The following is a 144,179-nucleotide window of genomic DNA, read 5'->3' as shown; positions in this document are numbered from 1 at the left end:
CTTGGAGTCCTTGTAGATGATAAACTTGGCTGTAGCAAGCAATGCCAGTCGGCAGCATCAAGGGCAAATAAGGTCTTGAGCTGTATTAAAAGGGGTATAGAGTCACTGGAGGAGGAGGTCAGATTAAACTTGATGGACGTTTGTCTTTTTTCAACCTTACTTACTATGTTACTATGTATGTGACATTCCTGGAAGAATTAATTATTGTTTGCAAACAGGCTTCTACATGATCACATCAAGATGGAAAATATAGGTGGAAAAGATTTTCATATCCCAGTGGCTACATAAATTCCCCTGAGGTCTAAAACAAATAATAACAAAAAATATGTGACATATTGGAGTACTACACAAATAATGCTAAATTCTGTAAATAAGTAGAAATTTGACAATTAAGAAATATTCACAAAAATGTAATTATATGAAAGAAAACTATGTTTTCAAGTAACCCAGTAAATGAAGAAACCCACAATGATGGGGTGGGATAAGCAAAAAGCAATTGCAAGAACAGACCAGAGTTTGGTAAGGCCCAGAACATGCACCAGAGGGTTTTCAGACCAAGAATAGCCAGTGCTGGCAGTGGAGTTCATTCTTATCCTAAGTAAATTTGACGGCTTCTCCATTTTAATGCGTTTGCACAAGAAGGGCTGGTTTTTTTTTAATTTTCAAATATTTGATTATTTTGTATAAAATTGTTTATAAAAAATGAGGCACATGGGACAGTGTCAGGCGAGATCTCCATTTTCTCTACCAGTATTTTTCCATAAGATGTTCAGATGCTCCAGTACACATCTAATCTATACTGATATGTATATGTAAGTGTGACACTCATCTGGCAAATGCTATGGGTTACTTAACAGTTGTAACTATTCACTTTTAGTTAATGGAATCTAAAACTCTCTGACATTTCATTCACACCTCCCAATGGACCAAATGCCAAATCGGCACTGAAACCCATCAGACTCAGCACATGGGCAGTATTTTCTTTACACCAGCTAGAATAATCAAATCATTATAATTAAAATTTTGCACTAGAGACTTTTTATAAGCACAAGAACATATCAGATGTTTTATTTTGCTCACTCAAGTCATCAATTAAGAAATAACTTCATGACGTGAATTATGGAATTGATTTAATTTGCTTTTGATCAAATGAGCTCTGTAGTTAATCCAAGATGCCTGCCAGACACAAGAGCATGGATCTCCTCTAAATCTGGCTTATTCTGTGTGTTATGGCTAAATGTGAAACACTGCGCATTACAGAGGCAGTGGGAGAATGACTGTATTTGTAAGGCAATTTCACAGTAATGGTATATCTGTTGTATATTAGCCATGTGAATTAAATACATCCAATTGCAAAACTTTCAAATAGACAAATATAATATTTGAAATTTTCATTATACAAATACTTATGTTTATCTAACTATGTTTATACAGATCAATTCATTAGGAGAAAAAAGAGAGAAAAATAAAACAGAGAACAGATGTCTAACCCGCCATAGAGTGGGGCCCTTAAAGCCTTGCCCTTTAAATAATATAATTAAGGCAAGACCTTGGTTTTTAGAAATGTGAAATAACGATTTATTTCAAATGTCTAGCCTTGGTCCCATAAGACCTGCAATTACTATTGACAATAATTGGAAGCAATATGCAGTATGCAGAGAATACTTAACAAAGCAGATGTACAACATGAGTAGTAGTTTTTTTGTACAGGTTTAGGATACGTTATCCAGAAACCAGGTATCCAGAAAGTGCCAAATTACGGGAAAGTCATCTCCCATAGACTCCATTGTAATCAAATAATTAAAAATTTTAAAAACAGTACCTTGTACTTGATCCATTATTGGAGGCAAAGTAATCCAATTGGGTTCATTTAATGTTTAAATTATTTTTTTAGTAGATGTAAATTAAAGTATGGTGATTCAAATTACAGAAAGACCCCTCATCCAGTAAACCCCAAGTCACAAGCATTCTGGAAAACAGGTCCCAAACCTATACTACATAGAATCATGTAAGTTATGGATGCACCCCATACACTATTTTGGATTCGGCCGAACCCCCGAATCCTTTGCGAAAGATTTGGCTGAATACTGAACCGAATCCTAATTTTCAGATGGGAAGGGGAAAACATTTTTTACTTCCTTGTTTTGTGACAAAAAGTTACGTGAGTTCCCTCCCCACCCCTAATTTGCATATGCAAATTAGGATTCTGATTCGGTTCAGCCGGGCAGCAGGATACGGCTGAATCTGAATCCTGCTGAAAAAGACCGGATTCCTAACCAAATCCTGGATTCGGTGCATCCCTCATGTAAGTTGAAGTGGAAGTGCTGCAAATACCCTCTGGATCAGTTCTGTGCCTCAGTATGGTCAACATTCAATGATGTGTTTTTCTTTGTTCATTCACTAATTCATTTATAATGTGCAGGTCACTTTACAACAAAAATATTTGTAAAATTACTTACTGGATGCATTAACCATAGACTAATGGTCCTAATTATCAACCATGAGTAGAGGAACATTTCCTACTTTGACACACCTTGACAGTACAAAGATCAATTTATAAAGCTTCAAAAACATCCTGTTGAGGTTGAATGAAAGTGAAATATTTGATGTTACTGCAAGTTACATTTATTTACACAAAAAATAATTACAGTATTTTACCAGCCTAATGTATTGACAAATAAATATTTCACTGATTCCTTTTTGTTTTACTGTTTCCAAAGGAGTTCTTCAGCCTTCAATGGGGTTTGCCAACTCTGAACTATAAAGCAAATATTTGTAACCCACTGATCACAGCCACGTTCGGTCTAGCAACCCATGTTTACATGCATTTGAATGGAACCCAGAAATGTATAAGCTACTTGACCTTTAAACACAGGTTATCCATAATATTACCTTTTCCCATGCTGGAAGCATAGAAGTCACATGACTTGGGGCAGCTGGGAAATTGACAATATGTCTAGCCCCATGTCAGATTTCAAAACTGAATATAAAAAAATCTGTTTGCTCTTTTGAGAAATGGATTTCAGTGCAGAATTCTGCTGGAGCAGCACTATTAACTGATTCATTTTGAAAACATTTTTTTTCCCATGACAGTATCCCTTTAATGTTACAGGTAAACTGCCACTATGACAAATAATACATGCCGTACAGCCTGTTAACATACATAACTACTGAGGATAAACTTTATTTCTAAAGATGCATTTACAATTTTGTCTATTCATAAATATATGTTACCATGTCTATTTTAGTTTTCTGCGTGTATCCCCCAATACTTTGTGTTTTCTATCTCTCCTCTTGACACACTTTTATGTGCTTACTTCATTTCCCTGTTGCATCTCTTTGCCTTTTTCACATCAGAGAGCAATTGACATCACTTCCCTCCTTGTCATCATTTACTTAAATATACATGAATTAAAACACATGGGTGCAGAGCTGTGAAAGTCTATGCCTGTACAGCCTTGATAAATTGCAGTCGTCAAATGAATATAATAGCACCACAGGACAGAATGTTAAGATTGCTCTGAGACCCTCTGAGTGCCAGCATAAACAATACTCGATCACAAGGCAAACTCCATTGCCCTCAGTTTCTGTAGGGCCAGTGCAAAGTGGACTATCCTGCAATTCCATTCTAAGACAGTCAGCCAGTCTGCCAATGTCTTGCATAGATGAAGCATCAGCAGATTCAGAAGACAGAGCAACTGCAGCTTAACACCACAATTCTGATGGCTGTCAATTCGATGAATGTTATTTAGCCACGTGAAGGGATACTGTCATGGGAAAAAACATTTTTTTTCAAAATGAATCAGTTAATAGTGCTGCTCCAGCAGAATTCTGTCCTGAAATCCATTTCTCAAAAGAGCAAACTGATTTTTTTATATTTAATTTTGAAATCTGACATGGGGCTAGATATATTGTCAATTTCCCAGCTGCCCCAAGTCATGTGACTTGTGCTCTGATAAACTTCAATCACTCTTTACTGCTGTACTGCAAGTTGGAGTGATATCACCCCCTCCCTTCCCCCCCCCCCCAGCAGCCAAACAAAAGAACAATGTGAAGGTAACCAGATAACAGCTCCCTAACACAAGATAACAGCTGCCTGGTAGATCTAAGAACAACACTCAATAGTAAAAACCCATGTCCCACTGAGACACATTCAGTCACATTGAGAAGAAAAAACAGCAGCCTGCCAGAAAGCATTTCTCTCCTAAAGGCACAAGTCACATGACTGGGGGCAGCTGGGAAATTTACAAAATGTCTAGCCCCATGTCAGATTTCAAAATTGAATATAAAAAAATCTGTTTGCTCTTTTGAGAAATGGATTTCAGTGCAGAAGTCTGCATGTGTAATATGTTCCACCCTGAGACACATTTAGAAAACCCCTCTGGTTTCCTACAACAGTTGGAGAACAAAGCCAGCAGCTTGGCTGACCACAGCAGTTAATGCACTATTTACTAAACCAGGCACAGGAAAATTAGGGGGCAATGGTGGTGCTGGAATGCTCAAGCTTTGCATGCTGCACCACAGATATTCATAAATTACCAACCTCTATGAATTAAAAGAGGAGTGTTTTTTTCTGTTAACTGGTATTTTTCATGTAGTATGTTTCTTGCTAGAGCTGAACTACCTAATACCTCCATAAAAATGTGTTGATTCTGCATTGATTATATTAAATTTCACTATGGGTGCACAACTCTTTAAATATTAAACAGTATTGGACAGGGATGTCCAGGGCCCCCTGCGTCCCCACCTCAGTTGCTAAACAAATCTACACCTCCCCCTCACCCCTTCAAGTGCACCACATATTTCTATGTGAGGTTGGAGAAGAGCAACAAAGGTCCAGGATCAGAGCAGGGAGCACAGAGCAGGCCTGGGTCAACAGGGCCCATCAGGTTTTTCCCCGGTCCCCCGCTGGCCCAGTCTGACCCTGAAATTATATGCACAGTACCTTTTATACAGAAAATAGTTAAACAAAATGATCCAGAAAACACCAATGATATTTCCCATTGAATCTTATTTAAACAAAAATTTTACATCTGACCAATTCACTCTTTCCTCTAATAATAAAACAGTTGATCTGATTGAGTTTATGTAATGTTTAAAGATTTTTAAGTAGCCATAAGGCATGAGTGTCCACAGGGTAAATTGGGATCTACCAGTAGACCTTTAGTTTGTGAGAAGTAGATCTCAAGACACTGTCAACAAACAGCTTGTCTAAATCACCCTCCTGTTTCATGCTTTTCATTCAGATATTTATTTTGTTATGGTTACATAAAAAATTGTGTTTTGTTAAAAATAGCATATACATTTTCAATAGACATTTTCTCAACATTTAAGTAATATTTTCCATAGAACAGAATGCTAAAAATGCCTTTATAGATGTAGATCATAATGGGACAACATCACTAAAAGTAGACCTCACATTAGTAAAGTATAGGCACTCCTGCCTTAAGATATGGTGATCCAATTTACAGAAAGGTCCCTTATCTGGTACACCCTAAGTCCCAATATAATTAGATACCTGTATTCACTAGAAAAGATACACCAATATTTACTCAAGACCCTAATATTTACTATGTGGGCAATGTGACATATTATACAAATATATTCCTTGACAGTTGCTGTTTACAAGACAACATGAGTGCCCAGTATGCTGTACTTTGGATTCAGAACTACAATTTCCTCCCTTAACTGATAAGGCATGCTGGGTGCTGTAGTTTATGAACAGTTAGAAGGCCTTAAGTAGCACATCCCACAGGAACAACCTAACATAACTATGTATTTTTACACATACAGTACCCATGCCTATTACATAGATTTTAGTGAATGAAAGCACATACAGTATAAGCCATATAAACATTGCCCTTAACTAGCTCACAGTTGAGGACACTATTTGATGCGTTCTTAAAAGAAAGGCTAGGGAATGCCATCTGCTGGTCACAATTCAGAATTCTTTTGGACTGTTTTCAAAATGTTTTAATATTCTGGCTGAACCTAGGTATAATATTTAATGGTAAAATCTATTCTTTGAATTTTGTGACCAGAGATGATTTGTAGATTTGTATATAATATATAAATGATGATGTAGTTATATAGATTAAGATCTACTGTATATAATATAGAAACCTGCATGATGGGGTTTATCACACTTGCCAACAAACCAAGTGTCATGGAATTTCTTAAAATTTAAGGGTGTTTTATACCAGTTAGAATGTCTCCAAATGAGGGTACAGTGAGTGTACAGCCAGAGGTCAGCCAAAATGAACCCAATCCCTACATGTCAATGATACTTTCAAAGTGACTGACCAAATGCAGGTGACAGATTTTTGATGATGCCATATTTCCATTTTGTATGTAGATTTGATTTTCATGTTTTCACACATGCAGAAACCCTACAGATTCATATGTTAAGAAGCCATTACTAGCTCCACTATTTAAGAAAACATTGCAATACAAAGTATATATTTTTATTAAAACTATTTAGGATCCATGTTCCCAGATACCAAATGCATATAACTTCCTTTTGAATTTGTCCAAATATATTCTTTGGTGGTTAAGCACAAATCAATGAACAAGCAAAGAAAATAGGCAAACTTGCCATTAGTTTGAACATTTTTATGACAATTTTCCACTCATTTATTAACACACAGTAGTACTCTTCTATAACAGACAAGAGTCAAACATAGCATTAATTCCTACATATAAAATCGAACAAGTCATGGCTCCTTTAACTATATGAACATGTCTGATGTGAAGGCAAGTCTGGCGCAAGAGGTAATGTTCAGTAAAATCCGCATCTTAGTGAATTTGCGTAGTTATGTCCATTCGCCAGAGCACAAATTCGCCTGGCATTAGGGAGCGAAGTACAGCTACAGTCTATCTCTTTCACTAGCGAAGTTACGCCAGTGACCGTTCGTAAATCAGCAAAGTAGCGAAATGACGCATGCTGACGAATTTTCACCCGCGTTAGTCACTTCGCCCTTTAGTAAATTTGCCCCTCAGTGTTTTGACAAGTAACAAAAGATTCAGGATATTGGCATGTATGATTGATTGAGGCTGTAAATACCAAACAACGATGAATATTTAGGTTTCCACCAGGTACTTTACTTTACTCCCACACTTCAAACAGGTCGGCAAACTGGCTCCTGATGAAATAGGCCATAGTGTGTGTATATGTTGCGAAAATATGATGAATTTAGATTGTAAGCTCCACAGCCAGGAGACTGATGTGAAGAGAGAACAATCACTGCAGAAATATTCACTCCTCAAATAATTTAATAAAGACAGGGGGTATATTGTTATGCTGGTCTGCCATGTTTTCATTGTTTTTTTATTAAGCAGAAATATTTGTGAAGCTATGTTCAAGAAGAAGATAAGGTAGATTCACCGGTTGTGATCATGGCACTAAATACTAAGGCACCCCTAAGTAATTCTAGTTGGTTGCTTCCTACCATCAGCCAGTGTTCCTCTTATTCAAAAGATACAACAGCCAGGCTACTTTTTCCGTGAACACCACATTGCCTTATTGTCCTGGTCTCCCAGACATGCCGCTCCGCCTACTGGAGCTGTCCAGGAAAGAAATTACAATTGAAATCTGTCATGATAAACTATAAGCTTATTCTGAAATGCGTTAAAAACAATTTGAAGAAATTGGAAAATAAGTTTTGTATTGTGCATGCGATTGTCAAAGTGTGGCTCAGGGGATGTTGTGGAAAAAAACACAATATAGTGGTATGGTTAGTGGGAAAGAACCCCAGGCCAGTGCATTTTTATAAGAAGATGAAGGCCAGCTCGCAGGGGAAATAAGTGACTACAATCACTGAGGAGTGCTTATAAACTTGCTGCCTCACCAATGAGTCTGCCTCTTTCATCCTTTAAAAGCATAAACAACTATTTCTTTCCAATGTGTTTCCAATCATGCTTACTCACTAACAGTACCAATAATATGCTTAAAATTATGCATCAGAATAAAGAGAAGTGTTGGAAACAAGCATAAAAACAATTTAATTCTAAAATAGTTACAGAAACATTCCCCCTCATTAAATGCCACCGCCTTTTAAATGTGAGTTTTAGCTCATGCTTCAAGCAAGGAAGGAAGTATTCATGGATTTTATCGAAACAGAGAAGCTGTTACTCCAGAGACCTCCTACATAGTGGATTTCTGATTGTCTGCGCAGAATCCTTTTTCCATAGGTTTTTATATATATACATGAAAAAAATAAAGAAATAGTGAGCACTCTGTCTAACCTATGCTAAAACACTAACCAACTGCTATTTTTGAAGACTAATCTATATTCTGAGGTTGACTAGCTGGTATAAATGATATACTAGCTATTATTTGCACACACAAATGTAAAGAAAATAATATATAAAGAAACTATGTGCCTCATCAGTCAGGAACCAAATATTAATATTAGTTACACAGTTGTACATACTGTATCTGTGATCCAAAAATGGTGGTGTTATAGTAAAAAATGAAAAATAAGTACATGGTTACAAAAAACATTATTATAGAGAAATAAACATTAAATATAATAACTTAAGTTCGTTCTTTAGAAGAAAGAGCTAAGATGTCATCATCCTTTTTCTCATAACGCAGTACAATATCTTGGTGAGAGGCGTGAAAACTGTTTAGCTAAACATGTATACGGGATACAAGCAGCTTATACAGAGTAAAGTGCCTTTTATAATCATCCTTTCATGATTATTCCATTGTTATTTCAAACCATAAGCCTAAACAACACAGAAAATGTGTGTGTGGCTTGGAACAAAGCAAAGGGTGTCGGATGTTTTCAGTTGATTTGCTATGCGCTAGATTAATTATAGCTCTCCTGCGTGCCAGAAGTCTGTCATACCAAATTGTTGAGTTTTATTCAGAATATAAAACATAAAGATCCAATTGTGGGCAAACTGACCTTGTGGAGCAGTGTTTTCCAGATAATTAAGGGGAGCTGTGAGAAAATACCATCCTGCTTAACTTGGAATTTAACTATGGATCTTGCACAGTTTTGCACATTACTTCATGTGGAAACAATTATTGCTGTGCTCGCCATGTTTTCATATCCAACTAATGAATGGGGAAATGTAGGGAACTGGGTGACACACTCCTTAGCAAAAAATAGCTTTTAAAGTGAAACAAATTGGAAAAGCAGACAATTTACATGTTCTGTTACGAAGGCAACTCTACTAGATGTAATCATATATTCATTTGGATGAGCAACACATGTTTAATATTGTTACTATAATAATTAAACCAACAATATATTCTTCAAGGTTGAATCGATGGATTCATGCAATGAACATACAGATTAAATACAAATATTGAACTATACAAGAGAGCTCTGTTAAAGAGATTTTAAGTAAATCTAACCTCATCACTAATTTCTGCCAGGTATTAATACATTGAGAGATGCACTGAACCATTTGATAGGCCTCTTACAAACGGTGCTTCCTGTAATTCCTATAAATTTGTACTTACAGGGGCTCGCTGGGCTGCTCTATTCAACTTTCATTCAAACTTCTGCCAGGTTTCTTGGGTACTTACGTTGAAGTAACCAATGAGCGGATGAAATGCCATGCATGAGAGTTGCAGAGCATAAGTTAAATGTTTCAGTAAACACATACACTAAAAAAAATCTAGCAAAACATCAACTTGCAATGCAATTGTTAAATTATGCTAAAACCTATAGTTTAGTGTAAAAATAAAAACTAGGTAAATAAGCTGTGCAAAATAAAAAATGTTCCTAATATAGTTAGTTGGGCAAAAATATAATGTATAAAGGCTGGAGTAACTGGATGTCTAATATAACAGACCAGAACACTACTTCCTGCTTTTCAGCTCTATAATTCTGAGCTAGTCAGCGACTTGAAGGGGGGCCACATGGGACATAATTGTTCAGTGAGATTGTAATTGATCTTCAGCATTCAGCTCAGATTCAAAAGCAACAGATATGGCCAAGGTGGCCCCCTCGAGTCACTGATTGGTTACTGCTTAGTCACCAGGGTAACTAGTCAGTGAAAACCAAGAGAGCTGAAAATCAGAAAGTAGTGTTCTTTTATTACATTTTTGGCTAACTAACTGTATTAGAAAAGTTTTTTTTTATTTTGCACAGCATATCCATTTGCCCATTTTTTATTTTTATACTGAACAATTCCTTTAAGGTAAATGAGACTTAGAAACTCAGCACACCCTGCATATATTTCCCAAAGGTTTATTAGCATAAAGCTTAGTGACAAAAACAATTATATACTCATAAGCTTTGTCTAAGGTTCAGTTATGGGTCATCTGTCCAGGATATCTGCCTCTAGGTTTTAATACTCTTAGAGCATTTATCTGCTTTCAGTACTGCCACTAATCTATGGTTAGGGCTTTATATAATCACCTTTACTAGAACCTGGCCAAATACTTTGTTACAAGAAACTGAGGCCTGCTACTTTTAAATGAACTCTATCCAATGTGCCAAATAGTGCATTTTAATTAGGATTATATATCTGTGAAGGTGATGTTCAACTGTATAAAACTGGTAATTGCTGCAGACACCTTTACTCCAAAGATCAGTTTGGTTTTTGGTAAACCAAACAAGTGAGACATCAGTGTTGGCTATCATAATGCTGTGAGAAAACAAATCTAATAACCATTTCATTCTTTAGGCAATACCTACAGTATAATTTCCTTATATTTCACAGCATTGCAATAACATTTCACTGGTTAATTTCCACTTCTTAGCTGCCGCACTAGTGCAGACAAAGGGACTACCCACACATGCACAGATTCCAGAATACATTTTGAACTGCATAACTGTCATGTCATTAGCTGATAACACTAGTGGAATTACACCACAGATTATTAGGCAAAATGAGAATTAAATAATCTCTTGATTTGGTCAATGGTGTTATTAGTTAACATGTAACTACCCCAGCTGTGCAATTAAGCTAAGCAGATATAGATAAAATTGTTAGGGCAAGGGGTGGTACTGGCAAGGCAAAGTGCCATGATTTTTACTCACATTGTAAGTCATCACTCAGGAGTCACAGTAAAGAAATGCTAGCAGACACAAGGAGCACCAGAACCCTGTACTTATCACCCACCCGTGGCACAAGTTTAGTACAGGGATCGTTACAACCATGAGCACTTAACTATGATCTCTGCACAGAAAGAACTGGCTCTGGATAGTTGAAAGTGCTTGGAAGGGTCTGTTGAAGATACAATTTTGGGGACCTTGTCTGAGGTGGAATATTACTAGAAGTGGGAAATAGCTACCCAAAGGTAGAACAATAAGTTTTCTTTTTTTATAAGAAGTTTAGATATTTTACTGTAGTAGGTGAGCTCAAGAGCACTTCACTGGGTCCAGGAGAGAGGACAGGTAAAGTCCTGAGGAGTCTATCTTTTGTAGGCAACATATTCTGTTTTATGTAGTGTACATGTTTGATGGAAAAATACCAACCTGTCTATCTCTTTTAGCTTTCCTTGAAGCATCATTTTTATTGTCAGGTCTGTAAAACACTGTCCAAGGCAGGCCTAGTTTATATAGGTTTGTTCTGTGGATTATTGCAACATACTGTATATATATATAATATATTATATGTATAATTTATACAGGAGCAGTGGCCAGCTCCATGTTTTAGCTCCATGCCAGGGATGACTTTGACACAGTTGGCCATCTTAAATATATTGCAATATATGCACAAACAATCCCTGTTTTGTTTAAAGCGTAAGGCATTTTTAGTAGCTTAAGGCACAAAATGATTCAGTATCCTTAATATATTGATAATGGGTTGAGTGCAGAGGACCTCTTGTATTTGTCTTTATATTATATTATATACCTTGCACCTGGGTTTAGATTGGAGATCTGGAGTGCTGTCCTTCGCAACTAATTATATATATATATATATATATATATATATATATATATATATATATATATATATATATATATATATATATGTATATATATATATAGATATATATATATATAGATATATATAGATATATAGATATATATAGATATATATATATAAAGTAGTCCAATAGCCGGCACAACACGTCAAACGGTCAATGTTGCCTGGGTGCAAAAGGCCCAAAAATTAAATAGATGAATGAAGAAGCTCGCACTCACAGGGCTTATCACATCAAAAAAGTGTTTATTCAAAAACAAAACGACTAACGTTTCGGCTCGCACTCAAGCCTTTCTCAAAGTGAAAACTGCACACAAACACCAACCTTTTAAACCCAAAATGGCGGGAAGCTGAGGGTGGTGACGTCACAGTGACGTTTGTGGGGGAGTGTATTGGACAATAGGGTAAATAAGTAAATAACAAGAACTGGAAATCAATAAAACACAAAGGGTATGGTGTCATAGCATCAAAATAAGATAACAGGATAACAGAGCTTCTTCATTCATCTATATATATATATATATATATATATATATATATATATATATATATATATATATATATATATATATATATATATATATATATAGCCATGATTTAATTATAAATAGTATGTCTATTGCATGTGTGGTGAGTTCTATACGGAGCAAGACAAATAATTAATTTCTTTAAACAAATACAAAGAAAGGAAAGATTTAAAATTATATATTTCAAAATGTGCAAAGTCTATACAGATGTATGTAACATAACAGTTTGGGTAACAGTTGACAACGTAACTAAATAACATATATCTTATGACTAAGTGTAAATGCCAGCTATCATTTCTGCTCAATAAGGCTTATGTCTACAACAGAAAAATACATTGGCACAGACTTCCCCATTAAGAGCACACAGTTTGAGAAAGAAAAAAGTACACAAACGGAAATATTTAGCTTTTGGTGCTAGAGTGCTCTCTAGTCCCTTTCTGTGCTAAAAAGGTTAAACAATAACAGTTTCAATATCCATATTAGATATAAGAATATACTGTATGTAACAGTTATCCACTCTACTCGCCTACTAAATAAGACGTGGGTAAAATGTATCAAGTGTTAGTAAATCATATCTGTTAACCATGTCTGTGTATCTTGCAACACTGTAGAACAGTGAATCACATGCTGTGGATGCAGTATATATAATATAACTATTATTATTTACAGGCAGTTTATTAAAACATGACTCTTTCTTTCTGGGCATACTGATAGGGATTATTCATGGACAGTATTTCTACTAGTTCCCTTGTACTGAAGAAGGGATATACTTAAATCTATCATATGTAAGAGTTACTCAAGCAAACAAAATATGCTTAGGTTTAGATTAATGCCCTTAGCCCATTTGTGCTTACCGTGTGACCAAACAATGTCCTCCACAACAGATATCTGTTCAAGGTTAGTTAAGATATTGGAAAGACTGGAAATACCATAGGGCACGGTCTGCAGTGGGAAAGGGCTGTGTCTTCACCTTGTCAGATTATCTTAAATCCATTTTATCCTTATGATCCTGCAAAATCCCATTGTACATTCATCAAGCACCGCATCTTCTACAAATCTAACAATTAACTCATGGATTCTATTTTTAGCAAAGAGATCTCAGTGATCCTTGGTATCGTCAGTTAAAATTGAGTGACTTGTTTCCATAAACTAACTGAATTTGAATGTTTGTGTATAGAAGAGACTGTACATACGGTATTGAACTGTACATAGAGCCCTGTGCTGCCACCCCCACAACCCACTCTTGTCTAGTGAACAGAGAAACACAACATAAATATATACATCTGAATTAGATATACAGGCAGTTCCTAGGTTACATTCAAGATAGGGTCTGTAGGTTTGTTCTTAAAATTTGTATGCAAGTTTAAATATATACATTTACTTATTAAATGCAACAAGACAGATGTTTGCCTTAACATAGTATTATTTTTACCTTTCTGTGCGTTTACCTTTTTGTGCTCTGCAGTAGACAACACACGCCAGAGGGATTGGGACAGGTGTATATTAAAGCTAATTGCAAATAAAGGCCAACCAAACTACAGTATGTTACTATAGCAGCCCATGTCTGTAAGTCAGGTGTATGTAACTCAAAGACGTGTACATCTTGAATTATAGATTTTATTGGGGAAAAAACATTCACAAACACCATTGCGAACCAAGATTTCCATTGTTAGCGTCTTGACTTGAGACCACAAAGTCTGCGAACAAATGGCTTCTGCAAACATGAGCAGTGTATGCAATAACATTTTGCAATTCCAAAGCCTTTTTTTTTTGCTACAAAATATTTAACAAAACTCCAGAGCAGGTATTGCTTAGTGATGAGCGATGTAATATTCGTCAGCGAATGATTTTACATTACGAGCAGCGCTAGACATTCGCAAAATGCCATTTTAAACAATGCAATTTTAATTACATTCCCCCTTATGTCTTTTTGATTTGCTGCTGGACTGTCAACAGATTCATATCAAGAATATTTTAAACTTCAAGAAGATTATTCATAAGGACTCAGAATATAACAATGTGCTGGCCCATTGATACATTGTGGATGTTGCACAGGAGCAGTGCCTAAATTGACAGTAATTCGACCTACACCTTGTAATCAAAATTACAGTCAGTCAAAATGTCAATGGTCGTGTTTCTGAGAATGCTTATTAGTATGTAAATGTATATTTTTTGTAAACACAATTTGAAAAAATAAAAGGATAATATAGATCATCTTTTTTCTTTTTCTTGAGCTAAAAAGGGTAAACATGGAAACTGAAGGTAATCCTTCTTTACCAAAAGGTACAGTTGTTTGTTTTTGTTTTTTTTTAGATGTAAATGGTTTCTGTGAGATTTGTTTTTCGGAATATTGCCCTGAAATTTCCTGTGGTTATGTGAATGTACCATTGAGCTCTATGAAACAACTATGGTTTTGCAAATACAAAAGGCACACCTTCAAGTTAAATTTACACAGATCAAGTCAAAAGCCACAGGGGATGTTTAATACACTTGTAAGCAATATTTCATGTTTTAATAATATTCTCCCAGCACCTTTCCATTTTTAATTTTTGCAACCACATGCAAGCTGTTGTGCTGTGAGTCACTAACAGATAACAAGAGCCAGTTGGCTGCACCTGGGGAAAAGGCAAGTAAGGATGAGGGAGTCAAGTCGGGAACTTCCTCAGTGTGTCAACCTGACTTCATAGACCTACAGATAGCATAAGTCATTTGCCTGCATCAGGAATAAAACTGTTGTGTTAAGGAAGTACACAAATCATTCAGGTTTTTTTTAAAAAACTATAAAAATAACAAAAAGATTTTCAGAGGTGAATTGTAAAATTGAGATTTCATATATATTTCTAGAGTACTTAGTAGATGGATTTAGATCAAATTGAATTATGACAATAAAACACCAAATACAATGTAATAAAGCACATATACTATACAAACATTATTTTGATAGTATAGGATATACCATTTTGTGTGCTCTTTGGTGTTATATACAAGAACCAAATGTGAGTATCCAAATCAGCTTACTGTGCTGATCTAGTCATGCTGGATATGCTTGTATTTCTGTATATTCTTTATGCTTGTATGTTGTAAATACAGCTATTTAAAGTCCAAGTGGATGTTGTCGACCTTGATATGCTTTACATAAGTTTAAGGGCTCTTACACATGAGCGTTTTTACCTGCGCTCCCCTGCGTTCCGTTTTTCGGCGTTCAGCCGCAGTGGAGCGCAGGAATAGACGCATTTCATTATTCATTATTGCAGCATGTTGCGTCTCAACCTGCGTTCGGCGCCTACATGCGCCTGTGTGAGTACAGCCCCATTTGAAATAATGAAATGCGTCTATTCCTGCGCTCCCCTGCGGCTGAACGCCGAAAAACGGAAAGCAGGGGAGCGCAGGTAAAAACGCTCATGTGTAAGAGCCCTAAAGGTAATAAATGGGCCAACTTGTATCTTATAGCGCCTGTCCACCTGCAGACAAACAGAAAGATACACTTGCATAACCACCTTTCAATTGTTCCATTCATTAGGTTCAAACAACCAAATGATTAGAAAAACAGGAAGTGAAGAGGAACCAAAGAAATGCAAGATTAGATTGATGGGGAAGGCTGGAAATTCCTGTTAGCAAATAACACATTGAAGTGTGAATGGGTCTGCACCATCCCTGATTAGTTTAATCACATTTCTATCATTATCATCTTGTTAAATCTGAGGCTGCACATTTATGAAGTACCACCTGATTCTTCTCTAGACCCATCCATGAACCCATGGATTTTATGTTATGACATATTATTCACTTGTAATGTTTATCTGTACTGAATTTATATCTTGGAGTAGCCCTTTCATACATCACAGCCCACTTCACTCTGGGCTACCAGTCATGTACTGGGTGCATTACTGGGACAAAGGGTACCAAAGTGTGATATTTATTGCCAGTAGCTGTCCCCAAGCCTAGCATGCAGGAAAAGACAACATACAGTTCCCTATATGACAGCTCTAATACAATACATAGATGCAGGGCTGCAATGTGGGATAAGATTAAAGGTTTTTTTGACCCACACCAGCATCCCCTATAAGTACCCAATTACCCCAGTAATGTCAACACTCTGCTCTAAACCTGCAGGTTATGGGTATAATTTCTCTGGCATTAAACATTGTACCTGCAACTTTAAGAGCATTATGCTTAGATATCATAAACCTTCTACTTACATTTTCTTGCACAACAACAATAAAGTTGCAACATTACACTTTCTTCCATGCTTGATGAAATGCTCTCTTTGGCCATATCCCAGTTATGACAGCAACAAAACAATGTTTTATCAATTTTTATATACAGCTGCATATGTTTTACAAAAAAAAGTCCAGAAAGCCTAATATCTTTGTAAAAAAAAATAGAATAATATACTACATTAAATTGCAATAATATTGCTATAACATACATCTGTCAAACATGAAACATTACTTTATAAAGCTGTGTTTTTCCTGTTTGTGTAAGCCAGCATTCATCGGCATATCACTTTTTACACTTCAATACAGCCATACTAATATACACATTGCACACATGCACTTCACTTTAACACAGTCTCTACTCTACTGTAATGGCAAGAGTGATGGGTTGGGATCCTTTCATCTTCCATCTTGAAAACCTCCTAAAATGACAGTAAAAGACCAGTTGATTATTATGATTATGATCTGGTTAATAATGTAACCATATGAGTGTGAAGTAAACAGTCAGTGATTATGTCCTGTTTGAAGAGAAATAATATAAATGTTTCTTATTATTTCCCAGATACTTTGGTACTTTAGGTTTATGTAGAGTAGTATGTTTTAAATGGATCTACCCAATCAAGGAATACTTTCGATAATGCGTAACCTATCATTTTCTTTTTTCATGTTATTTTCTTTGAAGGGACCTTTAACCCATACAACTGGATTAAGTGAGTTATAAGGTGTGCTTTGCTTTCACTGGCAGTTATACCATATGATCCATTAAAATAGAATGATGTTTTATCACTGATCAAAGTCAGTTTTTTAAAATATACAGGCATAAGGAAATCATGCTCTGAAAAAGTGGTTCATGCCATTGCCAAAACAGACCTATAGAGACCTAATAAAGCATATAAGGACAAGGACAATCTCCACAATATACAATAAACAATGAGGAATAAAAGAAAATAACTCTTTCTGCCTAAAAATGTTCTGCTTGCAGAAATCAATCCTAGCCGTGGAAAGTTATTTATAAAAACCATGGAAAAGGGTAGGCCCATAACATGTGTTATGGTGCAAAAATAAGGATCCAAATTATACAAAACAAGTATTTTCTGTAAAGAATTGACATATAGTACATGTTGCACACCATAAAATATATTCGTAAAGATAAACAGCTTTTTGATTGTAAGCTTTTTTGGGCAGGGTCCTATTCTGATATCAGATATTAATTGTTCTTTTTGTATCTAAATCTGTAAGTTCATTGTATACACCCATTTATTGTACAGCGCTGCAAAATCTGTTGGAGCTTTTTAAATACATGCTAATAATGATAATTGTAGAATCTTGACCCACACACACACTTTGGCTTTGGTTGTAGGATTTATTCAACAGGCTGCAGAACTGCCTAGCAGGCTCCACATGGAAAGTGTCCTAACCATTGAATCCTAGGATACTCTAGAATACTCTCTGGACTGCTGTAGATGTGCTGCCTAGCAATAAACGTAAACAAGGCATAATAAACATGTCCTGAAAGAGCTGTTACTAAACACTACAATAATAAAAGTACCCAAAGTGGCCCAGAAAGTTGTTAGACAAAGGGATATAATGGTATCCTTTTTAGGAGAGGAGGAGTTTGGAAATATAATAGATAAGTTAGGGAGTATATTGCAGGAGGAATGTGTGTGTTTTGGGAGATATAGGAAGGGTAAGCATCTGGGATAATGATTGTGAAATTAATCCATATTATTGGGATTTGAAAACATCCTAAGGAAGAGGAACTATATTTCATTAATGAATAGAGGCCTAGATACCAACATTCCACCCATTAATGCCCCTTGGCTTCTTATAGAAGTATCAGCCCCACTGAATTTGTGCAACCTGGAGGAACAATATCATGAAGGAGTGAAGTATGCCAGCCTATATCTGGGTTCACAAGAACTATCTGTTGGACATTTTAGGTAAAGCCTGCCAGTTGTTGGCAGTAACTGTTATAAACTTACATCTTGGCACCAACAGCTTGTGCTAATAGTTGATAAAATGACATGACCATCATACCCCTGACCTCTAAGTTCCCTTGCTGGATAAATATCCAGATAATTGCTTTTGATAAACCTCCAGTTCTAAATGTATACTGTATATAAACATACATCATCAATTCAAAATGTTGCTGTCATCCACATATACTACACACAAATGCTTCTCTTGTGTACAAGTATAGCACATAATGCCTGTTGTATTATTACAATGTAGACCTCTGCTATGCACAGCCAAACATGGAAACCACGTTACTAAAAATACATTTAATTTGCTGAGTTTGTAAGAAAATTGATTACCTTTTTGCTGTTGGAATTATTTGAAATATTAACTTGTAGGGTTTGCTTGTCTGACATTGTCCACAGACCTGTGTAGGCAAAAACAATTTATCCATTAGAAGTAATAAACATCTAAAGCTACAGTAAACTGAGTGGTACCATTACTCAATTAGCAGTGTGGAGGTAGGGTACACTACAATTGTAAGTAGCATATCTTTTAAAGAAAGGGCACCAGTGGTTCTTGGAACATTAGCCAAAACTAATTTATTTAGAACAAATCCTCAAAGGAGAATATGGTAACAATACAGACACAGTCATTGATTAGTCAGTAGATATTCACAATAAAGACCATTAGCAGAGCAATCCCTCCATTAGAGTTTGAGAAAGGGTGTCAAACAGTCCACTCAGAGCTTCTCTTCTTCCTCTGGGGACACCTCTTATGTGGAAGCCAGGTTTGAATCTACAAGGACGTTTCTGGGTGTTTTGCCACCCCCTTGCCACCTTTCCGAGTGAGTGGATCAAGGGTGTATTCAGCATTGAGTGCAATTGCTGAAATTCTGATTTATAAATTGGAATTTGGCTCTTTAAGTTACTAGGAGATGCTCTTTGCTGCCCCTATTAACCTGCAGGCTGCTGCTGCCTGAAACGAGTTTCTCAACTCACCTCATGGAAGCAGCGCCTCTAGGAATCTAATCCATGTAACCAGTCACTGGTTCCCTGACTAGACAACAATGCATGTGGGAATCTTATCTCGTCTAATACTCCTCAGTGGAGCCAAGAACTGCTCATCTAGGTAGCTCCAAACCTGGCTATCTCTGCTAGAAAGACCTGGTGGCAGGATGTAGCTGCCATTTACAAAATCACACTAATAATATATATATATAGTTCTTGGGTGCGTGAGTGCACATCAGGAGCCTTCAGACAAAAAAATTTTTGTTAAAAATAAAACCTTTTATTAGAACATTTTAAAAATTGGCTGAACGTTTCGGGTCTCCATCTAAGACCTTTGTCAAGACCATTTATATTTATATATATATATATATATATATATATATATATATATATATATATATATATATATATATATATATATATATATATATATATATATATATATATATATATACAGGAATTGTACTAATCTCAAAAAATCTCATATCTATTGGCCTTACATACGTTTTCATATTCCAGAAGTAAATCATGCCTGTAGTTTTATATTTTCAAGGTTCTAAAATATATTCACTTTAATAAAAACAAACTGATCAATAGGAATGTAAATCAGACAACCAACAGAAACTAAAAGCAAAAGCATTTTCAACATAAGCAAAAAGAAAAACTCTGTCTTCAATATGGCAGACATAGTCCTACATCCCCATCCTGTGTAATGTAATACCATGGGCAAATGTTTCTATAGCTCTAGTAACCCAAGTAACTGATCAGCAGGAAGTGTAACCCAATCCAATCAATAGGAATGTGCATCAGAGGAACAGCAGAAACTGAATGCACAGAGAATTTTTCCGTTTACCTTTATACATAACATATTTCTGATGATAGCACTGGGGTTACATGTAAAAAAAAAACCTCAATGTTATAAAAGAACAGCCAGGGTCGGACTGGAGCCTTGGGGGCTCATCTGGGCTGCAAAATGAAGGGCTCCTCCTGACCTTCAAACTGCCGGTTCTGGGGCGCACATGAATAAAACACAGGCACATGCGAGAACGCCACCACGCCGTAGCACAGGTCTTTATGAGGCAGCCGGGATAGCAGGTCTTTGCAGAAAGGGGCCCTTGAGGGCCGGGGCCCACCGGGTTTTTTCCCGGTGTCCTGTTGGCCTAGTCCACCCTGAGAACAGCAGCCAATGTTTTTGGTTGTTATGAATTATGAGACGTGAAGCAAACGTTGAGCCTGCTATAGCATTATTTCTCTATAGTTACTCTGCAGGCTATACAAGTATAGGATCCTTTATCTGGAAACCCATTATCCAGAAAGCTCCAAATTACAGAAAGGTAATCTCCCACAGACTCAAATTAAATCAAATAATTGTTTTTTTTTTTGTTTGTTTTTTTATTATTTGCTTTTTCTCTGCAATAAAAAAGTACCGTGTGCTTGATCACAGCTAAGATATAATTAATCCTTACGGAGAGAAAAACAATCCTTTTGGGTTTATGTAATATGTAAATGTTTTTTTTTAGCAGGTTTAAGGTATGAAGTTCCAAATTACTGAAATATCCATTATCGGGAAACCCCCAGGTCCTCAGCACTCTGGATAACAGGTTTGGTAATAGAAATGTACATATTACCATCTTCAAGGTCAATTTTGTTAGTGTCACAGAATGCAATATGGCTGACTAGTTAAATATCATCCAAACCAGCTAAACACTGCTCATAGTGTGCAACTTAAATGTTCTGAGCCACAAAAATCTGTTGCCCTCAAACCTGAAAAACTTAAGTATGAAAAGCTTTTCTGCTGCAGATTGATAATGAAAAACAGATTCCAAATAGGAGTTTTGCTAGAACCACAAGGTTAACCACAACTTGCACACACACACAATTTTAGCTTGAAATTGTAGCTTCATTTCGCAAGATACATGTTTACATAATAAAGAAAGCTGCCCAGATTCTCTAATATACTGGCAAAACCTTGTCCTGTATGTTATCTGTAGAAGGTAAAGATGGCTCTGCGCACAAATATTGTTATGTCTTTTGCTAGTGAACTGTTTGAGAAAAGAAAGAATGCAAAGCAAATATTGTTGGAACAGAAGCGGATAATTATGCTTGTGACTAGGAGTGAAAAGAAAGTTATTTTGTATGGCGTTTAACTGCAGTTAGACGGTAGGGGTATTGGTGGTGGGAGGAAGAATAGGTCAGAGTGATAACGATGTTCCAGCTATTTATACAATCAGGAATTGTGGGAAAAGCAGCACTGCAGCGTTTGTTTGAAAAGAGGGAAAGGTGAAAAGGATATTTTGAATAAACGGCCCTAGTACTGGGCCAAGAGACTGAGTGAATAAACCTTTGATTTCAATGTTGGAAATACTAGTGAAGTAAGGAGTGGAACTGCACTGGGGCCATTCCGTGTCTTGGGGCCCTGCGAGAGACCTGCATTACTTTGGCTAGAACCCACTGAAGCCCAGCAAGGTCCGCAGGCTCACAGAGGCATTTAGGGAAGGGGTCCCATGCAGATTTGACCAGTGGCGTAACTAGATGTTGCTGGGCCCCACAGCAAATTAATTTTAGGGCCCCCAACATATCCAGTGTTTGTCCTGTTTTACCAATATATGTTCAAATTGCTCATCAATGAGAGCCTCATGGGGCCCCCTGTACCTCCTGGGCCCCCCTGCAGACGCAGGGTCTGCTTCCTCTGTAGTTACGCCCCTGGATTTGACCTTGAGCCCAAGAAACTTTAATTATACCACTGTTTCACTTTTTATATTTTTATATTGTTTTTCAAGAGAGATAGCATGTGTCTGTGTCATTGTGTCTTAATAACAGAAATAAAAAGCTACATATAATAATAACATCCCTCTCCTTTTTTTAATCTCCCCAGCTGCAGGATTTTCATTAAGCACAACTAATCATGGTTCATTTTTTTGCTCTAAAGACATTTAGGACAATTGAACAGAGCTCAAGCAGAAAAGAATGGTGATCAAAACACGTATTTGTACACAGATCTTATCCACCCCCTCACTTGTCACCTGCAGCATTAGCTCAACCACTTGCTATAAGCCATTTGTACCATAATTGTTCTTCCCCTCTGCCTATAAAAACCAAGAAAATGGCACCCAAAATCCTCAGAGACAGGCAGGCCAGGAAGTGGTCTGGGTGGAACAGAGGAGGGTAAAGTGTCCAAGGGCAAAGTGGACAAAGTGGACATGGCACACCAGTGATTCCTGCCCCCTCTGCCCCACCTTCTTGTCTTCCGCCCACCTGCATCCTCCCTCCACACTTACAGGTAGGAGAGAATTACACCACTTCTTGGATCCACAGGAGGACCTTACCTTAAGGCTCTCCACCACCACTGTGTGCTGCCTCCAGTGATAACATCAACCACCCATCCCCTTTGTGATGACATTTGTCCCAGGGTAGCCATATCACTGGCACTTACTGAATACACATTAGCAATGAGCAAATTTGATGCATGACTGCACACAAATCAAGTCTTGTATAGCCCATTGTGGTACCAGGAGGAATCTCAACTGATCCTAGTAGGCTCTAACACCCAGGGTACATTGCATGATATTGGCAGGGGTGATATGGCAACCCTAATCTTTGTCCCTCCCCTTCAACAAACCCTGTTTGACATATATACCCCCACCAGTCTCTCTGTTGGTTAAACTTCCTACTCACCTCTTTCACAAAAACATCTGGCACACCCCTCAGCAACCCCTTTCTGATGCACATAGCCCTGCCAACATCACACAATGGACCATTGGTGTTAGAGCCTACTAGGGCCAGTTGGGATTATTCCTGGTACCATAGTGGGCCAATGTAACCCTGATCTCTTTATAAATGGGTTGGAGACTCTGTTTTCCTCCTGTGTTTCTTAGCACATGGCACTTATTTTTGTAGTGGTTGCAGATGCTCTTTTATTGTACTGTAAAACTTTCCAGAACTGTGTATACTTATTACTGAAGTTATAGACATGTACATCAAATGGATATATATAAATTATTTATATCCACTGTAGCCACTAGATGGCACTGCATGAAAGCTTATTAAAGTTTAAGAGAAGCAATAGCTTTATCGCTGCTTCATCTGATGCTGTTACCTTCATTTTAACCAATACTATAGTCCATATTGAATGTGTTTTTCAGACTCATTTGTTCATCAGCATATTGTAAGCGTGTTACTTTGGGTTTATTTGTTCTGCATTATTTGTTCTGTTCTGTACATAATCAAACAACACTTAAGGGAATTTGTGATATTAAGACAAAATAACAGTGGAGATAGATTTGTCGGATTTTACGCCATAGTCACAAACTATTATCTCCACTTCTGTGAATTTGTCTTTTAAAAAGACAGTTTCCAGATTTTGTCTTTTGCACAACATTTTAAAAAATATGAGTGTGCCTTCAGAGAAGAGATCCCCTGCCTCCCCTGCATATTAAAGGATAATATGGGAGAACATACTGTATATACTCGAGTATAAGCTGACCCGAGTATAAGCCGAGGTACCTCATTTTACTTACGAAAACTGGGAAAACGTATTGACTCGAGTATAAGCCTAGACACAACTAAGACCATTAGACAAGCAGGTATAGACGGTAATTTTTGGCAAAATCCAACTACACTTCATTCCTTTTATTAACAAAAAGTTTCCATTTATAACCCTTTATGCTGCAATCACTACAGCTAAATCACTGAAAATTTGTCCCCCCCTGTGGATTTATATTACAGACATTTTTTCTGCCCACGCCATCATACACAGACACACACATATACTATATACACACACACTCCCCACACAATAATGGCAAGGCACAGAGGAGGCAGAAAGCATGCACTGGTCTATGTCAAACTCTGATAACATATGTTAATGCAGAGCCAGGGTGTCTAACCTGTAAACTTCCAGCTGCAAATGCACAACACAGGGGAGCAGGTACAGCAAGTGCTGGGGAGGGTCGCACACGTCCGGGTCGGATGACAGGGAAAGCCTGGAAGGTTGCTCGGGCCTGCAAGTGAGGGAGGATCCATGGCCTGTGGTGGTTGTTTCTACTGCCACATTCCTTTAATCCGCTCCCTATACTGTGAGCTTGTTTGGAAAGAAAAGGCCCCAGTCGTAGGACTTTGCAGCGTGCCCTCTCTTACCTGGGTTTGATCCCTGCAGCGCTCCATTCATAGGCCCAGGGCGCGGGGGACACAGGAGCCAGTGGGTTGGTAAAGGTGGGGGTCGGGTAGTTTCTGGACATATTTACAAAGCGACGCGATTTTTAGCGGCAGTGCGGTTGCGAAGGAGGTTAAGGCGTGCACACCGGTCCATGCACGTGTATGTGCTTGCACAAGCTCAGCGGCGCACACAGAAATCCAGCTCAAGATCCGGTGTAATTCAAACGGTCGCATCCGGTCACCGAGGTGAGAGGTAGTGGCTAGTTTCTTAGAAGCAGGACGCGGTTTTATTTGCTCGGTTTCCTGGGGGTTATCTGCTCTGGGTTAAAGTGTATTGACCGCAGCGCCGGTAGCTGGCAGTCCGGCATTGTAGACTGTCTGTGTATGTACGGTATGTACGTGTGTGTTGCACGGATGAGGGGGGTCTTTTTAATACATCTATTTCATCTACCAGAGGTGGGGTTTTTTTATCGCTGACTCAAGTAAAAACCGAGGTAGACTTTTTCAGCACATTTTGAGTGCTGAAAAACTCGGCTTATACTCGAGTATATACGGAAACAACATGGATATAATTCATGTGTTGCTGCATTCATCAATTGAGATATGAGCAGTTAACTGAAATTTTAGGTGATAAAGAGTATTTATCTTAGGCCATGTAACTTCCATTCCCATCGTGGATCTCAACTAGAAAAATATGAAGTAGCTCAAGATCAACACTACTCTGTAGTTCTGGACGTTATGGGGGCACATATAATTTGGAGCAAGTGTCAGGGACATGAAAAGGTCGGTGGACTGGGAGCTGTCTGCTAATAATCCCCTATACTGCCAATGAAATAGGGGTGAATGGAGAAGGAAGCAATGAAGAGCTGAGGACAGTGGGAAAACTTACACTGAGCTTTTACTCCATTTCAACAATGTTGGAGGGAAATGTTGTTAAATGGTCCTTCCTAACACTTTTTTTCCAGTCCATTGTGCAGTTTTAAAACACAGAAAGACGTTTTTCAATAGCCTTCCATGTTTTGTTTTTAACCAATTTTCCAAAGTTAAAGCTTAAAGTTGAATGTTCCAGTCTCTGGTGTTTCAGTCTGTTGGTTCTGTTATCCAGGTGGAGAAATGACTACAATTTGCTACATTTAGTTGATACAATTAATTGATACTTTTCTCAACAGTATCTGTGGAATATTAGCAAGTATTGTATCAATTCTAACAGCTGCCTTTAATAAAGTTCAGGGATTTTGCTCAGCAGGGACAAAGATAAGAAATGTATCTATTAATAAATCAATTTAGAACATTTACAGAGTCAGCGACCCCCCCCCCCCGAGCTGCTTTAGAAAGACATAAGAAAGTGAAAAATGAAACTTTACATTTTAATATTAGGTCACAAATGGAAAGTAACTTGGAAAAGGTCTTGGATAGTTCAGTGAACTATCTGAAAACAACTGAACTGGAAAAAAGTGTTGGACGGTGAGCAACCCCTTTAAAATGTCATTTTCTTTTCCATTTTTGTAGTTTTTAACAGCAAATTAACAAGAGTGTCTGTAAACTGACTTTCTTTTTTTTGTGAATATGGAGAATGTACCCCAGTTTTAACACGACTTTCACACTAAAAAAGTACTTCCCCCACTTTTGCAAATCCCCCTTACAGTCTGTATGTATGACATTTGCAACAGTTAACTTACATCTGGTGTTGCCTCACAAATTCTGCAAATTGTTTGTCTTTTGCATAAAGCTCAATTATTCTTATTCGATCCTGGATTTCCTGAAATAAACGAGAATAAAAAAATAACAATAACTGGGTTCTGTTGAAATTTCCATGAATTGATCAGTTATTACATAGTCCAGGGTTTGTGTCAGCTGTAAGCTATTTTCTTTCTGTTTAATAAGCTTGTCTGCATCACATTATTAACATGCTGTGTTTGATCAAAGCCAGTAAGATGGTGTAAAAGAAAGATGAAGTATGTCTGCTATGTGGTACTGCACAGAATCATATACTTATTATAAGGGGCACAATTAACAAAGAGAAAACCTTTTGTAAGCAGACATTTTGGAAAATAGTATATATATATTAACAAATATTAATTTTTCACAACAACTTTTTTGTAGTTATACATTATGTCATGCTAACAAAATGTAATTTATCACAAACTATCTTTCTAGCTACAGAATTAATTTTGTAATTACAAAATCATTTTTGTGTCAACAGATTTTTTATTTTGTGTCAAAAAAATCATTATTAATATTTTGCAGTCACACTATAACAAGTCATTCATACATATTTTTTATGAATTAATTCACTTTAGTAACAAATTATTTCACTATCTACAACATATGTCATCTTGTACCATTTCCATTACATTTTTATATTCAGTTCAGGTTTGTGTAAACTAATAAATGTGCCTTAGGGGGAAAGGTATATGGCAATTTTTACCTCTTTCGAAAGCTCGCTGTGTTCATAGATGTGCCGAATCTCTTCACTGCTGAAGTCTGCAGAGGTCTCAGGACTGGTGGATGTGGTTGATGAGTAATGGGGATATCTCTTACAGTAGTGACTGTAACCAGTAATGTCACTCTCGTACATTGGATTATATTTCACAGGACGTTCAATAGATGAAATGCTGTCATTTGGTCTCCTGCAGTTGAACATATGTATTGTATAAATGAAGATTTTGAAATATATTTCAAATATTCTGCTAAACAAAGCTAATACATTAATAGTGTTGACAACAGTATAGCTACTAAAGACTTGATAGGGATACTGGGTGCTGTAGTTCATAAATATCGGGAGGACATGGGTTGGCTGCAACTGGAATAATTATTTAATACAATAGAATATGCAATAAACAACTTACTTTATGGACAGATTTAGCCAGGTTCTTATCAATTCTACACCAGTGACATTTTACTGAAGAGAACTCACCCAAACGATTCTTCTTGATCACCCTTTGAGTTCTGAACTCTAAGCGTCCTTGCCAAGAAGAAAATGACAGCAGAAGCTACAAGGAGAAAGCCAGCTACTGATGCAATGGCTATTCCAACCACTAAAGGCTCTGAAACATATTCTTCACAATGTTCTCCTCTGTACCACCAGTTTTCTCCCACTCTACACCTGCAAAATAAAATTAATTGTGAGAAGATGCAAGTTATTATAATGAAGAATTGTAATTTAATTTAGGTAAGGAGCAAAAATAGAGCAATGCTTGTGATTCTATGATGAAAGTAAGAGTCAAAGGTGTTCTACTGCCCTGATTATTGTTTTGTACAAGCAATCCCGTGCAAAGGGCTGAAACTTCTGATGTGGTAAAACATCAACTTACATAGCGAGTGAGAAAAAATACTAGCCAAACTTTTTATTTCTGGGCAAGTTTTCTACCCATGAATTCCTTATAAATTTACAGGCTAACCAGTCCACAACCTGAAAAGGGAACACAAACTCTATTACATTACAGAAGCCATAGCTATGCTGATAGTAAAACAATTTTATGTGGATCCTTACCTTAATGAAACACTCCATAGTAGTGTTGGGCGAATTTATTCGCCAGGCACGAATTTGCGACGAATTTCCACATTTATTCACCAACTAATACAACTAATTAGCCGTCACGACGATTAATGGACGCCCATTGACTTTAATGGGCGCCGGCGTCAACTTTGATTCCGGCGCCAATTTTGACAAATTTGTAACATGTAAGCATCTTAAGGACATAAAAGATTCATACCAAAAAACTATTTAATATTAAATTGCTCTGCTGAACCCTTTTGCAATTTAGCAATTTTTTTTCTAGTCTTCTAGACAATGGTAATATAATGAAATTGAAACAATATCTCCCTATTCTGGTCAGTTCTACTGACTGACCTAATAGTTGGGAGATTCAGGAGGAATAGTTGGGAAATTTCAGGAGATGTTGCTCAGCTAAGAAAATAGCAAAGAAAAAGTAGATAACTCTTTCTTCTTTCCTCTTCTTCTTCTTCTTCATTTGCAACAAAATCACATGCTAATGTCATTTTCTTGCAAATGACTCTATCTCCACTCTTTCTGACAGTAACTTGTGGTCTATTCATGAAAAAAAAACAAGCCTACAATTGCGTCTTTTTTAACCTATCAGGAGTGCAATAATAGTAGCATAAATTAAGTTCAAATTGTGAGAAAAAAACCCCTATGAAGTTGAAATTGTGAGAAAGCCCCCATGAAGTTGAAATTGTAAGAAAAAAACATGGCGGTTTGTGCACAAAAATTGCCCACTGCACTACATTCATAAATTACCATTCATATGTAGCATTTGTAGTCTAAATCTTTTTTGAGCTGTTGTTCTCCTTTAGGCAGGGCCGGACTGAGCCGGCAGGATACCGGGTAAAAACCCGACCCAGACCCCCTGATCACGAACCCCAGGCCCTATTACGGCAGCAGCTACCGCACAGGTAAGAGTGGGGGCCTCTAGCGGGGTGGTGGCTGGGGCAGGGGGCCTCTAGCAGGTTGCCAAGGAGGTAGGGGGCCCAGAGGGGGGTAAGGGAGCCCAGTGGCTGATGCCCCAGTGAGTCTCTGGACCTCCAGTCTGACACTGCTTTTAGTATTTACACTTAATTCCCTACCTATTCCTTATGTGTATTCATGAAATTGCAGTTATAGCCTTGTCTTATATAGAGTGTCTTAAAATGTACATCACTGCAATACACAGCACAATGCAAGACGTTAATATAGCAACAGATTACAGAGCACCCTATCACAGAAACACATTAATTGCAAGTGACAACTCACACAAGATTAATAAACATAATGTAGAATATAAATCGAATGAATTTGATTTACAGAGATTTTGTTGGTGATTTTGTGTTCCCTTTTTAGGCAGATTGGATAGTGTTGATCAGCTACAGTAATCTAAGCATCGTTTTTTCTGTTTATGTGTGATATGTTAGAATACATTCAAAGGAGTTTTACCAGTTTGACAAGTCAAAGCAAATGAAAGAGTTCATCAGAATTCACACATTCAGAAGAAAAAACATACTTGGAAATAAAGCATCAACCACTTACCTGCAAATAGCACCTTGTCCAGGAATAATATCACATTTACCATCATTCTGGCAAAACTCTATTTCTAGATCACACAGACTCTGACAAGGCATGCCATCCACACTAACATATCCTGGATTACAAACACATTCTCCTTCCCCGCTCCACTTGTTTATGAGGCACTCTGAATACTCATTGCATGCTTGGAATTTACATGGGTCAGCTATATACCCTAAAAAAGAAAAATGTTATTAATGACATAAAGAATATTTTAATAACACAAAAAGTGAAAATTAACATTAAAAAGTGCCCTTCAAATATTTATTGCCTTGTGCTAGTATGCATCTCCAGTTAGCAAAGAGTGGTTATATTAGAAGGTAGTTACATTCACCACAAGTGAAGCTCAAACTGGACACTAGTTTATGAGAAAGATATTACTGAGATGCCAAGATATAAAACTACAGTATATCAATAACTGGAATGGAACTTCTAAAGTTGGACATGCGTGCTTTGATTCCTCATCATACTGCTTCATTAGGCTCAACATCTGCATTTTATGTCGTCTGGCTACACACAAATTCCACTGATCATTTGGACCATTTGCTAGTAACTGTTTGCTAGTCACTGTACCGACACCAGGTCATTGGCTGACACAATATAATGTCCTAGGCAACCATCTTGGAACTACACAAGGAGCAATGATCACCCAATTTGTTCTAAAATGATTAAATAAGCTTTAGTTAAGGGGAAAGGCTGTGAACAGTTATTTAGTTTATCTGGAGAAATATACATATTTTTAAGAATTCTATAAATGTATGTATGTTAACTGTTGCTTGAGATGAACCATGAGAAACCCCTCATGGTTCCTAGTAGCTGCTAATACTGCCATGTCCATGCAAACATAGATTGGGATTTTTGTGGCTGATAAATACTGGGAATTTTATAGCAATAGGTGAGAAAATTCTTATATTAAAGGTAATAATGTGGCTTGAGTGTGGTTTATTAGACAACCTTTAAACAGTGGGAAAAGGGAACACAGAATACTGGTTATATATTTATTGCTTGGACATTGCCCCTCAGAATGTATGAAGAGCAACACCCCAATTTCTTCAAGCTGCTGGTCTGCCCTTTTCAGGTCTTGGACCATCACCTCAAGTAATCTTCTTTCTATCTTCAATTAATCCTGTTTTATGCCTTCTGTCTCTTGATGGCTATCTTTGGATTGCTAATCCTAGGATTCCCCTTGTGTGCTATGCATGTTTTTTATCCTTTACTGACCTGAAAATCCAGCTACTACTACTTTTATCCTTACCCAGACAAGGATGTTAAAAAATTTCTGTCACACAACTCTGTTAATTAAATACACAGAATGTCCTTGCTGTGTGGATTCTGGTTTGCTTTAATTTTTATTATGTATTTACTTTGCTGTGAAGACCACCATTTCTTTAGGGAGCCACTGTACATTGCTATTATAAAAACATTATAAAAATCCCACCCTTAGAGGCATATTTCTGTTGCAACCTGCTACAAAGCAACTGTCCACAATGCATGCAACTTAGATAAGACGTTCTATAGCATTCTAGCTTGTGGGTAATCTATTGTTAAATGTCCTTAGTAGCTTTCCTGCTCCTTCAAGTACCTGATTCAACATCCAGTGAGTATTTGTCAATGGCCAAGTTCATAGTTTGATATGCAGTGTTACAGAAGTCCTCAAGAATGATATACACGGCATTGCTGACATTTCGAGGAACAGGTTTTGCAAACTTCATTCTGCTATTTACAATGATGCTGCCGTTACGGAAATTCAAAATTTCAAGGTTTTGAAAGCCAGTTAGATTGGACTGGAGATATGGAACCAGCTGAAAAAAAAAATAGATATTTAGATATTGCAGATCTGTACATACTGTACATGTTACCTGCTGCAGAAGAGGAGAACAGAAATGCAGAGCAGGGCGTCTGGTCAAAAATGTGATTTTGTTATAACAAAATATTTATGATTGTACATTCATACACAGAATGCATATCATTTCATCAGTTTAACATCACAAGTACAACATCATTTCAGCTGTTAATAACTTTTGATAACATTTAAAAAGTGCATTAAAAACTTCAGTGGTTCATTTCAGTTCATAATAATATATCTAGGTGCACAATACAAGGGAGCTGTACTGAATAACTTTTAAAGGAATTGTTCAGTATAAAAATAAAAACTGGGTAAATAGATAGGCTGTGCAAAATAAAAAATGTTTCTAATATAGTTAGTTAGCCAAAAATGTAATGTATAAAGGCTGGAGTGACTGGATGTGTAACATGTCAGTCAGAACACTATTTCCTGCTTTTCAGCTCTCTTGGTTTACACTGACTGGTTATCCTGGTTACCAGGCAGTAACCAATCAGAGACTTGAGGGGGGGCCACATGGGTCATTTCTGTTGCTTTTGAGTCTGAGCTGAATGCTGAGAATCAATTGCAAACTCACTATGTACCATGTGGCCCCCCTTCAAGTCGCTGACTAACTCAGAGTTATAGAGCTGAAAAGCAGGACGTTGGATTCTGGCTGTTTTATTAGACATCTGTTCACTCTAGCCTTTATATATTACATTTTTGGCTAACTAACTATATTAGAAACATTTTTTATTTTGCACAGCCTATTTATTTACCCAGTTTTTATTTTGACACTGAACTGTTCCTTTAAGACACCATCAGTCACTCCACTCGCATACAGTAATACAGCATTGGTTCAATGCACAAACATTCTGTCGTTTAAAACTTACATAATAGCAACTATCCAACTCTTTCTTTTACTCCTTCTTTTATTCATCATCAACAAAATCACTATCTAAAGCTTTAGCAGATATGTAAAGTGACCATACATACAGCAGGTCAATAAAAGCTGACAACTTCCAGACAGAAAACATAGATTACTCAAAATAATATAAAAAATTTCCTTTATAATCTTCTCATGATTTATTCATCCATGGCCTTTGGATATACTGTCAAGAGGCCAATCTCATGAGTATGGAGACATGTCCTTAAATATCAATAGTCAACCAAGGTGAAACGTTGTGAAAAGATTTTTAGAGTAAATATCCCAATGAAATGTTTATGGGAAATTCAAGCAACTAAAAACAGTTTTTACAAATCTTTTGACCCATGAGAACCTTCTAGAAAATAATGATACATAATCACTGACATACTTTTCTCAACCTTCATAAAATCTGCCCTACAAACTTATTTTTAAAGATACCTTCTGCCTTCTACATGCAGATGCATAGGCAAGGTTTTATGTTTACTGTCCTCAGTTTTAACAGACTTTAAGGCTGCATAGGGCTAATATCTTTTTTTTCTCAATAACCATCCAATCCATCTAAGCCTAAGAAACCATAAAAAATGTATCTTACCAGTTCTAAAAATCTTTGTTCCAGAGCTTTATATTCAGGAGAGTTTTTGTTAAACAAATCCTCTGAAAATATCATGTTGGTGACACGAAGACTGAAAAACACCACAAGTGCTCTTGCAGAAGCTGAAACATTTCCGCCCTTCTCATGAGATGAGAAAATCACACTAGCAAGGTCTGTAGAATGAATGTTTTTAGCCACCATGCTTCTTTCTTCTGGACTCATGTCAGGGTGATAATAAACTGTACTTAAGTGATCTAATTCTAAGGATATATTCTGAACTTCCACTGTTACTTCTTCCTCTTTTTTTACTGAAAGAACAGCAGAACTCTGTGTATCTATTGGTTCCATTGAGGCATCACTAAAAACATGTTTATACTCTGTCACTGAATCTATGTCAACAGCTTCTCTATGAGTAGTGGGACTATTATCTACTTTTATTGTACTGTCAATGTCATGGAATGTACTTGTCTTATTGGAAATAATGTTTGGGGCTGTATTCAACATTTCATCAGTAATACTTGACTCATCATTTGTAAATAATGTATGTTCTTCATTCCTAGCATCTGACAATGAGATTAATATTGTATTATCTTTATTGATTTCTGTGCTTAACAGAGAGTCATGTTCTCTGATTGGTGGAGATGTGATTTCTGTGTTAAATGGAGACTCCAGTTCTCTGATTGGTGGAGTTGTACTATTACCAAAGCTATGTGGGTTTAATGGCTGCATTCCATTGAAGGGGGAGCTGACTGTCACATCTATGTAAGCTTCTTCATTCCTAGTATCTAATGATGTAACTAAAACTAAATTATCTTTATCATGCCCTATGTTTAACAGAGAATCATGCTCTTTAATTGGAGGTGATAAAGTAAGACTAAGAACCTGTGAGTTAAATGGTTGTATTTCATCAAACGTGGAGTTGATTGTAACTTCTTTCTCTATATCTTCATTGCTAGCATCTAATGGAGTTGCTAATATTGAATTTTCTTTGTTTAACAGAGAATCAAGTTCTCTGATTGGTGGAGATGTAGTAAGACTAAGGACATGTCGGTTTAATGGTTGTATTTCATTAGAGATTGTGTTGATTGTCACATCTGTGTGCACTTCTTCATTGACATCTTCTAATGATGCTGTTAATATTGCATGTTTAGTGGTTAATAAAGAATCATGTTCCCTGATTGGTGGATATGTAGTAAGACTAAGTTCTTGCAGGTTTAATGGATGCATTTCATTAGAAATTGCACCGATTGTCACATCTGTCTCTACTTCCTTATTGCCAGCATCTAGTGATGTTGCTAATATTGAATTTTCTTTGTTTAACAGAGAATCAAGTTCTCTGATTGGTGGAGACGTAGTAAGACTAAGTAACTGCAAGTTTAATGGTTGTATTTCATTAGAAATTGAGCTTGTTGTCACATCTGACTGCACTTCTTCACTGACAGCCTCTGATGATGTTTCTAATACTGCAAGTTCTGTGGTTAACAGAAATTCATGTTCCCTGATTGGCTGCAATGTAGTAAGACTGAGCACCTGCAGATTTGGTTGTATTTCATTAGAGATAGCTCTAACTGTCACGTCTGTCTGTGCATCTCCATTCCCAGCATCTAATGATATTGGTAATACAGCATGCTCTGTGTGTGAATCATGTCCTTTGATTGGTGGAGATGTAATGAGACTATGGACCTGCTGGTTTAATGGTTGTATTTCATTAGAGATTGGGCTGGTTGTCACGTCTGTCTCCACTTCTGCATTCCCAGCATCTAGTGATGTTGCTAATATTGCATTATACTTATCAGGTTTTGTGTTAAACAGAGATCCATATTCTCTAATTGGTGAATATGTGCTAAGACTAATGACCTGCAGGTTTAATGGTTGTATTTCATTAGATGAGGAGTTGTCAGTGTCCACTTCAGTGTCCAATTCTGAAAACATGTTTTTCAATGATGATAATTCTTGTGTTTGCAGAGAATTGGTTGGTATCCATGACATCTCTTCACCTGATGCATCTACAGCTGCATATTCCATAGCTGATTCAGTTAAACTATTTGATTCAGTGAATGAATAGTCATATATATCCATTTCTGATGACTGCTTAATGGCTGCAGTTTCAAATGTCCATAACGCAGGAGCAGATTCTGTTGCTGACATTCCTGGTAGATGTACCAGACCTTCTGTTGAAGAGTAGGTAACAGATTGCTCAGACTCTTTAGGTACCAGCTTTGAAACACTGTCCATTCTATTAGTCTGTTCATTAAAGGGGTTGATGTCATTGTGTATTTCTGGAATCTCCATTATGTCATTAGTAGTATATATTTGGTTAATAGAATGGTGAGGTTCCACTGTTGATATAGTCCATTGCATATTGTCAGTCTCATCTACCTTTACAAAAGGTATAAAACCTGAACCTGATCCCTCATCAGAATGAATAATAAGTCCAGGCTGTAAACTAGTTGTTGGTAAATTGGATTCTATCAATAACTCATTCTTTTCTAATTTACTCCCTTGTGTGAAAGTGTCAACTGAGAGCACTAAGGCATCATTTTCAGTATGAGTAAGGATGGTACTTCCAGTTCCCATTATTTGGTTTACAAAAGAAGATTCAAAAGAAGGCTTTTCTGCAGCTATAGCAGATGTCACAATGTCTGCATTAGATTCTTCTGCTGGTGAAGAAGTCTCAAATGTTGGCAGAATGGCTGGTAAAATATAGGTTTTGGTAGAAGGTGATGTACTTTTTGGCACTTTGTCAGACAATATATTTAAAGTAGGCTGCTCATATAGAAGCAATTCATTATCCCCAGATTCTTCTTGACTATCTAACTCGATATTTAAACTAGAAACTGTAGTCAATCTGGTTTCTATCAATGCAATGATGTCATTTTCCTGAAAAAGAGGAGACACAGCTGGAGTTGTAAAACTGTATTCAAAACCAGGAGACCCATCAATAATTAGGTCTGTGTCTTCAACTGTGCTTGCAATGTTGTCTGCAATAACTACATTTTCCACTACAACTTCACTTTTTGTAGTCAGCTGTTCATTATTTTCTGCTGCAGGCACAATATTGCTTAATGTTGAATGAGCATTTGGAAGCCATTCAGCTTGTAGTGCCTTGTTCTATAAAAGAGAAATAGGACATATTCAAGTACATATGCTTTAACTTGATTTCAGCATATAAACCCTAAACAACTATTTCAGAGACTATCCACAAAATTAAAGCATACTTCACTAGCAGACTTTATTTCAGATTAAGTTTCTGTATCTTCTAGTTGGTTGCATAAAAGTATCTGCATTTGGAATAATTAGGTCTAGCTTTCATTTTATTTTCTTTTTTAATGGAAGCGGAAAATAGGTGACAGTAAATCCCTATGTAAGAGACAGTAAATCCCTATGCAAGAGAAAAGTGAAGCATCAGGGCAAATTTATTATCAAACTAGGGAATCGAGAGGGATCAACTTTTTTTTGACTGCTAGGAAAATTATCCTGACAGTCAAGAAAGTCTTTAATTAGTTTATCAAAGTCTTTACTGCTTTGATCAATGTGTCAGTTCATCGGAATGTGGTCAACTGCTTTGAGGAGTCAAACTCAAATTGGGATGTGTTTTGATAATAGGGTTGTTACAGGGCAACCCTTTTGAAATAAAAATTAACAAATTGGTATAAAGGTGATAACTTTAATGGCTAACTAAGATAATCATAACAAGCTTTCAGAATATTTTAGTTCCTTTTTCAAGCTGATTACAATGAAGCTGGCTAACACGGTACAACAACTTTACCTGCAATGATAATAGGGTTGGTAGGGTTGATAATAGGGTTCTTTAAATTTCTAGCAATCACTGCAAACTAACTTGTACAGAAATGTTTTAATCAACTTACAACATCTGCAGTTGACGGCAGTGGAATTGTTGGCTGCTCAGTTATAGATGTCCATTCATTAAAATTATCTAATGGAGCATTTTCAACTACAATAAAAGAAAATTTTGTTATTTTGTTTTAAAGTTTGAAGAACAAAAAATCCCCTAAAACAGATCATAAAAGTGGAAAAAATTCTGAGAAACAGACAGTCCATTGAATATAAATATATATATATATACATACAGTAAATTTATATATCACATTTTGCGGTTTATCTTGTTACATGCTATGATCAAACCAACTGGTTCAGAAGGAAATGTCAGCCACTTATTAATTATACTTGATCAGTCTAGTGCAATAGATTACTGTACAAAAAAACTGCTCAAAGACTATATTAGGCATTACCATGCTAATCTACATGTAGGGAGGAGCAGAATAATTTAGCACAACAAATGCAATGTTAGAATTTTCAAATATATGTTCATGTATTCATGTAGGGACATATTTTAGGTGCATATTTATCAAAAAACTACTCCAAAAGCCAAATGAATAGATTTGAAGCACTGCTTACCCATTTAGCATATGTACCAATGTCTAACATGACCTAGCATAATTGCCTGTATAGTCTAAAGTTAGGTTTACATGCAGGAATAAAACAGTATATATTCAATGTCAAAAAGTCAAATGTTTAAATTCACCTCAACGTTTAAATTCACATTCACATCAATAGATGTCTTTACACAATCAACCATTGTATTGCAAAATGGGCCCACTGTGTGTTTGAGGTACCAAACCAAAAAACATGCAAGACATTTTGGTGTAGGTGGTTAAAAAAATAGCAAAGAGGAAAAAATGGCCAGAGGAAAAGCTATTCATTGTTCTCCCTTACATGACCATGACAATATACTGCACCTTGATACTATGGGGCAAATTCACTAAGATGCGAAGCGCCGAACGCTAGCGTTAATTCGCTAGCGTTTGGCATTTTCGCTACTGCGCAAATTCACTAACGAACGCTGGCGTAGTTTCGCTAGTGTTACTTCGCAACCTTACGCCAGGCGAAGTTTCGCTAGCAATGAAACTACGCAAATTCACTAACTTGCGCAGTGTACTGAACGCTACCTTTTACGCTAGACTTCCTTCGCCACCTCAGACCTGCCGAAGCGCAATAGAGTAGATAGGGATTGTTTAAAAAAAAGTCAATTTTTTTTCTAAGTCCCAAAAAAACGCTGGCGTGTTTTCTACATGATGGCTGATAAGCTGAAAAAGATCGAAAAATTTTTGGGGCTCCCCTTCCTCCCCCCTACATTTCCTGACTCATAGCAACTTACCTAGACAGTGGGCACATGTGTAGGGCAAAATAAAATTTTTATTTGCAGATTTGAAGGTTTTCTAGGCATTTGTAGTGCAGATACGTGTTCCTCCATTGAAATTTTAATTTCGCGCCGTATGCAAATTAGCCTTCGCTAGCGTAACTTCGCTTTATATAGCGAATCAACGCTAGCGCAACTTCGCAACCTTACGCTACCCCTGTGCGCAACTTCGGATTTTAGTGAATTTGCGGAGCCCTGGCGAAACTACGCCTGGCGAAGTGCGGCGAAGTTGCGCCTGGCACAACTTCGCATCTTAGTGAATTTGCCCCTATGAGCCTAAGAAGTGTTTAGAATTGGACTAAAGGTTTATCTGGGTATGAGAGAATGTTGTAAGGGCTGGATTTGTAAAGACTCTTTGCAGCACTGTCCTTTTACGGGGATTTCACAGAGCTACAAAATGCCAAAAAAATTACCCTGCCATAGAAAATACTGAAAATTACTAAAACACATGTACAAAGCCAATTATCATCTATTTTGTAGCCATGACAAGTAGTTGGAGTAGCTCTGTTTGTCTTCACCCTTACAGTGACATAACTACCGAGGTGCAGCTGGTGTGATCGCACCTGGGTCCGCACCCCCTTGGGACCCGTTGTAACTGCAATAAAACTGATAGCAGGCAGCAGGGCTGGTGCATATCCCAGGAACACACTGCAGTGCTATTCTGTGGGGGGGGACAGGGGAGGGCCATGTGCACATTCTGCACCTGAGCCCGATAGTGTATAGTTACACCACTGCAGTTTTACTTTTTGTTGGCTTACACTGCATGTCCTGACTACTGGTAGAAGTCAAGAATAAATATTTATACATTTCTATATTGGGTTAGCAATATATCTGATAATAAGAATAATTCTAAATAGTATAAAGAAAAAAAATCAGTGAAAAGAATGTCACTTACTTTTTATCAGCTGAAGTGAGTTAAGAGTGAAGTCCAGGGTACGGTTTTCAAGTAACATTTGCTCATGCAGCCTTTCTACTATGTAACTTGTAAAGCTGCCACCTGTATAACTTGCTGTAGGGTTGTCTTCAATTTCATTAAATGCACTATTTTCATCTTTATTATAATGGAGGTTGATGAGGTCCATAGAAGCATTATTTATAGCATCTGCGTCACCATCAAAAATGACAGCAAAGCGCACTTCCACAGCAATTCTGGATTTGAAAAAAACTTAACATTTACTAACAAATATATCTAATTTCCTTAGCAATATTTTATTCAAGTAACTAGCACATTTGAGACAACATAAATAGAGGGCACAAAGTGATTGAATATGTATTCTGACATACCTGCACTGCACCCCCCCTTGTTTGGGGAGGCTACCAACAGATAGCTTTCCATGTTGGAATTTATAGTTATATCTTGAATTATATGGTGAACTCTTTTTGTGTAGGCTAGGCAGCCTGAAGAAATGCCATTCTCATACTTTAGACTTAGGGGTAGATTTATCAAGGGTCAAAATGAAAATACGAAGTAAATAAATTAGAATTTTTGTGTACTTCGATTAGGAAATAGTCCAAATGCGATTAGAATATCGAAGTTTATCATGTACTGTATCTTTAAAACTTCGACCATTCGAAAATCTGCCGAATTGCTGTTTTAACCTATGGGGGACCAACTACAACCTATCTTGAGTCAATTGGTAGACTTTGAAAAATCTAAGGTTTTTGTTTTTTTTAAATACTTTGAATCAAATTCGATCTTACTTTGATTAGAAGATCGAATACAGCCTATTCACCCGCAAAAAAACTTAGTTTTTTTTAATAGATTTCGTTTGGTCTTTTTTTATTCGAATTTCGAAGGTTATGAGAGTTCAAAAAAACTCCCATTACTTCGAAATTCGACCCTTCATAAATCTGCCCCTAAATTCGACCCTTCATTAATCTGCCCCTTAGTTTGGTTTTTGGCAAAATCCCACCAGCACTTTCTGCAGGATGTAGATTTGACTTCTGCATAACCTGGTCAAGGTCTCATCACATAGTCATTAAGCATTTCTGTAAATAGCAAGGATCAGTGAATCATTTTTAACACACTTCAAAAAAACTCCTTATCATGTACATTACATGCAACCTTATGGGGCAGATGTAAGAAGGGTCGAATATCGAGGGTTAATTAACCCTCGATATTCGACCAGGAACTAAAATCGTTCGACTTCGAATATCGAAGTTGAACGATTTAGCACAAATCCTGCGATCGAACGATCGAAGGATTATTCGTTCGAATCGAACAATTCGAAGGATTTTAATACAACGATCGAAGGAATATCCTTCGATCAAAAAATCACAGGCAAGCCTATGGGGACCTTCCCCATAGGCTAACATTGACTTCGGTAGCTTTTAGCTGCCGAAGTAGGGGGTCGAAGTTTTTTTTAAAGAGACAGTACTTTGACTATCGAATGGTCGAATAGTCGAACGATTTTTACTTCGAATCGTTCGATTCGAAGTCGAAGTCGTAGTCGAAGGTCGAAGTAGCCCATTCGATGGTCGAAGTAGCCCAAAAAACACTTCGAAATTCGAAGTTTTTTTAATTCGAATCCTTCACTCGAGCTTTGTAAATCTGCCCCTATGTGTGTCAGAACAGCTAAAATCTCTGCACCATAGGAAATCATACTGTTATTAGGTTATTCTGTATTTCACAATTTATGCGACTGTAAATTGTGGCTTGAAATATTTTAGTGAGCATTTTTATTCATATATAGAAATCTTTACCTGTCGTCCAGTACGGAAGGACTGAAAAAAACCAAAAGAGAAACTTTATTTTACTGTGTCCAATCGATAAGACATAGGTATCACAACAAAACTACTGAGATAGAGGTCTATCAAGTCAATGCAAAAAAGATTAACAAAAATTATATATTTATTATATTTATCCTATTTTTGCCATGTATAGATTCATTCCACAATTTGCCATTGCCCAATATTTTTGTGAAACTGCTGCAAAATTTCACTATGAAAATACACAGCAAAACACCAATAGTCCCAAATGTATATTATTTGTACTCTACCACCAACCAACCATCAGTACAGGTATGGGACCTGTTATCCAGGATGGTCGGGGCTTGAGGCTTTCCGGATAAAGGATCTTTCTGTAATTTGGGTCTTCATACAACAAGTCTACTAGAAAATTATGTAAACATTAAATAACCCAATCAGGCTGGCTTTGCTTCCAACAAGGATTCATTACAACTTGGTTGAGATCAAGTACAAGGTACTATTTTATTATTACAGAGGAAAAGGTAATCATTTTAAAAAACTTGGATTATTTAGATAAAATGGAGTCTATGAGGGAAGGCCTTTCTGTAATTCAGAGCATTCTGGATAACGGGCTTCTGAATAACGGATCCCATACCTGTACTTAAATTATTGAAAGTGAGTCTATTAAAAGAAAGCATTTTAGCTCAGTTGTGTAAAAAGAAGAAAAATAGTTTAAAGTTGTTGCTTTTCCCATGCAATCACGAACCAATTTACCTCCTTGCTATGCAAAGGCCTACCCGATCTGGCTTTGTTTATTAAGAGTACGTGTATTTAAAGATAATTTCGGATTTATTTTACTCTTAAGTAATTTAGCAGCCAATAGTATTTATACTTACAGTATATACCTAAATATAAACATAAAAGTATTATTTTAACACTGCATACTATAGATCTTAGAAACCACAGCAATGGCACTCCACCTAGAGTTAATCAAAATTCCAATCTTAGAATACAGTCATGGGTTTTACTTGACAATACCTTAATTCCTGGACAAACATTGTTTTGTATCCTGGAAGAATTTCAAACATATTTTGCACCTGGAAAAAAATAATCAAAAATGAAACAATATATGATTTTAAAAAAAACTGTATGTCAACACTGAAATTAAATTTGGTTGTGTGCAGCCCTTCATTTTTGCCTAATTATATATTGTTTCTTACCAATGCTCAAAGGGACAGCACAGTACCAGAAAATTAAAGTTCCATAAATGCATTTTCAAAAGAAAAAAACTTGTACTTAAAGAGAGTTCTAGAGCTGTTTACTCTGGTATAGTAAAGCATTCTGCAGAATAAATATAGTGTTATAGCTAGCACTTTTGTGGCTAATCTATTGCCAATAATCTGCCTCAGTAACTTTCCTTCCTCTTTAATAACTGGGGCAAGAGGAGGGTGAGGAGCAAGCCTTTAAAATTATAAACCACACTGAGCCTGGCTTCAGTCTAGGGCTGCACAGTGTGCCATGGTGGCAGAGAAGTGGAGGCTTTCTGTCTTGACAAAGGTGTAAATAAGGACAAAGGACAAGCAAAATACTGCAGTGTCACTTAAAACTGCCACCATTGAAAATGTACAGCTCCAGGCCCTTTTAGCTGTTAAAATGCCCTGTAAGCTTCCGTTAAATACAGCAAAGCAGCAGGATTTTATTTAGATATCAGGTGCCTGACCAGAGTAGACCAGATAGCAAATACACTGCCAGGGGCAGTGCATTGATATTAAAAAAAATAGATCAAGTTGGTGCTTTAATAATTACATTTACTACATAAATGATTGCTTTATTGCTGCTCATATTTTTGTAAAATGAAAATGAAATATAACATTGATGCTGTCACAGAAGTAAAGCAGTTATGTTAACCTTACCTGATCAAGAAATGTTTCTGAAAGCTTGTGGTGTGCAGAAGAAAATTTGTCACTTAGTTCTATGTTATATGGCTCCCTGGGAAGAATGATACTCATCTCTATCATCTTTTCTACCACTGGCATTAATGGCTTCTCTGTCATCAGGATTATTTCATTGTTCATCTGAAAAAATCATACAAATTGTATAGACTTGTGAAAGAAATATACTTTATCCATTTCATTCATAGCAGTGTTTTTATTATATGTTATATTTTATTGCATGTTTATTATTTACAAATATACATATTTATATATTTTTTAACACAGAAAAACAAGTAAACAAAATCCATTTTTAGAAAGATTATATAGTTATTATGCAGTGATAAGAAGAGAAGAGTTCATGAAGATACCAACAGTGTAATACTAATAGATCTCTGGACCAGCTGCATCATCCATGATTGTCTACTGCCTGCCCTGACCCTCTGCCTGTCTGATTAAATTTGTCTGTTTCCTGCCTTCCCAGACAACATCCTGTATTTTGACTTGTTTTCTGTCGGCACCTTTACATTTCTGCTGAGGTCCATGTTTTTCAGTTATTAAATTTTGTTTTGAATTTTGAGCGGTTACTGAGCACATTGGCTCCTGTTGGCCAACTCAGTGGGTAATTCCGACAGTGACCCTCTGCTTGATCATTATAGGGATAAGCACCAAGCTTGAGGTCCAAAATTTTATGAAATTTGATGTAGCAATCCAATGCCATATAGGCTAAACTCATTGCGATAAGTACTTTACCAGGCTTGACCAATCTGCCTGTCAAAGGCTGCTACCACATGCATTACAGTAACACAAAAAAAGAACACCAATCCAATAGGTGTGTTACCTGGTTAATAATAATTCATTACAGTCAACTATTCCAGGAAGAAATGAAAAGTTCCCTATTGTGCTGTTGTTCTAATATATCTAAAATAATGCCTATAATACAGTGGTTAAAAGGATTCGATTTATTTTAAAGAACATACAATTTCCTCAGGCAGTAGCTCAGAATAGTCTGTGGGGGTTTCAATTTCCACTGATATTTCATATGAAAGTGGCACATTGGCAGCTGCATCTAGAAGTAAAAAAAAAAGAAATAAAACATTATAAAGGGGCTTCATACATCCGTTTTAATTACAGTGTTTCCAAAAATTTTCCAAGAAGATAAAACTGACAAGAAGCAGAAAACAAAAAAAAATAAAACAGGTCCATGCAAATACCTCGAAATGTTGTAGTTTCATGTGCTGAAGGCAATGGTGTTGCTTCTGAGCTACAAGACATTAAAACCAACAATATAAAAATCGGTTACAAGATCAGAAACAAACAAAATGAAGACCAAAGAGAAGCTTTAGTCATTTAAAACCTATAGGTTTCTATCATGGTAAATGGGGTGTTGCAGCATTGTGGCTAAAAAAATTTCTTATGTAGAATTATTTTTTAATGAGGACACTATGAGGTAGATTTAACAATATTTGAAGCTGTGTTTTTCTGCAATTCGAGAAAATCAAGCCAAAAATTGTATCTCAAATATATTTTCAAGACTTTTTAAACAGAAACATTTCTAAACTTTGAATGAAAAACACTGCGCAGGATGTATCTGAAGCATTCAAGCAAGTTTTTGAGATGTGTTCACAAGAAAAAAAACGATTTCTTACCAAAATCTTGAAAATTGATAACTCTAATATTTAATATATAATTTAACATACAGGATAGATTTAATACTTTATTTGGCCCCTAAGGGGGTTATTTATTAAAGTCCGAATTCATCTCAATATTTCTGAAAAAACTCAGACCAAATCTGCACTTTCTTTTTGGGCTTATTTATTAATACACTTTCCCAAAAATTTTATTTTGGATTTTTCATCCGTTTTTCCTGATTTTTTTCGGATTTTTTACCTGAAAACTCAGAATTTGGCCCACAAACTCAGAAAACTTCGGGGTATTTCCAAAAACCCAGTGCATATCAAAAAATCATTGGGACTTCTCCCATTGACTTATATGCAACCTCAACAGGTCTGAGATGCTGGATTTTCAGATTCTGACTTTTCCCATCCTCGGGTTAAATAAATTATGAAAAATTTGTGATTTTTTTTTAAAGTCAGATTTTATAAAAAAAAAAATCATTGGGCAAATTCAATTATGCCCTAATTTATTCATCTATAATTTATGAATTGTGTAGAAAATTATTTTAAGGAAAAGCATGCTATGTAAGTTATATTTTTTCTTTAAACTAGAATCTATACTTCAGATTTATCAGAAATATGGCTAGCTGTGGAGCAATTAAGCCATTATATAAATCATATTAAACACATGAGCTAGTGACTTGCTGGAAAGTAAACCTTTAATATTTCAATTTCGAATAAATTCGCCCATCACTATTTACAATAGGCTTGAATTTTTAGATACGAACTTGCAGATTAATGCCACCTAGAGCTTTTTCAGATTCGTATCGTCTGATGTGCATTAAAAGATGCAGCTAAAGCTATCAGAGTGTAAGTAATAGGCATGGGGAGGCAAAATAGAAATAGCCTTATCACCTAGAAGCAGACTAGCATTAAATGAGCATGGAATCATTTTCTCCAAGCAAGGCAGTTCTTACCTGCACAGGTGAAACCATGGAGCAATGTCTTTGCTGAACATCGTTCAAAACAAGACAAAAAGGTATAGCTGAAGATGCATTATGTATTCACGGTTATTATAAATTCTTGGCTTTACCAATCCATGTTTTATCTCAATGGCTTTTATGGGAGGATAGCCTCACTGTACAATATAGCAAGTCCATCCCCTTCATGTAAGAAAGTCACGTTGGTAGCACTTGCTGCCAAGCTGACTAAATTGTCTACCCACGTTTTAGTAAAGAATTTAGAAAACTATCCACAAAATGACATTTAATAAGGTAGTGTAGTGCTCTAAAACGGACATACACAGAGTACAAGATAGACAGCTTATTCTATTTATCATCTTAGTGGGGCATCACTGCATTTGAGAGGGAGCCACATATATGGAGTATGTGTATTAGGTCCACACTGTGATCATTTTAAAATAGATAATTAGCTCAGAATAAATCTACTAAAATTGAAATTAGGAGTTGATATGATAGTCCTTATTATGTGCATGCAAGGTGTCATCCACCTAAACAGATGGGGCTACATTCAGAATATGGAAACTGTTTTTTATTATTTTGAACTATTCCAGTTGTCAAATGAAAATGTTCAAATATAATTGTATATTACAGCTTCCAGCTAATTTCTTACTGTACTAGAAGAAGTTTCTAATTCTTAGTTTCTAATTAACTTCTTTTCAAAGCTAGCACCACATTATGTAATGTGGATGTTGGTCACTCTCTGAGGTGTGGTTCAATCATTCTACTTAAAATTAAACATTCTGTCAATCACTGAACTCCTTTTTTGGTGTGGGAGTTTTCTGGCCAATGATGAAGTAAAAGAGCTAAAAATTTTCCCTAATGCAAGTACAATATGATCCCAATTTGGATAGCTTGATCAGTACAGTTAGTTCATCCACATGTGTAACCACATTCAGCACTATAGTAATAAAGCCCATTGGACAAATTAAAGTGATATTTGATATAAAGAATAACAGTTTCACACTTTTTATATCTATTTTGTGTGGCTGCAGTAAATGAGTCCTTGGATCTTGTGCTTACACATCCCTTTCCAAACTAAATATACACCTAATTATTTATGAATTAGTATCTATAATAAATATAAAATGTGAAACACAGAATATTTGTCAACCAGCAAAATTCTTTACTTAATTATATATAAAAGGAGTATGTAGTGACTTACCCACAAGACCACCCATTGCATGTCCTTTAAAAAGACAAAAATATGATCACAAATATATGTAAAATATAGTGAGAGAAAAGTTGTAATAAAACAGCAACTGGGCTAAATCAAGATACTGGAATTAGATATCTTATTGTATATGCATTTATTTTACATGTATGTGAATCATTTTATTGTGATTTTACTGTATGTGAATTTATTTTAAGGTTGTACAACCAGCCTCAACATTTTTACTATGTATCACTTTTAAGAGATCACTAGTGTTGCTATTAGCAGCTGCTTCATTATTAAAAGATTTCACTGTAAAATATTAAGATTACCAGATCATGTGAAAAAAGTTAATGTGTAGAGAAATTTCCGAGGGCCTGCTTTGATTTAGATTAAATGCACTCATCAATTCCCAGCAAATTTAATTTATTAGAGGTTATTGTCATTTTTCAATTGATCGGGTAAACTTAGCCCTTAACAATCGGTATTTATGTTTTGCTTGGATACATATACTGTACATTCTTTATAAATTACGTCACTTTTAATATGGTAGCCAGATTCAGAAGCAGCAATAGAAATAATATTTGGGATTTCAGTTTGATGATTTCATTCAGTATGATGCAAAAACACAGGCATGGACTGGTGAAAAAGATTATATTATTTGTGAAGTGCTATGTATTAGGCCAGTGTTAATTTAATGAAAATCCAATGATATCTTACATGAAAATGTATGTATTTTAAAGACAGGAACTTACCCACTGGCTGCATGTTTAGTTATTGACAGTTTCTGCAAAAAAAATATATTATTGAAATTGATAATTTTGCAAAGTAGATTCAACTTTAAATAACAAATTAATGTTCCGTCTGTTTTTAACAAGTCTTAGGGCATTTGCCCAGGGTAACACTTAGGCTGGGGGGAGGGGAGTCTATGTAGGGTAGGGGTTTTTTAACTTTAGGGTTGAATTCTCCTTTAATGAATGATAATATAATGTACTGTTGCCCTGCACTGGTAAAACTAGTGTGTTTGCTTCAGAAACACAACTATAGTTTTTAATAAACAAGCTGCTGCATAGCCATGGTGGTAGCCATTCAAGCACAGGCTACAAAGTAGATAACAGATAAGCAGGGGCGATTCAGCCATGAGGCAAGGTGAGCACAGCCGCTCCTGGTAACTTAAAGAGCCGAATTTCCGTTTTTTAAACCAGAAATTTCACTTTTCTAGGGCAGAGAGCGCAATTTCGCTCTCAGCCCTATCAATGCGGCCTGCACTGGGACCCCTGTTGACTATTAAGGTAAGCGTGACGGGCGGCAGAATTACTGAAACGCCCCTGCAGATAAGTTCTGAAGAATATTATTGTATACTACAGAGCGTAGACATTATCTGCTGTTATCCTTTGCCTTTTCTCCTTTTTCCAGCTTGAATGGCTATCCCCTTGGCTATAGGACAGCTTCTTTATATAAACTATAGTTTTACCAGTGCAGTGCGACATTACATTATATTTTCATTACTTTAAAACACTTTTATTTTTTGGTGTTACTGTTCCTTTAAGAGCCTTTTCAGAATAAAAGATATTTCACTCCAACTTCATACATAAAAGCTCAGAAGTGCAATTATGTACCTTTGTGACTAATTGGTGATGTTCTTGAGACATGCTAAATTTGGCTCCAATGTCAAATGCTGTCATGGTGCCCTCTTCACATAACTTCATCCATTGTTGGTATTCTGTTTGGTTGGGTAGACGGTCCCAGAATATCTTGAACACCTCCCAGACAGTTTCTTGGCATACTAGACATAAACAACACAAAAATAAACAGACTTTGTTGACTGGAACTTGCTATTGGCATATGTCTACTTTCTAATTGTTTTGCAATAGCACATCTCCAGTTTTTTGTGCCTACGGTTAAGGATTTGGTCTGATAAATAGTTACTTTACAGGGCTCATAAATATGAGGATATGACTATCACAGAATAACTTGGCCTATGGGAAGTACATATGTCTTGTAGCAATGGGGTCCTGAGTTCAATCCCAGGCTGCTACCACCTTTAACAGGACAGGGATACTGTTGGTATGTGTTGATACCTATATACTAAATATTTTACCAAAAATAAGTGCAAATGCTGGTGCAAATTTCCATATTGCATTTAAAACAAGGTGAAGAAATGCCACCGTGTTCATGGTTCAAAGTTTCTGTGCACTGCCCTCCATCAACCAAATAGTGCAGCTTCAATTTGCAGAATTGTTGTATTGTGCTAATGGTTATAGTGTTCTCATGGTACTACACTCTGCCAGTGTCAGAGCATTGATTGTACAATCCCTAGATAATACTAGATCTAAATTCCTGTTATCTCTAGGGTGTTATATGTGTCCTCAAGAAGAATGACAAGTAAATGCTGCTATATCAGATACAGACCAACCTGTAATAATTTAAAACAATTTATGTTTTTTATCCAGTATGTTGTATGTGCACTAAACACATTGGCAGAACCATCACTGCAAATACTATGCGCTTAAAACATTGGATAGATAGCATCAAACTACTTTGATGGCTTTTAGAGGCAAAGTAAGTTCTTTATTTAGGAATATTTTTAAAGAGCAAGCAAGCATGTGTTTGATAAAGTTACAACTAAACTATATTATCAAGACTCTAAAAAACATTAATGCCAAGTGAAATCCTTTCAGCAGCTTGGCACTTGGTCATAATCTCCAGCAGCTAAGTGTCAAGTTATATGAAATGAAATGACTTGATGGATAATTGTTTGGGTGCAGTCCTAGAGGCTTAGAAAGTCTTAATTTAGAAAATGTGTCCAGACATTAAAAATTGGTTTAAAGGCCTGACACCTATTAGAGTTTTGTTCAATCAAAATAGTTTTCCTGACAGTTAATCCTGGGGCTCACGCTAAATAAAGTGGATTAGTCTATATTTGAGAAAACCTCTACTAATGAAGATGAAGACTGGAAATGATTTGAAACAGTCCTTGAAACATAGTTGCCATTGCCATAAAGTATTCACTACTGTAAAATATAGCAATATTAGACATAACCAAAGGCACAATGCCTCAGACTTCTATCTGGACAACCCATGAACGCCACTGATTCCTACATGAAGAACTGTGTATTTGCAGAAGATCTGATTGTACAAAGAAAATGTTGGCATTTATGGAGGTCGTCCTTTGTTATAGCTCAAGCACTGCAGTGAAAGAAGAGATACAGAATAAATGTTTGTTTCCCCACTATACCACAAACATTTTTGGAATACACTTTGTGAATTTAGAAATTATAAATATACATACAAATATGCCTACATGTGACTGACAGCCCTCGTATTTAAGTAGTTAATAATACCTTCTAACATGACACTTCATCATTTGTAGATATCATTTATAGTTTTTACTAAGCGTACATTTGGGTATTGTGTAGTATAATGAGATAGGAAAACAGATTATATAAAATGTAAAACTATTATGATGATTTGATCTGTTATTGTGAATTAAATTTGATATACACCAAGTACAGTTTGAGAACCTTCAGAAAATCATCCTATGCACATGCAAAATAAGCCAGTAACATATGCAGCTTTGATTGGGGTAATTTGACTCCTGCATCAGACTATTAAAGGTTAAGGAGCTCTAGAAGTGAAGTAAGTGCAAGTTCATCCCAGGTTAGACAGTAAGGTAGATAATTGATCCCCAGCAGTTTCTGGTCTGTTCCTAGATCTGGGCATTAATTAGTAAAGATGTCAGGGAAAGAGTACTAATTACTGGGACTCAGCAGATAAAAAGGATTAATGATGTGCCAAAGAGAAGTCAGACTCTCTCTTAAAGGGATACTGTCATGGGAAAAAAAAAAATTTTTCAAAATGAATCATAGTGCTGCTCCAGCAGAATTCTGCACTGAAATCCATTTCTCAAAAGAGCAAACAGATTTTTTATATTCAATTCTAAAATCTGACATGGGGCTAGACATTTTGTCAATTTCCCAGCTGCCCCCAGTCATGTGACTTGTGCCTGCACCTTAGGAGAGAAATGCTTTCTGGCAGGCTGCTGTTTTTCCTTCTCATTGTAACTGAATGTGTCTCAGTGAGACATGGGTTTTTACTATTTAGTGTTGTTCTTAGATCTGCCAGCCAGCTGTTATCTTGTGTTAGGGAGCTGCTATCTGGTTACCTTCCCATTGTTCTTTTGTTTGGCCCATCTTTTGTTTTGTCCCATCCGATCGAGATCTGGCCGACTTTCGGCCAGATCTTGATCGGGGAAGCCCGTCTGGGGGCCCCATACACGGGCCAATAAGCTGCCGACTTGGTCTGTTGGCAGCTTTTATCGGCCCGTGTATGGCCACCTTTACTCAACAGCTCCACTTGTCTGTCTCCAGTGTTTTACCATGAGCTAAACCAATTAATGATGGCTAGAAATGTGCAGAGTTTAACAATTTTTCTGTAAAGAGATATATATAATATCCTTAATATAAAAAAGATAATAATAAAATCCTATCAAGCAACACAAAAACTGTTTAATAATATTTTAAGTGATATGGCCCATAGCCTAGGGAACTATTGATCAAATAGCTTACTAACATTCTATTCCATTTTTATGGCTTTCGTGACTTCAAGTGGCATGTAAATTTATAACATAAATGAAATCAGACATTAATATGATTAATATTCCCCTTGTGCAATGTCCTTCAAAGTTTAGACACAGTAAAGAAAAATACAATAATTAAGTTGCAGTACCATAGATATAGTGTCATTTCTTAAATTATAAATGAATTATTATGTGTATGGGATTTTGCATAAGAAGACATAATCATGTACTTGTGCTGTGACAGGTGCAAGATCTTTAGCAGTGTTACAGGGCTAGTCTCTGCCAGAAAACCCAATCTCAAAGTTCCACTGACAATAATCGGTATCAAATAGACTTTACTTCCATGCTTATGAAACAAGCCTGCCCCATGCCATTTATCAGAGAGTCAATGGATACTATTGTATTAGACATTCAGCCTTGGTTCCAAGAATGTCCGGGACAGCAGAAAAATAACTTACCCCAAATGAAGATGTATATTAAAGACCATATATGCATTCTGCCCAAATCTCACTGTGACTGGTCTTAAGGTTAAGCCCATCTTTTATTGCTCAAAGAGCCAGTCCAACTGCTCTAGCCCAAAAAAGACCTTTACGATGATTGCAGATACCTTCAACAGCCTCTTCTGAACAATAAAATAGGGCAAAATATCCAGATAAAGTCAATTTATAACATACATTGAAGTGCATTTAAATGCAAAGATTCAATTCTCTGTGCTTATTTTGTCCCTGTAGTTATGCTCAGTCAATGAAAGGCTTTAAAGCACACGCCATAATTGGCAGTATGCTTATACATTCAGTCAGTAAGCTGTGCAGGAGATTACACTAGACAAGGTAAGGGGAGTGTAATCTGGCTAATGTGGCTGTGGCATCTATTTATGAAGGAAAAGGGCCTCATTTTCTCCTACTTACAAAAGGTTCATCTTCATGTCAAGGACTGAGATGCAAATGAATAAGCATTTGCACGTGTGTGTATGCATGGTACAAGCATGTGCTATGTAAACAGGGAAGCCAAAAACAATTTAGTAGTAAAAGCCAGAAGATCTAAAACAACTCACACCATATGATAATTATCAAAAGGCTGGGTGCTCATTGTGAGGGGCTACATGTCAGATCCCATAATGTTCAAATCCGACAAAAAAACAGGGCAGACCAGAATTAAAAATAGCAAATCTTTTATTACATTATGCTTTGAAAATCATCTCCATGTAAAGGGTCTTCATTGGGGTGCATGCAAAAAAGTACAATGCAGGCAACTTGTAATATATCAAATCAAAGAATAAATACCCTCTAAGTATTCCGAAAAGTATCCCAAATATCAAGTAAGACGTTAATTCATATTGCCCCTTAAATAAAGTGGATTATTTTGAGCCTAGATTATTTTATGAAAGATCCTTGTTTTTCCTAAGCCTTCCTTTGGCAACTGATTTGTGTCCACCACCAACAGAAAGCTACTCTAGACTCAAATTCCAAAGCTCCTTGGCCTGGATTTGGACCTCAGTACATTGCCCCAGCAATTGAAGTACCTGCAGGGAGTGCAAATTAATACTGTAGTCAGACCTGCAGGGCCTCTTAAACCCAGGGCTGCATTTCATATAGAGTTCATATGCTCACCAAAGGTTAACAGAAGACATAAAAAAAACACATATGCATTACCCATAAGGCAAAGTAGGCATGATCTCTCCATATACAGCAAAAAGAAGGCCCGGATTTGGGGAAAGGCCACAAAGGCCAGGGCCTAGAGCGGCAGAATTTAGAGGGGCGGCAAGCTGCCCAACCACACCCACATTGGTTCAGAAGCACTGGGGATTCACAGGAGATACAATAGCTTTTAAACGCATCAATCCCCAGAACTCCAGACTGATGTTGAAAATTTGCACATGTGTGCAGGAAGAGGAGGGAATGGGGGTGATAAACGTTAGAGGGCCTAGGGGCACCTGCTATGTAAATCCGGCCCTGGCTAAACAGGGCCGTCAGAATTCTAAGAATACATAGCACTATCCAGAAGATAATTGATATCTGGCTGACACCTACTCTTTAAGCTGTGACATGATCTATCCTGCTAGTTAGAATAGTAATGTTCTGCTACTATCAGTTAACATAAGAGCATAGATTTTTGTACAGTACTATATTTGTTTCCTAAGACCAAGGTTATAAATGTTAAGTAACTGATGGCCTGCTGCACTCTTATTAATCACCTTCAAATCCAGCTCCTTTCATTAATGACAATGTCAGCTGTTTAACCAGCTTAGTTCAGGGATATACTATAGTCTTAAAGAAAACCTGGCAGGAGCTTATGGTTTTCTGTTCACTTTAGAAATTCCCTGTTTTTTTTTGCATAAAGCAAAACCATATCCTACATTATGGAGACTGGTTAACACTGATTGTGTCTTTCTATAAGTCAGTATTTTGTCTGCAAATTAAGTCATGTTATCTACTCTAGGCCAGAAGCACTCATGTGATACTTACAAACCCTCTCCCACAGTTTCATGGGTGTGGTAATATCATTTTTGCTTTGTGTATGTTTTTTGGGAATGCCTTATGATTTCAAATGAAGAGATTCTCTGAAAAAAAGTAAAATTTAGAATAATCTACTCAACCCAATGGCAAAATCTACCTCCTTTATTACACATATGGAGGAATTGTTATATCAAGTTTGAAGGCTGCTTCTTCCCTCCTTTAGGAACAGCTTGGTGCCTCCCATTTACTGTATGTGTGCTGTCTTCTCCATAATCAAGTTGGCATAGGTTTCTCAATTACGGTACCCTACTGTGTTAGGCAAATACAACTCATTATTAGAGCAAGTTTGTGCATGAAGGTATGGCAAAAATTTATTTTCTATACAAATTAAAGGAGAAGGAAAGGTTAAAACTAAATAAGTCTTATCAGAAAGGTCCACCTAAATATACCAGTAAACCCTTAAAGTAGTGCAGGTACTTTCAAAAGAAACATTGCATTTCTTTCCTTCTATTGTGCACACATGGGCTTCTGTATCAGACTTCCTGCCTTCAACTTTAACCTCCTTGCCCCGGCGTGAGCATGCTCAGTTTGCTCCTCTCCCCCCCCCTTCAGTTCTGTAATCTGAGCCCAGAACTATAAGTGAGCAGCGAGAGACTCAGGCAGGAAGTGATTTCACACCAAGCTAATACTGCAGCTTCTATCCTAAAAAACAGAGAGCTTCTAGAGCTTTTTACTCAAGTATGGTAAAATATTCTGCAGAATAAATATAACATTGTAGCTTACACTATTGTAGCTACTCTATTGGCAATAAAATGCCTCCTTAGCTTTCCTTCTCCTTTAAAGTGGAACAATTTTAATTCTCTTTATGAATCAATCCAAATTCAGGTAGTTGTTGAAACTAGAGAAAACATTGTTTTTGTCTGCAGCAATTAGAAAGTAGTAGATTATTTTGTGATTGATATGCTGTACAAGGTTTTATCTTTTATTTATTTGCTCAACTACTTATACAGATCTGAAACCTATTTACTAGAAAGCTCCGAAAAACAGAATACTCTATGTCATACTCTAACCATGATGGTGGAGGCCTATTTATTAATTATGTCAATTTTTGGTTTTAGAGGTTTTGAAACCACAATTAAACTCTAATTCACTAAAATAACAAATTCCATGAAAGTTATTAAAAGATTTGCATATAAAAAGTATGAACAGAAAAAACTACTGAACAACCTGCTTAAAAGTAGAAATATTTCTAAAAGTCTAAAGAGTTTTTGGACAATTACAAGCTAAAAAAATCCAAAAATCCGAAAAACCTTTAAAAGTCTGAATAGTTATGAAAAATGGTCCAATAGGACCAGCGCAGCTCCCATTGACTTCTGTAGAACCCCGACTACCTTTACTGGGAGTTTTGTATTAGAGTTTTCATGGTTTTCACACTTAATAATGCTCACATTTTTTGAGTTTTGGGTTTTGAGTTAAAAACAAAAAAAAAATAGAAATCCAGATTTAAGTAAATTGACCCCTTAGAGTCCCATTTAAACAAACAATTCTTATTTTTTGACTAATTATCCTTTTCTCTGTAATAAGAAATCAGTATCTTATACTTGATGATAACTAACTGTCACGGTCGGCACCCAAAACCAGAACAAATGCCAAGCACCATGGTCTCGGCTCATGCTTCACCTGTAGTGTGACCGCCGTTGGCATCGGGAGGAGCCCTGAGCTACTTTGATGCCACCAGGAATTAAACGAGAGGTGCAAGGCAAGAGGTTCTGGATAGGCAGAGGGGCACGACTGTTAGCGAGAGTCTTTGGGCAGAAGGTCGTAGTACAAGGAGTTAGGCAATAGAGTAGTCAGATCAAGCTGGGTCGAGGCAGGCAGAAAATATGCGTAGTCAGGCAGGCAAGGGTCAAACCAGGAAGTCAATCAGAGGGTTAAACAGAATCGGAGTTGGTAAACAGGCAAGGGTCAGGATACAGAGAGTAGAATCATCAAAGCCAGGCAGGGGTCACAACAGGAATCAATAACAGGTTCAAAACAGATTTAGCTTAAAGCTCAGACGCACCAGGAACAAACTCCTATAACAGGCAACGATTCTAAACCTGAATGTCCCTTTAAACATTTAAATTTTGCGCCAATTGCACGCGCCTTTAAATAGGAGAGACGCGTGGTGCACGCGCCTTAGGAAGAAGAAAGAGGATTGCGTGGCGGGCAGCCCTGCCGTCCCCCCACTAGACCACCAGGGTTAGTAACTTTTATAACACTAAAATAGTGTTGGTGTCAAAGAATTGTATTGCTTTTCATATTTAGTAACCTTAATGAATGGTGTACCATATTACAGAAAGAAGCCCTTATCCAGAAAGCCCCAGATCCTAAACATTAGCTGGCTGGCCCACAAACATTACATTCACATTCAACTGCAAATAGCTTGATTTCTATGTACTTGTATAAACTGCAAACATTATATATTAACCCTAATATGCATTATTTCCCACTTTTGTTCCCACTACCCAATATTACAAAGTTCTGGTGGATTCAAATATTTGGTATGGCAAGTTGGGTTAATACCTAATTTACTCCTCCTAGATTTAAGCAAGGAAAACCCTAAATGGCATCAACTGTTTCGGAGCTTTTTATAAGCAAGTTACCTGCAGATTGAATTCTACTATAGTTGCAGTGTCTTTCAATCTCATGGATCCTTACACTCAGTGCAAACATCAACTGTTTCGGAGCTTTTTATAAGCAAGTTACCTGCAGATTGAATTCTACTATAGTTGCAGTGTCTTTCAATCTCATGGATCCTTACATTCAGTGGAATGGGCTTCAAACTAATCCATAAATCTTAGACATTTATGGATATATTTTTTTATCCTAATAAATTCCCATTCACTACCATTAGAATCTTTACACAAGGAATAATGCGGGAAGACAAAAATAAAAATTACAGACTGGAATGGAAACATAATTGGAAACAGATAATTGAACATATTGCTCAATATATAGTCAGGGTGTGGCAATAAGTCAGACAGGTTACTTTTTTTTTTTTACACTGGCAAGGTGAAAACTTAATGTTTTTGGGAATAGAAAATATGTCTGATAAAGCTTTAGAAGAAGATTTTGAGGCGTACAAAATATGTGACTTTCTTTGTCTGGTTGCTTCTTACAGTTAAAATTTAAAGAAATGTTATTTTCTTCATTTGTCATACACTGAAATTGATTGTCTTACCCCTTAGTTTAAAAAATTTCATATGATTTGCCAGGGCCTGGTCGATGGATTCTTCTGGGCATACTTTGACTCCATTTGGAAATAAAATGGATCTTTTTCTCCTCCTGAGGAAACTTCTGTAGAGTAGAGGTGTTGCAATGGCTGGAGGTGACTTTAGTTCTTCATGCAATGTTCCACTTCCAGCTTCTGTTCCAAGTATATCAGTCATTTCCCTTTGTTCGCTATTTTCCACTGATGTGCTGACTTCTGGAAAAAAAAAAATTGAAATTGTACTTTGTCATTCTGTATTTATTTAGCACTGACAAACTCATAGGGAGTTTAACAGAGATTTGCTTTGAACAATTAGGTATGCCCTGAATCCACTATTTTAGGATTTACCAAAATCTATAATGAATACGAATCCCGCATAATACTGAACCGAATCCGAACCCTAATTTACATATGCAAATTAGGTCCTGGAAGGGTAAAAGAGAACCGTCACATGTGGCTAAAATTCTGTGATGAAAAATCATGTGATGATGTTAAGGATTTGGGTTTGGTTTGGCCAGGCACTTGGATGCTGCCTAATCCAAATGCGCTGGAAAAGGCTGAATCCCTGACCTGGATTTGGTGCATCCCACGTAATATAAGTATGTGCTGTGGTCAAACTATGAATCATAGCAATTGTCATTTCATCTATACTAGGGGTAAAAGCTTGTTTTATCACTTACAGGGTAGCTTTGATTATATATGCAGAGTTTTCATTTAACAGTAATTCGCTGAGTGTTACTAAATAAGACAATAAAACCTCCATAAATAACAAGCAGTTTAGATATAATATAAATTTGATTTTAAGGTTAATTTTGTCTACTTTGTTTCAATTACACCATGGGACATGTTCAGTTTTATACCAGCCCCTATTTCTGATTTTCTCAGATTCACTTTCATCTGGTATGGTGCCTATGGATTGGAGAAAAGCTGATGTTATTCCAATATTTAAAAAGGGATTACGATCTCAGCCTGGCAATTATAGGTCAGTAAATTTGACATCTGTGGTGGGCAAATTATTTGAAGGCTTGTTAAGGGATCACATTCAAAATTTTGTCCTAGTGAATGGCATTATGAGCAGCAATCAGCATGGCTGTATGAAGGATAGGTCATGTCAGACGAATTTGATTGCTTTTTATGATGAGGTAAGTAAGATGCTGGACAGTGGGGGGGGCAGTAGATGTGATCTATTTGGATTTTGCCAAAGCGTTTGATACTGTGCCCCACAAACAACTGCTTTCTAAACTAAGGTCTGTTGGGCTTAATAAAGTCGTTTGCACGTGGATAGGAAACTGGCTACAGGATCGGGTACAGAGGGTGGTTGTTATTGGTACATTCTCTACTTGGAGTAAGGTTCTTAGTGGGGTCCCCCAGGGCTTGGTATTAGGTCCACTTTTATTTAACTTGTTCATTAATGACTCGGGAGGGTGTTGTAAGAAATATATCAGTGTTTGCAGATGACACAAAACTATCCAGCCCAATTAATTCCATCCAAGATGTGGCATCCTTGCAACATGATCTTGACAAACTGGCAATCTGGGCAGCTAAGTGGCAAATGAGATTCAATGTTGATATATGTAAAGTCATGCACATGGGATGTAAAAATATCCAAGCCACGTATACCCTTAATGGGACTGCACTAGGCAAATCCATTATGGAAAAGGACCTTGGAGTCCTTGTAGATGATAAACTTGGCTGTAGCAAGCAATGCCAGTCAGCAGCATCAAGGGCAAATAAGGTCTTGAGCTGGACAGTGGGGGGGGGCAGTAGATGTGATCTATTTGGATTTTGCCAAAGCGTTTGATACCGTGCCCCACAAACAACTGCTTTCTAAACTAAGGTCTGTTGGGCTTAATAAAGTCGTTTGCACGTGGATAGGAAACTGGCTACAGGATCGGGTACAGAGGGTGGTTGTTATTGGTACATTCTCTACTTGGAGTAAGGTTCTTAGTGGGGTCCCCCAGGGCTTGGTATTAGGTCCACTTTTATTTAACTTGTTCATTAATGACTAAGGGGAGGGTGTTGTAAGAAATATATCAGTGTTTGCAGATGACACAAAACTATCCAGCCCAATTAATTCTATCCAAGATGTGGCATCCTTGCAACATGATCTTGCAAACTGGCAATCTGGGCAGCTAAGTGGCAAATGAGATTCAATGTTAATAAATGTAAAGTCATATACCTGGGATGTAAAAATATCCAAGCCACGTATACCCTTAATGGGACTGCACTAGGCAAATCCATTATGGAAAAGGACCTTGGAGTCCTTGTAGATGATAAACTTGGCTGTAGCAAGCAATGCCAGTCAGCAGCATCAAGGGAAAAAAGGTCTTGAGCTGTATTAAAAGGGGCATAGAGTCAAGGGAGGAGGGGGTCATTCTTCCACTGTATAGAGCACTTGTAAGGCCCCATCTAGAATATGCCGTACAGTTTTGGTCTCCATCACTCAAACAGGACATTATTGTATTAGAGAGGGTACAGAGAAGGGCAACTAAGCTGGTAAATGGTATGGGAAATCTTAGCTATGAGGAAAGACTGGCCAAATTGGGGATGTTCACGCTGGAGAAGAGGCGCTTAAGGGGTGATGTGATAACTATGTATAAATATATAAGGGGATCATATAATAATCTCTCTAATGCTTTATTTACCAGTAGTTCTTTCCAGCTGAGACAAGGTCACCCATTCCGATTAGAAAAAAAGAGGTTCCACCTAAATATTCGGAAGGGGTTTTTACAGTGAGAGCTGTGAAGATGTGGAATTCTCTCCATGAATCAGTTGTACAGGCTGATACATTAGATAGCTTTAAGAAAGGGTTGGATGGCTTTTTAGCAAGTGAGTGTATACAGGGTTATGGTAGATAGCTCATAGTACAAGTTGATCCAGGGACTAGTCCGATTGCCATTTTGGAGTCAGGAAGGAATTTTTTCCCCCTCTGAGGCAAATTGGAGAGGCTTCAGATGGGGTTTTTTTTGCCTTCCTCTGGATCAACTGGCAGTTAGGCAGATATAATAAAAAAAAAAAAAGTTGAACTTGATGGACGTATGTCTTTTTTCAACCTTACTTACTATGTTACTATGTAATGAAACAGAAGAAGAATTTTATCAATTCATACAAACACAGTATAAATTACTTCTTTTCCTCTGCCAATAATAATCCTTATTTCCCATTCGGTCTAATTATAATCAAATAGCCCACTATAACCCATAAAAAATCATATGGTAAGGCATTTGGAAAAAAGGTTCTTTTCTGAGTCATGGAGCATGGCAGATACGCGTGTTTTGCTGACGTAAGCTTCTTTCCAGCACGTGTGTTGTTGAAATACATTAAAGGAAGCAGATCCTGGCATACAGATTAGAGGGAACACATGACGTGTTTAAGCTGTCTGTGTGTGCACTACATAAGTGGAAAGTTCTCAGGTAGCACAGAATTTATAGGCCTTAATTATTATATAACACAAACATTAAGAAGTGCTTTAACTCTACAAATCACTACAAAATATTTCAAGAAATACAATGCAAAGAAATTGATCTTCTCGTGGAATTTACAAAGACCACATATACAGTATGATACAACCATATATTTTAATAAATATATAAAAACATTAATTCTTTAAATTTTATTGAATTTTATATCTCTACCTTTCCCAGTGAAACTTTATCAGTAGCATCAAATCTAACATTATCAAATGGGTTTTTAATTTTGCCTAGCAACTTAGCCACTGAGGGTGTTTTTCCCATTCATATCAGTATTTTTTTCACTGGGATCCTGTGTTCTGAACCTGATTTATAAAATGCAAGTGTGTTTCACATATACAGGTGTCAAAATAAATAACAGTTCTGCTGTCACAATTTATATGGTTTTCAATTTTTGCTAGAGTATTTTGTCCAAATACAGGTATTGGATCTATTATCTGAAAGCAAATAATTACATTTTTTTAAATGGTTTCTCTGTAATAAAACTTTCCCTTATGTGCCCTTATTATTTGTAATGCTCATCCAGGCTGCATATTGCCTTATAAACATAAATTCATGGTAATATCATGCAGTCATTTCACCATTCCTCTTTGAAAAGCAAACTGCATGGTCATATTTTTTCAATTGACATGAAAACATGGAATATAAACATTTTATATATAACATCTTCTAGTAATGTGTTTATCTCTAAGACTAGCAAGCAGACACCCAATCACTGATAGGGATGATAGGGATCAGCCTTTAAAAGAGACATCATCAATGTCACCATATGGAAAGGTTTACAAAGAAGTCCCTATATACTGACCCTTTAACAATAGTACTCTAATAATGAATCTTTTTTTCATTTCACAAATGAAGTTATACATATTTTCATTATATAGTACAACATTTTTGCCACATCCAATATCATACCAAATTAGGATATGTACCTGGTATAATTAACATTAACTTATTTTTTATTTATAACAAATGTCAAATATAGCCAATGCTATATATAAATATAACAGGAAGACCCTTAATTCAGCCATGTTTTTGTTGCAATTGGTTCATTGCTTTGGCCAACAGACCTACAAACTGTAAAGAATATGACACCTACACCAATTTGTCTTCCTTTTTTGCATGGTAAACTGTAATTAAATATTTTCTATGCAAAACTGTTAATTTAATACTATGTTTTTTAAGCAGTTTGGAGGGGCAGGAAAAGAAAACTGCTATGAGTGACCATACATCTTCAAGTCAATTGAAAACAATATGGTCCCATTACCCTAAGCTTTATATCTCCATCCCATTTGGATTTAAAGCTGTATGAGAGGGAGGTTCTTCCTGTCTATATGTTTGTTTTTGTACCATGTCCTTAGTCAGAGTAGCAGAATGGCCCTATACCTGCTGTCCATTATTTTGATTTAGTGGAAAGGTCATTAAAATTATATTTACAGCAATATGTCCCAAAACATAATATCATAAGAGTAATGACTGGTGCTTTTAGCAGATCTCTTAATCTTCCTTTATATCAGGCACAAAAATGCAAACTACAAGCTCCTTGATGATAGGGCTCACTGTGCCTGGAATATTCTGTGTACAATAATTCTATAAAGAAAAAAAGGCTACATAAGCATAAAGATAATATGCAGTAACAATACATAACTATATCTTTGTTTCCAGTGTGGGTTATATAATAGTATTCATAAAAACAGGCCTTCAGTCAGATTCTGATCTGAGACAGTAGGCAATAACAAAGATCAAAATGCAGTCCACTAATGACTGTGATTGAGACTTTAAAATTCCCATATACTAAACATTCATTATACTTTATCAAGGGACATTAATGATAATGCTTTAAAAGAGAAAAAGAGAGAGAGAGTAGGCATAAATGTATCTACATATGACTACTGTTCATTTGAACTAAGCCAGAAGCTTGCCCATTTACTACTATTTTTTAAATGTATATATATATATACACTTGCATGTGTAATTCATTAAGGAGTTTGTGGAACAGTCGTTTGAGTTTAACGAATGATCCACAAGATTGAAGCAAGCAGTGACAGATTCCTTTAAGTATCTCTGCTCATGAACAATTTCAACATAAAGAACCACATTGCAACCTCTAGAAAAAAAACTGGGGTATGACACAAAGCCAATTTTAATATACTGCTAGCAATAATTTAGAAATGACCAACCACAGACACTACATATTTGTTTGGCATTTAGTTATTTTGCCTGTGTCCCTCTGTTTGTTGGATGAAGCAGCACAGGAATTCAGAAAGACTGAAAGTAGGACATTCCTTCTGCACCAGTGCATACTCATTATACCACTGAAATCGTCCAAAAATACCTTGTGGAATCAGCAGGGCCAGTATTAACTAAATAATAAGGGAGACATTTCCATTGTGCATAGAGCACTTTAAGTAAGATGTTTTATTACACTGGTGCAAATGATACATGTCAGCCTTTCTTCCACTGGCAGGTGTAGTCAGTAAACAGTTTCCAGGTCTGCAAAAGCAATATTAAATCTGCGTAGAGGTAAAATAGACTGCACAAAAGGAAGACATTTTTTACATTACCTATAAGAATTTATTGCATTCCCCTATATAGGTTAGTTCTAATGCTAAGCTTTCTAATACAGGGAAAAATACCAAAAAAGGTAAAAGGAGAGAATGGGCATAAATGCTGTCCTCCCTATCCTTGAATACTCTGTTCAGATGCTTCGAGCTTGATACAGACTATACCCCCTGTAATGTTAGCAATGTCATTTCTTGATCAGTTAACAAATGAGCAATTATTAACATAATGTCATAGAACACACAAAGTAGAACACTAAATAACCTCAACCAAAAATTAATAAAGGAATTTCTATTTATTAGTACTGAGGTACAATATAGGAAGAAGCATGGGGACATTTTGTTTAAGTGCAATAAAAGGTAGATCTCAAACCTGCAAGAGTTTGCCTCTCTCCGTCCATCACTGAAAGGCAAAAGAAACCCAAGAAGAGATGCCATAGAAGATGTTCCATTATTTTTGAAAATTGTTCGGAGTAAGAAATGTGTACATGTGCCTGTTAATAATCAGATGAATGATAAAAAAACTAGACAAAAAGACTTGTTTGCTTGACTAAACATCCCATTTAGATTTGACACCATACAGGAAGGAAAATGTCAGCTCTGTGTAACAGATGGGAGCCAGGAGACAGTTTTTTAAAGTTTAATCTACGTAGTTAAGCTCTTTAGCCAGGCTTGTCGTGATGTGATGAGACGCCCATTAAGAGGTTGGGCATGTAGCACCTACTGACTGGAAGCTTTTTTGGGACATCCATTGTTTTTGTTTACTCCATTTGTTCTCTTAATAGCTGCATTATTCATAAGAGGCTGCTTCATATTCCCAATTACAACATCTCAAACTAAACACAAATATCTAAAGCATGCTAGATATGTTGATTGCCCCTGGCTATTCAGGGAAAACTGCATTTCAATGTTTGGGACTCATTTCAAATGTTTCCCATTGGAGTGAGAAGAAGAGATAGGCACACATGCAATGCCTGAAATGGTGTAAATTAGGTGGATGACAAAGTACCTGATTTTATAATTACAGCAAGCAATAATTTGCAGTGGGTGTACCTTCAATCAGATCTTAACATTAAAGAGACAGGGCACTAAAAGACAGCAGACATCAGACAAAGGATTAGCGTAATGCCTGGAAATATTATAGCACTTTAAGCACTGTGTATTAATGGCATCTGACATGGAGATAGCAACATTCCTGCACTGAGGTTGTGAGCTGCTGCTAGTTTAAGGGGGTCCCTAGCAGCTTGAAATCACCGGTCTTGTAATGGCATTATTAGCTCATGATCTTCCAATCTAGTACATAAATAAATTACACTCTCTGATGTTTGTTACATATGCAACAATACTTTGTTACTCTTACACCATCATTAATAAATGGTGAAATGCACCCTAACTAAAAAGTACCAAAATATGACAGAAATGGGAAACTTCTTGTCCTCCTGCAGTTACTAAATCCTTTATTTGACTACTGAAGTTACACCGGTGCACACCACATAAAACTGGTAATAAGATTGCTCTTTTACTATTTTTCCACTACTTATGATATCAGAAACATTATAGTCAGGGCTGCCATCAGGGGGGCAGGGAGGAGTCCAAAATATGTAAGATGGGAAATACCCAATCTGAGGCCTGTCTAGTGTTTAGCAATTACAGGTCTGATCATTCTTTGACAGACAATTATATTTGTGTAATAATCTGTGCTTCCACAAGGGAAAGGGATCTTGGAATTTGAGAGGTGATGAGTAGTAAGAAAGTGAAGAAAAGTTTGAAATAGATAGAGAATGGACAAAATGCGGAGATAAACTTGAAGGAGATTGATACAGAGAAATAGAAAATGAGATGGTAAAATTGATTTACTGAGAAGGAGACACTTTATTATGAATTTAAATGTGAAGTGGTGGTGTGGTTCAAGGGGTTCAGTAAAGATAATCTACAAGAGATGGAGCTTTATAAAACATATAAAAACACTTTCAGAGAATAATGTCCATGGAGAGTAGATAGTGACTGTAACAACCTGCTTGGAGTTGAACCAGGGACCTGGTGTTTTTGTACTGTTTGTATTTACACTGTGCTATGTGAGCATACAGCTATGGCCCTGGTTCACTCCTATTGCTTTCCATGTTTGGCTCTTGCATATAGATGAGACAATGATTTATTTGGGAAAAAATAAATAACCAAAATATAATAAAAAAACAAAGCCACTGACATATAATGATCAATTAATAAATATATACGAATTCAACACAAACAGGTATTAGTCAGTAATTCTCACACACTACCTTAAAGGAACAGTAACACCAAAAAATTCATGTTTTAAAGTATATATGAAAATATAATGTACGCTTCTGCTACACTGGTACAACTGGTGTGTTTGTTTCAAAATTCTACTAAAGTTTATATAAATAAACTGCTGTTTAGCCATGGGGGCAGCCATTTAATGCTGAAAAATGTGAAAAGGCACAGGTAGCACAGCTGATAAAATAAACTCTGTGTAGTATAGCTTATCTGTTATCTACTGTGTATTCTGTGCTTGAATGGCAGCCCCCATGACTGCTTGTTATATAAAACATACCTCCCAACATTTTGAAAATAAAAAGAGGGACACAAAAGTTGGCGCATATAGCGTGGCAACATTTTTGACCACACCCATTTTTGTGGCCACACCCCCTAATTACCATGTTCATTTTACAAAATTGGGCAGGTTGTGAAAGTTTGAACATATTTCTGTGTTTTTTTTTCTTTCAATTATTAGTTTTGCTAATGAAGGTGAATTGCCCTTTAAGCTGTGAGTCTAACTTTTCCCAAGGGAATCTTTTATCTTATTATTATCTTATATTGTTACAATTACTTACGTATTTGCTTATCTATAGATTGTTACAAAAGTATTTTATCTTCTGCTGTGGGCTGTTCTGGGCTCTCTGCCAAAAGCCAATTAAGTTAGAAACTTTGTTTCTTTTTCTGGCTGTTCAGTGCAGAGAAAACGGGACTTTCCAGTACAAAGGAGGGACTGCAGGTTGAGCTGTCAAAAGAGGGACTGTCCCTCTAAAAACGTTGAGGAGGTTTGTATATGTGTCTGAAGCAAATACATCGGTTACCAGTGCAGGGTAACAGTACATTATATTGTCTTTCCATTAAGACATTTGCATTTTTTGGTGTTAATGTTCCTTTAAGTGTGCAAAATGATTTAGATGGAGATTAGTCTAAAGCATCTTAAATCCAGTTGTTTTAGATTTATCTCCACTAGATACTGTGGGGCAAATTCACTAAAGGGCGAAGTGATAAAGCTTGGGAAAATTCGCCAGCGTTACGTCATTTCGGTACTTCGCCTATTTACTAACGGGCGTTGGAGTAAATTCGCTACTGAAGGATAAAGACTCTAGTGATACTTCGCACTCTAACACCAGGCAAATATTCGCTCTGGCGAATAGAGGTAACTACGCAAATTCACTTAAATGTGGATTTTACTGAACGTTACCTCTTGCGCCAGACTTGCCTTCGCCACCTCAGACCAGGCAAAATTATAGAATAGATAGGAGTTCCTCAAAAAAAAGTTGGAAATTTTTCTAAGTCCCAAAAAACGCTGGCGACTTTTCAGTTTTTCAGGGTGATAGGCTGCAAAAGAGCGTAAATTTTTTTTAGGGTACCCGGCTTCCCCCTACATTTCCTAAAATGTGGCACATAAACTATACACTGGGCTCATATGTAGGGCATTATAATAACTCTATTTTCTTTTATTAAGTTTCCTTGGGCTTGTGTAATGTAATGTATTGGCTGCAACATATATGTCCATTTAAATTTAACTTCCCGCCATTTGCAAATTAGCCAACGCTAGTGCAACTTCGCTTTGCATGCCGAATTAACGATAGCAAAAATTCACCATCGTTCGGCACCCTGGAAGCAACTTCACATTTAAGTAAATTAGCGTTGTCCTGGAGAATTTTTGCCTGGCGAAGTGTGGAGGTTTGTGAATTTGCCCCTTTATATCATGAACTGGATTAATGAAAACCTTTGTATATTTAGACACTAGGGGGCCTATATATCAAGAAAATTGTGTGAATTTCGAATTTTTGGGTATTTATAAAAAAAAACGAATGTCAAAAACTCAAATGAAAAATGACGGGGAAAAAAAACCTTTAATGATCGAGTTCATGTCCCGAAAAAACTCAAATTGCTCAAATTGATCGAGTTTATGTCCCGAAAAAACGAATTGATCGAGTTTTTGGATAAAAATCCTCAAATCAACCAAAAAACGTGAGCTTTGCCTAAAACATCTCCCACTGACTTCTACATGACCTCCCCAGCTTTTAGATGCCAAATTTTTACAGTCTAATTTTCAAGGTTTTTTTTTGCAAAAAAAATTTGATTCATGGAAAAAATCGAATTAGATTTTTTAATAAATCTGCCTTTAGATGTTACAACTGTCTTCTCATAACTCAATGCAAAAAGAAGACACTTACACCATAAATACTAGCTAGAGAGGAAGGCCCACAAATAAAATACTTGCTCATCAACGTTGATGGTCAGACTCTTGTCTGTAAACTTCATTCACCTCAAACTGATAAGTGGGCTATGGGCCCACTAAGCAGGTGAATGCCTTAAACTTTAGCAGCTTGCAATCCTGTAATTGCAAAAAATGTCAGAACTGATTTCTGGGTGTTTAGACTGCCTGCATAACACAAGGTAACAAACCACATAAGATGATACGACTCTTGACTTGTCTACTTTATCAAGGAGACAGTTGCATAGAACATGGTGGAAAAGGATTGGATGTAAAGGAATCTTGCATGTCACCATCACCATTAAGAGTGGAAGGTTTAAAGGGGAACTCCACCTAAAAACTAAATGCTGACACCGGGTGCTGCCACAATATTTAACTATACTGCACTAATCTTTGGTTTTTGTTTTTTTCTCTTTTGCCATAGGCGCTGATCCATATACATTTTTTAGGGATTACAAAGGCCACGAACGCCACCAATTAAAATTAATTATATCAAATACAAGGTACTGTTTCATTTTTAAAGGTAAAAAGGAAGTCATTTTTACATTTTTGAATTATTTGATTAAAATGCGTTTTGGGAGATGGCCTTGTCATTCAGACATTCAATGGATGGCCTCCCTAGGAATACCACCTGATATATATGCTTTTTGGTGTGCACTCTGCAAACAATGCTCGCCTTTAGGGCAGTGACACACCAGGAGATCGCTAGCTATAATCGTTGCTTCTCTGGGCACTCTCCAGTAAAAAGCTTTCTCATAGGCAATAATGTGAATCGCTGGTGGTAAAACCCATGTGTCGCTCCAGTCTCCTGATTTTCAGAGCTCAACCCACAGTCCCAGATAGTTACTGAAATGTCCCGACTTTCTCTTTGATCTCCTGCACTGAACAGCCAGAAAAAGATACAAAGTTTCTGAAACTTAATTGACTTTTGGCAGAGAGCCCAGAATACGTGGCAGGTGCACTTAGATATTTTTGTAACCATTTAAGATAAGCAGGTCTCTTGAGGAAGCTGCATTCAATTCCCCTTCATTGGCAAAACTGTAATAACACATAAAAACCACAGAAAAGTGTTCAAACTTTCATAACCTGCCAAATTTTGTAAATTTAACATGGAAATTAGGGGGTGTGGCCAGTGTTGGACTGGCCCCCCCGGGATACCAGGAAAACTCCCAGTGGGCCCAGGTATCTGTGGGCCCTTGTGCTGCTAAAGATTTGGCCTATTTCATGGCCATTCCCTATTTCTTTGAGAACAATGAGGCTAAATAGATGGAATAATAGATTATATTATTATAGTATGTAAAAAATAGAGACTAGAGAATAGAGGTTGAGTGATGAGAAAAAGAATAATAGTACTGGTCTATGGTTGTTTGGTGGGCCCCTGGTCTAAGGTTTTTGGGTGGGCCCCTAGTCAACCGGTCTTCATTTTTTATAATTTAATTATTTGCTTTCTTCTTCTGACCAAAATGCTACAAATGTATTGTTACTGAAACTTTTTATAATTCATCTTTCTATGCAGGCCTCTCCTATTCATATCCCAGTCTCTTATTCAAATCAATGCATGGTTGCTAGTGTAATTTGGACCCTAGCAACCAGATGGCTAAACATTCCAAACTGAAGAACTTCTGAATAAAAAGCTAAATAACTCAAAACCCACAAGTCAGTCTCTCTTAATGGTTATTAGGGAGTTGAAGCTGTTGGGTCCACTCACAGTGATGCAGCAATAGATTCCCTGTGTGTTTATTCATGTGCAGCTGGTGATAATAGTGAACATGAGGTGTAGTTCTAACCAGCAGCCACAGGGGGACAGCAAGCCATTTTACACTGAACTGTAATCCAGCACATGTACAGGCTGCACAGTATAGTTCCATAGAGAACACAGTATAGCTCCAAAGTCCATGTGCCAAGCAAAGGGGCAGTGCAATGTGTGGGCACAGTCACATAGGGTGTTGGTAGCACAAATCCCAGAGAGTAATATGGAGATGAAGGTCAGGAGAAATTCAAATCCTGCTGAAAAAGGTTGAATCCCGAATTTATTCCTGGATTCGGTGCATCCCTATTTTAATTGTACTGTAGTTTGTACTTATTTGTATTTATTATTACAATGACTGCTTGTTTGTTCTATTAAATTATTGTTCTGCTGTACAGTGCTTCACTTTCAAGTAGTGCTACACAAATAAAAAATATACATACAAACAAACGGAGCCGAAGCAAAAATAGACAGTAATGTAGCCAAATACTTTATTCAAGCAAATATATCTTGCAAGCAGTGCGTTATTAATTATATCCTGCAAAAACAGAGAGGAGGTAAAACATCTGTAGAAAATTATGAATTTTATAGTAAAAACTTATGGAAGTGCTTGACTGCTCTCATTTGCTCAACTCTCCTTCCTTGTCAGACACTTGTACTAAAAATGTGAGATCTTTCTGCAAATGGTTTTGGAAACTTTTCCAGCAGAAGATACCTGCAATTAAAACCCAACATATCATCATGTTTCAGCTGGACACAATAATTTTTTTTCTATAAAAGAAGAATAAGCAGCATATTTTCAGAGCATATTTTCAGAGAAAATAAATTATTAAAAAAAAAAGTAGTAGAATTGTAAGATTAAATAAGCAGTTCTGCAAGCACTTCATTCAAATGCTTCCTTAAAACTGTCATTAGGCATTTTGTTTAATTAATACACGGATTGCCATTATCCTCTGCTTTAAGCACAATTTGAACAATCCACAATCTGCTAATACAATTCCTAACAAACTGCTTATCTGGGCACATAATTAGCTTTCCCAGTCATTTCTATTTAACAAGTTCCAGCTGGCATGTCATTAATGATTATAATCTACTCTAGTCTAAGATTCCCAAAAAAACAAATCTTATCTACGCATCTTCCATGCATTGTAATAGTTATCCTTTGTTAATATGTTTTTGTTTACTATTATTGTATGAACTTTTATGCTACTCACTTGAGGTAAAAGTCAATTATCACATCATTAAGAAATTCCCCATGCTCCAGGCAATCCAGATCTTCATTTGTTAAACACAAGGACTATCAGACTAAAACAGTGGGAAAAGTCCATTAGTCTGCAGTACATTTATATTTTAAAGATTCCTGTAAAAATTATATAGACACAACTAGTAACAGCAAAATTAAATTTACTATCCTGTATTTGTTAAAGGAACAGTAAAACCATAAATGGAAAAAGTTTAAAGTAATGAAAATATAATGCACTGTTGTTAGTTGTTGGTACAGCTAGTGTGTTTGCTTCAGAAACTTTACAATAGTTTATTTAAACAAACTGCTGTGTACAGCCATGTTACCAGTCGGATACGTTTGAAGAACCCCATTATATACTATAGAGCGTATCTGTTATCTGCTGTGTATCTTGTGCCTTTTCTCCTCCCTTTTCAGCTTTGAATGGCTGCCAGGCCCGGATTTGTGGAAAGGCCACCTAGGCCCGGGCCTAGGTCGGCAGGATTTTAGGGAGGCAGCATGCTGTCCAATCACACCCACATGTTCAAAAACACTGGGGATGCGCTGGAGATACTAAAATTTCCCGTTCGACTATCCCCATTGCTCCTGTCCTGATGATGAAAATTTGCACAAATAAAGGGGAGTGGACAGGGGCGACGAACGGCAGTGGGCCTTGAGGCGCCCACTATGTAAATCCAGCCCTGCGCATGGCTACACACCAGTTTTACCAGTGCTGGGCAACAGTACATTATATTGTCATTCCAATAAAACACTTTCATGTTTTGGTGTTACTGTTTCTTTCATTTTTAAACATTGTTACTATCCCAATAAAAAATGATGGTCCCACACAAAACTATGTCAATAAATATATTTCACTGTACAAAATAATTGATTTGAAAAATGGTTACTAGACATTTATAGTAAAAAAAAGTCCTTGACCAACATTTGACTTTAGATTATAATAAATAATAGGGATGCACCGAATCCAGGATTTGGTTTTAGATTCAGCAGGATTTAGATTTGACCGAATCCTTCTGCCCGGCCCAACCGAATCCGAATTTGCATATGCAAATTAGGGACTGGGAGGGAAATTGCGAGACTTTGGAAGTACAAACATTTTCCCCTTCCCACCCCTAATTTGCATATACAAATGCCTGCCTGCCTGAACTGGAACAAAAAGAAGATGGAAGAATCTAAAGACATCTTCTGCAGAAATAACCTTGGCTAGTGCAGTTTTTAAAGGGATACTGTCATGGGAAAAAACATTTTTTTTCAAAACGAATCCATTAATAGTGCTGCTCCAGCAGAATTCTGCACTGAAATCCATTTCTCAAAAGAGCAAACAGATTTTTTTATATTCAATTTTGAAATCTGACATGGGGCTAGACATATTGTCAATTTCCCAGCTGCCCCAAGTCATGTGACTTGTGCTCTGATAAACTTCAATCACTCTTTACTGCTGTACTGCAAGTTGGAGTGATATCACCCCCTCCCTTTTCCCCCCCAGTAGACAAACAAAAGAACAATGGGAAGGTAACCAGATAACAGCTCCCTAACACAAGATAACAGCTGCCTGGTAGATCTAAGAACAACACTCAATAGTAAAAACCCATGTCCCACTAAGACACATTCAGTTACTTTGAGAAGGAAAAACAACAGCCTGCCAAAAAACATTTCTCTCCTAAAGTGCAGCCACAAGTCACATGACCAGGGGCAGCTGGGAAATTGACAAAATGTCTAGCCCCATGTCAGATTTCAAAATTGAATATAAAAAAATCTGTTTGCTCTTTTGAGAAATGGATTTCAGTGCAAAATTCTGCTGGAGCAGCGCTATTAACTGATTCATTTCGAAAAAAAAAATTTTTCCCATGACAGTATCCCTTTAACTAAAAGGAGTACGGTTCTAGGTATCGGGTAAGCCTAAGATGTTGGCACCCTTCCAGTGATTTCGATTTTAGCTCTCCTTTAATACTGTATGTGAACTATAGGTACACTTCTGAAGTATGTTAATTAGCATAATGTATATACTAGGGATGCACTGAATCCAGGATTTAGTTTGCGATTCGTCCATGATTCGGGCTTTTCCAGCAGGATTCGGATTCAACCGAATCCTTCTGCCAGGTCGAACCGAATCCTAATTTGCATATGCAAATTAGGAGCAGGGAGGGAAATTGCATGACTTTGGAAGTATAAAATGTTTTCCTCTTCCCATCCCTAATTTGCATATGCAAAATAGGATTTGGTTCGGTATTCGGCCAAATCCAAAAAGAATCCTTTGCGAAAGATTCGGCCGAATACAGTACTGAATCCTAATTTGCTTATTACTTTCTTGTTTTGTGACAAAAGGTCACAATATTTCCCACCCCTATTTTGCATATGCAAATTAGAATTTGGATTTGGTTTGGCCGGGCAGAAGGATTCGGCTGAATACGAATCACGCTGAAAAAGGCCAAATGCCGAACTGAATACTGGATTCAGTGCATCCCTAGTATATACATTATGCTAATCAACATACTTCAGAAGTGTAACTATAGTTCACATACAGTATTAAAGGAGAACTAAAATCTAAATCACTGGAAGGGTGCCAACATGTGAGGCTTACCCGATACCTAGAACTGTACTCCTTTTAGTTAAAAACTGCACTAGCCAATGTTATTTCTGCACAAGATGTCTTTAGATTCTTCCATCTTCTTTTCGTTCCAGCTCAGGAGGCACATGTATTGTATAGTGAAAACCGAAACAAAAAAAATGGCTTTGTCCATGCCCAGGGATAGAAAAGAGAATAGGAAGAAAGACTGTGCCAAAGAACTTCTGCAAACAGGCACTGCTGCCATAAGGCAAGATGAGAAACTCAGGCGGCAACAGCCCACAAGTTACCAGGGGAGGCAAAAAAGCCGCTCCTGGTAACTTTAAAGGAGAAGGAAAGCTACGGAGGCATTTTATTGCCAATAGATTAGCTGCAATAGTGCAAGCTAGAATGCTATATTTATTCTGTAGAATGTTTTACCATACCTTAGTAAAAAGCTGTAGAAACTCTGTTTGTTTAGAATAGGAGCTGCAGTATTAATGTGGTGTGACATCACTTCCTGCCTGAGTCTCTCCCTGCTCTGGGCTCAGATTACAGTAGAGAAGGGAGGGGTGGGGGGAGAGGAGCAAACTGAGCATGCTCTTGCCCAGGGCAATGAGGTTTAAGCTGAAGGCAGGAAGTCTGATACAGAAGCCCATGTGTAAACAATAGAAGGAAAGAAATGCAGTGTTTCTTTTGACAGGGGACTCAGAGCAACATTACTTTGGGGGTTTACTGGTATATTTAGATGGACCTTTCTGATAAGGCTTACTTAGTTTTAACCTTTCCTTCTCCTTTAAAGGGGAACCCAAGTTCTTTTTTTATTAACACGTCCATGCCAGTTATACAGGTATTTGAAAATCCCAGCTGTCAATCATAATAATGCCTGTCTTACTTCTATTCCTCCGGCAGGCAGGGCAGGCAATTGATCGCACTTTCCATTCTGCACTTCCTTGGTGTCACTGCACACCTCACATACCCCCTCCTTTCTAACTGTCTAATTGTGTAACTTGTGCATAACCATACGCAATAGGTCCCCTACTCTGGCACAAACAAGATTTGTTGAAATAAAAAATTACAACATTTTTATAGTGTTATTTAAGTTTATTCTACTTGACAAACACATTAGAAAACAATTTGGAATTATTTCTTAGGGTGACAGATCCCCTATAAAATTGGGTTTTTGCAACCCAGTCAGATTATATTAGGAAAATTATTATTTTGAAAATATGTATATATCAATCACATTATGTTTGCAAAAGTAAAAGGACATATGATTTTCTGAACTAGTGGAGCTGCAACTTGTCATTCTATTTAAATCAAATGCAAGACTGAATTGGATCGAAATATTATACATATTTTTCCTGCTATTTGGTTTCGAAACACTTAACAAGAAAGAAACAATTTGAATAGCCACCATTTTCAAAATATTGCTAAAATAAAATCATATTTTAGACTATGGCTGTTCAATACATGGTTCTACATCTCCCAGAATCCCCCACAGATTATATGACTCAAAGGTATCGTTGTTTTTAACAAACACAACATTTACAATATGGCTGGGAAATAATTTAAGAGTACTTATTTGTGGTGTGACATACATACTTCAGCAGAGATCCAGCATGCTTCATTTCTGTCCACCTGCTATCTTGCTTTGGTACCAAGGATGCAGAATAAAGCCCATTTTTTTGCCTATGCAAAAGAGTTTAAGTATTTGGAGCCTGTTTGTTGCTTGAACGCTAAAAATGAAATAAAAGAACAAATCATTTTAGCCAGCAATGAGGGGACCATGTTCAGTAATAGGAATATTGGCTTGTATATCTTACACATGTAGTGAAAGTTTGAAACGTGCTGATTCTTTGAATTATGTAGTGGCTCCCATCCCCTTTTAGAGTATTGGTTCCCTGGGATTGTTGGTTATACTAGCAGCCACTCATTACAGCTTGGCCTTTAAAAGTCAGAAACACAGTCAAAAACCAAAAAAATGCTTCTCTTCGCTGGACATGTCTATATATTCTATAAGAAAAGTTATCACCTAGTATGTATGTAGAGTCATCAATGACATTAGATCATTCTTATCAGCAATTAAGTACAGGTAACCAGAAAGCTCCAAATTATACAAAGACTCAGACTCCAAATAATTCAAATGTTTAAAAAATGATTTCCTTTTTCTTTAATAATAAAACAGTAGCTTGTACTTGATCCAAACTAAGATACAATTTATCCTTATTGGAAGCAAAACCAGCCTATTGGGGTTATTTAGGGGCAGATTTATCAAGGGTCAAATTTCGAAGTGCAAAAAACTTTGAAATTCGACCATCGAATAGGGTAGTTCGACATTCGAAGTCGAAGGATTTTTAAAATCGTACGATCGTACAATGAAATCCTTCGAATCGAACAATTCGAACAATGTAATCGTACGATCGTACAATTTTACCAAAAATCCTTAGATTTCTTAAAACTTGCCCAAACACTCAAGATAGGTTATAGGAGGTCCCCCATAGGCTAAACAGCAATTCGGCAGGTTTACGATAGCAGTACTTCGATTTTTGAAGTCGAAGTTTTTCACTTTGCATCGAAGTCAAAGTCGAATTTGGCCTATTCGATGGTCGAAGTATCCAAAAATTACTTCGAAATTTGAAGTTTTTGAAATTCGAAAATTCACTTTGACCCTTAGTAAATGTGTCCCTTAATGTTTACATGATTTTCTAGAAGACTGGAGGTATGAATGTCCAAATTATGGAAAGATCTATTATCCAGAAAAAATCCATTATCCGGGAAGCCCCAAATCTCAAGCATTCTAAATAACAGGTCTCATACCTGCTGTTCTAAAACCATAGAATTCTAAATAACCTGTTGACTTCTAGACAAAGTAGGTCATACAGCCCTGTATGGTAGCCCCCACTGCTACAAAGGAGATTATTTATGTTAATTGTATTAGAGCCTCTGAAGCAGGCACAATTATGACAAGAAGTAGGCCAATATTGCTATAAATTCTAATATATGGGTATTACAAGCCCTTTAATCATACTTATAAGTACACAGCATACCTCTGATGAATGCTTTGGCAGGGCTTGGGTTTGTGGTGGATAAGGCTGCTGTTTTTGAAAGGCAGGTAAACTATTTGATATGAATGCATTTTCCACAGGTGGCAGATCTCTAAGCAGGGGACAAGCCATCTGCCAAGGCATGATGTATTTGAGACCAGGTGATCCCTTCTTGCTGGCTTTTTTCATTATTTTGTTCAGTACATCCTTTTCTACTGTAGAAGGGTATGGTGTTAAACTCAAGGAAAACCGATTCAATTGATTTTGCGGTTAAAAAAAGGAGAATTTTAGGGTATTAGTCAACACACCATTAAAACATCAGCCATTCCTATTGAATTCTTCCTGGACTAGCATCACAGCACATACTAAATGGCAAGCACAGCAGCTGAATCACAAGCATAGGCACACGTATTTGCACCCACTGGAACAATATCTGAGAAAAAAGACAAAGCTAAGGTCTTAAACAACACAAATTGTATTTTTTATCTCATAGCCTCCCTACATAAAAATATAACATTTTATCTTATTTTTTTTTTAGCAATCGACATGACAGAATATGTTTGCGTTTGCCAAGACGCTACTATATCATGTGGGTAAATGTCACCAGCTGGAGGCGTCACGTGGCAGCAAGTTAAGTGGAGGCAGAAGTGGTTTGGGTTAGTGGTGTTGCGCTGTGTTCTATCTATATTATGTATGTGATGCACTTTTGAATTTATAAACTAGATGGTATAGTGAAAAGTTGAAAACCAGCTTCAATAACTGTTGTATTATGTTTATTAAAGATAAGTACTACGGGTAGTAGGTTAGTTGTAGTCTTATTTGGGAACTCTCTAACCAGAGAACACTGGTTGTAGATCCATGCTAAAAGGGAATCTATACACTATTGACATGTAAAATGGATTTTTTTCAATATGTAGCTTTATTAAGGATGCTGTATTTTACTGACTGCAATGAAGCAACCCTCTCAAGTTGCCTTTTAAATTGGATGTAAACACTGCAGCTAATTACTCATCATCAAATTAAAAATTTTTATGGCCAAACCTGTCAAATTCGACTAGGGAATTGTTAAAATTTGATTCCAGTTTTTTTAAATTTTTTAAAGAGTTTAGAAAATTTGTTGTTTTTTTTTAAAATAAATTTCCTTTAACAGTTTCTGAAACATTAGCAGTTTTATACTGCTAGGCGAGCTTCAACTCAGAAGCTTTTTGAAGACCAAGAGTTTCAGGGACACTACGGGGCAGATTTACTAAGCTCGAGTGAAGAATTCGAATGGAAAAAAATTCGAATTTCGAAGTATTTTTTTGGGTACTTCGACCATCGAATTGGTCAAATTCGATCGAATCGAATGATTGGAAGGATTCGAAGTAAACATCGTTCGACTATTCGACCATTCGATAGTCGAAGTACTGTCTCTTTAAAAAATAGTTTGACTTCATACTTCGCCACTTTAAACCTACCGAGGTGCAATTTTAGCCTATGGGGACCTTCCCCAGCACTTTTTTCCCCAGCAAGTTTCAAATATCGAATTCGAAGGATTTCAGGGCATCGTTCGATCGAATGAAAATCGTTTTTTACTTCGAGGGTCGAATTCGAGGGTTTATTAACCCTCGAAATTCGACCCTTGATAAATCTGCCCCTATCTGTTATGCATTTTCTACGCAATTCCTGGATTCAGTTAACCTTAAAGATTCTGATTCTCAGTTAAGCCAAAAATGTGGCATTAGCAGTCTGCAAACAGTGGCGTAACGGTAGAGGGATCCCGCAGTCTAAAGGGGGTCCAGACCTCAGGGTATATCTTCAAATTTCCCCTTCCCAGCTGCTGCTTCTTCAAATTTTAGCATGGCCTCGCAAGCAGGTGGTGGGTGGATGAGAAGGGACAGGAATGGCTTGGTGTAGCTTGCGCACACTTGTTATACCACTGACTGCAAATATCACAAACACTCGAGTAAGTTAAATCATTAATTTTTTTGGGTTTAGATTCCCTTCAAGTTACCCTTCCCCTAGTACCAACAATGGCCTTTCTTCAGATTTAGCGATATTATATTTAGACCGCCCAATAAAACATCTTCTTTGACTAACCATGCTGTATGTGAAAACAATTCACAGATCCTACATCTGATTGAATCCTGCACAACCTCTACATTAATATCGCTTTATGAAATAGCAATTATTATTCATTCTTTACATTAAATGCCAAACAAACCCCATTAGCTTTACGTTGTGTTATAGGCAGCAACAAAATAAATAAAAGATCAATAGGACAATATGTTATATGTGCTGTTAGCTCTGGCAAATGAAATGATTTTCATCTATTTAAATATGTGCCAGTAGATACTGAGTAAATGATGCTGGATCTTATTTGTAAAATGCTTGGAAATTTGTTAACCCATTATGTCTACAAACTTCTTGAGAAAGAATGCAATCTTGAGAAGATTCCCATTCCACTTGAAGCTAAAGAAGAAGAACCAAAGTAATTTTTCTTTATAAGTAAGGAAGGTTTGAGTGTGCCGACAAGGCTACTTGTCCTTCTTCAAGACAAAGGTGTTATTCGAGCTGGGCAGTGGGGGCAAAAAGTGATATTTCACCATTCTTTAGAAAAGGGAACACAAATTCCATATTTTATATTTTATGGGGGCTAGTATTCATTGATCTTTTGTCATGAGCAAAGTATGTGCATTCATAGACTCAAGGCACCATTCTCAACATCAGGCAAGGACTGATCCTGAAATACAGCACCGAGCCCTTGGATAGACCTACTGGCTCTCACTTGACTGCCCCAAGGTATCTGCTGGAACAGAAAACCATGAACTTGCACCCTATAAAAGCCTCTCGTTTGTCTTCGGATTCCTTACCAGGTCCTCAAAAAACCAAAGACGTTCAACCCTCCCATCATAAACAATACTAACTAGAAGTAAAAAAAGAAATAATAATAATTAATAAACTGATATGCCAATCTGCAAAAGTTAAATCATTCATGTAAGCTTGTATGTAAGTCCTATAAAAAGAAATGATTGTGCAAAATCCATAGAGGTCACATGAAATTGCAGAATTGGAACAATGTAATTTGTAAATTATTTGTGCGCTTTTGAAAATTACAAGGTATTTAAGCATACATATGTGTTTGCTGATGTCATTTCATTGCATATAGGCATAAAATGAAATTTGCTTCTTCATTTTAGCAATATATGCCACAAAACCAGAAACACTGCATTTTGAATCCTATAGCAAGGGAAATAATAAAAGTAGACTTTGGCAACATAATGATTTGCAAAATTGTTGAGGCTCTCTTAGTTTCTAAGGGGCATAAACACCGGGATAATACACCAGACATCACCACGCTTCACCACTTAAGAAAAAATGCATGAAAATATCACGCCATTTTTTATGTGACTTCAACTGGAAGCAATGTAAAATAACAGCGTCAAATCTGGTGTTCGCTTGGCGTGAAATTACACACACCTTTGCCATTTATTTTACACAGCGTTTTACACCGTTTTTTTTTTTTTGGCGGATTAAATAAATATGCCCCTAAGTAAACATCAAGAAGGGTGTTCATGTGGACTAAGTTTGATCCATGTGCTTTCCTGCGAGATTGGGCAGACAAAAAACAAGGTCTACCTGCTGTACATGAGCATCACTGACTTGTATAAATCTCGGAAAGTATTATGTAGGTGCTGGGCTGCAGGAATCTCTCTTTAAACCAGGGCTAGACACTGTACATGTAGATGTATTGTAGATTCTGCCAGAAGTGTTAAATGTTTAACTGCAATATTTTGAGGCGTGCTCTCCGATCTGTTTGATTAGTTGGCTGCATGATTGATTATAGTGAGGTACATGCATTTATTTTCACTGTTTTACAAGGGTTAAAGAATAAGGAAAGGCAGAGTGTTTTTCCTACACTGGTGTACCTTTTTGGAAAACAGTGAACTGGGCCAGAAAAATGTTGAAAGCATTTATTTGACAACTGGATTTTGAGATTCCAAAATGGGATTCAGTACAAGAGAAGTTCTCTTTAATTCAACTGTCTAAGGATTGCTTCTAGTACATACAGCAGAAGGGCCTTTACTTTGCCTATGAGTATCTTATGTGAAATAACCTATTGAGTCAAATATAAAATGAAAATATTAATATACATAGGTAACTACAAGATCAACTTAGAATGTGTGATTTTTGATGATGATAATATAGCCCTGGGAGAAACCCAGGGAATGCACTTTGATATTGCAGAAGCAGATCAGGGATTTTTTAAAATTCTGCCCACACCAGTCAATGTGAATAGATTGCAACATGTTAATTAAACATCAAATTACCTGGAGAAAAAGTTTTTAAAAAAATCATATTAAATGTTTTTTTTAACAGTCATTTTTATTATCAAGCCACAACATATTCAAAAACATTTTTGAACATGTACTAAAATAAATATATTCTCAGTTTTACAAAGTGCCGTACATTAACAAGGGTAATTAGAAAGCAAAAGTCTGATGCCCTCACCAGAGCATATATACTACACACCCAGGTAGAGAAGATCGTATTTTGGAATATTTCTGGGGTCTATTGGACTTTGCACAATAAGTTTTCCACGCATTGCTCCGCGGTAGATTACTTCAATAAGATCAATAAAATCTTGTTTGGTCTTGAAACTTCCCACAAACTTTGTGTGGTCTGGAGACCTAAAGAAGAGAAAAAATGGTAATTGTGACTTAAAAATCAAAAACCTGCTCTAATTCTAAACCTTTAGAAACCTGTATTTTTCACAACATTTATTTCTGAGCAAGGATTGTGATGGAGTTCACAATGAGAAGTAGTTTAATATTTGATCAAGTGCAGTGCAGGCACGGACAACCTATGACACTGAAGCAGGTTTTATTTTTTTAAAGTTGCTCTTTGCTTTTACTGAAACAGCAGCCATTATTGCTAACAAAGATACAAATCATTATCAGAGTAATAATCCAGAAGTTATTTGCCTAGATCTGTTCAGTTCAGTATCAAACAACAAAAATATAGACTTTTAGAAATTCAGCATTGGTAAATACAATATTTTGAGGCACCAATGGTTCTGTTTTGTACAACAAAGGTTTAAATCTGCCTAAATTGTGACCACATTGTCCAATTCCAAATCTTAAAGTGGTCCATACTCATACACAGGCAGATTTAAGCTAATTTGGCCCCTGCAGACTAATATGGCATCTTATCTGACCCTTAGCTGATGGGCCCATCCAACTGATATCTTGCCTAAAATCATACAGTTGTCGATTGAGAAGTTTGAGTTTTCACGTCCAATCGAGGACCACATCAGCTCATGTATGAGGTCCTCCCCACAAAACAGTCAACATCTTGATTTACACATATGTAATATAGAGCCCATTCATTCAACACACTAGGAATTAAATGAGAGCTAAACCACCCTAGGAACAACAGCCCCCCTCTTAAAGGAGAAGGAAAAAGATTTTACAATTGGGATTCAAAAAGTTAGACACCCCCAAGTGACTACTTTTACTTACCTGACATGCCGGGCTGGTGCTCCTATCAGCAGAAAAACGCACCAGCCTGGGGTTCTTCTAGCGAGCACCACAGAGAGATCCTCTACCTGCTTCTTTGGTTTTAAAATTTCTCGGGGCAGACGCATGCACAGTAGAGCGAAATAGCCAGCTTTTTTATTGAAGTTTGGCTTTTCGATCTACTGCGCATGCTCAGCTGTGAGAAGACCCAAAGAAGCTCTCTGAGGATCTCTCCATGGTGCTCACAAGAAGAACCCCGGTTCATTTTCTACTGATAGGAGCACCGGTCCGGGATGTCAGGTAAGTAAAAGTAGTCACTTGGGGGTGTCTGTCTTTTGGAACCCCAATTGTAAAATGCTGTTCCTTCTCCTTTAACTGCCTTCCATTGCCCCCCTCCCTCAATTCTTCCTCCCTGCACAGTGTATAAGACATTTGAAAACTGGAGCCTAAAGCAGTGAATTGGAGTCCCACGGCACCATCTTCTGCCCATTTGCATCCTCTTCCCTAACACAAAGCCTACAGGAGCATGTGCAGTTGAAGCTCATTCCTGACAAGCTCCAACTGCACATGTTGATGCGGTGAAGAGACCACTCGTGTCTCTGTGGGACCAGATATATGTTGGTGACCTGAATACATAAGCTATTTATACACATGCAAAAAGAACAAATGATATTACCCATAATCCACTTTCATATGTTGCCCATTAAAAAAAAATATAGTGGATGGAATGTAGCTGATATCAAAGTACTGAGTGTAGACTGGCACCTTATCCACATCAACAATGTATATAGATGCCATTTTGCTTAGATCATGGGATGTCTTGGACAGCTGAAAAGAAAAGTAATATATATTACATAGTAAAGGAGACATTTTGTGTAAAACATAAGAATGTACCAGTGCATTATACTCATTTAAATATAGAAGAATAGTGCTTAGAAAAGTAGTGTTTCAGGCTGACTTATTGAATATTTCTGCAAAAACCCTCCCTTCTCTTCCACTTCCTGCTCCCTGAATTCCCAGGCTGTGCAGGGGAGCCGGCGACTCTCAGCTCACTGTACTGTATGACAGGAACCAATTAGCTGCTAGCAGGACCTGATAGGGAACTGAAGCCTGTCTGTGCTTGTGTGACTGCAGGGCTGTGATTGGCTGTCCCCCTCCTGCTGTGCTTCTGGCAGGTACCATTAGGACATGCCCATCCCTCACTTGAAACACAGACAGGTACCAGAGAACATCTATAGGAAGCTCCAATAAAGGGGCTATTTTTAAAGATAATATACATTTTTAGCACCATGTAAAAGCAACACCATATATTACTTATAATTGCCTACAAAATTAGTGATTTTTCATTTATCCTATATGTCTCCTTTAAAAACAATGGTAAAAAAGACTTTCAAAATACGAACACTTACAATGTCATCCAGCTGTAGACAAACATGATCCTCGTCTCTACCGAATCTGAGAACAAGAACTTTCTCTGCTGTCGTTTTTATTGCCTGGTCCACATCCCTTTTGCTGCTCAGCTTTGGCAGCAGGAAGCTCATGGTTAGCAATGTTTCATTCAGAATAAAAACTCTGCAAGAAAATCAATGCTTCCACTCAGAAAAGATACACAAAAAAATCTGTAAGTGTATCAAGTGATACAAATATTAAAAAAAAAACCTAATGGTGGAGGAGGCAAGATAATCAAATAATCTTGTTTAAACTGCAGCACAGAGAAGAAAATATTTAGAGAGCAGAGTGTATAATCAAGATGTACATTACAAACTAGCTTGTATTTCTTTATAGTTACAGTTGCCTTATACTATAGTAATATTGCTGCTGCAGTAACCCTTAATATTGCAGTTTTAGGTATTAACAATTAACTTGTTTCATTTCTGTATCTTTTTTGCTGGAGCAAACACAATGAACATAAAGACACTAAATTTGGTAGAAATGTAATGGATCAGTGAAGGGACTGATTGTAGAACTGTAACAATGAACGATCATGCACAGTCGGCCACTAAAACGACATGTCGCGCCACTTTACATCTCTTGCACACACAAAATGTTGGTATGACGTTTTAATCTTTAGAAATCGATTTTAAACGCCTAGTGAACCATAACTTAATCAGGTTATCGCTATACCTTGTAGGAACAGGAACTACTCTCCCACGTTGGAACGCTAATCAAACTGGCCGGAAGCGGAAGTTAACGTCCTGCTCTAGTTGTTTCCCCTTTGCGGCATGGTTGCTGGTACATGACATGCAGAAGGCTAGTTCTTTTCACCTTGGCAAGGTTGGTGGGAATTCTTGACGACGGGACTTGTGATATGTGGGTGCCCCTGTTGCAGCACTTATGGCACGCGGGAACTTAGTTTTATTGCGAGTTTTTTCCCCTACATCTTTATAAGACCCCAGTTTTAGATTCCAACTACTGCAATTTACCAATGAATTGCGCTCTACTGAGACGCGTGAGATTCACAGTATCAATATATAGCACCTCTTTTGTACAATATTCCTCTTGCTGTTTTTAAAAGGAAAGCTTACACCTGTGATCATTATTAGCTGAATGAATAGGACTTGTGCTGAACATACCTTTTGCCTATTGTTTTAATTCAGAAATAGCTATGGTTTCTGTTATTGCTGGCATTAAACAAGAACATGCAGAGCTGTCAACTTTTGTGTGGTACCTGCCAGTGAGGGAGATGCGGCATGTTAAGCAATCTACTGAAAAATGTTTGGGTTTGTGATGTCAGAGGAAGTTACTTCACGGGCATGCGCAGTGTCGGACTGGGACACCAGGGGCCCACTCAAAAACCTTAGACCAGGGGCCCAACAAAAAAACCTTAGACCAAGGGCCCACTCTCAGTACTATTATTCTGCCTTTCCTCACTCAACCCCTATTCTCCTAGTATCTTTTGTTTACATACTATAATCTATCTCATAAACCTCAGCAACCGCTCCTCCTCTGCCATGCCACTCTGCCAATCCATACACTGGCTTCCACTACCTTTCAGAATAAAATTCCAATTAATGACCCTGACATTCAAAGCACTTCATAACTCTGCTCACCCTACATCTCTGATCTCATCTCTATATACTCACCCAAACGCTTGCTGAGCTCCTCTACTGACCTGTTACTCAACTCTTCTCTCACTCCCTCTTTACATGCTCGCATTCAAGACTTTGCAAGGGCTGCACCCCTCCTCTGGAATGCTCTCCCATGGTCTGTCTGACTTTTTCCCAACCTTTCTGCTTTCAAAAGATCTCATTAAAACGCACTTCTTTAGAGAAGCCTACCCTCACTCTGCTTAACTACCAAATACAATACCACATTCTGATCCTGCCCACTTCCACACCTTGTGTCTTATTCCCTTCCCATTAGATTGTAAGCCCTTTGCACAGGGCCTTACCTTTTGTACCGAAATTGGTTGTGATGTATGTAACTCCATATGTTCTATGTACAGTATGTAATTAATGTGATTTAGTTGTATAAACACATTTATCTTACAGCGCTGGGAAATATGCTGGCGCTATATAAATAAATGTTAATAATAATATTATTCCATCTATTTAGCCTCTTTATCTCATTGGAATGGCCATGAAATAGGTCAAATGTTTAGCAGCATGAGGGCCCACTGACACCTGGGCCCACCGGGAGTTTCCTGGTATCCCAGTGCCCCAGTCCGACACTGTGCATGCGCTAAACCTTTCCTGAAGCTTCTGAAACCGTGCTGCACATGCAGCTGACGTCACTGAAATGTCCAGAGTTTTGCCTACAAGTTGTTAGAAACCATTAGAGATTGTCATAGATCGCCAGAAATCGGGGGAATGTATCAGAATTACGGGAGACCAGGGGACAGAGCGGAACATCTGGTAACTCCCGGTTGACAGCTCTGCTTAATTATGAGCTGCTCAAAGTCTGCTGCTTATATTAGTTTTTATAAAGGTAGGTAGGAAGCTCTGAACAAATTGCCCTGTTTATAAAGGCCATGGCACACCAGAAGCTTAGTTGCCCATGATAAATCTCCTCTTCTTCGGGCGACTAATCTCCTGTAAATGCTTTCCCACGGCCGATAAAGTGAATTGCTGTTGGTAAAACATTTACAGCGCTTAATTTGTTAAGTTGCCCCAAAGTTTCCTCATGTGGCAACTTCGGAAGAACAAAATGACGAGTATGTTTTATCACTGGTGATTCACTTTATTGCTGGTGGGAAAGCATTAAGGGTCAGTCCACACGAGCAGATTTGGGGAGATTAGTCGCCCCAGCGACAAATCGCCTCTTCATCGGGGCAACAATCTCCCAGAACTGCCTGCCCTCTGCGGGCGAAAATTGTCTGCGGCAATGCACACGCAGCACTTCGTTTTCCAAAGTATACGGTGATTAAAAATGAAACTGAACACTTGTCATACTAGATAGAATGTTAAAAATGCAGCACTAACTGATTTATTGTAATAGAGTTTAGTTACATCCGTGTATGTAAAGAAGCATGACATCGATTTTTTTTTTCTGGGTCACATTTAATCATTCATAATATATTCATGTTCTTTTAAAGGTTTGGGATCATCTATTAGGTTCAGAAAATGGCATTTGTGAATACGTTCTTGCGAACCATTCGATGTTCTGCTGTCCATACTTTGATACAGGAAGGTGGACGTTGGCCATCGTTAAAAGTTTCACATCAGCTCACTCAGTCTAGAAGGATAATGTTATCACACCATATGAGGAAGGAAGATGCCAAGTCAGAAACTAATGAAACATTAGATCTGGAAGAGTGGAAAAGCATCTTGAAATCAGGCATAGAAAGTGCTGAACCGGTGAAAACAGTGGCACAGGAGGATTCCTCTCTAAATGGAATGCGGGAACTTGTGGAAATGTGGAGACTGGCCGGTAGGGCGGTACCACAGTTAATAACAACAGAGCAGTTACATGTCCTCATGGAGCTTCCAACAAAAACTGCTAGAAAAAAGTACTTAAAATTCCTCTCTGTTAGGGAAATTATTAAAACAAACCAGAAAGAGAAGAAAAAAGAACTTAAGGAATGGAGTAAGTCCAAAATGGAAAGCTTGGATCAATTAGAAACAAAAGAAGATGCCACTGAAAAGAAAAATACTTTTTTATTACATGTTCGGGACAGTTCTATAGAAACAATTCAGCGTTGGAAATGTGCCCAAGCAATGAAATTTGGACAGCCATTAGTGTTTGATATGGTATATGAAAAGTATATGTCACGGTATGAGTTAGAGAACACTGTGTGTCAGCTTATGGAGTCTGAAGGCTGTAACAGAAGAAATGCTGATCCATTCCATATGTACTTCTGCAGCCTGCAGCCTGATAGCCCATACCATAAAGAATTGGTAAAACGCTATATGGGAGCTTGGGATAACATCTTTGTCACAGCCACAGATAAACCTCATGTTGAAATATTTCCTAAAGAACAACTTGTGTACTTAACAGCAGACTCTCCCAATGAGTTAAAACACTTTGACCATACTAAAATATATATAATTGGTTCACTAGTTGACAAATGCCAACAAACAGGCTTGTCTTTGGCAAATGCCAAAAGGCTTAATCTAGCCACTGCAAGACTTCCATTAGACAGATACTTGAAATGGGACGTTGGTGCGAAAAATCTAACACTTGACCAAATGATTCGCATTCTGCTGTGTTTAAAGGATACTGGTGACTGGAAAAAAGCTTTATCTTTTGTTCCAACCAGAAAGCATGATGGTTTTATGGAACCTGCTGCCTCTAAGAAAACGAACTTAAAAAATGAACGTGCTATGGAACATGCTCCTGCCATGAAAAGAAAAGTGCTGAAAAATTCTAAAGTATATGAGTTTGGTAAAAGTAAATCATTTATCAAACCAGAACAGATTTAAGATACTTCTATAAGATCAACAAGGAAAAGATGGTTGGAGGAGGAAAATTAATTGTTGCAATTTTATTTTTACATGTTTCCTAATACAGGTTTTCCTTTCACAAGCAGAACAGTTAAATTAAAAGTAACACCAAAAAAGTAAGTGTTAAGTAAAGTATATATAATATACTGCTGCTCTGCACTGGTGAAACTGGTGTGTTTGCTTCAGAAACACAACTATAGTTTATATAAACAAGCTGCTGTGTTTCCATGGGGGCAGCCATTCAAGCACAGGATACTCTGTAGATAACAGATAAGAACTGAAGAATCCAATTGTATACTACAGATTTTATCTGCTGTGTATCCTGTGCCTTATCTCCCTTTTTCAGCTCTGGATGGCTGTCCCCATGTCTACACAGCAGCTTGTTTATATAAACTATAATAGAGCTTCTGAAACAAATACACCAGTTTTACCAATGCAGCACAACAATACATTATATAACTTTGGTGGTACTGTTCCTTTAAGGATTCTGTTACATTTGTGTAATTGATCACCAAACCAGCATTTCTGTTGTAGGACATAATAAAAAATTTTGAAGAATGTCATGCCTCCGTCTTAAGATTTGTTTTGCCATCCATTACTTTATTTAGCATTACTTTTTGTTAAATCAATGGGCATGCTGCAATATTAAGATATATTATTATAAAGGGTTTTGCAGTATCCTGGGCAAAACTGAGAGACTTAAAGGGAGTTTCTATCCTCTGGCCATTAGACTGCTGAACCAGGACATGCCACCTTACCCATAATCTTTCATATCCCTTCCCCTTCTTTTTCTCACTTGCACCTATTTGACCTATGTGACACTCTACATCACTACAATACAGTATTGCACTGCTGTTTTTTTATATTTTTATACGTTTTATACAATCTTCACTCACTGTCACTATATAAATAATATGGTTTATGTGACACATTACATCACCACAATACAGTACTAAACAATTCACATATATTGCACTTTAATACTGTTTACTGTTACTGCACTGTTTTCTTTTAATTTATTTCACCATAATATGGTTTGGTGTACTGTACTGCACTGATGTTTTTGTATTTTTATACTCTGCACTCACTGTCACTTATGTAAATAACATGGTTCATCTTGCACTACATATGCTCAGCTGCTATACTTAATTTTAAAAATGGATCAGGATGCATTTCACTGCATGTTGTACTTGTATAACTATGCATGTGACAAATAAAGAATCTTATCTTATCTTAAATAGGACTGTTCACTACACAGGTGACCCTTGGCCTTAAGTGACAGGGTTTGTACATCTTAATGCTTTCTAAAAAATGTAAACACATCAGCACATGTAACATAACCAGTGTGCTAGTGTGCACCCTCAACAATAATACATAATGAAGAATGAGAGTTTAAAGATAATCTAAAGTAGCTAAAATTGCCCAAAGTGTGTGAATATGAAAATATACAGATCGGTAACTGTTGGCTTTGCAGCATGCAAGAGTCATACTGGGATAGTAACTAATCTTTTAATTATAAACTTTAGGCTTTTTGTTACTTTGCCCCAATAGTTTGTTATGCAGGAAGCATTGCAACACAAGCGAAACATAACAATTTTTTTGTTTAATATGTGTTGAAGCCTATTCAGTCTCCCTTCTATGAATAAGCATATGAATGTAATATATTGGTACTTTGTCCCAGTTTTTTCATGTTTAAAACACGCATCAAAATGCCCCAAATCACCCAATAGAATGATGTGACATTTGCTTCTGCCAGCATTTTCACAATACATTCTTAAAAGTGTAAGCACTTTCCAGGTTTTGGCAGCAGTCTGGGGAAGGCTCATTCCTGATTCAAAAACCAAAGGACCATACACAAAGGGAGTTCTAAAATGACAGAACAAGAACCTGGCTGACTTTCACAAATCCCTGACCTCAACCCAGAAAATACCTGTGGGATGAACAGGAACACCGACTGCCAGCCAGGCCAGATACCAAACCTCTCTGATGCTCAGTGGCTGAGACTAAGCAATTTCTACCAACAATGTTCCAAACATTAGTGAAAATCCTTCCCAAATGAGTAGAGGCTGTTTCAATCAACTTCATATTTAATATCCTTTGGGATGAGATGTGATAGGAAGGTGTCTGCGAAATGTTTTGCCTCCTTCCACATGTGCAGATAGTGAACATATATCAGACTTCTATCCCCACTCTCATTGAGCATGGAAACACCCATTGTGCATTTATTAACCCCATATTTATATACAGTACAATTCAAACATGCCTTTAAGTATATCCCCTTCAAGAAAAAAAAATTCACAGTACTAAAACATCCATAGAGACTTCATTGCACCAAAAGCATGAATCCCTCCAAAATGATTTAAAACTGATTAGAAAATGTAAATCTGTTTTAGAAAAATGTGATTCCATTTAGTGACAATTACTATTTAAATGATCACAAATGGCATCGAAAGACAGAAAAACGTCCAACCATTTACCTACAAAATATACAATAATGTGCAATACAACAAGCATATACTACACAATTAAAACATGTTTAAAAAAAAGCAACTTACAGAAAATTCATCATTTAACCACTTTGGTTGCCTGGTCCAAAATGCTTCCATTTGACTTTGGAAAATGGAAAACTTTTTTCACTCACTTCAGCACTAGCCAGTGGACTTGGAACACGCTATATGATGGAGCTCGAAGAAATGAGATGCCAAATAGGTTTCATATTTCTTCTTTTTTGTCACCCATGCCAGCTTTACAATTGTCTTTGCTTTCTTTTACTTAGACCGGATCAAAATTCGTATGAATGATTTGTTTATTTAGTTGTCTTGATATTTTAACTTGTAAGGATATTTGAAGCAATAAGTAACCCCCACACTTACAACTATGCATGCCTGTGATTGGCAGTTCCTTTTTGGGGATGGGTGAATATGTTGTCCATAATTATGCCATTACAGTTACCTCAATGTCCACATGGAAATATTCACGCCCTTGGCCACCTACCTGAATCGTCATACTTTCTTGGCCACTTTTTTTTTTTCCTACAGTTTTATATGAAAATCTAGGTATTTCACAAAACAATACATTAACCTCTGGGTCTGATCTCAAAATCTCCCAGTGGTGCAGAATAATTCTGAGTATAAGTGTAGACTGTTCCCTAAACCTGAATACAAACACCACACTTTCCGTCTTACACTTCTTGGATTTAGAATCAGACCTTTTTAAATGTTTCATAGGCTGTGATCAATTCATCCTTCTCATAGCTGCTCTCTTGGAATTTAGTCATCATTTTCTGAGATTCCCTTTTAAAGGAGACCTCATCTGAAGTAATACTTCAAATACAACTAAACTGGCTCATTTATTAGCTGTGGATGGCGGTTTGATCTGTGGCCTTTGAAGAACAGTGATGTAAAAAATGAACCATTAACAAGGTTAGCCAACAAATCCAGAAACTTAATCTGGTGGTACTGTATTTCACTAGTGTATCAAATTGAATTCATTAACCATCTCTTTGAACAGATTTTCTGTATTGAACCACATATGTCATCCACATGATGTGGCACAAAATTAATTTATCGGCACACTGGATTATTTTATTTTCCGCACGTTCATGGATACTCAGCAGGTTCAAAGATGAATTCACTGTAACAAATCGTAGTGACCAGACACCGACTGACGCACAACAGTTCCATTTATTGTACAGGTCACAAGATGCATATTCCTGCCTGCAGCATTAATGACAAGATCAGCGCCGCAGATATGCTATTGTTGCACCGCTCTACCTCGAGCTCCGGCTACTCTGTGGTGTTTGGGAGGCTGCGGAATGAGGGGAAGTGATTACGTCACGCTTGTGCTGTAGCGTCGGGCAAGATGGCGGAGAAGAAGGGGCGAACAGGAGGAGGTGATACGGAGAGTGTGTGATATTTTATGTTCTTCAGTATTCGCATATGGCTGCCTTTATTGCATCTAAATCTGACCGTGTTTGCGTTTTTCCTATGTATACTTCTATTATTCTTTAGATGGGAATACATATGCCATTGTGTAGGATGGCAGAACTGTGCTGCAGCCTGTAACCAGCATCTTTATATATAGTAATCGCCGCTTTGTACTCACATTAGTGCCCGACTTATTTCCCTGTTAGTTAGTGCCTTCTGTGTCTTACACGTATGCTCTGTGTGGGTGCTGCGAGAAATAGACCCGGGTGGTGGACTATTTTATTTATTTTTATTCACCATTAGCAATTTTTAAAAATGTGAAAGCAAATTGTATTTATGTTATTTAACGTTTCTAAACCAAATCCATCTATATATCATTTTTTTTCTCCTATAAACGCTGGCTTCTTTTGAATGTAAGGGCAGGGTTTTGCATAGGCTTATAATAAGGTGATTTTTTTTTGTGGTTGCTGTTCCCATCGTTTAGCTGAGTAAAAAAATGCTCATCTTGGTAAGTTGTTTCAACTTCACCAGGACCAGAAGAAGAGGCAGAAAAAACAGTGAACACTAAGACTGTTTCTTCCAGCAATGGAGGAGAGAACTCAAGCCGCAGCGCAGAGAAAAGGGCAGCTGAGGACTCCAAGAATGATCCCTGTCCGTCGAAGGTTTCGAAAATTGGGTTTGCAATAGGAAGTCAGAGTCTGAAGAAATCACAACCCATTTCAATCAAACTTGGAGCCAGTGTATGTATAGTGTATACACTGTATTCTTATATATACATCTTTATTTTCAATGCCAGACAGTTATAACTGAGGTTCTTTTCTGCATGACAACAGTAAACATTCGAATCCCAAATAATTCCATCTTCTGCATGTTTTATACTTGTCCCTTACAGTTTTGGTTAAATCGAACCTGTAAAAGTACAATGGTTTTGTTTGCTGTGTTTTTTTTTCTTTTTAGGTAAATGCTCAGTAATTATTAATATTCACAAAAATTCAAACCATTTATACCTGTAATAATATGTGAAGGAGCTGCTGTGCTCTGATCTCTTAAATCTTTAATGTCTCTTCTCGTGGTATTAATAGCTTTTTTTTTTACCTCCTGTGTGTAGTTCATTGAACCCTTTACAGAGCTGAAATTGTTGGTTTCTGTGGCCTTTGACTCTTAATGTTTTTGCTTTTGTTTTAGAAACCTAAGGAGGCTGCACCAGCCGTGGTTAAGAAAAAATGTTCAGTGGCATCAGTATTTAATGATGACGATGATGTAAGTCATTGCTTTTAAATATCTCAGTACAATTTTAAATGTAATAGAAATAACGTGAAACTGCCTTAACACACATATATATTATAGTAGTTGCACTACATATCGTCTTTTTTATACATGCATTAATAATACGGTCAAATGTTAATGCTAAATATTTTTAGGATTTGTTAGCATTTGGAAATTGTGGTTAGGGTCCCCTAAGCTGTTTAATCCTGGGGGGGGTGCTGTGTTCTGTGTTATCCACAGGGAGGAGGTAGTATATGGATTTAAGGGTATGTTCATGGTATATTTAAGGGTAAGCCTTAATTTTTCACATGAGTGATATCCCTGCAACAAGCATCAACCATTTGGTTTTTTGGTGTGTTACCAAAATTGATGTGGACATGGTCTTAAAAGTTATTGTGATAACATGGCTGTGGTTTAAATGGGTGTGGTTTAAATGAGGGAGAGGTCAACACTGGCTTCCATTATCAGCCCTCCACCACGTAGGCCAGAAAAATTCCAGTCCTCTGTACCACAGAAGTTGGACAGCACTGCCCTACACAACTCCTATGTCATAGCAGCTACCTATCTCCCTGTATGGTATTATCCATACAAAACAAGATTTGACAGGCAGGTTTATAGGTATGCACCACAGTGTGAAAAATGTATGGGGGGGGTTTGTATTTATAGATTCCGATAGATCATGTGACCTTTTTAAGCAAGATGATGTGTTTAAAGTAGGGATGAACCAAACCTATACATTTTGGATTTGGCTCAATACTGAATCCACCACTAAAAAATTGGCTGTATACTAAAACCAATGCATACACCAGTTCACATACTCCTGTTTCAACAAAATAATTGTAGTATCTGCAAACATCATCATGTCATTAACATAAAGGGTCTGAATTTGTTTCAGCACTAGACTCCAGAATCAGTTACATCAAAATCCTGAAACAAACAGCCCTTTTGAGAGAACATTGATTTTATTAAGAATATATGCCATATGCCATACATACAGGATGAGTGATTTTAATGGGTTGTTTCATGAAGTACATCTGAAAAAAAAACATGGTTTAACAAGCTTTCTGTGTTATGGGTTTAGTATGCACACAGTCTGGCTGAATCCAACAAATCCAGCAAAACAATTGCATCACCTAAAAAGGTCCAGACATACATACAACCTTTAATCAGGCATTCATTATAATTATGGTGTCATTATTGACTACTGGTGGTTCCCTTTGCAATTGCAGAATATGATGCCTCGTTAGCTTGTGTTAAATATGCCTCCTGCATATTTTCCCCACAAATTCTAGTTCCACGGTTCTCTAATATCAAGTCAATCCTGAATCATCATCTTTGCAAAATAAAATAACGTAATAATACATAAATATATATTTAGAATATATTTATTCTGCATTGCAACTAAATCCTAACTGTTATAAAATGTAAAACTTTAAAAATGAAATTGATTCCCTAACTAGGCTTTGCCTTCACTGCACGTTCAGTGATAGCTCCTATTGCCCCAGCAGGTACAGATATGGGACCTGTTATACAGAATGCTCGGGATCTTGGGTTCTCTGGATAATTGATCTTTCCGTAATTTGGATCTTCATACCTTAAGTCTGCTAAAAAATGATGTAAACATTAAATAAACCCAATAGCCTTGTTTTGCTTCCGATAAGGATTAATTATATCTTAGTTTGGATCAAGTACAAGGTACTGCTTTATTATTACAAAGAAAAAGTAAATAATTTTTTTTTAAATTTGGATAAAATGGAGTCTATGGGAGACAGCCTTTCCGTAATTCGGAGCTTTCTGGATAATGATTTTCATATTTTCTTCTTACTCCTTGATGTGAAGACGTTTATTCTATTGATTCTCTTTATTTTTGTATGAGTATGTAATGGTGTATGAACTTATACCTATATATAATAATTTTATGCTAACCAGTTAGTGACGATACTGCTATGCCTTTTAAGCCACAATATTTGTGTCTTAAAAAAGTGATTTGCCGTAAAGTTTTGTGTTAATCAATTGACATAGTAAATCTAGATAAAATGTTGTGCGTCAATCCTATATTTTTTTTCGTATTACAGAGTGAGCCTGAAGAAATGCCCCCAGAGGCAAAAATGCGAATGAAAAACATTGGAAGGTAAGTTATTTTTATGTTCTAAAAGCTCACTGTCAATGTTTGTTAGGGGTTAAAAGTTGCGCCGACTAGGTTTCCTTCCCCTTTAAAGGCATTAACTGAATCAGCCATCACAACATCACCCGGCAGTGCATTCCACAACCTCACTGTCCTCACTGTGAAGAACCACCTACGTTGCTTCAAATGAAAGTTCTTTTCTTCTAGTCTGAAGGGGTGGCCTCTGGTACGGTGATTCTCTTTATGGGTAAAAAGGTCCCCTGCTATTTGTCTATAATGTCCTCTAATATACTTGTAAAGTGTAATCATGTCCCCTCGCAAGCGCCTTTTTTCCAGAGAAAACAACCCCAACCTTGACAGTCTCCCCTCATAATTTAAGTCTTCCGTCCCTCTAACCAGTTTAGTTGCACGTCTCTGCACTCTCTCCAGCTCATTTATATCCCTCTTAAGGACTGGAGTCCAAAATTGCACTGCATACTCCAGATGAGGCCTTACCAGGGACCTATAAAGAGGCATAATTATGTTTTTATCCCTTGAGATAATGCCCTTTTTTATGCAAGACAGAACTTTATTTGCTTTATTAGCCTCAGAATGACACTGCCCAGAATTAGACAACTTGTTATCTACAAAAAAACCCTAGATCCTTCTCATTTAAGGAAACTCCCAGCACACTGCCATTTAGTGTATAACTTGCATTTATATTATTTTTGCCAAAGTGCATAACCTTGTATTTATCAACATTGAACCTCATTTTCCAGTTTGCTGCCCAGTTTTCTAATTTAGACAAATCACTTTGCAAAGTGGCAGCATCCTGCATGGAACCTATAGTTCTGCACAATTTAGTATCATCTGCAAAAATAGAAACAGTACTTTCAATGTCCACCTCCAGGTCATTAATAAACAAGTTGAAAAGCAACGGACCTAGTACAGAGCCCTGCGGTACTCCACTAACAACACTGGTCCAATTAGAAAATGTTCCATTTACCACCACTCTTTATAGTCTATCTTTTAGCCAGTTCTCTATCCAGATACAAATCATATGTTCCAGGCCAACATTCCTTAATTTAACCAGTAACCTTCTGTGTGGCACTGTATCAAATGCTTTAGCAAAGTAAATCACATCCACTGCCGGTCTATATTCAGACTTCTTATAAGTACTCGGGATACTAAAAAAATAATTTTGTCCAGTGTTGTATTCATGTCCAAGAAGCTCTGGTCCAGTTGCTAGAGAAGTTCTCCATATGTCTGTGCATTCTACATTAAAATGTACCGTTTATAACTTATGGTGATGTTATAGAAATTTCTCCCCTTCCCCACTGCATGTCATTTGCTTAAATGTTTAACATAAGCACTTATTTTGTAAAAAAAAAAAAAAGCGCTGAAGAAACATACCGTTCCACGTTTGTACCAATTTCTGCAGCAAAGAGAAAGCTCTTGACTAACCTATATACATTTAACTGTAGATTATAACGAATGATGTAACCCCTGCTAAAATTTATAAAGATACTAAGTCACCTTGGAGATACAGTATGTGACCTGTATAAAATGTAACTCCTCTGTGATTTATAATATCTTTGTAAATTACATTGGGGGGTACATTATATAAGATAGATAGATGGATAGATAGATATAGATACGGATAGATATAGATATGGATAGATGGATAGATGGATGGATAGATATTATTATACTAGTAGTGCTGGATGCCACGTTAAACATTTTTTTGTTTTGATTACCCTAGGGATACACCTACATCTGCCGGCCCAAACTCATTCAACAAAGGAAAGCATGGATTTTCAGACAGTCAGAAACTGTGGGAACGGAATATGAAAGCAAAGTTGGATCACAAAACTGATGATTGAAGCTTTTTTTGTTGTGTTTGTGTGTGGGGTGGTAGGAAGGGAGGCAGTGGCCGATTTTGGTGGGTAATGCTATGAATTTTTTTTCTTTTTTTAAATGGTTGGATACATTTAAAATTGTTTTTTTTAATGATCATAGAGCACACAAATAAATATGCTAAAATACAAAGTTGTTTTAGAACATACGGCATTTTTATTGGTAGTTGTTTTTGATTTGCCTATTGTCAATCAGTACTAAAAATGAGATTTTTTGACTGGACAGCATGCATTTATTTATATAAGGGATACACGAGATTTATGATTTTTAAGCTGAATATTAAAATTTCCACAAAATGTTAAGCTAAATCCAAACCACCCAAATTGTTTAAAAACTGCTGGGAAATGAAAAACTGAAAAGAATAACATATTGAATTAGATGGAACCCTAATAGTTTTGTAGGGAAAAAAGCAAAAAAGAGACAGTCCATCATTTGGTGATGGTTATTAATTTTTTAAAGCTTGCAAGCAAAAATGACTGAGAACCACAATTCAGAGTTACTGTTTAAGATCGCTGCTCCTTACTAATATACTACTGCAAATTCATAGATCCAGATAGAGCAGACCATAGGCACATTGTGAGTATTCAGTCATTTAATGTCAGACACTTGTCACAGCACTGTCTTGTGTGGATTGGTTGTAGTAAGCGGAAGAATGGGCAGATTTGTATTGTGATCCGGTGAGGTTTTCACGATGATTATTGGACAGAGTGGCTTGAACTTCTAAAGTGTTAAAGGAGAACAAAACCCCCACAATTGGCTGTGTTATGATTAGTGTGCAGACTTGTACTTGATTGCAGACCAGGAGCATGCACATTGGAAGTCACTGGAAACAAGGACACCAGGAGGAGCATTTCATGTGGTTGGGAAAGGGGTTGCTCTCGTTATCATGGAGATAACATGCTGACTGCTGGACTTCTTGCATATAGTTATTCCAGCTGCAAAACATCCTTAGGTACCAAGGTAAAACCCCCTAAATATGACCGCCGGGGGTTTGATGACCTATGTGTCTTGGTTTACCTAAGTATATCCTGACTAAGGGAGGTTGTACCCCCCGAAACGTTGATATTGGTGGTAAATATAAATAAAAAGAAAGGGGTTTCCCCACTGCAGAAAAACTAGTGTGTGCGGATCCATGATTGTGGAATTGCTGTTGCTGAGGGGCCTTGTCTGGTCAACGGATAACCAGCACCACTATAGCAGCGAAAGTGAGTAAAATTCCGGGTGTGCGGTGTTATTATTACAATAATACGTAAGTATGTGGCATGTGGGGGCCCCAGGATGAAGACACCCCTCAATATTATCTATAATTTCAGGTACTGAAAAATCAACACAATTACATAATTTTATGAGGTAAAGCTACAAAAAAATACTATCACCCCAGAAAACCATATATATGATAAGCCAACATATCATTAGGTACTAAGATAAAACACCCTACATATGAACTCCTGGGGTCCGATGAACAGTTTGATAAGCTATGTACATAGATTAATCTTAGTAAATGGTATCTAAAGACCCCAAAATCTACCTTGTGGATAATTATTTGATGGCTTACATTTACCCTAACTTAAAAACACACTGACAGTTTTATGTGTGGTAAAAGCTACAAAAAAGTATAGTGATCCCTGAAAACAATGTATTTGGAAAGTACACATTCTGACGGATCCAAAATGATATCTTTCTACTCCAAACTACTAAACTGCAAAGGGACTTATAATAAAGGCACCGTTTTTTAATAGCATTTCTAAAAATCTTCGAAAAATATTGCAATTTGCCGCATTTATCTCATCTGATTTCTTAAATTTAATAGGAAACCACCCTAAATTTGAACACCAAGGGTCTACTGAACCGTTTGATGCCTACTGCAGGGCAACACTGCATTACATTTTTTTTACTTTAAAACTCTTTAATTTATAGTTATTACTTTTCCGTTATTGCCACTCAGGGCTGAAACTTGGCCTGCTGAAAAACACAGGCCGAGAATCAGCCCCTTATCTTGCCTGCACCTGGAACGGTGTGCATTTCGGCACTGAAATCCACAGCTGACAAGGTCAGGCATGATTGCTGTGTAGGGGCTGATTCTAAGTCTGCCTTTTTCAGCAGGTCACGTTTCAGCCCAATGTGGCAATAGCCTTAGAAAAAGATGCATCAGTCGAATGTTCCTATCTTTGGTGTTTTAGTTTGGCAGCTCAGTAATCCAGGTGCAGCTTCTGTTATAATTTGCTACATTGATTAATACATTTTTCAGCAGCATCTGTGAAATGTTAAGGCCCCCATACTGGGGCAGATAAAAGTCGGCAGCGGTCCCACCTATATATTATCTGTAATACATTTTCCCAGATTTTATACCATTTTTTCTGGTCCACAGAAAAACACAAAATGTGGGGTTCGGATTTATCCCTACAGCAAATGCTTTGCAATGTGAAATGTTCAAACTTATATACATAAGGGTTCTTCTGCCAAGGAAAAGCAAAAAAATAAAATCCCATTTTTACTTTCTTTAATAAAAAAGAAACCTATCTCCAATATAATTTAATTAAAATTGTGTACCGTTTTTATAAGAAGCCTGACTGTATGCAGTGAAATTCTCCCTTCATTTACTGCTGTGGATAAGAATTGTCAGATGGTCCCTAACTTCTGAGCAGGGAAACAATAATACTTATGAACAGCAGGGGGAGCCCCCGCCTTACTTAACAGCCGTGCAGAACTCAAGCAGTTTGTTTATGATGATCACTAAGCAGCCCAGACCACACTGAGCATGTGCAGGGTCAGGCAAAGTTTTTTTTTTTTTTATGTATACATTGTATCACAACCATTTCTGGAAAAAGTAAGCAATTCTACAGCAATTCTTATATGAGCCAATGAAGATAGTTTCAGGAAATTTAGTGCTGTCTGTTGGGGACAAGTAAAACTCCCAAAATCATCTTGTGTGTCAGTGCTCAATGGACGTAGAAATGTTAGCATGTTATGATAGTGTGTAGTATTAGCTGCCACTGTATGCAAATTCTAACCTACTTTATATCAGGTGGATTGACTTTCTTATTCAAAATAAATTATTTAATATAGAAACTACTAAAGAAACTGATTTATCCTTTGACACAAATATGGATTTAATGGAATCTATAGTTGCTGGAATGACCCTAAATTCACCAGTGATCCTCCTTTGCATGGTATGGATTTAAATACATTAATATAACTTTAGGGGTTGGATAGTTTTTTAGCAAGTGAGGGAATACAGGGTTATGGAAGAGCTCATAGTACAAGTTGATCTAGTCCAAGTGACTAGTCCAATTGACATTTTGGAGTCAGGTATGAATTATTTCCCCCTCTGAAGAAAATTGAAGAGACTACAGAAGGGTCTTTTTGCCTTCCTCTGGATCAACTAGCAGTTAGGCAGGTTATAGACAGACTTAAAAGGTTGAACTTGATGGACCTGTGCCTTTTTTTTTTTTTCAGCCTAACTTCCTACGTTACTTCTGGAACTGCAAAAACAAAGCTGACACTTCATCATCTATTCAACATACTGTTTATAGAAGTATGCATTTTAAGGGAATGAGAATATTCTCTTATAAGAATCTGTAGTATTTACAGTGGTGTGAAAAACTATTTGCCCCCTTCCTGATTTCTTATTCTTTTGCATGTTTGTCACACAAAATGTTTCTGATCATCAAACACATTTAACTATTAGTCAAAGATAACACAAGTAAACACAAAATGCAGTTTTTAAATGAGGGTTTTTATTATTTAGGGAGAAAAGAAATCCAAACCTGTGTGAAAAAGTAATTGCCCCCTGAACCTAATAACTGGTTGGGCCACCCTTAGCAGCAATAACTGCAATCAAGCGTTTGCGATAACTTGCAACGAGTCTTTTACAGCGCTCTGGAGGAATTTTAGCCCACTCATCTTTGCAGAATTGTTGTAATTCAGCTTTATTTGAGGGTTTTCTAGCATGAACCGCCTTTTTAAGGTCATGCCACAACATCTCAATAGGATTCAGGTCAGGACTTTGACTAGGCCAGTCTTCATTTTGTTTTTCTTCAGCCATTCAGAGGTGGATTTGCTGGTGTGTTTTGGGTCATTGTCCTGTTGCAGCACCCAAGATCGCTTCAGCTTGAGTTGACGAACAGATGGTCGGACATTCTCCTTCAGGATTTTTTGGTAGACAGTAGAATTCATGGTTCCATCTATCACAGCAAGTCTTCCAGGTCCTGAAGCAGCAAAACAACCCCAGACCATCACACTACCACCACCATATTTTACTGTTGGTATGATGTTCTTTTTCTGAAATGCTGTGTTACTTTTACGCCAGATGTAACGGGACGCGCACCTTCCAAAAAGTTCAACTTTTATCTTGTCGGTCAACAAGGTATTTTCCCAAAAGTCTTGGCAATCATTGAGATGTTTTTTAGCAAAATTGAGACGAGCCTTAATGTTCTTTTTGCTTAAAAGTGGTTTGCGCCTTGGAAATCTGCCATGCAGGCCGTTTTTGCCCAGTCGCTTTCTTATGGTGGAGTCGTGAACACTGACCTTAATTGAGGCAAGTGAGGCCTGCAGTTCTTTAGATGTTGTCCTGGGGTCTTTTGTGGCCTCTCGGATGAGTTGTCTCTGCGCTCTTGGGGTAATTTTGGTCGGCCGGCCACTCCTGGGAAGGTTCACCACTGTTCCATGTTTTTGCCATTTGAGGATAATGGCTCTCACTGTGGAGTCCCAAAGCTTTAGAAATGGATTTATAACCTTTGAAATTGAACTCAGGTGTGATAAACCACAGTTAAAGGGATACTGTCATGGGAAAAAAAATTTTTTCAAAATGAATCAGTTAATAGTGCTGCTCCAGCAGAATTCTGCACTGAAATCCATTTCTCAAAAGAGAAAACAGATTTTTTTATATTCAATTTTGAAATCTGACATGGGGCTAGACATTTTGTCAATTTCCCAGCTGCCCCATATCATGTGACTTGTGCCTGCACTTCAGGAGAGAAATGCTTTCTGGCAGGCTGCTGTTTTTCCTTCTCAATGTAACTGAATGTGTCCCAGTGGGACATGGGTTTTTACTATTGAGTGTTGTTCTTAGATCTACCAGGCAGCTGTTATCTTGTGTTAGGGAGCTGCTATCTGGTTACCTTCCCATTGTGCTTTTGTTTGGCTGCTGGGGGGGAAAAGGGAGGGGGTGATATCACTCCGACTTGCAGTACAGCAGTAAAGAGTGATTGAAGTTTATCAGAGCACAAGTCACATGACTTGGGGCAGCTGGGAAATTGACAAAATGTCTAGCCCCATGTCAGATTTCAAAATTGAATATAAAAAAATCTGTTTGCTCTTTTGAGAAATGGATTTCAGTGCAGAATTCTGCTGGAGCAGCACTATTAACTGATTCATTTTGAAAAAATTTTTTTTTCCCTTGACAGTATCCCTTTAAGTTATTTTTTAACAAGGGGGCAATCACTTTTTCACACAGGCCCATGTAGATTTGGAGGTTTTTTTTCTACCTTAATAACGTAAACCTTCATTTAAAAACTGCATTTTGTGTTCAATTATGTTATCTTTGACTAATAGTTAACGGTTTTTGATGAGCAGAAACATTTAAGTGTGACAAACATGCAAAAGAATAAGAAATCAGGAAGGGGGCAAATAGTTTTTCACACCACTGTAAATATACACCATGGGCTGGAACTAGGGGTAGGCAGAAGAGGCAAGTGCCGCTGGGGGGTTCTCTTGCGCCTACCCCGAAGTCATTTATTTCTGTAAAAGCAGGTGAGAGGTGAAGGAATGCATGTACTGATTTAGGAGGGGTCTTCATTCATTTTTAGATTTATGGCTGACCAATGTGCTGCTGCATTCCTGCACCTCACATCGTTTTCTACAGAAATAAATGACTAGCAAGAACTAACTTCCTGTTTAGAAGGCTGGCAAGGAGGAGATGTGGAGCACCGCACCATGGATCTTTGAGTCGCCTTTTGGGTAAGACATCCGGAAGCAGCATTTTATAATGGTATTTTTTTATAAAGCATTTAGCATAATACACTTTCTGCAGGAAAGATCTGTAGGTGGAGAAGAGTAGAGTGGATTTTTAGCAAAAAAAAAAAAAACTGTTACTGGTCCTTTAAGGCAGCGATCCCAACCAATCAGTAGCTGGCTAGCAACATATTGCACATCAAGCCCATGGATGTTGCAGTGGCCACAAAGCAGGTGCTAATTTTTGAATTCCTGGCTTGGATGCAAGTTTTGGTTGCTTAAAAACCTGGTGCCCTGTCAAAAAGAGCCTCTTATAATTTCCCCCATTAAGGGAACATTGGAATTAACTCCATGTCCAGGCTGGTGGCAATTCCTGGATACCTTAACAACCATGTGTACACTTGGACGCTGTTTATTAGGGCAGGCTGGATAGGGGCACTGGGGAGATAACTTATTTATCATAAATGCTTACACAAAAATGCAGAGTAAGGCATGTATGGCATATCTGTCCATGAACGCACAAGTGAGAGAGAAAAAAGTGTATACATGATAATATGAATCAGATGAAATTCTTCATTGCCTCAATAACTGGTCCAATCTTGTTTTCAGCATATTAGTTCTTAATGCTTTATAACATGAGCATGAATGCAATCAATTTGCTTGCACGAGGTGACCCAGTCAGTGGAAAACAAGACATTTTTAAGCAACATCATTTGAACACATATCTTTAACTACATTGAAAGGAAATGTCGGTTTAATTCCACTTTTTAGAAAAAGTCGACCATTCAGAAGAAATTAACATTTTTACAGATGAAGACCTTAGAAGAAGAACCACTTTTGATGTTTTCTGTTAACACAAGCAATTAAAAAGCCAACTTCTAGAAACATTTATGATGTTGATGTCAATGAGTTTAGTTTAGTGCTGGTGCATCACTGTGCATTACAGCTTAAAGTCCTGGGTAAGTGCCAAAGTTCAAACATTTGAAAGTAACACATCTGTGGTCATACCACTTCTGATATTTGACCAACTTCCACTTCAACAGTCTCTAACTCCTCAGCCACATCAGTAATTGGTTGTCCCTGTTGCTGGGAAAGAACATAATTTACTACTTGCATGATGCTTTGGTCAGAAAGTGATGAAACAGCTGTGCAGATAGGTGGCTGTGCCATTGCTTCTTCAGCAACCATAACTGTCTCAATCTCTTCAGTAACAATTTCTGCTTGTGGCTCATCCAGCTCAGCAGACAATATGCTTACTGCATGCTCAACTTGGGTTCCTTGATTATGGAACTGAAGACTGTCCTTCTCCAGCATTATTTTACCAGGTACATAGTCCTTATGGGTTTTAGTCATATGCTTGCGTAATGTACGAGCATCGATGTAGCCGTCATTACACACAGGGCACACATACGGTCGTTCACCAGTGTGTGTCCTTACATGGCGTTTTAGGGAACGAGCATCAGCCCAAGCTACACCACATGTAAGGCATTCAAATGGTTTTACTCCTAACAGAGAAAAAAATGGGAGAATGTTAAACAATCATTTAGCTACAGTAATGACAGTCAATAAATTTTTCGACTTTTTACAATCTTCCTAACAAAATAAACATGTTACAGAGAAGTGTTTACAATAGGTGTTGTGAGGAGATGCTGCCTTTCATAAGGCTAATGAAACACATATTGTCACATATATTTTCTGCCTGGAATCAAAAGTCTTGTGCACAGTGAAATGGTGATTCCACACGTCTGTTATTACACAAGCATTTCAGTATATACACACACACGTCTGCTATAATAATTAGGGATGCACCACATCCAGGATTCGGCTTTATAGCAGGCAGGGGGCAGCAGTATTCGGATTTGGCCGAATCCTTCTGCCAGGCTAAACCAAATCCGAAATTGCAAATTAGGGGCGGGAAGGGAAATTGCTTCACTTTTTGTCACAAATCAAGGAAGTAAAAAAATGTTTTCCCCCTTACCACCCCTAATTTGAATATGCAAATTAGGATTCGGTTCAGTATTCGGTCAAATCTTTTGCGAAGAATTCGGGGGTTCGCCAAATCCAAAATAGTGGATTCGGTGCATCCGTCATAACAATTCCTTCTTTTTAGACTATTCATCGAGGGTTAGTGAATTTACTCGTTTCTGAATTATTTTGGAGCAACACAGATTTTTTTTTTTATTTCTTTTTTTTTTTTTTTTTAACAGAACAACAAAAAATATGTCTGTACATGCTATACTAAATCTTGGTGTTCTCTTTTAAAGGAGAACTGTCATGAGATATAGTGTTTTATTTTAGGGTTCAAGCACACGGGCAGATTCGGGGAGATTTAGTTGCCTGGCGACTAATCGCCCCTTCTGCGACAATCTCCTCGAACTGCCTTCCCCCTGCCTGCCGCCTGCTATAATGACAAAACACCAGCGCCAATGCACTCGCAGCGCTTCGATTTCCGAAGTTTTCCTCCTCGAATCTGCCACAGGGAACCCCTTAAGTATTACACAGTAGAGTTAACAATAAAAAAAAAAAAGAATACAGTGTTTTTTCAGAGTTAAACCTATTACATAATGAAACAATAGCCTTATTTCACCTCAACCAAGCTTTTGCTAATCCCATGTAGCCAAAAACAAAAGTAGCATAGTCTGCGACAAGGTGTCATCATAATCAGCTCCCAGTATGTTATGTCTTCCTGTCAAAGTCCACCCTCTGGCATGACTTCAGATCTGCATCCCCCTGGAGGAGCCAATCATGCTGATCCCCCCCCCCCCCACCAAAGTTGATGTCATAAAGACATGACCTATCAGAAGCCTGCTATTTGCAATGAATTATTGGGATTGTATTTTACATGTGACATTCAGGCCCGGACTGGCAATCTGTGGGTTCTGGCAAATGCCAGAGGGGCTTCTGTATGGTTCCATAGAAAGTTACCATATAGTGGGCTGTTTGGGTGTCTGTGTACTTGGAATGACAGGGCCTATTTTGACTCCCAGTCCCGGCCTGGTGACATTCATTCCATTAGAATGTTTAACCCTCCCCTCCACATTTGCTTATAATGGGGATCAGAGAGGAAATATGCTAATGTGAAAGAATGCTATAAACATAGCTATAATCTCAGCCATAAAGCAGTGAAATAATGTTGTGTTATAAACATATCTAGAACCTCTACATACAGCATAAAGTATGGCACACAGGCAGTGTAGGACAGGCTAGTATGGCATACACACGGGGAAAATTTTATATATATATAGATATATATATATAGATATATAGATATATATATAGATATATATAGATATATATATATAGATATATATATATATATATATATAGTGTAGGACAGGCTAGTATGGCATACACACGGGGAAAATTATATATATATATATATATATATATATATATATATATATATATATATATATATATATATATATAAAATTTGTAGAAAGGACCAGCACTCTGTTTTCCAAGAAATTCAGCAATTTATTGTAATGTCACAGTGTCTAACGTTTCGACCCACTTTGGGACCTTTATCAAGGATAAAGTGAAAACGGAGTGCTGGTCCTTTCTCAAATTTTTTATATACCATTTTGACCAAGCACCCGGTAAAACGACATGTTGTGAAGGAGTGCAGGTATCATCTGCATTATATAAATATAAAAAATTATATAAATATAAAAAAAAATATATATATATATATATATATATATATATATATATATATATATATATATATATCTCAAATGATCCTCTACAGTCAGTTTGAAAAGATCTTTTCTGTGTCAACCAAACCAGAGGCACAAATGCAGCTCACAGATATGCTGTCACTAGAGGATGAGGGAGGGGAAATATGACTAAGCCTAAGTGAATGACCGTTCTCCTTTAAAGTATATTTTATATGTATAGAAAACACTTGTTCATACGTTTCCATACTAAAAATGGTGCATTTTCACCTGAAGTTCTCCTTGAAGAGAGTTACTTATTAGTGCTGAATATCATACCTTCATGATTGTTTACATGTCTCCTGTATTCTCTAAATTGAGTGAATACTTTGCCACAGTGCTCACACGTTTTTTCAAAATTTAGCTTTGTCCTCCCTTTCTTGCCATGGGTCGCCTTGTTAACATGTCGTCTGTAAAGCGCTTTCTCATAGAACTCTTTTCCACATACACTGCACCTGAAATGGCAAGAAATGATTCTCATAATCCACCATAAAACATCTTAAATATGATTCTCTTACTGTACAACACTCTCCTCCCCCCCCCCCACACACACAGAAAGACACATTAAAACAGCTGATAACTTCTGCAGCGGAAGTGGAAACACTGGCTTATTTAAAAGTTTAAAGCCAATCAAAATCAAAAACTGCAAAAAGGTAGGAAAATGCTGGGGGAGATCATCACATAAACCACATTTTTTGTTAATAATATGTTACGGTATTTCTGTTTACGTTTAAGGATCCATTGCAGAAAAAAAAAAAAGATAAATTTGCCATACTGAAGGAATTATTTTATCATATTTTGTGGCAGTCCACTTTGTTATAATTTTTTTAAGCTAAAGCATTTGTTTACATTTGTTTCAGTGAAAAATTTCTCTCCTCTCTGCGACTTTGAATTCAATATAAGCCCAAAAGGTAACGAACATTGATACCAATTTCTGGCTTGCGTATACCTGGTAATTTTATTATTATTATGTACTTATAAAGCGTAAACATATTCCTCAGGACTGTGGGTACATACATACATAAAACAGATTTATTAATAATAATTGATACAAGAGGTAAGACTAGAGCCAGACAATTTCAGCATACTTTTTTTCAACAGGCTGAGAATCTGCAACACTGCTGCTTCTCGACCTGCTTCTCTGCCTGCACCTGGAAGCATTGTATCTGCTTGGGTGCAGGCAGATAAGGCAGATTTCAGTGCTGAAATGCAACATTTTGCATTTTTTCCCCAAAATCCGGCTGCAGTTTATAAGACAAGTGGAGCAGCAGGGTAGCCGATTCTCCACCTGCGGAGAATCTGCAATTGTAAGTATCATTTGACCCTAGCCCTAAAGCGGGCCCTGCACCAAAGAACTTAAAATCTAAAAGATTTTATTCCATTTCCAGATATGGTACTGAATTTTGATTTGTATTGCACTGCCAAAATGTGAGCAATTATGCAGCTTGCCCATTTTATTAATCCCCTCACTCATCTCAGCGAGCACCTTTCCACAGCAAGGGAACGGACAGCAGCCCTAACGGATCTCTACAAACAGCTGCAGAAAGGAATGTCTGTAGACAGGTACCTGTTCTGTAAACTTATAAGATCTGTAGTGGTATGTTGCAGATTTAAAGGTAAGTAAACTTTTAAAATAGGTGAGTGTAAAATTGATGAGGGTGCTATTCGAAGAGCTTTTGCAATGTACATTCATTACTTTTTTTGTTTTTATTCCAAGATTTTAAGGGAAACATGTAGTTAAAGGGATACCGTCATGGCAAAAAAAAAAATGCCTGGTAGATCTAAGAACAACACTCAATAGTAAAAACCCATGTCTCACTTAGACACATTCATTTATATTGAGAAGGAAAAACAGCAGCCTGCCAGAAAGCATTTCTCTCCTAAAGTGCAGGCACAAGTCACATGACATGGGGCAGCTGTGAAATTGACAAAATGTCTAGTCCCATGTCAGATTTCAAAATTTAACATAAAAAAATCTTTTGAGAAATGGATTTCAGTTCAGAATTCTGCTGAAGTAAGCACTATTTACTGATGCGTTTTAAAAAAAAAAAAAACATGTTTTCTGATGACCGGCTCCCTTTCATATGAATGAATTTTGTTACAATAGCGCCACCTGCTGGTCAGTTTCCCACCAGTCTGTCCACCAAGTAGTCAAGGAAGTTGTCAGGAAAAAGAAAGAGGCTGTTCTGGTGTTCTTCTGCTTGGGAAAGGTTTGAGAAAGGTTTTTAATTTTTTCCTTAGCAGAAGAACATCAGAACAGCCTCTTTCTTTCTTTCTTTTTCCTGAGAACGTGCTTTACTACTTGGTGGTCAAGGACGGTCAGAAACTTACCAGCAGGTGGCGCTGTTGTAACAAAATTAATTCAGATTAACAGTACATGCATCACTTAATAATATCTTGGAATTAAAGAAAAATAAATAATGAACGTAAGCGACAAAAGTGCTTAGAATAGCACCCTTGTCAGTTCTACATTCACTTATTTTAAAGATTTACTTATCCTTTAAAGGCATACGGTAATGGGAAAAAAATTTATCCCCCAAAACGCATCAGATTTTTTATATTTAATTTTGAAATCTGACATGGGGCTAGACATATTGTGAGTTTCCCAGCTGCCCCCAGTCATGTGACTTGTGCTCTGATAAACTTCAGTCATTCTTTACTGCAAGCTGGCGTGATATCACCCCCCCCAGCAACTTAACAACAGAACAATGTGAAGGTAACCACCACTAAAGTGTTGGCTCTTTCTGAAAGCACATGACCGGCCAAAATGACCTGAGATGGCTGGCTACACACCAATATTACAACTGAAAAAAATACACTTGCTAGTTCAGGAATGAAATATTATATTGTGAATTACTTGCAGTGTCATTTAGAAATAAAAACTATATCATATAAATAATGACAGAATCCCTTTAAATTAGCACACACTTGCAGGTTAAAGAATTTGATGAATAAACTTCCTTTAAAGCTCAACTTAAACCCCCTTACTATGATTAAAGACTCATGAACTTACCTGTAGGGTTCTTTTACAGAATGCGATTTCACATGGGAGTACCAGTCTTTTTTCCAGCTATAGCTTTTTCCACAATACTCACACTCAAATGGTTTCACACCAAGGTGCTTGTTCATATGTTGTTGGAGATCCCGTAATTCAAAGAAACTTTTCTCACATCTACAAGAATTCAACATGAGAGCTAAGCATGCGAGACAAAACTGAAGAGGCGGCATTCCTGGGAAATAAACTACTGCACAAACATACTGAACAGAAGGTCATTAGAACTAATGGAAAGCATTAAGTTTAGGAGAGTGAGAAAGGAATACTAAGCATTAATGACAAACTGGCATCATACCACTGAAATAAAAACATCTGTAAACTTATACTTAGCTGTATTTGTTCTGTTGCCAATACTCCATAGACAGAGTTAAGCTATAACACAATCTCATCTAGTGGCACTTCTTGTTAACTCATCAAATGACAAGTGTACACAAGCACAGCATTTGGGTGCAACAGCAAAGATAAAACTCAATGCCCGAGACCTTTGGTTAAGAAGGCAGCTGGAACTCTATTGTATTTCAGCTGCTTTTCTTTAGGAAAGCAGATGTTTATTATTTAGGGTTCTAGGAATAACACCTAAAAAATATTCTACCAAAAACACCCACAGACCACAGGGTTCCTTCATGCTTCCACAATAAAGATTCTAGTCTTTAATTTGTCTATCTTCCCATGGATACATGGCTGGCTGCACCTGACCTAAAACCAAATGTGGGATGAAACTGTAATGTCAAATACAATCTAGGCCTGATCATCTAATGTTAGTTCCAAATATCATCAATAGTCTTGGTGTAAATTTTGGGGCAGGCGAATCCCTGCAAACTGATTTTTTGCCATCCCCCTACATAAAATTGTGAGTGACCCTCTCCCCCCCCATAGGCCCCTGTTCTCGTAGACCCCCCCTCCCACATGGTCTGCCCTTCTATAGTTACTCCACTGAATTAAAGCAATTCATAACAACAGTCCAACAATTAGTGGTAACTGCAAAATGAAGACCCTGGGTTTTGGAATAAAATGTTGTACAAGCAGGTGTATAGATACTCCTGCCCTTATGCCTATGTTTAAATTATAATTATTAAACTCTATAGTTTAGCTGTCAGAAATTTACTCTATATCCTTCAAAGGGACTGAACCGATAATCACCAATTAAGTTGCAAAATTGCACACTGTACAACTATAAAAATCATAAAACTCTTGGAATATTTTCTCATGAAATTATATCTATTTTATCAGGAACATTTTTTGTGCAAATAGTACTACTGCTTCTTTTTTAAAGACTAATTCAACTTATTCAGAATGCTGCTGGACAAATTGTAACATAATTGTGATCCAAAATAAAGTGAGAAAATGTTTTTGTTTTACATTGCAGAATAACAGATATCCAGTCTATATACCAAACACAAATCTTTACACTAACCTTACTTCAATAAAACATATGAAGTTAATTTTACAACACTAAAATTTCTATTTCAACTTACTGTGTACAATGATATCCACGAGTCTCAACTTTTGGTTTGTGTTTCTTTAGGTGTTTACTTAGTCCAGATGCCCGGTGGAAAGGCTTTCCACATACAGAGCAAAGGTACTTTGATTCTCCTTTGGAAGAAAAATTTTTGTTTATTCGAGAAGGCATATGTTACAATCATCATACCAATTAACATCAGTGTAATCTTTGAAAGTTAATTGTAGTATGATAATATAGAGGAAACCGATTCTATTCTCATTCTTAAAATCAAGGCTGAAATGGAGTATGACCTCGAAAAAAAAGTTTGATTTTCTCATAGTAGGGAGCAAATAAGCAGCATATACCTAATATTCAGAGAAGTTATTAGCTAAAATCAGTCTGACAAGTTTGTCAGATATGCATTTTGACTAAAATAATTTCTTTGCCAGTGGCCTGTGGTGACAAATAAAGCAATTGTTGTACAGAATATATGCCATGGCTGGAAAAGCACCCTTAATAAAAAAAAAAATATATATATATATAAAAATACATAGTTGCGTAGTAAAATAATTCATCATAATTAGAGACATACACATGTCTGCAATTACAACTAAAAATACATAGTTGCATAGTAAAATAATTCATTATAATTACAGAGACATACACATGCCTGAAATGCTAAATGCCTTGTTTTATACATTATCGGGGCTCTTTTCTTTTCTGCTTTAACTAAAGGATCTCTAAAAGCGGTGGTTCACCTTTAAGTTAACTTTTACCAGATTATAGAATGTCCCTTACCTAGTAGCAACCTAACAATTGGTTTTAACTCTTAGAATTCTTTTCTTAATAGTTTTTTCAATTATTTGCTTTCTTCTCACCTTTCAAATTGGGGGCAGCCAAAAACTATTGCTCTGCAAGTATATAAATTCAATGTTATGATTACTTTTATTTCTTTTTACTATACAGCCCCTCTCCTATTCATATTCCTGCCTCTCCTTCAAACCAATGACTGCTTGTTAGGGTAAAAAAAGACCCTAGCAACAAGATTGCTGCTGAAATTCTAAACTGGAGAGCTGAGAACAAAAAAAGCAAAATAAAATAAAAAAAAATGAAGAGCAATTGCAAATTGTCTCAGAATCTCCATGTCTACATCATACTATTTTTATTCAAAGGTGAACTACGCCGTTAATATACTATATACTATAAAAATATATGTATTTTGTATTACTTTATCGTGCTCTACTTTTCATACACAACTCTTACAATTTAAAACATTATTTTCTTTCTTACTTGTATGTTATATGCACTGAAACTCAGAAATATTTGCACATTCATTCCTCCTTCTGTTTTAACAAGATTCACATTCCCTGCTAATAAAAGAGCCCACACAGCATAATGCTACCACCATTACTTTACTGTATATATAGCAATTTGATGGGGCAGTGTTAAGATGGCCATCCATGGGATAAAAGCAGATTTATAATTAATGTAGCTATGTGTATGATGTATTATGCTGCAAAGAAATCATTTTATTCTGAAGTTAGTGAAGTTTAATTGTTAATCATACAGGATTTTAATTTAACACATTTTAAAAATTGGTAATGCACAAAAAGGGTTCATTACCTGTGTGAGTGCTCACATGTTCCTGAAGACTGCGGTTGGTCACAAAAGACTTGTCACACATATCACATTTGAACTGTTTATGAGATTCATGCAAGGCTTGGTGCATTTTTAAACCATGCTTGTGAGTAAAGGCTTTCCCACAGATCTAAAGGATGAAGAAAATGTGGAAGTATTTAAAGAACATTATTTTTGTTATCAAAGTACAATAACCAAACACATGAAGGAGAAGTGAATTTTATAATATGGGACCACTGCAAAGGCAACCCCCCATTCTCAACTGCACCATGCAGACTACCAAAGATAGCTAGGGTAGTCTGCCGAATGAAAAAAGGAAAAGCTGTGCAGTGTGGTTGAGGGGCTGCAAGGTCTGGTTGTTTAACATCTGCCGATCACCATTCACCAACAATAAGAACTCGAAGATAGGACCAGAACAGTCTCTAATTTGCATGTTAATACTTGTTGATCATGGCCAGGGAACTCGATTAGCTTTATGCCAGAGAAAAAGAAGGAAAAACAAAATAAAGATCTTAAAGCTAGTTTGAAATCTGATAACATAATTTTCCATGCTAATTCCGTAGAAATAGTAAGTAATTAAAAATTAGACAACTCTATACAGAATTGTCATTGTGATTACCTCACATGCATGTGGCTTCACTCCAGTATGCTTCAACATGTGTATTCTCAGAGAATATAGCTTAGGGAGTGTTCTTCCACAAATACCACAAATAAACTGCCTTTTTGTTCCACCCTTTACTGTATCCCCTTCAGTTTCAACAACATTGACTTCGGATTTGCCTGTTTTGGAGTGTCTGATTAGATGCGCACGTAATGATGCTCTGTACTGGAACTCCTTTGTACATAGCTGTTTGGTAAAAAAAGAAACCTGTTATACATTGATTTTAAAACATTGAATAAGCATTTAAAGCATGACAAGACTACAAATATTTCATAAATCTAATCAAATCATAATTTTACTTCAAGACGCAACCCTGACTGAAGTTGTTATTTGGTTAGCTTTGTCACCTGCCATTATCAAAAACATCTATATATTATAAGACTATGTCGGCAGTGTGGTGCTCTTCTTATAGGCAGAAGCACCCTAAATATTAAGAAGGGCCTATTAGCACATAGAAAAAAATTCTGGCTAACAAACAATATATTTAGAATTAGCAAAGTTAGGCAGTATGTTGGCAATATATGTTACAAGGAAAAAAACTCCAGAAGGTCCAAAGAAACATTTCTATTAGCCCTTACCACCAAAGTACAAAAAAGGATAAAAACATTTGTAAGAAAACACAGGATAACAACATATTTTGGCACTAGAGGGCCTGGCTGATACCAACACTAGATTCAAACCAAGTTCCATACAAAAAATCAATAGTTAAACCAAAGATTATGTGCAATCTCCAACATACTGCATTTTTTGTGGATTTCAGTGGCATAGGTGGAGCAGAAGGAGAGTGGTTATTCTTAACAGATGCTCCTGTTCTGCTGTAAAAATATCAATAAAGAAGCAATTTGGGGGTCATGTTTGGGAACAATGTACATTATCCTTTTTTGTTTAGAGGTATTCTGGTAGTTATTTCCCTAAATTTCAAACACAGAAGCAGAATCAACTTAATCTCAATTACAGTGTATTGAATTGAGAGGTGTAGCATGGTAACCTAAGATACTAATCCCCCCCTTGTTAGCACTTTGGGGTTCAGAATATTAATAATAAACGCTACATTTTTTAGATTTTTTCCAATAGTTACATTTTAAAAATTGCCGTAATTTAAGTGATGGAGAGGGGATTTAAAGAATTAACTCTGACCTCCTCCGCCACCAGTAAATGTATTCATATCATAAGTAATAACACTAATACCTGAAGCTCAGAAGTGGGGTGTTCCCAATTTTATTGCAGTGCTCAGGACACCCTTTGGATAGGATGAAAGGTTTCATGACAACTGTATGCTCAAGTAAACAAGGAAGGGAATACTATTGTCAGAACTTCAGGTATTATTGTTACTTATGATATGGATCCAAATTAAGTTTTTATGCTTATTTGTTATTATCCCCTACACATTGGATGGTTTCCTAGATTTCAAATTAACTAAGCAAGTCAGTTTTACTTACCTGTCTGACCACCAAAATGAAGAGGAGTTATGGGGGAGGCGTAACTGCTAGTTCAAACAATTAAAAAAGATTACTGACACTGATCTGCAGCGCTAACGACTTGTTCCTATAAAAACCTTGAAAGTGCCTGTATCACTTGTATAACCCCAACTGTCAGGCTAATCCATAGCTAGTTAAATTAAAAGTCCCAAGACCCTCCAGCAGCCAAAGCCTCTAAGAGAATACTAAATCAGACTTCAGCATTTCTTCAAATTCAAACAAAGTTGCAAATAATAGAATTAGACATCTTGCACTTACTAAATAGTAACATTTATAATTTTTCTTCATGAAAAAACTGTCAGAACTTGTTTGCATACAACCTACCGGGCATTTGAATTCTTTTGACTTTTCATGTTTCACACTATGCATAATCAGTGCATATCGGCGTTCAAACATCAATCCACAATCATCACACTTGAACTGCGCTTCTGCAATTTGTTTTTTTGGCGCCACTAATCTCTTTTTCTTTCCTCTTTGAAGCAGTTTCATTGCAGCCTTGCGTTTACATGCCAAGAGAACAGGAAAAAATGTCAGAAGAATGCAACACATCCAACACACACACACACCAAAGGTTTGTCTCAGCTCTTAGTATGACAACTTTCACAACTACATGTTGATGATGACAAAAGCCTACAATGACTGATGACCGATTTGAAAAAAAAGTTTTAACTTTTCAGTTGTAATATCTTAGCTACTCAATAGGAATATCTTATTTTAATAAGACTTTTTATTTTAAGACCTATTAAAGATACGATAAAATTGTGCTTTCAGGGCCATGACCAGATGCAGCTTTGTGGTGGCATTGCTGAAGAGCATTAATAAAGAGTGTCTGAATACAGCATATCATAGTTGACGATATCTTATGCAGCTTACCTAGACCTCATATTTACTACATTTTATACTGCTATATAGCTACCTTATTTCATGGTTGGTAACTGTAGAGCAGATGCCCAGCTCATTTACCAGCCCAATTTTCCTGGATTGTTATTCAGCCTGTGCAGTAAGCTTTCAAAAACTGGAGCGCAGCATAGTCTACAGCTCCATGTGCACATGCCCTAAGGTGGGATGAAAGGCAGCCACAAACAGGCCAACTGAATTTACACTCTCTACCAGATAAGCCCACAGCTTTTGTCGTTCAGCCAGCTTCTAATTGTTCCAATAGTTGTGCAAGGAGCATGAATGATTGAAACAGCCCGAGAGGCAGTGGCCCTTTTTTCATTTCCTAATATTTCTATGCACCGTGAAATGGCCGACATAGTAAATCAGCAGGTGACATTTTCAAACCTGATCCCAAAACTAACCAATATTTATTGTACATGCTAGTGGGCCATCATAAATTTACAAATAATTTTTGGTTTGTGTATGGCCAGCTTTACAGGCTATTTACAATAATGCTTTAGTCTCAAACCCTCCTTAGCCATAAAATGTTTTAAAAAGCATCAGTATGGATATTTTCATAACTGTATAACACCTTTTAGATAGGAGCCTCTTGCACAGTGTGTGAAAATTTAACAGAACAGATTATACAAGCCTTACCTGCTGAACTGCAGATTTAGGATTTGTCTTTCTTTTCTTAAGTGTCTTCCCTTGACCTTGGTGCAGCCTAATATATCCACCTTTTCCAACTAAGCAATCTCGCAATTTTCCTTTGTATGTGCACTTCTCACCAGATTGCAGTATCTGTCTAGTTTTTTTACTGCTGTTCTCTATGTCTTCTGGTGATTTATGAGGTCTACCACGTTTCCTTTTAGGGTCTTCACCAATCTTTACTTTTGGTTCTGGGTCTGTATTTCCAATAACCACATCTTCAGCACAAGTTGTCTCTAGATCAATGACGGAGGCAGAAGATTCTTCAGCAACAGCCACACTAATTTGTGGATCTCCATTTGTGTTTGAATTTGTGATTTCTTTCAAACTGACATCTTTTGGCTGTGGTTCCTCTGCACAAAGCTTTTTTTCACTGGTAGTGAACATGACTGACTGCACTTTATCAGATGCATCAATGTTGTTATCGCCAGTAGGTTGCTGAGATTCCATGTGATCAGCAGGTGTACTGTCCTCTGGAGCATCACCTAATATTTGCTGATGCTGAACATTTGATGCATCTATTACTGCAGGAATGATGACAGCAGGTTGAAGCTCCGAGGACACGTCTGAAAGGTATATTGCTGCTGTTCCAGTCAATGAGCTGATGTGAACTTCAGGGCCAGTGACAAGTTGCACTGTGGGAACCTCAGATAACTGGGATACTGCAACATCGGTAGAATTTGTAACTGTCTCAGTTGCTACAGTCTCACATTCCAAATTCTCATTATTTGAAAGAGAGGTTTTTTGGCTATTTATCACCTCAGCCAATAATGGTGGTGCATTATTCCCTACTGCTTGTAGTTTCACGACACTGGCATCCAACAAACTGTTTTCCGATACTACATCGACTTTTTGGCACAAGTTGATTTGATTCGTCTCCATTTGTCTATGAACAGATTCACATATTTCTAGCACTTCATTCATAAAGAGATGCCGAGCCAGCATAGAAATTTCAGCCATGCTACAGAAGTCAAAAATAAGTTCTGATGTGTATGCAAACTCGAGCAGTGGAAGGAAACTGGACTTGCAGAACCCTGTAACATATTTCAGGGAAAGTGGTTCAAATGGTTCACACCATTCCTGTAGCCCCACCCTAGAACAAACCACTTATTTTTTTATTTCTTGCTGAAAGAGCTTGTTTTTTTATTGAAAAAGTCAAGCAAGAAGTGCAATTACATGAATTTCCCCTTAAAGGAGAACTAAACCCTAAAAATGAATATGGCTAAAATGACATTTTATATACTGAACTTATTGCACCAGCCCAAAGTTTCAGCTTCTCAATAGCAGCAATGACCCAAGACTGCAGACACAATCCACAGGGAGTCACCATCTTGGAAAGTGTCTGCGACATGCTCAGTGGGCTCTGAGCATCTGTTGAGAAGCTAAGCTTAGGGGTCATCTCATATTATCAAGCAGAAAATAAGATTAGTTTGTAATATAATCTGATGCTACAAGGCTGTATATTATGTAATTTCCTAAATTCAGTAAGTGACAGCAGCACAGAGCATGTGCAGTGAATGAGCCAAAATGAAAATGGGGAGCTACTGGGATATCTTTGGAGGCACAGATCTTTACTGCTAAAGGGCTGTGGTTGCCTTGGGCTGGTACAGAAGCCCAGAACATAATTTCTAGTCTACTTCTTTAGTTAAACTTTAGTTCTCCTTTAAAGGGGCAGTACACCTCCTTGTTCAATGACAAGAACTTGTGTTAAACATAGCTTTTTCATAATTAAAACAACAGGCAAAAAGTATGTTTTTTTATTATTTATCGAGCTAAAAAGGACAAACAGGAAATCTAAAGCTACTACGTTTGGTCCTTGCAAAGAAGATAGATTTACCATTGTACAGATAATTTTTAATAGACTTCTGCTTACAAAACAGAGGGTGAAGGGAGGGAGATTGTATAATGATAATCTAATTATCTACCTTGCAATGACCAAACATGGAGTAGCTCCAGTTTCCCTGTATGCATTGTTAAGATCAAAAATAACCATATTAGAAATTTTGTGATTTAAACAATAGGCACAAAGCATGTTCAGCACAAGCCCTATTCACTGAATGCAAATGTAACAAAGGGGACAAATGTACATTTGAAACTGAAGTACGTCTCAAAGAATAAAAAAAAAGTGGCTCTAGCATTTTAAATATCAAAACACATGTATAGAATTATGTTTATAAGCAGCGCATAAAACCATATCTATAATACTTTTTTATTTTGGCAATGTCATAAGAGCCATTCTGATTGCTGATCAAAACATCCACTATCTGCTATAGGTTGTTCCTCACTGACATAGGTGAAAAACAGTTAGTCTGTTGTAAGTGACTGTTGTCTTAAAATAAACACAGTCCTATAGGCCAATGTCAACTTTGGATTTAGACTGTACTGCAGCACTTCCTAGTGATATAAAAGGGAAGTGACTTTTGATGAATATTACAAGTAACAGATATCAAAATACCCAGAGTACCACATCATGAGATTAGTCAGCATTCTGTGGCCATTTCTCTTCTGGGGAAATAAAATGAATAAACTGAAAAGCCACTAACCATGCAGCAATGTGGATGCAGCATCTTAAAACACCTAATAATCTCCTATCAGACATCAAACATTAAAATCTGTAATGATTGATGAAGATGATTTAAAAACACAAACATAGGAAAGAAAGCACTAACTGACAGCATTGCATATAGTTTATGGTATTATGGCATGGAATAGCTGTTGTGTTATGTACTATGCATGTCAATGTAACTTGCAAGGCTATTACTGGCTGACTTTCAGGCACCACTCAAATACTGTATTACAAAATGTTAACCATTATTCAATATTGATCCATGGAAGTGTGCAGTCAGTCACAACATTTGCAAGTTGCATCAACATCCAAAAGAGGAATTGTAATAGTGTATACTAAATTTTGTGGATGCTTTAAACTATTTTTTTACAATAAAAAATGGTGTGTTCTTGTGTTTCCTACTGCAAACAACTCAACCATACTGTGTGTTGTTTGCAACCAGTAAAAAGAAGATAAATATCAAATAAAATCATTAAATGACATTAAAGGGATTCTGTCATGATTTTTATAGTGTAGTTTTTATTTCTAAATTACACTGTTTACATTAAAAATGTAAATGTTATTTCTGAACCAACAAATGTATGTTTTAGCTGTAATATTGGTAGGCAGTAATTGTATCTATTCTCATATCTACCAGGGAGCTGTTATCTTGTGTCAGCAAACGGTTATCAGGTCACCTGCCTATTGTTCTGTCAAAAGGCTGCTGGGGGGGAAAGAGTGGGGTCACTACAACTTGCAGTACAGCAGTTAAAGTGACTCAAGTTTATCACAGTACAAGTCATATGGCTGTGGGCACTATTAACCGACATGTTTTGAAAAAAAAACCTGTTTTCCCTGTGACTAAATCCCTTTAAGGAGAAAAAAACACATACAGAGAAATTATGAAAAAGATTTCTACTCGCCTACAAGGGGGGGGATAGTCATTATAAAATGTATTTCTGTACTTTCCTTACCTGAAAGATCAACAAAAGCTTCATGGCTCGAAACAGCTCCTTTTTCAATGAAGAGTTCCCTAAAGTATTCACTGCTGGCTGCCAAGACAGCTTTGTGGGCTTTAAATTCTTGTCCTTCAATAAGAAGTGTTACGTCACAGAACTGATTATTTAGTCGTTGCTGGTTTAACTGGTCCAAGATTGTCTGTCCATGTTTAGAAGATGCCTGTTTAACAATGCCTTTACTATCAACCTAAAATAATACAAAATATTTATTATTTTATTATAACTATTGTACCAGGTCCATCATTATATTCTTTCACGTGCTGCGATTATTCCAGCCATGGGCAAGCGACACAGACAGTCTCTCCCATGGATTACGGTCTGAGCCACCCATGACTAGTTAATTTATATGTGGGTGTATGCATATGCTAGATTACTTAAAATAGAAAAAAAGGGCAACAAACTGCTCATAGAAAAGGTGCAAGGCATGTAGCCTTATTCTAGAGAATGCTATAAATAAAACTAGGCTCCATGCTTTCCACATCTTCTGTAAGCTGCTGCTTGTTTTCTTTTTTTTTGACTACAGGTATGGGATCCTTTATCTGGAAACCCATTATCCAGAAAGATCTGAATTATGGGAAGGCCATCTCCCATAGAGTCCATTTTAAACAAATAATTCTAAAATCTTAAAATTATTCCCTCCTTCTCTATAACCTTCTATTTATCCTACATAACCTGCAAAAATCCTATTGCGTGTATTTAATTTAATTATTTTTAGCAGACTTAAGGTATTGTGATCCAAATTATAGCTAGATCCCTTATCTGGAAAATCCCAGGTCCCAAGCATTCCGGATATTTAATCCTACAGCTGTACTACATAAATACTGTGAATTCAGATCCCTGAATCACCTGCATCATTAAGAGAGGAATCATTTTTTGGAAGGCCGGGATGCATACTCATAAAAATTGTGCATATGATATAGCCCTGGCCAACAGACCAATCAGTTGGTAATTAAAATGAGTACATACAAACACAAGTTCATGTTTTGTAGTTGGTTTCTTTCTTGAAGGTTTTGGAGTGTGGCTTGTATTGGATGCTGGATTGCTACTCTCATCATCTGTCTCATTAGTGTCAGATCGGACATCTAACCCGGGTTCTTCTAACATTTCAGAGGCATCATTAGAAGGTCGAGATCGGTCCGTCCGTTCTTGGCATTTGCTGCAGTCTTTGATGTAATCTTTCATATGTTTTAAAATACCTGATGAGGTAGGAGAAAACATCTTCCAAGTTATGAACATAAAGAATGGAATAACTATTTTGTGTAAGTGGTAGAAGTCCAAGAATATGTGGCTTACTGGAATAAATAAAGTAGCAGGGATAGACATGGAGGGTCAAATCAACAAAAGAAAAAAAAAACCCACAACAAACATATAAAAACATCTACCCATAATACCCATGAACTGCTTTTGCTGCCTTCATTTTGAAAATGCATGTGACATTTTCATGAAAAACTAGTAGTGGTCTAGAGGCCATAGCAGGCAATTTAATAGCAAAGGCTGGCATCACTACAAGTTTAAACCACTGACTAAAAACAAAGGAAAGGCAGCATCCCCTGACAATCTGCTTGCAGCAAAGTTTGTCTGACCCTTTTTTTAGTTCAAGCTCCCCCTTGGAGTTCTAACCTTTGGTTAGGGACAATGATGGTTCATAACAAGTCTACAAAGTTAAGAAAAACTGGTAATTAGCCATTCAGCCATAGTTCCAAGAAAGGTAAATGAGCATTCACCCTAATTGACCTCCAAGCTGATGCATCTAGAATTGCAAATAGGCATTTTCCTCAAATATCACTCCTAAGCTGGCCATAGACGCAAAGATCCGATCATACGAATCAACGTACGATCGGACTTTCCCATCTCCCGGACCTGCCACTATTCAGATTCAGATCAAAGTCTTACCAAATAAAGTAGTGAAAGAACAGATAAGCCGATGTTCTGCCCCTCACAGCAATTGTACGATAGTTATGTCTGACAACACTAGTGACCGTCTCCCACTGAAAATCGTACGATCGGCAATACACGCAGAGATATCGGCAGGCAACAGAAATTTTCTAACCCGTCCGATCGACCAAACGACCGATCTCCGCCGGACGAAAAATGTCGGGACTCTCCACACACGGTCCGAAAATCGTACGAATTCACGATTCATACGATCGGATCGTTGCGTCTATGGCCAGCTTTACTGACCTGCAGACTGCATCCAACATGACATTCCAGTGGACCAATTATACTAATAAAGGACATCCATAATCAAAGATATATTGCATAGTACGGCTTATTCAAACAACAGTTTGGTTGCTATGGAACACTGAACCATAGCAACCAAATGGCTGCTGAAATTCCAAAATGTGAAACGGGATAAAAAAAGCTAAATAGTTCAAAAACTAGAAAAAAAAAAAGAGAACCAATAGAAATTTGTTTCAATATCACTATTTAGAACAAGCTAAAAGTTAATTTAAAGACGGACTACCCCTTTAAAGAGTTTGCAGAGATGTAAGCCAACTGGCTGTTGATGCCAAGTCTCAGTAACACTAACACAGGCAGCAGGTGTGTTTGGGTAAGGGGACATTTGCACATACGCAGCAACACGCCTACACCCTGGGTGATTGTGGGAGGCTGGGAGCTGTAGTCCAATGGTCGAGTAGAAAGGTGGGAATTGGGAAAGGAAGCAAAGGAGCAGCATCATGGAGCTATTACCTCTCCACCAGTAGCTCTGTGACAGGACGTGCCATGTTTGATGCCGGGTTAAGTGCTCCCCTCCAGTGCCGACGTGCGCCGCCTCTATGAGCCTTTTTCTGCGCTCAAGTTGCAACACGACTTCCAGCTCGGTGAAGCCCTCCTTATCCCTGAGCTTGCGCTGGTAGTAAAGAGTTCCCGCCCTCACAACATAGCAAGCCGCTGCCTTGCGGATCTTCCGCTTAGCGTTCCCCTCTGTGCCCGGGGCATAAGGCTCCCGCTCATTGGTCAGGTATCGCAGTATCGCCAGGTAGCTCTCCTCGCTAGACATCCCTGACAGGGACTTTGACAAAATTACTGACAAACACCTTCCACGGCTCACGCGCGCCCTCCCCCGGCGCACCCGTTGCACTCCGGGTGAAAGCTCCTCAGTCCCGCTGCCTTCTGTATCCCCGTTCAGTGTTTAGATTTAGTTATGACACGAGGAACTGCAAGGCTCGGAACGTCTGATGGAATCCTCGCAGAAAGACAAAATGGCTGCTGCACCAGCGGAAGTGACGAATGCCCATACTGAGCGATGTTTGGAATTGGATGGAAGCATGAGCGGCTAGTGACAGGAAGTCGCTTTCCTTCATCATTAAACCGGAAGTTACCGTGTTTTACCTGGTAATATAGTAGTGGGGTTAAAAGAGGCGAGTTTACACACAATAAGTTAACGGACAACGCAAGTGGGACTAATTCTAGCTTTGTTCGAGTAGCGGAACAGTGCAGGTAAGTCGTGATTCGCGAGTGGGGTTGTGTTATGAGATTTGCATTAAGCCTTAACATGTGCATATTTTAACCAAACACAGTGACACCATAATTATTTTGGGACTTAATGACAATGAGTTGTGACAGAAATTTCCAATTTTAATTCACAGAACTGAAAATACTTTCTCACTCTGGAATTCACAGAAAAATGACAACTCAAATTAAAGATAAAGAAGCTTTTCAGCGACTGAGCTTTCTATACCAGGTAAGTAAATCATTTAAGATAATGTGATATGTAGTGGCAATAAACTGAACTGTATATAAGAGAATAGTAAATCATCCTGCATTCTCTGTAATTTTTTTATCCACTATACTTAAAAGGCATGTCCATGCAAAATGACTTTTATTTAATTTGCCTTCTTCATATCTATCTATATATCTTCCATTCACAAAACATTGGCTGGAGCAGTAGTCTGGATCACAGAAAGGCCAGATAGATGCTGTTTTCAATAGCAATTATCTTAACATATAAAACACGAAATTTTTTAATCCCGAATTCTGAAGGAGAATCCTAGAAATATTTGTGGCATCGTGAGGAATGGAGTCTTGGCTGGAAGGGCACTTAATGCTGTTTTAGTGGTACATGTAGTCAGAACCAGCAGTACAGAAAATTGCAAAGCACAGGCATATTTTGCTTTGAATAATAATTACAAACAATGTTTATTTTTACATTTTATATGTGGCCTTGCAGCTATGTGGAGGGTAAGCTATACATATTATACATAAATGTTATATTTTGCTTTTTAAAAAATAAAATAGCTGTGTTTTTTTTCATTTCCCAAGGCTGCACATTGTGTTTTGGCTCAAAACCCAGAGAATGTCGAGCTGGCTAGATTTTACTGTCACACTCAAAGAATGATTGGCAGAAGATTGGTGTTGAGACAGTAAGTATTTTTATACATCTATTACTGATATTGGTCTATGCGTTGTGCTAATGGGACTTTAGTGTTGAGCACAAAAGGCACAATTCTAGCATTATTTTATGCCTGCTACAAGTCCTTGTAAAACTTTATACCAGCCGCTAGGTGTAAATAGCAAAATACGGGCACAAGATTTGAGCCGATGATGATGAATTATTTAACTTGTCTCACATCTACATATAAATTTTAGTGCACCCCTACTGTACACTTTAAAAATCTTTATTATATATATATATATATATATATATATATATATATATATATATATATATATATATTCTTTTATAGGGACCCATCTATCAAAAGAACTATTTGTAAAAAATGCAGCTCTCTGCTTATATCTGGTGTGACTTCAACAGTGCGACAAAAAAGTAAGTAAAAATTACTTGGTTACATATTAAAATTATTCAATTACTTGTTTAAATAATTTAAATAAATAATAATCATGACATTACTGTCAAATAAGCTGTCAAAATGACCGATATCGGCAGCTTTATCTGCTTGAAAAGGCCACCTTAAGGCAGATGAACTGACATATTGCTCTGTGGGAGACATATGGTTACTGCTTGGGAAAGCCGTAATTGAGAATAATGAGCTGTCAATGGCTGATCCTCGCAGTTTTGGTTGAGGATCAATTGGAAACACTTGCTTTGGTGTGTTCCTGACCAGTTCTCAGTGATTGGAATTTTCAAGTATTTGCTATAGTCAGTGGACACCAATTTCTTTTTCCACAAGAAAGTTAAGCAAAATAAAAATGAAAAACATAAAGAAATTAAAGGACAAGGAAAGTTAAGCTAGAAATGTTGTACATTATGTTATAGGCTTCTGTACCAACCCCAGGCAACCACAGTCCTTTAGCAGTAAAGATCTGTGTCTCCAAAGATAGCCCAGTAGCTCCCCATGTTCTTTTCTGCTGATTCAGTGCTCATGATCTGTGCTGCTGTCACTTACTGAGCTTAGGGACCGACTCAAAATATACAGTACACATAGAATACAAATGTCACAGTATAAGGCTGATTAGTAATTAATATGGACAATTACTGCATGGCAGCACAGAAACCAGTGCAACTAGCATCCAAATTTAATAATCAGCCCTGTAGCATCAGCTTGTATGACAGACCAACCTTGTTTTCTGCTTGATAATTTGCTACAACCCCTAAGCTTAGCTTCTCTACAGCTGCTCAGAGCATGTTAATGTTGCAGACACTTTCCAAGATGGTGACCCCTGTAACAAGTTTAAAGTCCTGGATCATTGCTGCTATTGAGAAGCTGAGACTTTAGGCTGGTGCAATAAGTTCAATATATAAAACATGGCATTTTTAGTCCTATTCATTTTGGGGGTTCCTTCTCCTTTAAGAACAAATAAAAAACATGATTTCCTTTTCCTAGGATTTAAAGCAACAATTAGCAATATTCATATCATAGTAGTAGAAGCATAGTTTAGTTAAAACTTTGATATAGTCAGTTGCAGCATTATATATATATATATATATATATATATATATATATATATATATATATATATATATATAGCTGCAACTGACTATATCAATTTTTTACTATACTATGCTTCTACTACTATGATATGAATATATGAATATAAGGCAGTAGAAATAGTAATACACTATAACATTAGGCAAGTAGCCATTCATAATCTTAAATGGGTAGTTTATCTTTAACTTTCAGTATGATGTAGACAGGGATCCCCAACCTTTTTTATCCATGAGCCACATTCATATATAAAAATATACCAGCATGTAAAAACTTCCTGGGAATGCCATACAAGGGCAGGGGTTAGCTATTTGGTTGCCCTTGTGTGGACTGGCAGACTACAGGAGGCTCTAATTGGCAGTATACTTAGTTTGTATGCTATTAAAACCAGCCTCAAAGCCTGAAATTCAAACATAAGTGTCTGCTGAGGCAATTGAGAGCAACATACTAGGGATTGGTGAGCAACATTTTGCTAGCAAGCCACTGGTTGTGGATTACTGAAGTAGACATTGATATTCTGAGAAAATCTACAATTCGTCTTCACTTATTTTTTTTCTGTGGTTTTTTAGTTATTTAATTTTCTGTTCAACACTTTGGTATTTCAGCAGTTATATGGTTGCTAGGGTCTTGTTTACTTGACTTCCTTATTTACTTATTGAATATGTGAAGGGCTGATTAAGAAGGTAAGTAATAGCAAGTAGCAATTACAAAATTATAGGCTAATTGTAGACTAACACTAAAAAAAAAAAACCATGTAGAATATTTGCAGAAATAGGGCATTCTATAACATACTAGAATGTAACTTAAAGGAATTGTTTAGTATGGGTCATAACTGTTTGCTTTTGAATCTGAGCTGAATGCTAAGAATCAATTGCAACCTCACTGAACATTTATGTCCCATGTGGTCCCTCTTAAAGTCTCTGACTAACTAAGAGTTCGAGAGCTGCAAAGCAGAAAGTTGGATTCTGTTAGACATCCGCTCACTCCAGCATTTAAGATTACATGTTTGGCTAAATAACTATATTAGAAATGTTTTTTTATTTTGCACAGCCTATCTATTTACCCAGTTCTTATTTTCACACTGAACTGTTCTTTTAAATGTGAACCACCCTTTAAATGTAATTTTTTTATTTTTTTTGATTATGAAACCTGAATGGGCTGCGTTTGTGCAAAACTTTCATCTCCATTATAGAAAAAACTGCATTGTGTGAACAAACTATCCTATTTGCTGGGGTTACGGAAACGGGTGGAACTGATGATTACCTGTACTATATGTATTCCATTCTGGACTTATTGTGTGTGTTGTGTTGGGCTTAAGGTTCTCAATATTTACAGTAAATAGCCTCATTTCTTTTTAGTCTTCTTTTGTAAAGGCGACAGTGCTACCTACTAAAACTTTACACTCCTTTGCATAATACATTTTTGAGTAACCCAATTTTTGAAATCAAACAAAATAATAAAAGCAGTGAGCAATGAGAGATGTGTGTGTTATCTTTACATTTTAACTTGCTTACACAATGCCTTGTATCCTCAGAACTTCGTGGGCAACGGAAAACTGTTGTAAGATGCTTATCTTGCGGACTTACTAAGCGTTTCGTTAGTAACCCAAATTACAAGCTATGGTGTGAGCAGCCAGAGGCGCTACTGGAAAACCAGCCCAAAACAGATCAAGGTAATTATGTGGGGTTTTTTCATGGTTCGTTTTGTATTAAATCATTTTTGTCAAGAAAAGCAGGGACCCACTCCCTATACACCTTTTCCAAAAGACCTTGTCATGAGACAACAAACTATTGCTACATAGGCCTTGTTCCTGCTTCCCAAACAATTAGAAAGTTCATTTTTAAATGGATACTGTTGCAGAGAATTTTTTTTTTCTTCTCCAAAACGCATCAATAAATAGTGCTGCTCCAGCAGAGTGCTGCACTGAAATCCGTTTTTTTAAAAGAGAGAACTTTTTTTTTATATATATATATATATATATATATATTAATTTTGAAATTTGTCATGGGGCTAGACATTTTGTCTACACTGCAATTTGGAGTGATGTCAGCCTCCCTCCCCAGAAGCCCATCAGCAGACAATGGGTAGCTAACCAGATAGTGGCTACCTGACACCTCTGCTGACAGGCCCGGATTTAGGGAAAGGCCCACTAGGCCCGGGCCTAGGGTGGCAAGATGTTAGGGGCAGCAAGAAGGCGCCCCCTAACATCTTGTGTAAGTCGGCTGCTCCTGATAGATCCGGCTGGCTTTAGGACCGCTCCTCCTGCCTATCTCCCGCTGTGGCTCCGCCCCCTCCCACTCCTCTCTGTGCTCGTGCTGCTGCTGCCTCTGCCGTGCTGTGTGTGTCCCAGCAAGCTGATCTGTTCCTTAGCTGGTATGTACATTTAACATTTCCCCTGCAGATCTGCTGTATATCGGCCATGTAGAGAAATATGTCATAGTCAACTTGCAGATTTGCTGGAGGTGCAGAATCACAAGTGTTCTAAACCTGTTACAGATGTTTTTATGGCCCTTTCCTGCTTCCTACAAAATGAAAACCATTTCAGTTCTATTACACAATTAGTCTATTTTTAATCTAGAACTTTTTATGCTTTAAGTTACTGCTACGATAATCAAGATGAAATAAATATTTATAAACAAACTAATAATATGAATTTAATGCTATAAATTAATGGCTACATATGAAACTTGATAAATGAATTTTGTACATGATTTTATATATATATTGTGTGATGAAATTAAAAACTTCAATTAATTTAAATCCATTTACTCCATTTAATTAATGATTATTATATTTCATTAAGAAGAAATTTACAAGAGTGCGACATAAGGGACCTTTTTCGTTTCAACCTATAACAGAATTAGGTTTCCTTCCTTACACTTTTCCTTTGTTTACAAAATGTGATTGACTTGCATCTTAGCTGCAGGGTTCAGCAGAACATATTGGTTTTCTGTTATCTGACATACAGACTTGTGCAGCAGCAGATACGGCCAGAAACTGCTTCTTATAAGAACAGCTGCGCTGCAGTACCTAGTGCAACATCAGACACAGTTTGTTCTATTTGTAAATGATCTTTTCAACTGGAAACAGGGTACTCTGAGAATTACTCATGTATAATAAGAGATAATGTACCCCCTACTGTAAATGATAAGGATATTAGAAGTCACTGAGGGGTTCTATGGCCATATAAAGGCACAAGGCTGCAGGCTGAGTTATACAGGGAACTCTGAGTATCACTCATGTATTATAATGGATAATGTACCCCCTACTGTAAATGATAAGGATATTAGAAGTTACTGACGGGGTTGTTCTGTGACCATATGAAGACACAAGGCTGCAGGCTGAGTTATACAGGGAACTCTGAGTATCACTCATGTATTATAAGGGATAATGTCTGCTGAGAAATAGGAACTACAAAGATTATGCTGCTGCCAAGATTTGACTTTTTTATTTTATAATAAATATTTAACTGATGCTGCGGCTGCCCACTGGAGCACAATTGACAAACTTATCAAAACACATCTCTCTCTGCATCTATGTATAAAAAGGTGTCTATATATAGAGAATATATATAGATAAATCTCAAACAAGCCTAACTGCTAGTTGATCCATCTGATCCACTTTTGCATAAATGTCCTGATTGGAAAAAGATTCACATCCAGAAAATGCGGGCGGGGGGGGGGCGGCACAGTAGCTGGGCCTAGGGGGGCAAGAAGGGTAAATCCGGCCCTGTCTGCTGAAGGATTTGTTTGGCATTGCTTAAGGTGCCCCAGGAAAAACCCTGCTTTTTTCTGCTTGGGTGCTATTCTCATGTCTTGCTCTAGGTGGGGCCCTCGGTAGTGGTGAAATACCATGGGAATGGGAAACAATAGCTGTCTCAAAGCAGTTCCACCCTGAAGTGCTGGCTCTTTCTCAAAGTTCAGAATCAGGCAGAATATTACAGCTAAAAAAATACATTTGTTGGTTCAAGAATAAAAGTTTGAATGGTAGAGTGAATTATTTGGAATGTAATTTAAAAATAAAAAGTAAACAATAAAAATCATGACATAATCCCTTTAAGATATCTTCAATCACTCTTCCAATTGGTATTACTGGTTTAAATAACTGGGTAATTTTATATGAAACATTTACCTAGCTGTAACAACCTATTATTTTTCTGTTTTTGGCAGACATTTACATTTACCTAGCTGTAACAACCTATTATTTTTCTGTTTTTGGCAGACAAAAAGCCTGAACATAAAAAGGATCTTTCAAAAGTAAAGGGATCTTCAGCCACACGTGCAGATGAAAAGAAGCAAACTTCATAATCTACAGTGTTTGCACACATGGATATTATGCCACCACAGACTGATAGGAAACCAATCCTCTGAGGAAAATTTATGAGAAGGAAACTAATACAGTTGTACATTGCAAGGCATCTGTGCCAATATTTTTTTTTAGTTAGGCTGCAGTGGATTTAACACAAGACAGCATGGTTGTGTATGAATTCAAACTTTTTTTTTTTTTATATTTATAACTTTTGTTGGGGGCAGTGTTGTGTCAAAGATATTGTGAATAAAACAATTTGCTAATTTGGATAAGATCAATGATTTTGCTGTTTAGTCCTAGATTTTGAAGTGACAAATGTAAGATTAAAGTATATTTACCTTTATTAGGGATGTGTCAATCCATCATTGTTGGATTCAGCCATAAATGTAATCCTCCACAGAAGATTTCACACCAAATACCAACTTTATCCAAAACCTATGTATCACCCATGTATCGTTACGCACCAAGAAAAAGCACCCTAAATATGATTGCCAGGGTTCCTCCAAACAGTTTGGTGGCCATTGTTCATAGGTTTACCAAAGTATCTGGCATTTAGAGGCCTCAAAATGAAGTTAGCGCAGACAAATAGTCCTGTGGGTAACTTCATCTAATGAGAAATCAACGCATTGACTGCATTTTTGTGGGGTAAAAACACAGAAATAAATGTTTACCCCCAAAACCCATATATTTTTGGAAAGTACACATTCTACTGAATCTAAAATGGGTACCCATGCCTTTCTGCTCCAAACTACTGAGTCGCAAGGCTTTCCCAAAGTTGTCGGTTTTGGTGAAATATCTGAAAATTGCCTCAAAGCTTCAACTTCCCAGCACCATATCACCCATGTATCATTACGTACTAAGAAAAAGCACCCTAAATATGATTGCCAGGGTTCCTCTGAACATTTTGGTGGCCATTGTTCATAAGTTTACCAAAGTATCTGGCATTTAGAGGCCCCAAAATGAAGTTAGCGCATACAAACAGTTCCGTGGGTAACTTCAGCTAATGAAAGATCAACACATTGACTGCATTTTTGTGGGGTAAAAACACAGAAATATATGTTTGCCCCCCAAAACCCATATAGTTTTGGAAAGTATACATTCTACCGAATCTAAAATGGGTACCCATGCCTTTCTGCTCCAAACTACTGAGTCGCAAGGCTTTCCCACAATTGTCGGTTTTGGTGAAATATCTGAAAATTGCCTCAAAGCTTCAACTTCTCAGCACCATATCACCCATGTATCGTTATGCACCAAGAAAAAGCACCCTAAATATGATTGCCAGGGTTCCTCCGAACAGTTTGGTGGCCATTGTTCATAGGTTTACCAAAGTATCTGGCATTTAGAGGCCTCAAAATGAAGTTAGTGCATACAAATAGTCCTGTGGGTAACTTCAGCTAATGAAAGATCAACACATTAACTGCATTTTTTGTGGGGTAAAAACACAGAAATATATGTTTACCCCCCAAACCCATACATTTTTGGAAAGTACACATTCTACAGAATCTAAAATGGGTACCCATGCCTTATTGCTCCAAACTACTGAGTCGCAAGGCTTTCCCAAAGTTGTCGGTTTTGGTGAAATATCTGAAAATTGCCTCAATGCTTCAACTTTCCAGCATCATATCGCCCATGTATCATTACGTATAACAAAAAAGCACCCAAATTGTGATTGCCAGGGGTCCTCCAAACAGTTTGGTGCCCACTGTGCATAGGTTTACCAAAGTATATGGCATTTAGAGGCCCCAAAATGAAGTTAGCACATACAAATTGTCCTGTGGGTAACTTCAGCTAATGAAAAATCAGCACATTGTCTGCATTTTTGTGGGGTAAAAACACAGAAATATATGTTTACCCCCCAAACCCATACATTTTTGGAAAGTACACATTCTACAGAATCTAAAATGGGTACCCATGCCTTGCTGCTCCAAACTACTGAGTCGCAAGGCTTTGCCAAATTTGGCGGTTTTGGTGAAATATCTGAAAATTGCCTCAAAGCTTCAACTTTCCAGCATCGTATTGTCCATGTATCATTACCAGCATAAAGCATCCTAAATATAAACATAGGGGTCTACTAAATAGTTTGATGCCCAATGTGCATAGATATACCAAACTATGTGGCGCACAGAGACCCCCAAATTACAATATGTATAGACATTTTCACGGCTGACGCGCTGGCTGCTGCAACATAACCACCCGGTGTGTGTATTATGCGACATTAGACCACCTAACAGTACAGAGACCCAGAAAACCATATATTTCCAGAAAGTACACATTCTGACGAATCCAATATGGGTAAATAAGTGTTTCTACTACAAACTGCCAAACTGCAAAGCAATGCTGAACATAAAGTTTTTTATCAAATTTCTGAAAATCGTCACAAAGCTTGAATTTTACCCCATTATATGCCCCACATTTCGTAACTTATCAGCATAAAACATCCTAAATATGAACGCCAGGGGTCTACTGAACACTTTGATGCTCAATATGCATAGATATACCAAACTATGTGGCGCACAGAGACCCCCAAATGAAAATACTGTATATACATTTTCACGGCTGACGCGCTGGCTGCTGCAATATAAGCACCTGGTGTGTGTATTATGCGACATTAGACCCCCCTAACAGTACAGAGACCCCAGAAAACCATATATTTTCAGAAAGTACACATTCTGACGAATCCAATATGGGTAAATAAGTGTTTCTACTACAAACTGCCAAACTGCAAAGCAATGCTGAACATAACGGTTTTTATCAAATTTCTGAAAATCGTCACAAAGCTTGAATTTTACCCCATTATATGCTCCACGTTTCGTAACGTATCAGCATAAAACATCCTAAATATGAACGCCAGGGGTCTACTGAAAACTTTGATGCCCAATATGCATAGATATACCAATCTATGTGGCGCACAGAGACCCCCAAATGACAATAGTGTATATACATTTTCACGGCTGACGCGCTGGCTGCTGCAATATAAGCACCTGGTGTGTGTATTATGCGACATTAGACCCCCCTAACAGTACAGAGACCCCAGAAAACCATATATTTTCAGAAAGTACACATTCTGACGAATCCAGTATGGGTAAATAAGTGTTTCTACTACAAACTGCCAAACTGCAAAGCAATGCTGAACATAACGTTTTTTATCAAATTTCTGAAAATCGTCACAAAGCTTGAATTTTACCCCATTATATGCTCCATGTTTCGTAACGTATCAGCATAAAACATCCTAAATATGAACGCCAGAGGTCTACTGAACACTTTGATGCTCAATATGCATAGATATACCAAACTATGTAGCGCACAGAGACCACCAAATGACAATAGTGTATATACATTTTCACAGCTGACGCGCTGGCTGCTGCAATATAAGCACCTGGTGTGTGTATTATGCAACATTAGACCCCCCTAACAGTACAGAGACCCCAGAAAACCATATATTTTCAGAAAGTACACATTCTGACGAATCCAATATGGGTAAATAAGTGTTTCTACTACAAACTGCCAAACTGCAAAGCAATGCTGAACATAACCGTTTTTATCAAATTTCTGAAAATCGTCACAAAGCTTGAATTTTACCCCATTATATGCCCCACATTTCGTAACGTATCAGCATAAAACATCCTAAATATGAACGCCAGGGGTCTACTGAACACTTTGATGCCCAATATGCATAGATATACCAAACTATGTGGCGCACAGAGACCACCAAATGACAATAGTGTATATACATTTTCACAGCTGACGCGCTGGCTGCTGCAATATAAGCACCTGGTGTGTGTATTATGCGACATTAGACCCCCCTAACAGTACAGAGACCCCAGAAAACCAGATATTTTCAGAAAGTACACATTCTGACGAATCCAATATGGGTAAATAAGTGTTTCTACTACAAACTGCCAAACTGCAAAGCAATGCTGAACATAACCGTTTTTATCAAATTTCTGAAAATCGTCACAAAGCTTGAATTTTACCCCATTATATGCCCCACATTTCGTAACGTATCAGCATAAAACATCCTAAATATGAACGCCAGGGGTCTACTGAACACTTTGATGCCCAATATGCATAGATATACCAAACTATGTGGCGCACAGAGACCACCAAATGACAATAGTGTATATACATTTTCACAGCTGACGCGCTGGCTGCTGCAATATAAGCACCTGGTGTGTGTATTATGCGACATTAGACCCCCCTAACAGTACAGAGACCCCAGAAAACCATATATTTTCAGAAAGTACACATTCTGACGAATCCAATATGGGTAAATAAGTGTTTCTACTACAAACTGCCAAACTGCAAAGCAATGCTGAACATAACAGTTTTTATCAAATTTCTGAAAATCGTCACAAAGCTTGAATTTTACCCCATTATATGCCCCACATTTCGTAACGTATCAGCATAAAACATCCTAAATATGAACGCCAGGGGTCTACTGAACACTTTGATGCCCAATATGCATAGATATACCAAACTATGTGGCGCACAGAGACCCCCAAATGGATATATAGTAGATAAAATTTACAAGGCAAATTAAAATAAGGCAGTAAAGAGTGAAATGAAAAAAAATCCAATAAAACCACAAAAATCAATGTTTTTTTTCCAGAATAGTGTTATCGGCCGTCAGAATCACAGTTTGAATATTTTAGCTGGGCCAAACAGGTTATACGGCTAGAAACAAGTGAACACAACATATGCAGAGCTGAAAATGCAATAAAATGGCTAAAAATTCAATAAAATGGCTAAAAATGCACCAAAATACCCAAAATTGCAATATAATCACCGAAATAATATACAAAAGATATTGCACAGTACGGTTAGCGAATACGCTATTCGTAATGGCAATAAAACATTTTTTTCAGAAAAAAAAAGAGACGATGCGATAAGAAAAAAAAAAAAAGCCACAATGCCATGTATGTGCGTGTGTACAAATGGTAAATTACATGTTATGTGCGCGTGTGTGCGTGTGCACGTGTGTGTAAGTGCAGTGAGTGTAAGTGACCCCCCCAATCCCCAAAAATGTATGTGTAAGTGTGAATCTAAGTGTGTATTACTGTAATAAGTATGTGTTGGTGTGTTTGTGTGTGTAATTGTTGCACTAACCTGAAAAAGTCGCTGAAGACTGTTGCACACGATGTGGAGGGATCCCAGGAAGACATCTGCGACGATCTGCGTGTCCCTGTGCTGTGGGGGCGGAGATCTACGGCGCGGTGTAGGCTGCAGCAGCAGGACACATAAGTAACACGTGCCTGCTGCTGCTTTTGGGCCCCTGGGCGATCGCGCCCCAGGGGCCACTCGATCCCCTGCTCTGCTCGTTGCCTAGGGGCAGGGGATCGAAGCGGAACGGAGCGAGCGGCTCTAACAGCCGCTCCTCCGCTCCACAACCCAGAAGTGCTGCAGAACGTAGAATCTACGTTCTGTGGCATTTCAAGTTACTTTTCCACAGAACGTAGATTCTACGTTCTGTGGCACTTAAAGGGTTAATGTAGATAGCTTGAATATGGGATTAAATTAAAACAACAATATTTCCTTACATCATAGTTTGAAAATAATTAACAAAGAAGCCAGTGATGTAAAATAGTTTTCCTGGTTACAGCAGTTAATCTTTCTGCTAAGAGTTTTTCCGAACGTGTAAGTTTTAATTGTGGGGGGGGGGTATTCCAAAAATTGCCCATGTTAATGTAAAGGGTGCAGTTTGTTGTGTTAGAGATTTCCAATATCCCTGAACTTCTCCCCATAATTTTTGGATACTAGGGCAAAGCCATAGACAGTGTACGAGGTCAGTTCTAGGTTGTTGGCATCTCAGGCATTTGTCTGTATTTGTAGTACCTATATGATGTCTCCGAAGTGGTGTCAGATACGATTGATGTAGTATCTGTAGAGACATTTCCTGATATTTAATAGTAGAAAGTGTTTGCATAGTCTTTGTGTGAAATTGGAGTATCTTAGCAGCTTCTGTCTGCGGAATTACTGAGGTCTATTTGCTTATAAAATTAATTGGAGTTTCAATTAAAAATGTGGTCCTAATTGTACGATAGATTTGAGATGTAGTCTTAACTGTAGTGCCTCTGGGCCATAATGTATTTATTCAGTTATTTTTATCGATCTGAAAAAGATGTTGTAGAGCTTTTGTAGCAAAATGTAGAATTTGAATAGAGAGTAGGTAGTCCTCAGATAGAAATTGGAATTTCTGAGCTAAGTTTCCTTTGGTAATTATGGTGAATTTGTCAGTAGCAACATCTTTGATCAATCTCAATCTATTATTTTTCCCCATTGGAAATGTTGGGTTACCCATCCATGTGAGATAGATGGATTTGCCTGATGTGAGTTTAAATCTGTGCCTTTATGTATTCCAAGTTTTGTATGTGTCTATGAATAGGGGATGTTCATGCATATCTTGAGGAATGTCTTTTAGCTGAGAGTGGAGTAAGAAATTAAGAGACAGGCCTCCTGTCAATACTTGATCAAGTTCTGTTGAGGTGTATATACATTTTTATTGAATAGATCCAATCACCTGCGAAACGTAAGAGTGATGCCTCATTGTATTCCCCCACCCATCTCTTTAGTTTGTTGCAACTTAAACAGGCTTATCCTAGGTCTTTTTTGTTTCCATATAAAGGTGCCAAATGTTTTGAGTAATCTTTTATAATCTGAGGGTTTATGCTGTACGGTAACATCTGCAGTTGATATAGTATTTTGGGGAAAACAATAATTTTTATTAAATTAATTCTAATAAGATATCATCTGCGAAAGCTGTTATTTTTTGTTTTAAGTGTCCCAGAGGGATTCCTTGAAAGGTTTTATTAAGAAGGAGATGTATTAAAGGGTCTACCGCTATGTTAAATAAAAGAGGGGAGAGGGGCAACCCTGCCTGGTTCCTTGTTGAATTCTAAATTGATAGATTGTGGCTATAGCTTTCCTGATCACTTGTACAGGGTGCCTGTTCTGGAGAAAACCCATCTGATTAGAGGTGAGTATAGAGGGGAGAATTCTTTGTTAAGTGGATATTTTTACATCCCAGGTGCATGACTTTACATTTATCAACATTGAATCTCATTTGCCACTTAGCTGCCCAGATTGCCAGTTTGTCAAGATCCTGTTGCAAGTGCCACATCCTGGATGGAATTAATTGGGCTGGATAGTTTTGTGCAAACATTGATACATTACTTACAATATCCTCCCCTAAGTCATTAATGAACAAGTTAAATAAAAGTGGACCCAATACCGAGCCCTGATGGACCCCACTAAGAACCTTACTCCAAGTAGAGAATGTACCATTAACAACCACCCTCTGTACCCTATCCTGTAGCCAGTTTCCTATCCATGTGGAAACGACTTCATTAAGCCCAACAGATAGTTTGTGGGCCACGTTATCAAATGCTTTGGCAAAATCCAAATCGTTGACATCTACTGCCCCCCACTGTCCCGCATCTTACTTACCTCATCATAAAAAGCAATTAAATTTGTCTTACATGACCTTTCCTTCATAAAGTCATATTGATTGCTGCTTATAATGCCATTCACTAGGACATTTTGAACATGATCCTTTAACAAGCCTTCAAATAACCTGCATCTTTTTACTATTAATATACTTAAAAAACTTTTTGGGGTTAGTCTTAGCCTTAGCCGCAATGCTCTCTTCATTTCCTTTCTTTGCCTTCTGGATTGCTGTTTTATAACATTTATTATAGTGTTTATATTCATTTTGTCCCAACAGACTTGTAGTTTTTAACTCTGCCAGACGATTTGTCCTAAATGCAAACATCTACTGCCAAGCAGTTTTTAGACAATTTGTACTCTTTCACTTTAAGGGCCTTTCCTGTGGGGGTCTTTTGGTTTACGCAGGGAAACAATACATTGGTTTTTTTTTAGGACAACCTGAGCTTTCAAAATATGCTAGAATTTTGGTTTAATTCCACGATATAGGCTTCTAAGTGTCTAATAAAATGAAAAATCATGTTTCACATAGTACAATCACATATATCAGAAAAATAAGAACGCAGTAGATTTGTAAAGTTCTGTGTCTCCTGAATGCGCAAATACCAAATAAGGAGATTTTGTGGACTCACCATTAAATCTCTTTTTCTTCAGTCGCTTGGGGGCCACAGGAAACAGTGGGGTATAGCTCGTATCACTAGGAGGCAGGACACAACCAAAAGAATAAGTAGCTCCTCCTCCACTGGCTATACCCCTCCAGTGGGCGGAGCCCTAATCAGTTTGTACCAAAGAAAGTCGAAAAACGTGACCCAAGTAAAAATTAATGAACAAACATGTTGGCTAATGCCAAACCATGTCTAATGAAAACTGTGGGCCTCCAACCAGGGAGGGAAGACCTGTGTCCCCCAAGCGACTGAAGAGAAAAAGATTTAACAGTAAGTCCACAAAATCTCCTTTTCTCCATTGTCTGTTTCAGTGACACAGGAAACAGTGGGGAATACCAAAGCTGTCCCCAACGTAGGGTGGGCAAGAGGTTCTAGTGCAAGAGATCACTGCGGCTTGTAAAACCTTCCTGCCAAAGCGTGTGTCAAGTGCCGAAAAGGTGTCAAAGTGGTAAAATAATGCTTTGTGCACTTATTCTGCCGAGACTTGGTTACTGAACACCGATGATGTACAGAAATTCATAGGCGCAGTGATCCCCTCCCTCACCCCACAGAAATTTAGAGGCACAGTGACTCCTCTTCACCCCACAGAAATTCATAGACACAGTGATCCCATCCCTCACCCCACAGAAGTTCAGAGGCACACTGATCCCCCTCACCCTACAAAAATTCAGAGGCACAGTGATCCCCCTCACCCTACAGAAATTCAGAGCTACAATGATCGCTTTACCATGTTTGAATTTGCCGCTCACTAATAGGCAATCAGCAGTGGAGCGATCACATGATAGGATCACATGATCGTGATGTCAGGTCCTTTCCGAGGATAGGAGCTTGCCGCCACTGAAGAAGAAGGCGATTAAGATGGTGGCCTATAACGCGCAGGGACTCCACATCAATGAACTAGAACAAGAAACCTACAGTTCTCCTTCTCCCACCACGCAACACAATTATCTAAACTTAAAGAGGAATTCAACATCCTAGTCCTCCAGAGATGTCAGAACCAGCTACTCAAATTTCAAAGCCATACCTAAGCTATGGACAATACAGCACATGCAGCCCTAAAGAAGCAACTGATCAGGCAGGCCGCCCAAAATAATATAGCCAAAATACAAGCAACAAAGCAACAAATCAGGAAATTAAAATAGTTAATACCTTTGCCCAATTTTATTCTCACCTATACAACCTGAAAGACCTAGCACTACCCTTTACCAGAGATATTCGGTCATTCCTAGATACATTGCAACTCCCTGCTATCCGACAGGAAGCAACAGCTTTAATCCTACAAACGGAAATCCTAGCCACCATCTTTCAGGACTTACCTGTTCTCAAACCCTGGTCTGATTGATGAACCGTATCTGCATTAACCTACTCAGTCACTGGGGGTTTTCAGTGTGGATGTGGGTTAACTATCCTGTTGGTCATGGGTCTCTCTCTGCCTGCTGGTCTCTCCCTCCGCCCAACTCATTTTCATCATGTGTTACCAATTATTCAATTAAGGGACTTTATAAGCCCATTGGAAGCAACCCCTGGTTGCTTGATTATTGAAGCCCTTTCGCCAGTTCTAGCGGTGGTCTGTTCCTGTGTTCCTTTATTCCTGATTCCTGCTGGAGTTTCCTGATTCTTGCCATAGTTACTGAGTCCCTCCTGGTTCCCTGTTCCTGCGCCATGCCTGTGGTTCCTCTACTCCTTTTACCATTCCTTAATTGGATCTCCTAGTATTGACCTCGGCCTGCCCATCGGACTCTCCTTGTCAGCCGCCTGCCTTCGGCCTTTGGCCTGGTAAAGGACTTATTACTTGAGCCTACATTCCTTGCTGCTGTACTCTTTCTTTAATAAATCTCCATGCTTACAACATGTCAGCTGCCTTTTAAGTACCAGTTTTATATTACACACGTAACACAGCAAATAGGCTCCAACATGCCAGCCACTCACCTGTGGCTCAGCATGACAGAAGCCAGATCGGAGGAGTCACCAGGGTCAGGAGCCAGATCAGAGGAGTCACCAGGGTCAGGAGCCAGACCAGAGGAGTCGCCAGGGTCAGGAGCAAGATGGGAGGTGTCGCCAGGGTCAGGAGCCAGATCGGAAGAGTCACCAGGGTCAGGAGCCAGAATGGAGGAGTAGCCAGGGTCAGGAGCCAAGACAGGAACATTGCTAGTGTCGAGAGCCAGGACAGGAACATTTCCAGAATCGGGAGCCAGGACAGGCCCCTTCACACCCATTACAGGTGGCGGATTTCCCAGGACAACAGGAAGACCATCATGAATAGCAACAAAACTGGTAGAATCTGTAGCTCCAGAACTATCTTATCATCAAAGGCCTACCCATGAACAAAGCACCGGGACCCAATGGGTTTACTAACAGATATTCCCAATTTGTCCCAAACCTCACCAGAATGCCAAACCAGGCATTCCAACTAGGCACATTCCTCAAAGAAATGCTACTCTCCCACATATCAGCAATACCAAAGCCAGGGAAAGATACAACACAGTATGCTAATTACAGGCCAATCCCCCTCCTCAACGAAGATCTGAAAATATATGCTACCATCTTAGCACAAAGACTTCAACCCCTACTACCAGGCCTAATAAAATCAGTTTGGCTACGTAAAGACGGCAGCTATATGATAACACTAGACGATTACTCACACTGACCCAACACCTGCTTAGAAGTAAAACACCCTCCATACTGTTAGCACACGATGCCGAAAAGGCGTACGATAGGGTGAACTGGCTATACAGTACACATGTACTACACAAATTTGCTATACCTGCTCCCTTGGTGATGGCTATCATGGCACTCTACTCCATCCCAACAGCGCAAGTTAACATCCAAGGGTTCATGTCTGATAACTTCTCCTTAACAAATGGGACTAGACAAGGCTGCCCCCTATCCACCCTCATCTACATCCTAAGCATTGATCCCCTAGGCCAACAAACACGGCAAGCCCAACATATACAAGGCCTCAAAATTGGACCTACTGAATACAACATTCAGCTATTTTCCGATGATGTGGCCCTAATCCTTACAAACCCATGTACGGCACTACATACTATTCAACTTCAAAAGACTATCCCACTATAAGCTCATTATGTCCAAAACCCAGGCACTCCCCGTCCACATGGCGCATACAGAACTGCAGAGATTGAAAGGAGACTACAACATGGACTGGCAAGATACCTCTATTAAGTACAGGGCCACTCCAGCCATGAGGCAAGGTGAGAATTTTGCCTCAGGCGGCACAGAGCGGCCAGTTACCAGGGGCAGCAAAAAGCCACCTCTGGTAACTTTAAGAGCCGAATTTCCATTTTTTAAAACGGAAATTCAGCTCTTCTAGTGCAGCAAGCGCAATAGCGCTCTCTGCAATAGCTATGCGCCCCCTCCTCCACCCGCTCCAACAATAGAAGTTAGAAGCACCGAGTGGGGAGGGGGCGGCATCGGGGCTGCTGTCTCAGGTGGCAGCAGCCCCTGAAACATGCCTGATTAAGTATCTAGGAATCAACATCACAGCTAACCCCAATGCTCTATACCAGTGATCCCCAACCAGTAGCTTGTGAGCAATATGTTGCTCCCCAACCCCTTGGATGTTGCTCCTAGTGGCTTCAAAGCAGGTGCTTATTTTTTAATTCCAGGCTTGGAGGAAACTTTTGGTTGCATAAAAAACTGTAGTTTTGCCAAATAGAGCTTTCTGTAAACTGCCAGTTCACATAGTTCACAGCCCTTCATTGGCATCTTCGGGAACTATTTTCATGCTTATGTTGCTCCCCAACCCTTCTTACATTTGAATGAAATGTTGAAAAAGGTTGGGGATGAATGAACTGCAAGCCTGGAAAACTACCTTTGTGTCCTGGCTAGAAAGGATAAATGCAATAAAAATGCTGATGCTCCCCAAGATATTATATAAGCTCCAAGCACTCCCAATACCATTAGGAAATGCCTTCTTCCAACCACTGCTGAGACTCCTCATGTCATTCATCTGGGGCCCAATTAAGCCAAGGATCGCTAAAGACATTATGTATACAAACAAGAAAAAAGTGGGCCTGGCGTGCCCAAACCTACAAAACTACTACAGAGCAACACTGTTGAGCCAACTAGCAGACTGGCAACTTCTCCCAAACACAAAAAGCTAGGTGGAGCAAGAACACTGGATTTACAAAAATCAAACTAAACAAGCCATAACAACACATTTATGGTCACAAGACAAAAGACCACAGTCAAGCAAGGACCCACTGCCACTACCAATGAAAGCAACACTACAAGTATCGCAAACCACAAAATCAACAGCAACTCTGGTCCAGTTCCCAGAGGTCTTAGCCCCATTAATAACATTAGAAGGGGCTATACAGGACTTAACCCTGACCACGTGGACTACAAACAGGATTACAAACAATGGGGGACCTATACAACCAAGAAGGCATTAAAACCTTCACAACAATCCAAAGCAATTATGGGCTCCCCAACAACCAACTATATACAGTACATACCTACGAATGAGACACTACCTCCAAGCTAATAAATTACTAGCAACTTCACCCCCTACACCAGCGGTGCCCAGGATGTCAATCACGGTCTACCAGTAGATCCCATTAATGTTCCTGGTAGACCGCGACATGTCCTTGTGATTGGACTGACCGCCGCATAACAACTGCCTCTGTCGCTGTTACAAGCCTGGACTGCTCTCTCCCCACGGCTCCTCGGTGGACTCGCCAGCAATGCACACACAAATATCCGGGTATGGAAAGTTCAGTCGCCATGACGACTTTGCCAGCTCTGGAGGACTTTCACCAAAGCTTCCTGGCAGTGCCTTTTAGGAAACTGGAAAAACAGTAGTGTTTGTTATTTTGCTTCCTTTTTCAATGTGGTGGTCATGGGTATGTCACAGTAGCTTTGCCTGCAAATGCATCCGGGACTTTGCTGAGAGCCACTGACGTTTCATCCCACCCCCGCCAAAAACCGCATATGTGTCCGGGGCCTTATTAAACCATCAAGGTAGATCTCCTGATGGGGGCCAGGTGTCGAGAGTAGATCCCATAAAAAAAGTCCCAGACACTCAAAGCTTAAACGGTTTTTACTTAAACCTCTTCCTGGTGCGAAAAAAGAGGGAAGATTCAGGCCAGTACTCAACCTGAAACCGCTCAACCCAATAGCAGCCAACCAATAATTCAAAATGCAATTAGTCCAGACAGTAATCGCAGTAAACCACACACTACAGGGACTATGGTCCCCAGAGGAGAGCATATTACTTGGGATGCACCAAATCCAGGATTCGGTTTGCGATTCGGCCTTTTTCAGCAGGATTCGGATTCAACCGAATCCTTCTGCGCAGCTGAACCAAATCCGTATTTACATAATTAGGGGCGGGGAGGGAAATCGCGTGACTTTTTGTCACAGAACAAAGTAAAAAAATGTTCCCCTTCCCACCCCTAATTTGCATATGCAAATTAGGATTCGGTTTGGTATTCGGCCGAATATTTTGCGAAGGATTCGGAGGTTTGGCCGAATCCAAAATAGTGGATTCGGTGCATCCCTACATATTACCCATTAATATCTAAGAACTCAGGGCAATCGCCCTGGCGCTGGAGGGATGGTCCACGTTGTTGAGAACACATAAAATCAGAGTGCAATCGGACAATACCACAGCCGTGGCATATATCAACAAGCAGGGAGGGACACATAGTAAATTGGCCATGAAGGAACTGTCCCGAATCCTCAGGTGGGTGGAGCAGATGGTACCGGCAATATCTGCAATATCCATCGCTGGAGTACAGAACTGGCAAGCGGACAACTTAAGCAGATTGACTAAGAAGAATGGTCGTTAAACAACAAAGTGTTCCTACAAGTAAGGCGCAAGTGGGGAATGCCAGAGGTGGAAATGCTAGCGTCCAAACTCAATTGCAAGGTCCCACGCTATTGCGCAAAGATGAAGGACCTCAAGGCAGTGTTCTTAGATATGCTTGTCCCGTCTTGGAACTTAAAGATGGTATATGTATTCCCTCCACTCCCCAAACTACC

At 37.6% G+C, this 144,179-nt stretch overlaps 6 protein-coding genes across 7 annotated transcripts; 3 read left to right on the top strand and 3 right to left on the bottom strand.

Annotated features, from left to right (window-relative positions):
- Positions 1–16,721: 16,721 nt before the first annotated feature.
- On the bottom strand, positions 16,722–63,720 carry impg2.S (interphotoreceptor matrix proteoglycan 2 S homeolog). Its single transcript, XM_041584146.1, has 21 exons — positions 63,478–63,720; positions 57,047–57,292; positions 48,408–48,574; positions 47,544–47,575; positions 46,801–46,824; positions 45,594–45,626; positions 44,215–44,264; positions 43,981–44,069; positions 42,983–43,144; positions 42,108–42,166; positions 41,085–41,105; positions 39,277–39,530; positions 37,030–37,115; positions 33,161–36,271; positions 31,401–31,620; positions 29,783–29,993; positions 27,674–27,862; positions 27,185–27,386; positions 26,436–26,515; positions 18,952–19,019; positions 16,722–17,058 (listed from the first exon to the last, which is right to left on the bottom strand). The coding sequence occupies exons 1-20, from the start codon at positions 63,554–63,556 to the stop codon at positions 18,980–18,982; spliced, it is 5,355 nt and encodes a 1,784-aa protein (XP_041440080.1). The 5' UTR covers positions 63,557–63,720; the 3' UTR covers positions 16,722–17,058; positions 18,952–18,979.
- Positions 63,721–80,530: 16,810 nt separating this feature from the next.
- txnl4b.S (thioredoxin like 4B S homeolog) lies at positions 80,531–83,981 on the bottom strand. The gene is given in 4 exon segments (NM_001095837.1): positions 80,531–80,854; positions 82,359–82,510; positions 83,092–83,254; positions 83,807–83,981. Coding segments are annotated over 3 exon segments (450 nt in total). The 5' UTR covers positions 83,224–83,254; positions 83,807–83,981; the 3' UTR covers positions 80,531–80,688.
- On the top strand, positions 83,832–88,122 carry trmt10c.S (tRNA methyltransferase 10C, mitochondrial RNase P subunit S homeolog). The gene is made up of 2 exons (XM_018249727.2): positions 83,832–83,956; positions 86,217–88,122. The coding sequence occupies exon 2, from the start codon at positions 86,245–86,247 to the stop codon at positions 87,541–87,543; it is 1,299 nt and encodes a 432-aa protein (XP_018105216.1). The 5' UTR covers positions 83,832–83,956; positions 86,217–86,244; the 3' UTR covers positions 87,544–88,122.
- Positions 88,123–91,311: 3,189 nt separating this feature from the next.
- Positions 91,312–96,906, top strand: pcnp.S (PEST proteolytic signal containing nuclear protein S homeolog). Of its 2 annotated transcripts, none has more exons than XM_018249728.2 (5): positions 91,312–91,468; positions 92,022–92,230; positions 92,676–92,750; positions 94,832–94,887; positions 96,623–96,906. In XM_018249728.2, the coding sequence occupies exons 1-5, from the start codon at positions 91,426–91,428 to the stop codon at positions 96,741–96,743; spliced, it is 504 nt and encodes a 167-aa protein (XP_018105217.1). In that variant the 5' UTR covers positions 91,312–91,425; the 3' UTR covers positions 96,744–96,906. The 2 variants fall into 2 exon arrangements, with proteins under 2 accessions (XP_018105217.1, XP_018105218.1); XM_018249729.2 differs by having other exon boundaries at positions 91,313–91,456.
- Positions 96,907–103,356: 6,450 nt separating this feature from the next.
- Positions 103,357–123,066, bottom strand: zbtb11.S (zinc finger and BTB domain containing 11 S homeolog). Its single transcript, XM_018249724.2, has 11 exons — positions 122,561–123,066; positions 120,836–121,065; positions 119,825–120,056; positions 116,255–117,339; positions 115,043–115,213; positions 113,199–113,426; positions 112,565–112,709; positions 110,976–111,093; positions 109,459–109,617; positions 106,725–106,900; positions 103,357–104,234 (listed from the first exon to the last, which is right to left on the bottom strand). Exons 1-11 carry the CDS (start codon positions 122,868–122,870, stop codon positions 103,732–103,734), a joined length of 3,357 nt encoding a protein of 1,118 aa, XP_018105213.1. The 5' UTR covers positions 122,871–123,066; the 3' UTR covers positions 103,357–103,731.
- Positions 123,067–123,275: 209 nt separating this feature from the next.
- On the top strand, positions 123,276–130,340 carry rpp21.S (ribonuclease P/MRP 21kDa subunit S homeolog; the record flags this gene model as incomplete). Its single annotated transcript, NM_001095738.1, is given in 6 exon segments — positions 123,276–123,310; positions 123,460–123,554; positions 124,133–124,233; positions 124,558–124,640; positions 127,295–127,432; positions 129,982–130,340. Coding segments are annotated over 5 exon segments (465 nt in total). The 3' UTR covers positions 130,068–130,340.
- Between the last annotated feature and the right edge of the window lie 13,839 nt (positions 130,341–144,179).

This window comes from Xenopus laevis, chromosome 2S (genome assembly GCF_017654675.1).
Source record: "Xenopus laevis strain J_2021 chromosome 2S, Xenopus_laevis_v10.1, whole genome shotgun sequence".
Taxonomy (NCBI): domain Eukaryota; kingdom Metazoa; phylum Chordata; class Amphibia; order Anura; family Pipidae; genus Xenopus; species Xenopus laevis.
This window is presented reverse-complemented; position numbering and strand designations above follow the sequence as displayed.

Excerpts from the sequence above, each read along its gene's own strand:
- impg2.S (XM_041584146.1), bottom strand. The coding sequence starts at position 63,556 with ATGGAACATCTTCTATGGCATCTCTTCTTGGGTTTCTTTTGCCTTTCA. Across the intron at positions 41,106-42,107 it reads ATGTTTGTCCAGGAATTAAG|TCCTTCCGTACTGGACGACA; the intron begins GTATTGTCAAGT and ends GGTTTTTTTCAG. Across the intron at positions 37,116-39,276 it reads CTCACTTCAGCTGATAAAAA|TTGAAAATGCTCCATTAGAT; the intron begins GTAAGTGACATT and ends CTTTTATTGTAG.
- trmt10c.S (XM_018249727.2), top strand. The coding sequence starts at position 86,245 with ATGGCATTTGTGAATACGTTCTTGCGAACCATTCGATGTTCTGCTGTC.
- pcnp.S (XM_018249728.2), top strand. The coding sequence starts at position 91,426 with ATGGCGGAGAAGAAGGGGCGAACAGGAGGAGGTGATACGGAGA. Across the intron at positions 92,231-92,675 it reads CAATCAAACTTGGAGCCAGT|AAACCTAAGGAGGCTGCACC; the intron begins GTATGTATAGTG and ends CTTTTGTTTTAG. Across the intron at positions 94,888-96,622 it reads CGAATGAAAAACATTGGAAG|GGATACACCTACATCTGCCG; the intron begins GTAAGTTATTTT and ends TGATTACCCTAG.
- zbtb11.S (XM_018249724.2), bottom strand. The coding sequence starts at position 122,870 with ATGTCTAGCGAGGAGAGCTACCTGGCGATACTGCGATACCTGACCAAT. Across the intron at positions 121,066-122,560 it reads ACAGAGCTACTGGTGGAGAG|GTATTTTAAAACATATGAAA; the intron begins GTAATAGCTCCA and ends CTACCTCATCAG. Across the intron at positions 111,094-112,564 it reads ACATGTGAGCACTCACACAG|GAGAATCAAAGTACCTTTGC; the intron begins GTAATGAACCCT and ends TTTCTTCCAAAG.